The sequence below is a fragment of the Ranitomeya imitator genome, chromosome 2 (assembly GCF_032444005.1).
Source record: "Ranitomeya imitator isolate aRanImi1 chromosome 2, aRanImi1.pri, whole genome shotgun sequence".
Lineage (NCBI taxonomy): Eukaryota > Metazoa > Chordata > Amphibia > Anura > Dendrobatidae > Ranitomeya > Ranitomeya imitator.
Window position 1 is genome coordinate 781,738,659 of NC_091283.1, and position 144,179 is coordinate 781,882,837.

The following is a 144,179-nucleotide window of genomic DNA, read 5'->3' on the forward strand; positions in this document are numbered from 1 at the left end:
CCAACTGCTGGCATTAACTCAGGGTGAGTCCTTGGTCAGTCATTTTGCCGTCCAATTCCGCACTTTAGCTTCTGAGCTGGACTGGTCGGATAAAGCCCTTATCCCCATATTTTGGAGGGGCCTGGCTGATCACGTTAAGGACGCTCTGGCCACTAGGGAGATTCCTGCCACACTGGAGGAGTTAATAACTGTCTCCACTCGAATTGACCTCCGTTTTAACGAGCGGAGGTTAGAGCGAGCCCAGTGTAGGCAGAGGTTTCGGCTGGCTCCTACCTTCGCCAAACCTCTGGAATCTCCGGTCCTGGTTCCTGAGTCACATGAGGCCATGGAAGTGTCACAAGCGGGATCTAAGTCCCGGACCGCTTGTGCACTCAAGGTCTGTTATGTTTGCCAGCAGTCAGGACATCTAGCCACCAGATGTCCTCAGCGGTCGAGGAAACGTCAGCGTCTAGTGGTAGTAGGTGGAGGTACACTAGACACGGCGACGTTTGCCTCTAAATTGTCCTTTAAGGGGACAATTATTATAGACTCATTCTCCCACTCGGTAGAGCTCTGCGTGGATTCTGGGGCGGAGGGCAATTTTATGTCTTCTGCCTTCGCCCAACGTCACGCAATACCCCTGGTTATGCTAGCTCAACCAGTAACGGTACGAGTGGTGAATAGGTCGACACTGCCCTCACAGATAACACACCAGACCATCCGTTTTACTCTGTCCATGTCACCATCTCATCAGGAGATTATATCTCTGCTCGTCATTCCTGAGGGAATTGATGAGGTCCTGTTGGGAATACCTTGGCTACGGTACCACTCTCCTCATATCGAGTGGTCCTCAGGGAGAATTCTGGGATGGGGCGAATCTTGTGGGGGTAGGTGTCAGAGGGAGTGCGTTCAGGTTGCTACTTCAGAGGTACCTGCAGATCTATCCTCTCTCCCCAAGCAGTATTGGTCTTATGCAGACGTGTTCTCCAAAAAGGCGGCGGAGATCCTTCCGCCCCATCGCCCCTATGACTGTCCTATTGATCTCTTGCCTGGTGCTGAGCCTCCCCGGGGTCGAGTCTATCCGTTATCTCTCCCGGAGACGGAGGCAATGTCACAGTACATCCAGGAAAATCTGGCAAGAGGATTCATTAGGAAGTCAGTGTCACCTGCTGGGGCAGGGTTCTTCTTCGTGCAGAAGAAGAATGGGGAATTGCGTCCATGCATAGACTACAGGGGTCTTAACGCCATCACCGTTAAGAATAAGTATCCTTTGCCCTTGATATCTGAGCTCTTCGATAGGCTTTGGGGAGCAAGGGTATTTACTAAATTAGATCTGCGGGGTGCTTACAACCTGATTCGCATCCGTGAGGGGGACGAATGGAAGACGGCTTTTAACACCAGGGATGGGCACTATGAATATCTGGTGATGCCCTTCGGGCTCTGTAATGCCCCAGCCGTTTTCCAAGACTTTGTGAACGACATCTTCCGGGATATGCTTTCCACCTCGGTCGTAGTCTATCTGGATGATATTCTCATCTACTCTCCAGATATTGACTCCCACCGGAGAGATGTTTGCAAAGTCTTCGACCTCCTACGGGCAAACTCCCTCTATGCCAAGTTGGAGAAGTGTATGTTCGAGCAGGAGTCCTTACCTTTCCTAGGCTACATCATCTCTGCCCAGGGATTGGCTATGGATCCTGCCAAACTACAGGCTGTGATGGACTGGCAGGAACCCCATTCTCTTAAAGCGGTGCAGCGCTTTATGGGGTTCATTAATTATTATCGCCAGTTCATTCCGCACTTCTCAACTTTGGTAGCTCCCTTGGTTGCCCTCACCAAGAAGGGGGCAAATCCCAAATTGTGGTCTGAGGAGGTCTCCAAGGCCTTTAACTCCATAAAGTCACACTTCGCTAGTGCTCCCATCCTACATTGCCCCGATGTTGATAAGCCATTTATCATGGAGGTGGATGCCTCTTCTGTTGGTGCTGGAGCAGTCCTCTTCCAAAAGGATGCTCAAGGTCGGAAGCATCCTTGCTTCTTCTTTTCTAAGACCTTCTCACCAGCAGAGAGGAATTATTCCATCGGGGACAGGGAGTTGCTAGCCATGAAGTTGGCTTTCTCGGAGTGGAGACATCTCTTGGAGGGAGCAAGTTTTCCCTTCCAAGTCTTCACAGACCATAAAAATTTGGTGTACCTGCAGACAGCCCAGCGGTTGAATTCTCGCCAGGCAAGATGGTCCTTATTCTTCTCCCGGTTTCATTTCACCCTCCATTTTCTTTCTGGGGAGAAGAACATTCGGGCCGACGCTCTCTCTCGCTCTGTTGTGTCATCTGCGGAGGAGGAAGAGGAGCCTCGGCTTATTGTCCCCACCGAGAGCTTGAGAACTGTGGCCCCGGATTCGCTAGAGTCTGTGCCTTCGGGCAAGACTTTTGTACTATCCAGTTTGCGACCGGAGGTTCTCTCTTGGGCACACTCGTCCAGGGTGGGTGGACATTTTGGTTCCAAAAGGACATCTGAGTTACTGGCGAGGACATACTGGTGGCTGCATATGGCTCGTGATGTCGCAGAATATGTTCGGGCGTGTGTCTCTTGCGCCAAGAACAAGTCCCCTCGGCAACGGCCAGCTGGTTTGCTTTACCCTCTGCCGGTGGCGGACAGGCCCTGGGAGATGGTCGGGATGGACTTTGTGGTGGGCTTACCCAAGTCTCGTAACTGCACCATTATCTGGGTGATCACCGACCATTTTTCCAAAATGGTGCACTTGGTGCCTCTTCCACGGCTACCTTCTGCACGGGCGTTGGCTGTCTTGTTCATCAAACATATCTTTCGCCTACACGGTATGCCAGGCAAAATTGTTAGTGACCGGGGTCCCCAGTTTGTGTCTCGATTCTGGAGAGAGCTTTGTCGTCTACTCAGTATTGAGTTGAATCTCTCTTCGGCATATCATCCCGAGATGAATGGGTTGGTAGAGAGGGCCAACCAGACCTTGGTCACATATTTACGACATTTTGTTTCTGCCAGGCAGGATGACTGGGCATCCTTGCTACCGTGGGCAGAGTTTGCGCTTAACAACGCCGTAGCAGACTCCACCGGTCAGACTCCATTCCTCCTAAATTACGGCCAGCATCCGCGTGTTCCTGTGCCCATGCCTGTGTCTTCTGTTGACTCCAGGGTGGCAGACTGGGCTGTGGAGGCACGGAACATTTGGGACCGCACTCAGGATGCCATTCGGGCCTCCAAGGAGAGAATGAGGTCCTCCGCCGATGCTCATCGGCGTCCCGCTCCGACCTTTGCTCCTGGTGACTTAGTGTGGCTCTCCGCCCATAACATCAGGCTGCGTGTTGAGTCCACTAAGTTTGCACCTCGCTACTTGGGTCCCTTCAAGGTCCTTGAACAGGTTAACCCTGTGGTCTACCGTCTGGCCCTTCCTCCACGCTTGGGTATCACCGACACCTTTCATGTGTCCCTCTTGAAACCCGTATACATGTCCCGGTTTTTCGAGTGATCTGCCGGGACATCGGGTTCGTCTACGGACGATTACGAGGTGAACGCTATTTTGGGGTGCAAGGTGGTACGTGGCAAAAAGTTCTATCTGGTGGATTGGAAGGGTTATGGCCCAGAGGACAGGTCCTGGGAGCCTGCTGAAAACATTCGGGCCCCACAGCTCATTGCTGCCTTCGAGCGTAGCGAGGCCCAAGGAGGGGGGGGTTCTAGGAGGGGGGGTAATGTTAGGTGTCGAGTTCCCACTTCTGCACAAGGGGAATCTCGAGCCATCTCCGCTGCGGTCTCCCATTCTTATCCAGCCACAGTGGAGTCTGCTTAGCAGAGACGTCGGTCCCAGCGTCTTGCTCAGTCTCACTCTGTACAAAGAGTTACTGCTGATTTTCCTGCTTCTGCCATTGAAGTCAGTGTTGGGCAGCGGCGAGCAGATGCTTTTGGGGCTAAGTCCTGCTTTTCTCTTTCTGAGCATGCCCAGGGCAAGATCTCCCATTGGAGATCGAGGGTCACATGCTCAGGTACTGAAGCACATCCCATTGGTCCTCCAGGAAGGTCCTGAAAGGGCAAAACTTTGGTAGCAGCTTCCCATTGGTCCTTTATTGGAAGGTCCTGAACGTGCTGCAACTATATAAGCTGCGCATGACCGCACGGCCATGCGCTAGTGTACATTTGTAAATGTGTGTGTGTTGTGAGTGAAAGTCGCTCTTTAAATAACCCTCCCTATTGGATGACTGTTCGCGGAAGGTGTATGTTTGCTATCTAGCGCCCGACTTAGCCATCAGCACGTAAACACACAATACAGCGTCTTATTGCTGTGACCGCCAGTGCGGCGCCTTGTGCTTTCACAGCGCTTTCCTGACCCAAGCCTGGGTGGTTAGTGGCGTTCGCCAGTGCGGCACTGCATGCACTCTCGTGCTTCTATTGCTGTCACTCTGACACCTCAGTAGCGGTGTCGAGCGCATGAGGTCTATGTACTCAAATCCTGTGTCTTGGGATTGAGTTCTGAGACTCTTTGCTTGCGCTCTTGGTGCGGTACCACGGCCCTGTGATGTAACAGGGTTCGCTTCCTTCACACAGGGTGAGGTTAGCCCATGTGTGTATTCACTTTGTACCGCCATATAGTCCGTCATTACTTGGCAGCAGGTTCCATCTCTGCACGGTGGACCCCGGGCTGCGAACGCACCATACTCTATCTGTCTTATTATTTGGTGCGTTCCACTAGCCCTAACAACAGCACAGTGCGCTGTGCTCTGCTTTCACTTTACGGCCCGCAGTCAGTCAGTGCGGGAAGCAGACGGCAAGGGACCTGACGGACACCGGAATGTAAGTATGTACTGTTTGTTTTTTTTTACATTTACGATGGTAACCAGGATAAACATTGGGGTCCTAAACACGGCCCTGCGCTTAGTAACCCGATGTTTACCCTGGTTACAAGCGAACGCATCACTGGATCGGTGTCACCCACACCGATCCAGCGATGACAGCGGGAGATCCAGCGACGAAAGAAAGTTCCAAACGATCTGCTACGACATACGATTCTCAGCAGGGTCCCTGATCTCTGCTGTGTGTCAGACACAGCGATATCGTATGGATATCGCTGGAACGTCACGGATCGTACCATCGTAGCGACAAAAGTGCCACTGTGAGACGGTACCCTAAGAACTTAAAATGTTTTCCTTATCTTTGCATCGCCTGCTTGAGTGAAGGTTGAAATTCTAAGTACATGACACATCCTGTTGTCTTTTCTGCCAATTATATGGCTCTCTCCAACCAACCTGGGTTTATAGGTGGAGTGTTTCCTGTGTGTATTTGCAGGCAGTAGACATTGGCATGTAAATGAATAGCAGAGCCATGTTTCAGTAAGGCTACTTTCACACTAGCGTCGGTACGGGGCCATCGCGCTGCGTCGGCCCGACGTACCGACGCATACTGTGCAAGCGCCGCACAACGGGGGCAGCGGATGCATTTTTCCAGCGCATACGCTGCCCCATTGTGAGTTGCGGGGAGGTGGGGGCGGAGTTCCAGACGCGCATGCGTGGTCGGAAATGGCAAACACAACGCAGCAAAAAACGTTACATGTAATGTTTTTTACTGCCGACAGTCCGCCACAACACGGCGCAACGGTCGCACGACGGTTCCGACGTGTGGCAAAGCGTCGCTAATGTTAGTCAATGGAGAAAAAACGCATCCTGCAAGCAATTTTGCAGGATGCGTTTTTTCTCCTAAACAACGCATTGCGACGTGCAGTGTACGACGCTAGTGTGAAAGTAGCCTAAGTGTCTCAGAAGCAGAAACATGTCTCAGTGTGTTGTCTGAGAAACTATAGTATGAACATGTAATAATATACACCAGTGATGCCTCCATCTCTTCTTGTTGGACTCATCTAATTATTTAGAAACACTATTGCTTTAAGCCACTATTTGGTCTTATGACCAGGAACATGAGCTCAAATATTGCTTCACCTTTAAAAAATTTTGTTACAAAAATTGCTTTCATGTATCTCTGAGCAGGGAAGCAGGGACACAAAAGATTCTGTTTAACTACTATTAATTGTAATTACTTGTTTTTTTTTTATTAATTCGTATTTATTATCAATCCCAAAAGATGTTTGCCTATTTAGTTTCATAAGACATCTTTTATCACATCTTATAGTAGAGTTATCAAAAAATATATAAAAAAATCACCCACTGTTTACATTATTTACAATTTGTTTCATGTGTAATTAGGGCAGCATGTCAGCTCAGTGAATTGCACAGCTCTTATGCAGTACTAGAATGAGTTAAAATACAAAAAAATGGAACACTGCATGAAGTTTGTATGTTTTTTCTGTGTTTGCGTGGGTTTCCTTTGGGTACTTCAAGATCCTCCCACACTCCAAAAGAACATATTTGATAATACAGTTAATTGACATTCTTTGAAATTGGTTACAGTCTGTACATTTGAGGGAAAAAATTGTTGTGGAATTAATGTGTATAATCATAAGCTCTGAACAACAACTCAAAGGGTGCTGGCAGTACCTAAGCAAAAGAAATAAAATGTAATTTATGCTAAGTCACACTGCATTTAGGAAAGTTTAGATGTGTAGGAGCTATACACTTGACAGGGGCCACAGTCAGGATAGATGCCTAGATATCTGTCTACCATAGGAACCCATTGTGAAATAATGTACACCGTATGGTATATATTTCTTTACACTGTTATATAGGAAAGATCAAATCTGCTGTTCATTTCCATATAGTAAAACAAATGGTTTAGAAGATGTATACTTGCCAGACAGAGGCAGAAAGATCAATTGTTTAGGCGACATTCTGCTATGCAGTTATATACTAAAATGTCACTACATAGTAGGACAGCTGCATGCGATCGTGCAGTTGAGGGAGCTGGCTATCAGACGCAGCCAGGGGTCGGCTGGACCCAGGGACAGAAGGGCATATACCGGCGGCCAGCACTGTGCCTTTATTTATTTTTGCCTGCTGGCCTAGCAGTGTCATAGCTAGCAGACACGGTCCTGTGCATGGCTCTGTCTGCTACAGTGACATCATGCAGTGCACCCTGCACTGCTGTTTCCTGCCAGAGAAGAGTTGGATAGGAGGAATGCCGTGGAAAATTGAATGACGTGTGCTGTTTCCCAATGTAAAAATAGCCCCAGTGTGTTTGTGTGTACATATATGATTGTGTATAGCTATGTATGTCTGTAATGTTTCTGCTTATATATATGTTTTTGTGCATGTCTTTAAATATGTATATGTTTGTATGTGTCTTTGTATATGTCAGTAGATGTTTGAGTCTGTGCACATTGTGAATGACTGTGTGTGACTGCGTATGTGTATGTGCGTGACTGCTTGTGTGCGTGATTAAATGAGCATGACTGTGTGTTTGCGTGCGTGACTGCTGGAGTATGACTGCATGTGTGTGCGTAACTGCATTTGTGACTGCGTGTGTATGAGATGAGTGAATGTGGGTGACTGCATGTGTGCATAACTGCTTGTGTGTAACTGTGTGCGTTTGTGTGTGTGTGTGTGACTGCCTGTGCATGACTGTCTTTGTGTGTGTGACTGAGGGTGTCTGTGTGTGTATAAGTGACTTTGGGTGTACGTGACTGCATGCAAGACTGCGTGTGCTAGTGTGTGTGTTCAAGACTGCATGTGTATTTGTGACTGCATGTGTTTGTATGTAGAGATCGGAGAACCCAAACAGTAAAATTCGGCATCCGTATGGAACACCTACACCAGGAAGTCCGTGTTACTGTTTGGGTTTGGACCCTCAAACACTGGGTGTTCCTGACGCTGTCATGTGAATGAGAGCGTGGTAAAACTGCCTTTCATCAGCGGTAAAATCATTAGCACCGGTAAGACAGCTATGGTTCCCATGCTGTCAAATAACAGCGTGAGCCCTCAGATGTGATTGGAGGTAAAAAGATTACCTCTGGTCACTGGCATCGACTGATAAGACAACTGTTCCCATCAGCCTATGTCTGCTGCAGCTAATAACAGCAAGAGCAGGCGGCAGCTGCTGGGAGTATTCATCAGATGTTGCCTGGGCTCTAAGTAAATCATTTTTTTTTTCAAAAACACCTTGGTTTCCTCTGCATTTTTGATAACTAGCCAGGCAAACTGACAGATGGTGGATGCACCCCATAGCTGGTGTTGGCTCCAATTATTTCTTAGCCCCCAGTTTTGTATTTTCCCAAGGGTAACAGGAGAAATTGGACCCCAAAAGTTGTTGTTCAATTTGTCCTGAGCACGCTGATACCACATATGTGGGGGGAACCATCGTTTGGGTGCATGGCAGAGCTCAGAAGGGAAGGAGCGCCGTTTGGAATGCAGACTTAGGTGTAATGGTCTGCAGGCGTCACATTGCATTTGCAGAGCCCCTAATGTACCTAAACAGTAGAAACCCCTCACAAGTGACCCATATTGGAAGCTGGACCCCCCAAGGAACTTATCTAGATGTGTTGTTAGAGCTTTGGACTCCCAAGTGTTTCAATACAGTTTATAACACAGAGCCGTGAAAATAAAAATTCTTTTTTTTCAGAAAAATTATTATTTAGCTCCCAGTTTTGTATTTTCCCAAGGGTAACAGGAGAAACTGGACTGCAAAAGTTGTTTTCCAATTTGTCCTGAGTATGCTGATATCCCATATGTGGGGGAAACCACCGTTTGGGTGCAAGGCAGAGCTCGGAAGGGAAGGAGCGCCGTTTGGAATGCAGACTTAGATGGATTGGTCTGCAGGCGTCACATTGCATTTGCAGAGCCAATGATATACCTAAACAGTAGAAACCCCCCACAAGTGACCCCATATTGGAAACTAGACCCCCCATGGAACTTATCAAGATGTGTTGTGAGAACTCTGAACCTCCAAGTGTTTCACTACAGTTTACAACGCAGAGCCGTGAAAAAAAAATATCATTTTTTCCCACAAAAAGGGATTTTTAGCCCCGCAAATTTTTATTTTCCCAAGAGTAACAAGAGAAATTGGACCCCAAAAGTTGTTGTCCAATTTGTCCTGAGTATGCTGATACCCCAAATGTTGGGGTAAACCTCTGTTTGGGCACACGAGAGAGCTAGGAAGGGAAGGAGCACTGTTTTACCTTTTCAACGCAGAATTGGCTGGAATTGAGATCGGACGCCAGGTCGCACTTGGAGAGCCACTGATGTGCCTAAACAGTGGAAACCCCCAATTCTAACTGAAACCCTAATCCAAACATACCCCTAACCCTAATCCCAAAGGTAACCCTAACCACACCTCTAAACCAGACACACCCCTAACCCTAATCCCAACCCTATTCCCAACCGTAAATGTAATCCAAACCCTAACCGGAACTTTAGCCCCAGCCCTAACCTTAAATTTAGCCCCAACCCTAACCCTAACTTTAGCCCCAACCCTAACTGTAGCCCTAACCCCAACACTAACCCTAGCCCCAACCCTAACCCTAGCCCTAACCCTATCCCCAACCTTAGCCCTAACCCCTAACCCTAGCCCTAACCTTAGTCCTAACCCTAACCCTAGCCCTAACCCTAACCCCAACCTTAGCCCCAACCCTAACCCTAGCCCTAACCCTAATGGGAAAATGGAAATAAATACATTTTTTAATTGTATTATTTTTCCCTAACTAAGGGGGTGATGAAGGGGGATTTGATTTACTTTTATAGCTGTTTTTTAGCGGAATTTTATGATTGGCAGCTGTCACACACTAAAAGACGCTTTTTATTGCAAAAAATTGTTTTTGTGTCTCTGCATTTTGAGAGCTATAATTTTTCCATACTTTGGTCCACAGAGTCATTTGAGGACTTGTTATTTGCGGGACGAGTTGATGTTTTTATTGGTACAATTTTTGGGCATGGGATATTTTTTCATCGCTTTTTATTCCGATTTTTGTGAGGCAGAATGACCAAAAACCAGCTATTTAAGAATTTCTTTTGGAGGGGGCGTTTATACCGTTCCGCGTTTCGTAAAATTGATAAAGCAGTTTTATTCTTCGGGTCAGTACGATTACAGCGATACCTAATTTATATTTTTTTTATGTTTTGGAGCTTTTATATGATAAAAACTATTTTATATAAAAAATAATTATTTTTGCATTGCTTTATTCTGAGGACTATAACTGTTTCATTTTTTCCTTGATGATGCTGTATGGCAGCTCATTTTTTGCAGGACAAGATTACGTTTTCAGGAGTACCATGGTTATTTATATCAGTATTTTTGATCGCGTGTTATTCCACTTTTTGTTTGGCAGTATGATAATAAAGCGTTGTTTTTTGCCCCTTTTTTTTTTACCGCGTTCACTGAAGGGGTTCTCTAGCAGGACGCTTGTATAGGTGGGGTCGTTACAGATGCAGCAATTCTAAATATGTGTACTTTTATTGTTTTCTTTATTATTTAGTTAAAGAAATGTATTTATGGGAACAATATTTTCTTTTCTTTATTTAGGAATTTTTTTTTTACACATCTGAATATTTTTTTTTACACTATAACATTGCCCCAGATCTCTGATCTGACACTTTGCACATGCTGTGTATTACGGAGGACACAGCATGAACTTCAACCCAATATTGCGGCCAGCATGCAGCCAGTGGGTAAGGAAAGGGTGAAACTTGTCCCGCCAAATTCAGGTGACAGGTTCCCTTTAAAGCAGACATCTGGGGGCTGGTATTCTCAGGCTGGGTCATGAATATTGGCCCCAGTCTTAAAATAGCAGCCCACGGCGCCCCAGAGAGGGGGCATCTATTAGATGTGTCAATTCTGATGCCTTGCCCGTCTCTTACCATTTTCCCTGTGGAGTTGGCAAATTAGTTCATATTTGTGCGGTCGATGTCAGCTGTTTTATGGCCGCTGACATCAAGCTCACAAGTTAGTAATGAAGAAGTGTCTATAAGTAATAGTAAGTTTTGAAATAAACACACAGCCAAAATAAAGTCCTCTAACTGAAATAAAAATAAGAAACAAATTTATACTCATGTTATGCCCATTCCATAAAAAAACGGCATGGGGACCCTTCTATTCTTCATAACCAGCAATGATTAAGCTGACAGCTCAGATTTGAAACCCACAGCTGTCTGTTTTGCAATGCTGTTTATCAAAAATAGAACAGACCCCATGTCATGTTTTAAATGTATTTACTTACAGTGAAGGGAATGGTTGATGAATACTCTTATCAGCGGTGCCTGTTCTCATTGTCTTTTAGTGACAGCAGGCGTGGGCTGATGGGAAAAGAACTTTGCATCAACTGACACCTCTGTGACAGGCGGTAAACTTTTTACCGCCCGTCATGGTTGTTGGTTGAAGCGGTCATCTGACAGCGTGGGAACTACAGCTATCTGAACGGCGATAATAATCTTACTGTTGATCAGAGGCAGTGTTTGCTGCACTGTAATGCAGATTACAGCGTGGCAAACAACACATGTTTGGGATCCCCCATGTGAATGGGGTCCAGGTTCAGGTACTCTTCTAGTTCCTAAAATTAAAAAACTTTTTTTAAATGTTTGGCAGAACCTGGCAGACCTGAACATCAAAGGGTTTGCCCATTACTAATGGTGATGGCTGTTGTAGAATTATCTGTCATTTTTCTATTTATTCTCATTTTTAAATCCATTTTTAAGCTTTTTACTTACAGACAACTTGTTTTCTTAGAGACGGTAAAATAGTAGATGGTAACTTACTTGCAATTCTGGCTACAGAAATAACAGAGGAGGCAAAGTTATTTGACAACTGGAATGCCTGAATTTACATATATCTTGTAAACTTTTATTGAGAAATCACTTTTTACGATATACAGAGATGAACATTCTTCTAGAAATAAATGCCTACCTTCAAATATATTTTTTAATAATATATGTCCTGTCAGTTGTGTTACAGAACTAGAGCTCACTTTATCCATCAGAAAATGGAAACATTAGGCATCAATCACACCAACCTGAACAAATATTACTTGTAAATGTAGATTTATTGCACACTCTCTGCATCTTACAATGTACTCAACTTTAAAAACTGAAAACAAAAGTTATGAAACATTTTTATTTATTTTTCCTATAAATGTTACTCCTTGTATTATGTTCAGAAAGACGGAGAAAGCAGACTATAATTCCTACGCAATCTATTAGTTCCGACATGTATAGTATTCAATATTTTTACTGTTATGTTTGTCTACAAAAGTAAAATTTTAATATTGCACAGTTGTTTGATTTAAATCCACATCTGTACTTCTGCATGAGAAAACTAGCAACTTACAAGCCACTGCAAAACATGAATATACTATTATATTTTTAAAGAGAACCTATCACCTTCAAACATATTTATAGTATGTTATAGCAGGGACACTGTATATTTTAATAAACATGAAATAAATTAACTTTGGAAGAATATCGACTACAATTACATGAATTATGCTATGAGAGAATCAGAGTTATACTTTTGAACAACAACATTGGTTTTACCATGTTGTGTACTAGAAAACGGGAAAAAAATTCCAAGTGTTGTGAAATTGCAAAAAAAAGTGCAATCCCGCACTTGTTTTTTGTTTGGCTTTTTTGCTAGGTTCATTAAGGGTATGTGCACACATTGCAGATTCTCTGTGGATCCGCAGCCATGGGGGCCCATTTATGGTAGTACAATACATCCCTGCTGTGTGTGACTACAGTGTCTCAGACTACTCAGTCATTCAAATCCCTCATCCCCGGCGCCCGGCGGCGCCTCGGTAGCAGGCGGCACAGAGCTCTGAGGGTTTCGCTGGCACTGCGCAGCTGCAATACTCACCTCCGCCGGCCCGTCAACATGGATACAATGCAAAGAGAGTCACTTCCGGGCGAAGCCGGGTCATCTGTCTTGTCACTTCCGGTCGGCTCGTCATCCTAAGAGCTGGCAAGAAGAGTTCAGAGAAGATCATCCATTGCCGTTCATTCATCCAGTCCACATCCACTGTCCAGGACAGGTCCAGCAGCGGCAGCGCCAAGCAGGAGAAGACGAGCAGCAGCTGCAGTCAGGTGCACAGTCAGTGCACCCTATTGTTCAAAATGAGAGCGACAGCACCGAGTGAAGCAGTGAGTGAGTGACTCGTCTTCGGTGATGGTCCCAACACTGCGCATTGCGGGGGTGGGGGGAATGGGATGCAGGCTGCTGAGTCTAGGCCTGCTGCGTGCATCCTGTAATGCCAAGCTGTATTGCTTGCTTGCTTCATTCAGAGTTTGTGAACCAGGCCTTTCCTGGTTTCTGAACCTGGAGTCTGACGAGTTAGCTCTCAATGGGAAGATCATGTTTAGGTCATGATGTAGACTGATTTCCCCTCCCTATTTTAGCCCCCCACCCTCGTATATAGTCAGAAGAGAACACTGATCCTTTTACTTTCCAAATCTCAAATGTTGCATCATATAGACTAAAGGCATAGACTACTGACTGTATATACTAAATGGCAGGCTGTGTTATATGCTATGTGGGCGGTGTGTGTTATATACTACCTCATGGGGCTGTGCTAGACTACGTACGCTGTTCTGTATACTACGTCACATGGGCTGTTATATACTGCGTGGCTGCTATGTACTGCGTGGCTGTTATATACTGCGTGACTGTGTTATTGTTATGGCTGGCAATCAGGCAACACAGCGTGCAGTAATCAGCGCACATACAGAGATCTGGCAATAACCAAAAACAATAGGACGAGCTCTGAGACGTGGAATCTCTGTAGACTGCAGTACCTGATCTATCCTCACACAACTATAAGCAGCAGTGGATTGCGCCTATCAACTACCTATGCAACTCGGCACTGCCTGAGGAGCTGACTAGCCTGAAGATAGAAATACAAGCCTGACTTACCTCAGAGAAATACCCCAAAGGAATAGGCAGCCCCCCACATATAATGACTGTTAGCAAGATGAAAAGACAAACGTAGGAATGAAATAGATTCAGCAAAGTGAGGCCCGATATTCTAGACAGAGCGAGGATAGCAAAGAGAACTATGCAGTCTACAAAAAACCCTAAAACGAAAACCACGCAAAGGGGCAAAAAGACCCACCGTGCCGAACTAACAGCACGGCGGTGCACCCCTTTGCTTCTCAGAGCTTCCAGCAAAAGATAATAGCAAGCTGGACAGAAAAAACAGAAAACAAACTAGAAGCAGTTATCTAGCAGAGCAGCAGGCCCAAGGAAAGATGCAGTAGCTCAGATCCAACACTGGAACATTGACAAGGAGCAAGGAAGACAGACTCAGGTGGAGCTAAATAGCAAGGCAGCCAACGAGCTCACCAAAACACCTGAGGGAGGAAGCCCAGAGACTGCAATACCACTTGTGACCACAGAAGTGAACTCAGCCACAGAATTCACAACAGTACCCCCCCCTTGAGGAGGGGTCACCGAACCCTCACCAGAACCCCCAGGCCGACCAGGATGAGCCACATGAAAGGCACGAACAAGATCTGGGGCATGGACATCAGAGGCAAAAACCCAGGAATTATCTTCCTGAGCATAACCCTTCCATTTGACCAGATACTGGAGTTTCCGTCTAGAGACACGAGAATCCAAAATCTTCTCCACAATATACTCCAATTCCCCCTCCACCAAAACAGGGGCAGGAGGCTCCACAGATGGAACCATAGGTGCCACGTATCTCCTCAACAACGACCTATGGAATACATTATGTATGGAAAAGGAGTCTGGGAGGGTCAGACGAAAAGACACCGGATTGAGAATCTCAGAAATCCTATACAGACCAATAAAACGAGGTTTAAATTTAGGAGAGGAAACCTTCATAGGAATATGACGAGAAGATAACCAAACCAGATCCCCAACACGAAGTCGGGGTCCCACACGGCGTCTGCGATTAGCGAAAAGCTGAGCCTTCTCCTGGGACAAGGTCAAATTGTCCACTACCTGAGTCCAGATCTGCTGCAACCTGTCCACCACATAATCCACACCAGGACAGTCCGAAGACTCAACCTGTCCTGAAGAGAAACGAGGATGGAACCCAGAATTGCAGAAAAATGGAGAGACCAAGGTAGCCGAGCTGGCCCGATTATTAAGGGCGAACTCAGCCAACGGCAAAAATGACACCCAATCATCCTGGTCAGCGGAAACAAAACATCTCAGATATGTTTCCAAGGTCTGATTGGTTCGTTCGGTCTGGCCATTAGTCTGAGGATGGAAGGCCGAGGAAAAAGATAGGTCAATGCCCATCCTACCACAAAAGGCTCGCCAGAACCTCGAGACAAACTGAGAACCTCTGTCAGAAACAATATTCTCAGGAATGCCATGTAAACGAACCACATGCTGGAAGAACAAAGGCACCAAATCAGAGGAGGAAGGCAATTTAACCAAGGGCACCAGATGGACCATTTTAGAAAAGCGATCACAGACCACCCAAATGACCGACATTTTTTGAGAAACGGGAAGGTCAGAAATGAAATCCATCGAAATATGTGTCCAAGGCCTCTTCGGGACCGGCAAGGGCAAAAGCAACCCACTGGCACGTGAACAGCAGGGCTTAGCCCTAGCACAAATTCCACAGGACTGCACAAAAGCACGCACATCCCGTGACAGAGATGGCCACCAGAAGGATCTAGCAACCAACTCCCTGGTACCAAAGATTCCTGGATGACCGGCCAGCACCGAACAATGAAGTTCAGAGATAACTTTACTAGTCCACCTATCAGGGACGAACAGTTTCTCGGCCGGACAACGATCAGGTTTATTAGCCTGAAATTTCTGCAACACTCTCCGCAAATCAGGGGAGATGGCAGACACAATGACTCCTTCCTTGAGGATACTCGCCGGCTCAGATAACCCCGGAGAGTCGGGCACAAAACTCCTAGACAGAGCATCCGCCTTCACATTTTTAGAGCCCGGAAGGTATGAAATCACAAAATCAAAACGAGCAAAAAATAACGACCAACGGGCCTGTCTAGGATTCAAGCGCTTGGCAGACTCAAGATAAGTAAGGTTCTTATGATCAGTCAAAACCACCACGCGATGCTTAGCACCCTCAAGCCAATGACGCCACTCCTCGAATGCCCACTTCATGGCCAGCAACTCTCGGTTGCCCACATCATAATTAAGCTCAGCAGCAGAAAATTTCCTGGAAAAGAAAGCACATGGTTTGAACACTGAGCAACCAGAACCTCTCTGTGACAAAACCGCCCCTGCACCAATCTCAGAAGCATCAACCTCGACCTGGAACGGAAGAGAAACATCAGGTTGACACAACACAGGGGCACAGCAAAAACGACGCTTCAACTCCTGAAAAGCTTCCACGGCAGCAAAAGACCAATTAACCAAATCAGCACCCTTCTTGGTCAAATCGGTCAATGGTCTGGCAAAGCTAGAAAAATTACAGATGAAGCGACGATAAAAATTAGCAAAGCCCAGGAATTTCTGCAGACTTTTTAGAGATGTCGGCTGAGTCCAATCCTGGATGGCCTGAACCTTAACCGGATCCATCTCGATAGTAGAAGGGGAAAAGATGAACCCCAAAAATGAAACTTTCTGCACACCGAAGAGACACTTTGATCCCTTCACGAACAAGGAATTAGCACGCAGTACCTGGAAAACCATTCTGACTTTCTTCACATGAGACTCCCAATCATCTGAGAAGATCAAAATGTCATCCAAGTAAACAATCAAGAATTTATCCAGATACTCACGGAAAATGTCATGCATAAAAGACTGAAAAACAGATGGAGCATTGGCAAGTCCGAACGGCATCACCAGATACTCAAAATGACCCTCGGGCGTATTAAATGCCGTTTTCCATTCATCTCCCTGCCTGATTCTCACCAGATTATACGCACCACGAAGATCAATCTTAGTAAACCAACTAGCCCCCTTAATCCGAGCAAACAAGTCAGAAATCAATGGCAAGGGATACTGAAACTTAACAGTGATCTTATTAAGAAGGCGGTAATCAATACACGGTCTTAGCGAACCATCCTTCTTGGCTACAAAAAAGAGCCCTGCTCCCAATGGTGACGACGATGGGCGAATATGTCCCTTCTCCAGGGACTCCTTCACATAACTGCGCATAGCGGTGTGTTCAGGTACGGACAAATTAAATAAACGACCCTTAGGGAATTTACTACCAGGAATCAAATCGATAGCACAATCACAATTCCTATGCGGAGGTAGGGCATCAGACTTGGACTCTTCAAATACATCCTGAAAGTCCGACAAGAACTCTGGGATGTCAGAAGGAATGGATGACGAAATAGACAAAAATGGAACATCACCATGTACTCCCTGACAACCCCAGCTGGTTACCGACATAGAGTTCCAATCCAATACTGGATTATGGGTTTGTAGCCATGACAACCCCAACACGACCACATCATGCAAATTATGCAGTACCAAAAAGCGAATAACTTCCTGATGTGCAGGAGCCATGCACATGGTCAGCTGGGCCCAGTACTGAGGCTTATTCTTGGCCAAAGGTGTAGCATCAATTCCTCTCAACGGAATAGGACACCGCAAAGGCTCCAAGAAAAATCCACAACGTTTAGCATAATCCAAATCCATCAGATTCAGGGCAGCGCCTGAATCCACAAACGCCATGACAGAATATGATGACAAAGAGCACATTAAGGTAATGGACAAAAGGAATTTGGACTGTACAGTACCAATAACGGCAGAGCTATCGAACCGCCTAGTGCGTTTAGGACAATTAGAAATAGCATGAGTAGAATCACCACAATAGAAACACAGTCTGTTCAGACGTCTGTGTTCGTGCCGTTCTACTTTAGTCATAGTCCTGTCGCACTGCATAGGCTCAGGCTTACTCTCAGACAATACCGCCAGATGGTGCACAGATTTACGCTCGCGCAAGCGACGACCGATCTGAATGGCCAAGGACATAGACTCATTCAAACCAGCAGGCATAGGAAATCCCACCATTACATCCTTAAGAGCTTCAGAGAGACCCTTTCTGAACAAAGCCGCTAGTGCAGATTCATTCCACAGAGTGAGTACTGACCATTTCCTAAATTTCTGACAATATACTTCTACATCATCCTGACCCTGGCATAAAGCCAGCAGATTTTTCTCAGCTTGATCCACTGAATTAGGCTCATCGTAAAGCAATCCCAGCGCCTGGAAAAATGCATCAACATTACTCAATGCAGAATCTCCTGGTGCAAGAGAAAACGCCCAGTCCTGTGGGTCGCCGCGCAAAAAAGAAATAATAATCAAAACCTGTTGAATAGGATTACCAGAAGAATGAGGTTTCAAGGCCAAAAATAGCTTACAATTATTTCTGAAGCTCAGGAACTTAGTTCTGTCACCAAAAAACAAATCAGGAATCGGAATTCTTGGTTCTAGCATCGATTTCTGATCAATAGTATCTTGAATCTTTTGTACATTTACAACGAGATTATCCATTGAGGAGCACAGAGCCTGAATATCCATGTCCACAGCTGTGTCCTGAAGCACTCTAATGTCTAGGGGAAAAAAAAGACTGAAGACAGAGCTAAGAAAAAAAAATGATATCAGGATTTCTTTTTTCCCTCTATTGGAAATCATTGGTGTGGCTCCTTGTACTGTTATGGCTGGCAATCAGGCAACACAGCGTGCAGTAATCAGCGCACATACAGAGATCTGGCAATAACCAAAAACAATAGGACGAGCTCTGAGACGTGGAATCTCTGTAGACTGCAGTACCTGATCTATCCTCACACAACTATAAGCAGCAGTGGATTGCGCCTATCAACTACCTATGCAACTCGGCACTGCCTGAGGAGCTGACTAGCCTGAAGATAGAAATACAAGCCTGACTTACCTCAGAGAAATACCCCAAAGGAATAGGCAGCCCCCCACATATAATGACTGTTAGCAAGATGAAAAGACAAACGTAGGAATGAAATAGATTCAGCAAAGTGAGGCCCGATATTCTAGACAGAGCGAGGATAGCAAAGAGAACTATGCAGTCTACAAAAAACCCTAAAACGAAAACCACGCAAAGGGGCAAAAAGACCCACCGTGCCGAACTAACAGCACGGCGGTGCACCCCTTTGCTTCTCAGAGCTTCCAGCAAAAGATAATAGCAAGCTGGACAGAAAAAACAGAAAACAAACTAGAAGCACTTATCTAGCAGAGCAGCAGGCCCAAGGAAAGATGCAGTAGCTCAGATCCAACACTGGAACATTGACAAGGAGCAAGGAAGACAGACTCAGGTGGAGCTAAATAGCAAGGCAGCCAACGAGCTCACCAAAACACCTGAGGGAGGAAGCCCAGAGACTGCAATACCACTTGTGACCACAGAAGTGAACTCAGCCACAGAATTCACAACAGTTATATACTGCATGGGCTGTGTTATATACTGCGTGGGCTGTGCTATATACTGCATGGGCTGTGTTATATACTGCGTGGGCTGTGCTATATACTGCGTAAGCTGTGCTGTATTCTGCGTGAGCTGTGCTATATACTGCATGGGCTGTGTGTTATATACTGCGTGGGCTGTGTTATATACTGAGTGGGCTGTGTTATATACTGCGTGGACTGTGTTATATACTGCGTGGGCTGGGTTATATACTGCATGAGCTGTGTTATATACTGCATTGACTGTGTTATATACTGCGTGGGCTGTTATATACTGCGAAGGCTGTGTTATATACTGCGTGGGCTGCGTTATATACTGCATGGGCTGTGTTATATACTGCGTGGCTGTGTTATATACTGCGTGGGCTGTGTTATATACTGCGTGGCTGTGTTATATACTGCGTGGGCTGTGTTATATCCTGCGTGGCTGTGTTATATACTGCATGGGCTGTATTATATACTGCGTGGCTGTGCTATATACTGCGTGGGCTGTGTTATATACTGCGTGGGCTGTGTTATATACTGCGTGGACTGTGTTATATACTGCGTGGGCTTTGTGTTATATACTGCATTGGCTGTGTTATATACTGCATGGGCTCTGTTATGTACTGCGTGGGCTGTGCTATATACTGCGTGGCTGTGTTATATACTGCGTGGCTGTGTTATATACTGCGTGGCTGTGTTATATATTGCATGGTTGTGCTATATACTGCGTGGGCTGTGTTATAAACTGCATGGGCTGTGTTATATACTGCGTGGACTGTGTTATATACTGCGTGGGCTGTGTTATATACTGCGTGGGCTGTGTTATATACTGCATGGACTGTGTTATATACTGCGTGGGCTGTGTTATATACTGCGTGGGCTGTGTTATATATTGCATGGGCTGTGTTACATACTGCGTGGACTGTGCTATTTACTGTGTGGGCTGTGCTATATACTATGTGGGCTGTGTTATATACTGCATGGACTGTGTTATATACTGCGGGGGCTGTGTTATATACTGCGTGGGCTGTGTTATATACAGCGTGGGCTGTGTTATATATTGCATGGACTGTGTTATATACTGCGTGGGCTGTGTTATGTACTGCGTGGGCTGTGTTATATACTGCGTGGGCTGTGTTATACACTGCGTGGGCTGTGCTCTTTAGTGCATGGGCTGTGCTTTATACTGTGTGGGCTGTGTTATATACTGCGTGGCTCTTTAATATACTGCGTGGCTGTGTTATATACTGCGTGGCTGTGTTATATACTGTGTGGGCTGTGTTATATACTGTGTGGGCTGTGTTATATACTGCGTGGGCTGTGTTATATACTGTGTGGCTGTGTTATATACTGCATGGCTGTGTTATATACAGTGTTGTGAATTCTGTGGCTGAATTCACTCCTGTGGTCACAAGTGGTACTGCAGCTTCTGAGCTTCCTCCCTCAGGTGTTCTGGTGAGCTCGTTAACTGCTTCATTACTTAACTCCGCCTGATGCTGCTATCCTTGCTCTTTGTCAATGTTTCAGTGTTGGATCTGAGCTTCTCCTGATCGTTCCTGTGACCTGCTGCTCTGTATAGCTAAGTGCTTTTTGCTTTTTTGTTGCTTTTTTTCTGTCCAGCTTGTCTTTTGTTTTGCTGGAAGCTCTGAGACGCAAAGGGTGTACCGCCGTGCCGTTAGTTCGGCACGGTGGGGTTTTTTTTGCCCTCTTTGCGTGGTTTTGCTTTAGGGTTTTTTGTAGACTGCAAAGTTCGCTTTACTGTCCTCGCTCTGTCCTAGAATATCGGGCCCCACTTTGCTGAATCTATTTCATCCCTACGTTTTGTCTTTTCATCTTACTCACAGTCATTATATGTGGGGGGCTGCCTTTTCCTTTGGGGAATTTCTCTGGGGCAAGTCAGGCCTATTTTTCTATCTTCAGGCTAGCTAGTTTCTTAGGCTGTGCCGAGTTGCCTAGGTAGTTGTTAGGCGCAATCCACAGCCGCTTTTAGTTGTGTTTAGGATAGGATCAGGTGTGCAGTCTACAGAGTTTCAACGTCTCAGAGCTCGTTCTTGTATTTTTGGGTATTTGTCAGATCACTGTGTGCGCTCTGATCGCTAAGCACACTGTGTTTCTGGATTGCCTTCATAACACCTGTCATTAGCAAACATTACAATACTGCGTGGCTGTGTTAAATACTGCATGGCTGTGCTATATACTGCGTGGGCTGTGTTATAAACTGCATGGGCTGTGTTATATACTGAGTGGACTGTGTTATATACTGCATGGGCTGTGTTATATACTGCGTGGCTGTGCTATACACTGCGTGGGCTGTGTTATATACTGCCTGGGCTGCGCTATATACTGCGTGGGCTGTGTTATATACTGCATGAACTGTGTTATATACTGTGTGGGCTGTGCTATTTACTACAAGAGCTGTGCTTTATACTGCATGGGCTGTGTTATAAACTGTGTGGCTCTTTTATATACTGCGTGGCTGTGTTATATACTGTGTGGCTGTGTTATATACTGCGTGGCTGTGTTAAATACTGCATGGCTGTGCTATATACTGCATGGGCTGTGTTTTATACTGCGTGGGCTGTGTTATAAACTGCGTGGGCTGTGTTATATACTGCGTGGGCTGTGTTATATACTGCATTGGCTGTGCTATACACTGCATGGGCTGTGCTATATACTGCATGGGCTGTCCTATATACTGCGTGGGCTGTGTTATATACTGTGTGGGCTGTGCTATATACTGCGTGGCTGTGTTATATACTGCGTGGCTGTGTTATATACTGCGTGGCGTGGGCTGTGCTCTGGCGCCTCAATGAATGAAGTCCAGAATAGATTTAGATTAGTAGAATATGTAGAATTTGTGTTGTTCTTGATGAAGATGTAGGTTTCGATTCTGGACATCCTTATTTATTGAGACGTGGGCAGCGCGGCATAGCCACCTCGCTACACCATTTTGATTTCAACATTGGTTTTGCCAATCAGCGAAGCACCAATAGCTGGACCAAGTGTTTCTAAGCCTTTCTAGTTGTGTTTTCTCACAACTTGATCAGGTGAGGCTGAGCAGTTATCGCACCACAAAATGTTTTTTGTCTAGCTAACGGCCCATCTTGTCATGTTTTTTGTCTAGCTAACGGCCCATCTTGTCATTGTAGCCCATAATCAAAAACTAAAAATCATGCAGTAGTTACAAGTCATGAATCAGGGAATGTGAGTATTATACATAAAATGTTGAAAGAAGGTCGAACCTGATGTCCTCATTGGGGCCGCTGTTATGAAAGGTAATTCAGTACCACAATGGACATAGAGGTCAGCGCACATACAGTGACCTGGCAATAACCCAAAAAACAAGAACGAGCTCTGAGACGTGGGAACTCTGTTGACCGCAATCCCTAATCCTCTCCAACCACACTAAAGGCAGCCGTGGATTGCGCCTAACGCTCCCTATGCAACTCGGCACGGCCTGAGAAACTAGCTAGCCTGAAGATAGAAAATAAGCCTACCTTGCCTCAGAGAAATACCCCAAAGGAAAAGGCAGCCCCCACATATAATGACTGCGAGTTAAGATGAAAAGACAAACGTAGAGATGAAATAGATTTAGCAAAGTGAGGCCCAACTTTCTGAACAGAGCGAGGATAGGAAAGGTAACTTTGCGGTCAACACAAAACCCTACAAAAACCACGCAAAGGGGGCAAAAAGACCCTCCGTACCGAACTAACGGCACGGAGGTACACCCTCTGCGTCCCAGAGCTTCCAGCAAGCAGAAAAAAACAAATTGACAAGCTGGACAGAAAAAATCAGCAAACAAATAGCAAAGAGGAACTTAGCTATGCAGAGCAGCAGGCCACAGGAACGATCCAGGAGGAAACAGGTCCAATACTAGAACATTGACTGGAGGCCAGGATCAAAGCACTAGGTGGAGTTAAATAGAACAGCACCTAACGACTTCACCACATCACCTGAGGAAGGAAACTCAGAAGCCGCAGTACCACTTTCCTCCACCAACGGAAGCTCACAGAGAGAACCAGCCGAAGTAACACTTGTGACCACAGGAGGGAGCTCTGCCACAGAATTCACAACAGTACCCCCCCTTGAGGAGGGGTCACCGAACCCTCACCAGAGCTCCCAGGACGACCAGGATGAGCCATATGAAAGGCACGAACAAGATCGGGAGAATGGACATCAGAGGCAAAGACCCAGGAATTATCTTCCTGAGCATAACCCTTCCACTTAACCAGATACTGGAGTTTCCGCCTTGAAACACGAGAATCCAAAATCTTCTCCACAATATACTCCAACTCCCCCTCCACCAAAACCGGGGCAGGAGGATCAACAGATGGAACCATAGGTGCCACGTATCTCCGCAACAATGACCTATGGAATACGTTATGTATGGAAAAAGAATCTGGAAGGGTCAGATGAAAAGACACAGGATTAAGATCCTCAGAAATCCTATACGGACCAATAAAACGAGGTTTAAACTTAGGAGAGGAAACCTTCATAGGAATATGACGAGAAGAAAACCAAACCAAGTCACCAACCCGAAGTCGGGGACCCACACAGCGTCTACGATTAGCGAAACGTTGAGCCTTCTCCTGGGACAAAGTCAAATTGTCCACTACATGAGTCCAAATCTGCTGCAACCTGTCCACCACAGTATCCACACCAGGACAGTCCGAAGACTCAACCTGCCCTGAAGAGAAACGAGGATGGAACCCAGAGTTGCAGAAAAACGGTGAAACCAAGGTAGCCGAGCTGGCCCGATTATTAAGGGCGAACTCAGCCAAAGGCAAAAAGGACACCCAGTCATCCTGATCAGCAGAAACAAAGCATCTCAGATATGTTTCCAAGGTCTGATTGGTTCGTTCGGTCTGGCCATTAGTCTGAGGATGGAAAGCCGAGGAAAAAGACAAGTCAATGCCCATCCTACCACAAAAGGCTCGCCAAAACCTCGAAACAAACTGGGAACCTCTGTCAGAAACGATATTCTCTGGAATGCCATGTAAACGAACCACATGCTGGAAAAACAATGGCACCAAATCAGAGGAGGAAGGCAATTTAGACAAGGGTACCAAATGGACCATCTTAGAGAAGCGATCACAGACCACCCAAATGACTGACATCTTTTGAGAGACGGGAAGATCTGAAATAAAATCCATAGAGATATGTGTCCAAGGCCTCTTCGGGACCGGCAAGGGCAAAAGCAACCCACTGGCACGAGAACAGCAGGGCTTAGCCCGAGCACAAATCCCACAGGACTGCACAAAAGTACGCACATCCCGCGACAGAGATGGCCACCAAAAGGATCTAGCCACTAACTCTCTGGTACCAAAGATTCCAGGATGACCAGCCAACACCGAACAATGAACCTCAGAGATAACTTTATTCGTCCACCTATCAGCACCCGTCGCAAATCTGGGGAGATGGCAGACACAATTACTCCCTCTTTGAGGATACCCGCCGGCTCAGATACACCCGGAGAGTCGGGCACAAAACTCCTAGACAGAGCATCCGCCTTCACATTTTTAGAGCCCGGAAGGTATGAAATCACAAAGTCAAAACGGGCAAAAAACAACGACCAACGAGCTTGTCTAGGATTCAACCGCTTGGCGGACTCAAGATAAGTCAAGTTCTTATGTTCAGTCAAGACCACCACGCGATGCTTAGCTCCTTCAAGCCAATGACGCCACTCCTCGAATGCCCACTTCATGGCCAGCAACTCTCGATTGCCCACATCATAATTTCGCTCAGCAGGCGAAAACTTCCTGGAAAAGAAGGCGCATGGTTTCATCACCGAGCAATCAGAACTTCTCTGCGACAAAACAGCCCCTGCTCCAATCTCAGAAGCATCAACCTCGACCTGGAACGGAAGCGAAACATCTGGTTGACACAACACAGGGGCAGAAGAAAAACGACGCTTCAACTCCTGAAAAGCTTCCACCGCAGCAGAAGACCAATTGACCAAATCAGCACCTTTCTTGGTCAAATCGGTCAATGGTTTAGCAATACTAGAAAAATTGCAGATGAAGCGACGATAAAAATTAGCAAAGCCCAGGAACTTTTGCAGACTTTTCAGAGATGTCGGCTGAGTCCAATTATGGATGGCTTGGACCTTAACAGGGTCCATCTCGATAGTAGAAGGGGAAAAGATGAACCCCAAAAATGAAACCTTCTGAACACCAAAGAGACACTTTGATCCCTTCACAAACAAAGAATTAGCACGCAGGACCTGAAACACCGTTCTGACCTGCTTCACATGAGACTCCCAATCATCCGAGAAGATCAAAATGTCATCTAAGTACACAATCAGGAATTTATCCAGGTACTCTCGGAAGATGTCATGCATAAAGGACTGAAACACTGATGGAGCATTGGCAAGTCCGAATGGCATTACTAGATACTCAAAATGGCCCTCGGGCATATTAAATGCAGTTTTCCACTCATCGCCTCGCTTAATACGCACAAGATTATATGCACCACGAAGATCTATCTTGGCGAACCAACTAGCCCCCTTAATCCGAGCAAACAAATCAGATAACAATGGCAAGGGGTACTGAAATTTAACCGTGATCTTATTTAGAAGGCGGTAATCTATACAAGGTCTCATTGAACCATCCTTCTTGGCTACAAAAAAGAACCCTGCTCCTAATGGCGACGATGACGGGCGAATATGCCCCTTCTCCAAAGACTCCTTCACATAACTCCGCATAGCGGCGTGCTCAGGCACAGATAAATTAAACAGTCGACCTTTTGGGAATTTACTACCAGGAATCAAATCGATAGCACAATCACAATCCCTATGCGGAGGTAGGGTATCGGACTTGGGCTCATCAAATAAATCCCGGTAATCAGACAAGAACTCAGGAACCTCAGAAGGGGTGGATGATGAAATAGTCAGAAATGGGACATCACCATGTACCCCCTGACAACCCCAGCTGGACACAGACATGGATTTCCAATCTAATACTGGATTATGAACTTGTAGCCATGGCAACCCCAACACGACCACATCATGCAGATTATGCAACACCAGAAAGCGAATAACCTCCTGATGTGCAGGAGCCATGCACATGGTCAGCTGGGTCCAGTACTGAGGCTTATTCTTGGCCAAAGGCGTAGCATCAATTCCTCTCAATGGAATAGGACACTGCAAGGGCTCCAAGAAAAACCCACAACGCCTAGCATACTCCAAGTCCATCAAATTCAGAGCAGCGCCTGAGTCCACAAATGCCATGACAGAATACGATGACAAAGAGCAGATCAAGGTAACAGACAGAAGAAATTTTGACTGTACCGTACCAATGGTGGCAGACCTAGCGAACCGCTTAGTGCGCTTACGACAATCAGAGATAGCATGAGTGGAATCACCACAGTAGAAACACAGCCCATTCAGACGTCTGTGTTCTTGCCGTTCAACTCTGGTCAAAGTCCTATCGCACTGCATAGGCTCAGGTTTAAGCTCAGGTAATACCGCCAAATGGTGCACAGATTTACGCTCGCGCAAGCGTCGACCGATCTGAATGGCCAAAGACATAGACTCATTCAGACCAGCAGGCATAGGAAATCCCACCATGACATCCTTAAGGGCTTCAGAGAGACCTTTTCTGAAAATAGCTGCGAGCGCACCTTCATTCCACTGAGTGAGTACGGACCACTTTCTAAATTTCTGACAATATACCTCTATTTCATCCTGACCCTGACACAGAGCCAGCAAATTCTTCTCTGCTTGATCCACAGAATTAGGCTCATCGTACAGCAATCCGAGCGCCAGGAAAAATGCATCGATATTACTTAATGCAGGATCTCCTGACGCAAGATAAAAAATGCCCAGTCCTGAGGGTCGCCACGCAAAAAAGAAATAATGATCCTAACTTGTTGAACTGGGTCACCAGAGGAGCGAGGTTTCAAAGCCAGAAATAGTTTACAATTATTTTTGAAACTCAGAAATTTAGTTCTATCTCCAAAAAACAAATCAGGAATAGAAATTCTCGGTTCTAACATAGAATTCTGAACCATAAAGTCTTGAATAGTTTGTACTCTTGCCGTGAGCTGATCCACACATGAAGACAGACCTTTAATGTCCATTGCTACACCTGTGTCCTGAACCACCCAAATGTCTAGGGGAAAAAAAAGGCAAAACACAGTGCAAAGAAAAAAAAATGGTCTCAGAAATTCTTTTTTCCCTCTATTGGGAATCATTAGTACTTTGGGCCTCCAGTACTGTTATGAAAGGTAATTCAGTACCACAATGGACATAGAGGTCAGCGCACATACAGTGACCTGGCAATAACCCAAAAAACAAGAACGAGCTCTGAGACGTGGGAACTCTGTTGACCGCAATCCCTAATCCTCTCCAACCACACTAAAGGCAGCCGTGGATTGCGTCTAACGCTCCCTATGCAACTCGGCACGGCCTGAGAAACTAGCTAGCCTGAAGATAGAAAATAAGCCTACCTTGCCTCAGAGAAATACCCCAAAGGAAAAGGCAGCCCCCACATATAATGACTGTGAGTTAAGATGAAAAGACAAACGTAGAGATGAAATAGATTTAGCAAAGTGAGGCCCAACTTTCTGAACAGAGCGAGGATAGGAAATGTAACTTTGCGGTCAACACAAAACCCTACAAAAACCACACAAAGGGGGCAAAAAGACCCTCTGTACCGAACTAACGGCACGGAGGTACACCCTCTGTGTCCCAGAGCTTCCAGCAAGCAGAAAAAAACAAATTGACAAGCTGGACAGAAAAAAACAGCAAACAAATAGCAAAGAGGAACTTAGCTATGCAGAGCAGCAGGCCACAGGAACGATCCAGGAGGAAACAGGTCCAATACTAGAACATTGACTGGAGGCCAGGATCAAAGCACTAGGTGGAGTTAAATAGAACAGCACCTAACGACTTCACCACATCACCTGAGGAAGGAAACTCAGAAGCCGCAGTACCACTTTCCTCCACCAACGGAAGCTCACAGAGAGAACCAGCCGAAGTACCACTTGTGACCACAGGAGGGAGCTCTGCCACAGAATTCACAACAGGCCGCACAGCCACTCATAGCTATACTCGAAGGCTGACAGTGCGTAAACCTCCTGTTATGGGGGGGTGGACTGGGAGGCCTGCTCTCTGACCAGTCTTTAAACAGCTGTGTGAATCCCCTGTAAGGCAGGAGAAAGCGTTGATTACAGTCAATGAAGGAATATTTGCAAATTGCAGGTTCAACGTGGAATAAATGAATGGTTTGGCGGATCACCGTTTTTGTAAAGGGTGCACTTCTCAGGACAGTTTCTACTAGTGTATGGTACATTTATCAATGTTGATTTGCCTCTAATATTACAGGTTCTGATACCCTGAGCCTGAGACCTGTGGACCTTAGATAACCAGAGTTAGCCACCTGCTAAGCACAGGATCTACATGTCACCTACTCCAAGAGTGACACAGTGCCGAAACGTCACTATCAGGACTTATTTTCCAGAACATACAGGTGGAGTAAGTGACTAAGTAAGTGACTAAGTGACCAATTGTTACTATAAATTATTAGGTCGGACTCGGAGTTCCACTTGCAAGAGCCTCGCATCACTTCACCCTGCACAGCCGCCCGTTCTTTGGACAGGAGTGTGCAGATGCATATAGAAATATGGACGTTTCAGGTGATGCAATGCAAGACTCGCGCATCGTCTCGCAAGCGGGACTCCGGCCTTACTGCAATCATTGGTTTCGACCCCGGCCTTACTGCAATCATTGGTTTCGACCCCAACTGTTTATCTTCCTGTTTGGGAAAATTGCAGTCAATCCCTACTTCCTTTTATAGTTGCATAAATAGCAACAATCATCTGAGACCTTAACATACTGCAGATATCAGCCACACGAGAGGCCCGTTTAATGCTCATGGTTGATAGTTGCTATAAAAATCATAAAGTTGACAACAGAAAATGCTCTTGATTTCACAGCATTTTTAGGTCAAAATGGAAAGTAGTGATCAAGCCAAAGAGCTTTCAGATGAACAGGCACCTCCATCCAAGAAGCACAAGTGTGGAAGTCAGAAAAGAAAAGAGAAGCAGTTATTGGAAGAGAAAGTGAAGAAGCTCACTACCATTGATCACTTTTTTAGGAAGTCTAAACCCTTGCACACTGACCTATCTCCAGTTGTCTTGCCTAGTTCTTGCCACTGGGGATCGATAGGTACGGGTGAGAGAATGAGGTTGACGACTGCGCAACTCTTCCTCGCTTTAATCCAAGTCAAGCGCAAGTCATGACTTCTCTACGATGCGCTTGAAGCTGTATATGGACCCCAGTCATCAAGCTCTTCATCTCTGCTTTACGCAGATGGAACTAAGCTGCTGACAGAAAAGAACCAAACTCTGGAACGGTGGGCTGAGCACTTTAATAATATTCTTAATCGCCCTGCCAATATCAATGGTGAGGCTATTGCTCGCCTGCCCCAGGTAGAAATCAACAAGATGTTCTTCCAAGTGGAGATGAAATCAGAAAAGCGGTAAAACAACTTTCTTGTGGAAAAGCACCTGGAAATTATGCTATACCTGCTGAGGTATATAAAGCTGGCAGCCCTGTTCTGATGCAAATAGTGACCAAACTATTCCAATATATGTGGACAAAGGAACAGGTTCCACAACAGATGAAAGAAGCCAGCATAATTCACATATACAAGAGGAAAGGTAATCGCCAATCTTGTGACAACCATCGAGCCATCTCCCTTCTGTCCACTGCAGGCAAGATATTGGCTCGTCTCTTGCTCAACCACATCTTACATCACCTTGAGCAAGGACTATTACCGGAAAGCCAGTGTGGTTTCCGTGCTAAATGTGGAACTGTAGATATGGTCTCTTCAGCACGTCAACTTCAGGAAAAGTGCCAGGTGCAACACCATGACCTTTATGTAACTTTTGTTGATTTGACCAAGGCTTTTGATACAGTTAGTAGAGACGGCCTGTGGAAGATCATGGCAAAATTTGGCTGCCCGAGTAAGTTCATCTCAGTCATCTGGCAGTTCCATGATGGCATGATGGTGAAGGTTCTGAATGATGGAGACGTATCTGAGGCTTTCCCAGTAACAAACGGCGTAAAACAAGGCTGTGTGCTTGCTCCAACCCTGTTCAGTATGCTGTTCTCTGCAATGTTAAGTTATGCCTTTAACAACTGTGAAGATGGAATCCAGGTTACGTACAGGACTGATGGCAAGCTATTCAACCCAAAATGCCTGAAGGTGGTTACGAAAGTGCATGAGACTGTTATCCGTGAATTATTATTTGCTGATGACTGTGCACTTAACGCTAGCACGGAACAGCAGATGCAGCATGAAATGGACTGTTTTTCGCAAGCTTGTGACAGTTTTGGTCTCGAGATCAACATTAGAAAAACCGAAGTCATGCATCAACCGGTTCCAGGAAAACTGTACAAGGAGCCACGTATCACGGTGAAGGAGCAAAACCTCAAAGCAGTCGATAACTTCACCTACTTAGGCAGCACACTTTCCCGTGAAGTAACCTTAGACGCTGAGGTTAATAACAGTCGCCAAAGCCAGTGTCACCTTCGGGAGACTGCGTAAGAACGTCTGGGAACGAAGGGGACTCAGCCTCACCACCAAGCTGAAGGTCTACTGCGCGGTGGTCCTCACCACACTTCTCTATGCTAGCAAGACCTCGACAGTGTACAGTCGGCATGCTAAACAGCTTAATCATTTCCACATGAGTTGCCTCTGCAGATTCCTCCACATCAGGTGGCAAGACAATGTCCCAGACACGGCAATTCTGGAACAAACTGGGCTCTGCAGCGTTTACACTCTCCTGCTGAAAGTCCAAGCCAGGTGGACATGTGGTCAGAATGCCTGACAGCCGACTACTGAAACTGCTGTACGGAAAACTGTGCCAAGGAAAGCGAGCAGTTGGGGGACAGAAGAAGAGCTATAAAGACTGCCTTAAGGTGTCTCTCAAAAACCTGGAAGTCAACACCAATGACTGGGAAGAGCTTGCTCTGGATTGTCCAGGTTGGCGAGGCAGGATCACCTCAGGAGCACGTGCAGCTGAAGATAGGAAAATCTTTGATGCAAAAAGAAAGCGCGCTGTACACAAGGCACAAGTAGAATCTGGTGTACTGACCACATCTGCTTCCTTAGGTCAAGTATGTGGGTGAACCTTCAGGGCTCGGATTGGACTCATCAGCCACCTCCGGACCCATAACTACTAATTCTCTTCCAACCCTGAAGTCATGGTCATCTTTGAAAACGAAGGACGAACATCAGGAAGTCTACACAAAAGGACAGTGGTGAGTCAACCAGTTGCACTACATCAGGAATTCAACCAAGTTCGAGTGTCTCTGTGGAAGCATTTTCCAGCACTGATGAAATTACTGAAGAAATTGAAGATTCTTCACATCAGCAACTCCTCAGTCTTTCTGAACCTCAGCCAGAACTAATCGATGATCCAGCTGAATGGCCTGATATAATTTCTGATGTGCTGAGATGTCAGGCAATAAAAAGTGACTCCAAACAATTGGGATTGGAAAATTTCCCGCTCACAGACTTTTCCGATGGTTCAAAGAGATGCTTCGCTTGTACCCATTACTACAGGTTGATGGGTACTGGAATAAAGGTTTTACGAGACTGGCTTATTTACTCCACGGTTGGAGATTGCATATATTGTTTTTGTTGCCGGTTGTTTGACAATGAAGCAAAATCTGTTTTTTCCAGTCCTGGTGGTTTCAGGGACTGGAAACATATCAGTGGTAAGTGATCTTTACACTCCCACGAAATATCAAGCCATCACTTCTCCAATTATGCAAAATGGAAAGAGCTGGAAGCTAGCTTAACATCTGGAAGAGCCATTGACAAAAATTTGCTTAGGCAAATCCATTTGGAAGAGCAACATTGGCGTGAAGTTTTGTTTCAGATACTGAAGGTGATTCGATGGTTGGCAAAAAACAATCTCCCATTCAGAGGATCATCAGATACTGTATTCACAGAACACAACGGGATTTTTCTCCAGTTACTGGAACTGATCTCTGAATTTGATTTGGTTATTAAGGAACACTTGCAGCGTGCTAAAGAAGGCACAAATGTGCATTATTTGAGAAAAGATATGCAAAACAACTTTTTACATTTGATTGGAGATGCAGTAATTCAAATAATAATGGAAAAAGTGAAGAGAGCTAAATTTTTCAGCATCATCGTAGACTGCACACCTGACATCTCTAAGCAAGAGCAGTTGTCCCTAGTGCTGCGATATGTGGTCATGGATGAAATTACCAAAACAGTGGAGGTCAAAGAAAGCTTCTCGCAATTTCTGCATGTCACAGACACAACTGGAAGAGGCCTAGCAACAGTTGTGTTAGAAAGATTGACAGAACAGCATCAGTTGTGTATCTCAAATATTCGTGGCCAGTGTTATGATAATGGAGCTAATATGAGGGGACAATATAAAGGAGTGCAGGCCATTGTTTTGGAGAAAAACCCTCATGCATTCTTTGTGCCATGTTCTCCACAAAACTGGAATCTTGTAGTGGTACATGCTGCAGAGAGTTCCAACCGATCAAAACAATTTTATGACCTTTTGAGTCGCATTTATGCATTCTTTTCTGGAGCAACTAAGAGGTGGGAAGTGGCCAATAAGCATTTATCACAATTAACACTAAAGGCTCTATCTCAGACATGATGGTGTGCATGGTTTGAATCAGTGAAAGCCATTTTGTTTCAGTTTCCTCAGCTTGTTGAAGCTTTAGAAGTTTTTGTACATGGCACTAAATATTCCAGTGACACATACAGCGAAGCAAAGATTCTATTGGATTCACTTTGTACCTACCCTTTTGTAGTTTCATTATGTGTTTGGTATGACATCTTGCTGCAGGTCAACCAAATCAGCCTGGCTTTACAGGCGAAAACTATCAACCTCTCCATCACAATTCCACTGGTTGAGGCCATCACTACAGCATTCACAGAGTATTTCACATTGGGGTTCAAACAAGCAGAAAGTAAAGCTGCTGATATATGTAAGAAGCTTGATATACCCACCGAGTACCCAGCACACAGAATTAGGAAAAAAACTCGTCAATGCAATGATAAAGATTGCCAAGAGCCAGCGTGCCAGCAAGCAAATGGAACATTATATTTAAATCCAAGAGAAGAATTTGAGGAAACATTCTTCATCAAGCCTTTACTTAAAAGTGTGCTTGATGAAATTGAAACAAGATTCGTTTTCTTAAAAAAATTCATGGCCAAGTTTGGATTTCTCAGTTACATAAAAAAAGCAGCCACTGACTTGCCGACATTACAACAGCAATGTTTAAACTTTGCAGATCCAGCAGTTGATGGAAAGATTCTGCTGGAGGAATTGAAGACACTGGCTAGGATGCTGCCTGATCATCTAACTCTACAGGAAACCCCTGCAATATCTGTTTTCTAACTCGCTGAACCTGGCCTTCCCAAATCTGGTATTGGCATTGAAGCTCCTGCTAACAGTGCCCGTTTCAGTTGCATCAGCTGAAAGAAGCTTCAGTAAACTGAAGCTTATTAAAAACTTCCTCAGGTCCCAGATGTCTCAAGAAAGGTTAAATGCATTGGCAATTCTTTCAATTGAGTCACAAGAAGCAGAATGTGTAGATTTTAGTCAAGTTATAGGTTGTTTTGCAGCTGAAAAAAAGAGAAGAAAAGCTTTTTAACAATTTTCAAATCAAACTTTTGGTTTGCCACCGAATTGCACTACAGGTTAATTTTTTTTTGTTTTCTTGTTTTTATAGCTGTTAAGCTGCATTTTTGCACATGTCACTTATTGGGGTCAGTCATCAGCACTACAAATCGACAGTGAATTCGAAACAATGGGACAACGAATACTGATGTGTTGTGATGCTGTTACCCATTTTGCACTTTTACAAATGTTCTACGTTAATACTTTCCAATGTTTACTTTAAAAAGTTTTCCATTAAAACTTGGTCATATTCAATGTATCCAGTTTTTCTTTGCTGCAAGTTCAGCTAACAATAAAATGCCTACTGGTAACTGAGGAAGAGGAAGTAGGTCACAAAAATTGGCATATAAGGGGTTGACTTATATAAAGCCCCTCTGCTATATGGTATTGTAGAATTTACAATAGCTATCGCTCATGTAAGAAGTGAAATCTGGCATTGTACTATACTTTTTATTTCTTATCTGTGCATCATTAATCATGGTATAAGTTAAAGGGGGGGTGCCCAATGAGACTCTTTGACCCAGGGCCCTCAAAAACCTGAAGCCGGCCCTGTCAGCAGCGCTTTTTGCAGTGCAGAAACACTGAAGATCCGCAATTAATTTACAGTACAATGTAAATCAATGAGGAAAAAAATGCTGTGCACACGTTGTGGAAAATCCGCTGCGGAAACGCTGTGGTTTAAAAGAAGTAGCATGTCACTACTTTTTTGTGAATCTGCAGCGTTTTTGTACCCATTCCATTAAAGAAAACCGCAGGGGTAAAAAACGCAGCAAATCCACAAGAAAACAGCAGCAAAAACGCACAAAAAACGCTGCTGAACCACACAAAAAACGCGACAAATCCGCAGGTGCGTTTTCTGCCAGGAGAGGCAGAATCCGCACCAGAAATTCCTAAGCCTAATCCGCAACGTGTACACATAGCCTTAATGCTAAAACTGACCTGCCATTATGATTCTCCAGGTCATAATGACTTCAAAGACAACAAATATGTCTAAGTTCTCTTTTGTCTAAGTGGTGAAAACAAATTCCAAACTTTGAATAAAAAACATTGCACAATGTTCTGATACCTGCAGCATCTCCATGTTTCGTGATCTGGGTTTGGTGAGCGCTTATTTCTTTCATGCCGAGCTGAAGTTTTTAATGATGCCATTTTGTTGGAGATACGTTCTTTTGATCGCAATGTCACAGCGACAAAAAAAACGTAATTCTGGTGTTTTTACTTTTTTATCGCTACGTCGTTTAGCGATCAGGTTAATCTTTTTTTATTTATAGATCGGGCGATTCTGAGACAACACCAAATATGTGTAGGTTTGATTTTTTAATTGTTTCATTTTGAATGGGGTGAAAAGGGGGTGATTTAAACTTTTATTTTTTTATTTTTTTCATATTTTTAAAAACTTTTTTTTTCTTTTAGCATACTTTAATAGCCTTTATGGGAGGCTAGAAGCTGCCACAGCTTGATCGGCTCTGCTACATAGAGGCGATGCTCAGATTGTCTATATGTAGCAGAATTACTGACTTGCTATGTGCGCCGAACACAGGGTGGCGCTCATAGCAATCCGGCATCAACAACCAATAGGGTCTCCAATGCGCACATTTCCGGCAGGACGGCCAGAAGCGCTTGTTAAATGCCGCTGTCAGAGTTTGACAGTGGCATTTAACTAGTTAATAGACGCGGGTGGATAGCGTTTCCACCCGCGCCTATTGCGGGCACATGTCACCTGTTCTAAACAGCTGAAATGTCCCTGCTTTGATCAGGCTCACAGCTGGAGTACTGCCATCAGATGTATTATTCCATCCAATGGCAGAAAGGGATTAAAAAATATGGAAAGTTTATATAAAGGGGCTTTCTCTATACAGTATATATACTGTGTGTTTTAGAGCCTGCACAAAGAATCAAAGTTTAGCAAATGTATTACCTGTAATCAGCCTCTAAAAATTCATATATACAAAAATAAAGCCCCTTATCTCTATATATATCTCTGTAACAAATATATACTATACATCCATACCACAGGTATATGCACGCATCTCTCATTTTCTCTCTCTCTCTCTCTATATATATATATATACAGTACAGACCAAAAGTTTGGACACACCTTCTCATTTAAAGATTTTTCTGTATTTTCATTACTAGGAAAATTGTACATTCACACTGAAGGCATCAAAACTATGAATTAATACATGTGGAATTATATACTTAACAAAAAAGTGTGAAACAACTGAAATTATGTCTTATATTCTAGGCTCTTCAAAGTAGCCAACTTTTGCTTTGCTGACTGTTTTGCACACTCTTGGCATTCTCTTGATAAGCTTCAAGAGGTAGTCACCAGGAATGGTCTTCCAACAATCTTGAAGGAGTTCCCATAGATGCTTAGCACTTGTTGGCCTTTTTACCTTCACTCTGCGGTCCAGCTAACCCCAAACCATCTCAATTGGGTTCAGGTCTGATGACTGGGGAGAAATACATACCATGAGATACGGCCTTCCCAAATCCCTGTCTGATGCCAAATGCACACTTAGCAGGATGCAGCAGACTTCCACTGATAAAGGCTAGGGGGGGCACAGGTGCAAACTTCTTGATAAAAACAGCCACCCCCACACCAACCAAACATTGCAGGGGTTGGCTGCCTAGTAGAAAAAATGCACATTGATATAACTCACATAGGATGCCAGTCACACTGGTAAGTGTAGTGCACAGAGTCTGGTATACAGCCTATTAATGACCCCCCTTGTATTAACAGGTGAGCTGCCCAGCACTATAATATGCAGCACACAGTGACAGACGCCCCAGAAAAACCTAACCAACAAAAAGAGGCCTGGCCACATCCTGCAAAAAAAGATATGATATAGTGCAAAAAATGTATGCATATGATAAACACATACATTTTATGAGGTATTGGATTAATATTTTGGCCAAAATAAAGTAAGCCTGCAACCCAACATCAAGGGTCCTCAAAATCTTGTGAGTCCTGTTGTAAATTCAGCTTTTGGGCTCCCTCCGGTGGTTGTAGAGGGTAATGCAGTTGTGCCTGGACTGCAGGAGTGGACATGTGTATCTACTAATTGCAAAACTGACTGGGGTATATAGCTTTGCAGGACTCTTTAGTCAGTGCCAGTTGTTCATTGTTTTTGCAGGATTCACTTCCCTGCTGGTCTCTCCAGTTTGCTGTGCTTTTCTACAAAGATAAGTCCTGGCTTTGTTTTTGCTGTCCACCTGCTGTGGACCTTATAGTTCTGTGCATATTCATGTTTTTGTCTTGTCCAGTTTTGTCTGTGAAGGATTTTTTGCAGCCTAGCTATTTCTCTGGAGATGCAGATATACCCCCCCCCCCCCCCCCCCCGTCTTTAGTCAGATGTGGTGATTCGTATTTTCTGTGGTGGATATTTTCTAGTGTTTTTATACTGACCGCATAGTACTCTGTTCTATTCTTTCTTTTAAGCTAGTATGGCCTCCTATGCTAAAATCTGATTTCATATCTGCGTATGTTATTTCCCTCTCCTCTCACAGTCAATATTTGTGGGGGGCTATCTATCCTTTGGGGATTTTCTCTGAGGCAAGATAGGTTTCCAGTTTCTGTCTTTAGGGGTAGTTAGATCTTAGGCTGTGCCGATGGGTCTAGGGAGTGTTAGGTACCCCCCACGGCTACTTCTAGTTGCACTGCTAGGTTCAGGGTTTGCGGTCAGTACAGGTACCACCTTCTCCAGAGTCCATCTCATGCTGCTCCTAGGCCACCATATCATAACAGTGTCCTACCAAAAAAAAAGGTAACATAGAAAAACCTCAGAAAAAATACATACCATGAGATACAGCCTCCCAAAACCCTGTCTGATGACAAATGCACACTTATCAGGATGCAGCAGGTCTCCACTAACAAAGGCTAGGGGCGGCACAGGTAAAAACTACTTGATAAAAACAGCCACCCCCACATCAACCAAACATTGCAGGGGTCCAGCTCGGCACACAAAAAAAAAACCCTCACCCGACCCCTGATCACGAAAATTGGAGATGCTACGGGTATCGGAAAATGGGGCAATTTTTTTTAATTCTTTGCAAACTTTGGAATTTTTTTACCACTTAGATAAAAAAGAACCTATACATGTTTGGTGTCTATGAACTTGTAATGACCTGGAGAATCATAATGGCAGGTTATTTTTAGCATTTGGTGAACCTAGTAAAAAGAAGCCAAACAAAAAACAAGTGTGAGATTGCACTTTTTTTGCAATTTCATCACACTTGGATTTTTTTTCCCGTTTTCTGTAACATGGCATGATAAAATCAATGGTATCATTCAAAAGTACATCTTGTCCTGCAAAAAATAAGCCCTCACATGTCCATATTGACAGAAAAATAAAAAAGTTATGGCTCTGGGAAGGAGGGGAGCAAAAAACAAAAACGAAAAAAGGAAAAAAGCTCCGGGGGTGAAGGGGTTAAAAACTGTGCTGATGTAAAATAGACACGAGGGAAACTTTATTTATTAGCTAGTTTGTGTGATATATCTTTCTTATTTAAGGGCACAAAAATGAAAATTATGAAAAAATTGTGAAATTTTCTAAATTTTTGCCAAATTTCAAGCAAATAATCATAATTCACAACAAACAAATTTTACCACTACCATGACGGACAGTATATCATGAAATCATGAAAAAAATAGTCTCAGAATCTACTACAATGACGACAGAGGTCACATTTAAAAAAATGATGCCTGGTCATTAAGTTACAAAGTGTCTTGGTCCTTAACCCATTACTTGCCAAATTAATTTTTTTTACAAGTACGGATTTTTCAGAAAAGGGCGTCTCAATATTCAATTAAAAATGACAATGACATGATTTCCTATTCTGAAAACATTCATTTTACAAACACAACACAAAAAATTCTACCTAATTATAAAAAATATAAAATCTTAGTTGCTAGAAGCTAAAGATTAGGTGTCCCAAAAAAAGGACATTGGTAGATAAAGGTTTAAGGTGTTAAAGGGGTTGTCCAAGTTTGTGATAAAAGTCAGCAGTCACTCTATGTGACTGCAAACTTTGGAATCTTTACAGCAAACACATTGCTTACTGTCAGGATTCTTTGGTGCTGGCAGTGAGAGTAAGAGGTCATGCATAGCAAGTTTGTGATTTGCATACATGCAGCCACGTTCCAACTGGACATGCATTGGCTCACTCCATAAAAGTGAATTCGGCGAGACTAAAAATGTCCAGTTGGAATGTGACCGAAGTATGCAAATCGGCACCAGAGGATACTCACAGTTTTCTGTGCGTATGTTGTGAGAATTCAGAAATCTGCAGTTACCTAGAGTGACTGTAGACTTTCATAACAAACCTTGACAAGGCCTTTTAAAAAAAAACATTAAACACTGTAGCTTGCCCAATTCTAACAGTGTAACTTACTCACTGTCAGGATTTAGCTCTGCTTGCTGGTTCTAGCAGTCATTAAACGACCACTCATGCAATTGTCACTCTTACAGTCATGTAACAATTAGCTTCTCTTCCTGCTTCTCTCAGTGAATCATGGGCTGTAGTATTTCACTGAACATTGAGAGATTTAGGAAAAGCAAGTTGTCTGCATAACAGTTGTCCAATGACAACTACTCAAACAGGTTGAGTGGGGCACGGGGGGGGGGGGAGTACATGAAACTTAATTCTTGCTCCTGGTGCCAGAAAACCTAAATACGCCTCTGGGCAATGCACTGGCCAATACCAAACTGATAGGATTAAAGAAAATTATTTTAGTAATTATTACAATGTAATGTCGTAAAGATTTACTTGTTTTAAACAGCTTGAATTCCAGATGATACATACATGTAAAATGTAATTTCAAAACTGTTTTTAGAGCTGCATCACAAGAAGTCTTGTATAATGAAGGAGGGGATTTCATATAGATTACAGTATTGAATGTAATTCTCTAACGGTGTATAAAAAGTCTACCTTGACACCCAACTTGACATGTTCTATGACTTGTGACTAGTAGTGTTGAGCATTCCGATACCGCAAGTATCGGGTATTGGCCGATACTTGCGGTATCGGAATTCCGATACCGAGATCCGATATTTTTGTGATATCGGGAATCGGTATCAGATCCATATTAATGTGTAAAATAAAGAATTAAAATAAAAAATATTGATATACTTACCTCTCCGGAGGCCCCTGGACATCACCGCTGGTAACCGGCAGCCTTCTTTGTTTAAAATGAGCGCGTTTAGGGACTTCCATGACGTCACGGCTTCTGATTGGTCGCGTGCCGCTCATGTGACCACCACGCGACCAATCAGAAGCCGCGACGTCATTCTCAGGTCCTAAACACGCTCATTTTAAGCAAAGAAGGCTGCCGGTTACCAGCGGTGATGTCCAGGGGCCTCCAGAGAGGTAATTATATCAATATTTTTTATTTTAATTCTTTATTTTACACATTAATATGGATCCCAGGGCCTGAAGGAGAGTTTCCTCTCCTTCAGACCCTGGGAACCATCAGGATACCTTCCGATACTTGGTGTCCCATTGACTTGTATTGGTATCGGATATCGGTATCGGCGATATCCGATACTTTTCGGGTATCGGCCGATACTATCCGATACCGATACTTTCAAGTATCAGACGGTATCGCTCAACACTAGTGACTAGGTGTCCAGGTACATCTTTCTGTAATATGCCATATAGTTATAGATTTTTTTTTATGTATGGTATTTACATTTTTTTTACATTTCTTATGTAATTGCAGATTGCTTATAAACATTAAACATTTTCTTACCATTTTTTTATTTAGGATATGAGTGTGTGTATAATATTAATAATTATTGTTATTACTATTGTTACTATTGTTAGTATTTACACACTCATAAACTAAAAAAAATAAATAATTGTAATAATAAAAATAATTCCATAAGCCTATACTTACAAAAGTAAAAAGGTTAATTTCTAGTGATGAGCTAGTATTCTCGTTACTCGAGATTTCTCGAGCACGCTCGGGTGTCCTCCGAGTATTTGTTAGTGCTCGGAGATTTAGTTTTCTTTGCCACAGCTGAATGATTTACATCTGTTAGCCAGCTTGATTACATGTGGGGATTCCCTAGCAACCAGGCAACCCCCACGTGTACTTATGCTGGCTAACAGATGTAAATAATTCAGCTGCGGCGATTAAAACTAAATCTCCGAGCACTAAAAAATACTAGGAGGACCCCCGAGTGTACTCAGAAATCTCGCGTAATGAGAATACTTGCTCATCACTATTAATTTCTAATTATTTTCAGTTAATAATAACAATAATGATAATAATTATTATTATTACTATTTTCATCGTCATTATTATGTAAATCTAAAAAAAGCTAAATTAAAGCTGTGTTGATATTCTAAAGAGGTCTTAGTCCAGTACAGAAATATTGCTTTTTTGACATGTCAGTGGCTCGACTTCGCTTCACCCTTACTAAGCTTTTGTGTGATAAATAATATACTGCAAATGAAAGCAATCTGTGGTGTATACTATACACTTTACAGAACACCTCCACTTCTCAGTTTTGCTGAGAATTATATATATTATCACAGCTGAAGCAGGATATAAAAGCAACATAATTTCAGCCATTGTATTACAAAGACCACCTTTATAGTGAAATGATGTCCAAAAGTAATCATAACTGTCCAAAGATAAGAAATGTTGTCCTTAATGTCAATTTTACTGTACCAAAGTGATAAAAGCCAGTATATTATGGTCTGAAGTCTTATAATGTAACATAAACAACTTCTAGTTTTCTACATTTGCAAGAATCTTGGTCTGTAATTTTATAGATTTAGTACACTGTTGGATGTTATTGTTTGATAATTAAATAAATCAATATTTTGCATGCTAATCTATATGTTTATTGATAAGCACCAATCCATGGCAATGTTGTGTGGCTTGGTGTGCGGCCAAAACATTGCAGTACATGGCATTTTTTCAGGCTAGCTAGCCCTGTTTCGCACAATATATCAGTAGCTAAAGGTGAGACATATTGCTAATTTTCCTGTTGTATATGATAGAATTTGTATTGACAGCTTTACGCAGAAACTGCAATTAAGTTTTTGGCACAGAAAAAGGACATACTAGTAAACGCATGGTCTTTTTAATATTTTTATATTACACATTTTGTTTATTGCAAACAAAAAGAAACAAATTATAAGCAATGATTAAACTCACCTCCACCACAACCATCCATCCATTTGGTAAGTGAGAAAGGAACAAGAAAAAAACAAAAAGAATAGTTAAACAAGCAAAAGTAATTAAGCAAATTTGCCAATTGGTTTAGATTTTTGTACATAGACTTGTTTCTACTCAATAATGATGCCTTTTCGCAGTTTTATACACATTTAGACACAGCCAGCTTTGTCAACGTGAATTTGGCATTGGAGTACAATAGACAAATGCACTTAACCTGATTTATTAATTAATCTACAAAAAATCCCTAAAGAGAGATTTTGAATGTACGCCATTCAGTACATGAGGGCGATACAAAAATACATAAGTTATTTGTGGAGTTTCAGGGAAGTCTTACTCAGGGTGACCATTTAATTAATTTTAATTCTTCAGAGTAGAGAGGAGGTAACGGTTTACAGGCATTCAGCTATGACACAGTTCTGAGCGGGAATTGATCACAGGGGTTTTATTCAAGCTTCTTTTCATCACACATAATCACTTCTCTTCATTAACATATGTGAAAGCCTTTTCACAGATAACTTATCTTTATACACAGTGCCTTAACCTAAGCAAAACTATACCTTGGTCATGCAGAGAGGTGGGCAGAGGGGAATGAGTCCAGTGCTGTAGCTCTCTCACTTTTTATCTTGAGGTAATAAATTTGTCCTGACTGCTTCTATGGTTACAGCAATCGCTTCCCAGTAAGAACATATACAGCTTGTCTGATTTCAGTCTGACAGGAGACCCTATAGCACACACCTAACTCTTGAATGTCCAGGACACAATAAAAACTTTCCCAGTGTACCCTGGGGCAGAGCTAATCACTCCCTGCTATAACCATTTTAACACCTATAGTTGCTGGAATATTCTAAATCAACAGTGCAACTTCTACCTGTCACTGAGAGATATACTAATATAAGAATGCCCAAACTGTATTGGACATGACCAATACATATCCAAGATATTTGGCTTCAGAGCCCCTCACTTCAAAGAATCATAATATCCAATGTCTGACAAGAATACAGGGGTCAATAAAACTTATGGACAATCATGAACAATTTAATTTAAGACAAGAAGTAGAAAAATTGCATTTAACAGAATGTAATGTAACAGATAAATCCAATTTCCTAACCAAGTTAACCTCATGTCACTTCTTATTTGATTCTCACTAAATTTTAAATATGGTAAAACTGGTGAATAGCACACTGTAAACCGAATGTGTAAGTCAGGAAGAAATATATTGAAATTACAAGTCAATACAAATACTTTTGTGATTCGGAGGTAAATGTTAAGACAAGGCATCAAAATACAATGGAGAAAACTACATGAAAAACAACGCCACATATGTAGCCAGAAATGTCTTGGATTTCAGTGCACCGGCATCTGTCATAAGAGGATTCATCGGAGACTGGACTGGGGAGCATGAAGAGTGTAGTATCCAGAGAGATGAAGTCTAATGTCAATATAAGTATTTTTTTTATTTTTTAAACTGTTTTTGGCCTTTTACTGTTTACAGCTTGGTTGCGATTTTGCTAAATCCATGCAGAAGAAAGCTACAAAATAAAGTTGACATTCTTGTGAATGTAGATGTTTGTAATATTCAAATAGAAATAAATTCTGCTAGAAAATGTTTGCTCAAATCTATTGAAAATGGTCCTTGAAATGTGACTCCCATAATTGCACCCCATATTGCATAGCAGCTTGTTTATCTCACAACATGCAGTGACAATTTGTATGTTTTGAAGAATCTTCTTTACACCAAGCAAGTGTATCCATCAACAAGATTGCTGACATCTTTCAAAAGAATTGTGAATGCTGCTGTGGACTGTATCAGTAATATTCTATGCTCCAGGAAAAACGCAATATAAGTAATGCCTTGAAAACGTTAAAGTTAACTTTTTTATGAATATACTCTATACATAATCCATTGATGTTCAAAGGTGAAAATATCTTTTTAAATATTTTTTAGGTATTTATTTTTATTCCCGGTGTACTGTAAATCTTTTATGTTCTCAGTACAGAATAGTTTGAGCTTCAGAGCAGCTTTTTGATCGCTACTTCAGATACTTAGAATATTTAGAATTTTATTTAGATGTTATGAAGAGAGGATATGGTCTAAAAAAAAGATAAGACTCAAGGACAAACACAAGAAGAAAGGGCTTTAATTAAAAGGTGATGGCATTAACTGCATTACTGCTGGTCACAAACTTTTAAGAAACAGATTATACAGGCTGTCATGTTTCTTGGCAAAGATTAACATCTGCTTACTCCCACATTACACAAAATAAAGAAAATAATTTGATCTATTAAGATACAGTTGTGGCCAAAAGTATTGACACCCCTGCAATTCTGTCAGATAATACTCAGTTTGTTCCTGAAAATGATTGCAAACACAAACAAATTCTTTGGAATTATTATCTTCATTTAATTTGTCTTAAATGAAAAAACACAAAAGAGAATGAAGCAAAAAGCAAAATATTGATCATTTCACACAAAACTCAAAAAATGGGCCAGACAAAAGTATTGGAACCCTTAGCCTAATACTTGGTTGCACAATCTTTAGCCAAAATAACTGCGACCAACCGCTTCCGGTAACCATCAATGAGTTTCTTACAATGCTCTGCTGGAATTTTAGACCATTCTTCTTTGACAAACTTGACAAATCTTTGACAAATGATCTGGTAGAAGGTTTACACAGTAAAATATCGATATTTGCAGATGATACAAAACTATGTAAAGCAGTTAATACAAGAGAAGATAGTATTCTGCTACAGATGGATCTGGATAAGTTGGAAACTTGGGCTGAAAGGTGGCAGATGAGGTTTAACAATGATAAATGTAAGGTTATACACATGGGAAGAGGGAATCAATATCACCATTACACACTGAACGGGAAACCACTGGGTAAATCTGACAGGGAGAAGGACTTGGGGATCCTAGTTAATGATAAACTTACCTGGAGCAGCCAGTGCCAGGCAGCAGCTGCCAAGGCAAACAGGATCATGGGGTGCATTAAAAGAGGTCTGGATACACATGATGAGAGCATTATACTGCCTCTGTACAAATCCCTAGTTAGACCGCACATGGAGTACTGTGTCCAGTTTTGGGCACCGGTGCTCAGGAAGGATATAATGGAACTAGAGAGAGTACAAAGGAGGGCAACAAAATTAATAAAGGGGATGGGAGAACTACAATACCCAGATAGATTAGCGAAATTAGGATTATTTAGTCTAGAAAAAAAGACGACTGAGGGGCGATCTAATAACCATGTATAAGTATATAAGGGGACAATACAAATATCTCGCTGAGGATCTGTTTATACCAAGGAAGGTGATGGGCACAAGGGGGCATTCTTTGCGTCTGGAGGAGAGAAGGTTTTTCCACCAACATAGAAGAGGATTCTTTACTGTTAGGGCAGTGAGAATCTGGAATTGCTTGCCTGAGGAGGTGGTGATGGCGAACTCAGTCGAGGGGTTCAAGAGAGGCCTGGATGTCTTCCTGGAGCAGAACAATATTGTATCATACAATTATTAGGTTCTGTAGAAGGACGTAGATCTGGGTATTTATTATGATGGAATATAGGCTGAACTGGATGGACAAATGTCTTTTTTCGGCCTTACTAACTATGTTACTATGTTACTATGTAAACTGCTCCAGGTCCCTGATATTTGAAAGGTGCCTTCTCCAAACTGCCATTTTTAGATCTCTCCACAGGTGTTCTATGGGATTCAGGTCTGGACTCATTGCTGGCCACCTTAGAAGTCTCCAGTGCTTTCTCTCAAACCATTTTCTAGTGCTTTTTGAAGTATGTTTTGGGTCAGTGTCCTGCTGGAAGACCCATGACCTTTGAGGGAGACCCAGCTTTCTCACACTGGGCCCTACATTATGCTGCAAAATTTGTTGGTAGTCTTCAGACTTCATAATGCCATGCACACGGTCAAGCAGTCCAGTGCCAGAGGCAGCAAAGCAACCCCAAAACATCAGGGGACCTCTGCCATGTTTGACTGTAGGAACCATGTTCTTTTCTTTGAATGCCTCTTTTTTCTCCTGTAAACTTTATGTTGATGCCTTTGCCCAAAAAGCTCTACTTTTGTCTCATGTGACCAGAGAACATTCTTCCAAAACATTTTAGGCTTTTTCAGGTAAAATTTGGCAAACTCCAGCCTGGCTTTTTTATATCTCGGGGGAAGAAGTGGGGTCTCCTTGGGTCTCCTACCATACAGTCCCTTTTCATTCAGACGCTGACGGATAGTACGGGTTGACACTGTTGTACCCTCGGACTGCAGGGCAGCTTGAACTTGTTTGGATGTTAGTCGAGGTTCTTTATCCAACATGCACACAATCTTGCGTTGAAATCTCTCCCACATCTAGAGAGGTTAGCCACAGTGCCATGGGCTTTAAACTTCTTGATGACACTGCGCACGGTAGACACAGAAACGTTCAGGTCTTTGGAGATGGACTTGTAGGCCTGAGATTGCTCATGCTTCCTCACAATTTGGTTTCTCAAGTCCTCAGACAGTTTTTTGGTCTTCTTTCTTTTCTCCATGCTCAATGTGGTACACACAAGGACACAGGACAGAGGTTGAGTCAACTTTAATCCATGTCAACTGGCTGCAAGTGTGATTTAGTTATTACCAACACCTGTTAGGTGCCACAGGTAAGTTACAGGTGCTGATAATTACACAAATTAGAGAAGCATCACATGATTTTTCGAACAGTGCCAATACTTTTGTTCACCCCCTTTTTTATATGTTTGGTGTGGAATTATATCCAATTTGGCTTTAGGACAATTTGTTTTGTGTTTTTTCATTTAGAGATAAAGTACAAAGAAAGAAAAAAGCCAGCTCACCGATATGTGCAAGGAGCACGGAACTTTGTCCTGACTCGACGTAGTGCAGATCCAAGTAAAAGAGAAAAATGTTCCAGCTTCTTGATAAAATGTAAAACTTTAATCCATCATATAAAATAATAGAAGACACACTCCTGGAACAATGCCATGTCACAAGTGAAGAAAGCTACGCGTTTCGACCATACGGTCTTTGTCACAGCCTGTCACAGGAGTGTGTCTTCTACTATTTTATATGATGGATTAAAGTTTTACATTTTATCAAGAAGATGGAACATTTTTCTCTTTTTTTCATTTAGGACAAATTAAATGAAGATAATAATAACAAAGAATTTGCGTTTGCAATCATTTTCAGGAAGAAACTGAGTATTATCTGACAGAATTGCAGGCTTGTCAATATTTTGGCCACAACTGTAACACTGAAAACAAGCTCCTTTTAATTGTGTGCAAGCATTATAATGTCATACGGTGACCCTGAAATCTATCGCATACTAATACATTTTCACATGCACTTAACCATTATGTTTCACATCTTGTCCATCGGTTACATAACCTTTTAAAAAATTGTAGTTTTGTCTTTAAATATCTATAGAAAGTACACTATCACTTAAATTTCTTGCACCAGTACAAAGCCTCACCCTGCTGTATTCTTAACAGACAAAACAATGGAAGTTATTTGATTTCCAATGCCTGAATAATTTTCACAGTACTTGCAGCTGTGGTTGGATGATCCAGCATTCAAAATTTCCCTAAATTACATTTGTGATTAGAAAAACCAAAGAGCTAAAGAGCTGAATATGCTATAATACATTCTATATAAAACGGCTGCCCACTCTCCCCAGTCCCACAAGCCCGCTGTCTTGGGGTAATCCTTGACACTGATCTCTCCTTTAAACCACATATCCAAACCCTTTCCACTTCCTGCCGCCTCCAACTCAAAAATATTTCACGGATCCGCACATTCCTAAACCAAGAATCTGCAAAGACCCAAGTCCATGCCCTCATCATCTCCCGCCTTGACTACTGTAACCTCCTGCTCTGTGGCCTCCCCTCTAACACTCTTGCACCCCTCCAATCTATTCTAAACTCTGCTGCCCGACTAATCCACCTGTCCCCCCGCTATTCCCCGGCCTCTCCCCTCTGTCAATCCCTGCACTGGCTCCCCATCACCCTGAGACTCCAGTACAAAAACCTAACCATGACATACAAAGCCATCCACAACCTGTCTCCTCCATACATCTGCGACCTCGTCTCCCGGTACTTTCCTGCACGCAACCTCCGATCCTCACAAGATCTCCTTCTCTACTCCCCTATTATCTCCTCTTCCCACAATCGCATACAAGATTTCTCTCGTGCATCCCCCCTACTCTGGAATGCTCTACCACAACATATCAGACTCTCGCCTACCATCGAAACCTTCAAAAAGAACCTGAAGACCCACCTCTTCCGACAAGCCTACAACCTGCAGTAACCACCGATTGACCAAACCGCTGCACAGCCAGCTCTACCCTCACCTACTGTATCCTCACCCATCCCTTGTAGATTGTGAGCCCTCGCGGGCAGGGTCCTCTCTCCTCCTGTACCAGTTGTGACTTGTATTGTTAAAGATTATTGTACTTGTTTTATTATGCATACCCCTCCTCACATGTAAAGCGCCATGGAATAAATGGCGCTATAATAATAAATAATAATAATAATAATAATTCAGAGGGAATGTATTTAACATTGGAATGGATTCACGAAGGGAAATGTCGTACAACTGTTCATGAAAATGAAAGGTCAGCGTGTGCACAACCTTAAAGTGGTGCATGGGTAGGTTCCCAAACCTTTGGATAAATAGTAACAAAACCCAGCACTCAACTTGTTGTGAGGAGAAGATTGGATATTTTATTTTATCCCAATGTACAATTCAAACGTTTCGGTCACACATGTGACCTTCGTCAGTGACTGTAAAGTATATGTCAAAACAATACATCAAAATAGGATACAACAAATGGGATACAAAAAATCATAAGTAGTAAATAAACAAAGTATATACAACATAGACATGGACAACCGTGCATGTTTATGGCAAAAGAGAAAGATTCTTTATCTGTAGTACGTATGTGATAGCAGAGAGCTATAGGACTATAATGGCACAGTGAGTGAGGAGAAAGATGTAGAGAGATACATACCAAAGATTGGGATAGTAGATAAATACTGATGGCTATATGCGCTGCCTAAAATAGAGGTAAAGACATAGCAAAAACCGGTTAGACCCGGTAATGTGAGAAGTAAAAGTCGGTGGGAAGCATATCAATGAGGCCTACCAATGATGTCCAGAGTACAGCGTCAATCTAAATGAGAATTTCTTAATACAGCCTAAAAAGAGGGGGGGATAGAAGGTCAGGGTATAGGTGCCATAGTCGGTGCCTAATAGGTGCGATGTCCCCAATACAGTACCTCAAGGAAAGGTGATTCCGCGGTGTCCACCGCTGCAAGGGTAAAGAAAACTGAGAGGATAGGGCATTTAAACCTAGAGGGCGGGAGAACCGCCGGAAATAAACATGTAGGCTAAGTTGCGTCAGAGCCCAAGATAGGCTCATGGCATCGCAATCGTATGAGTATTTTATAAAATTCCATGTATTTTCATGTATGTTGCAACTAGATGGTGGCCCGATTCTAACGCATCGGGTATTCTAGAATATGTATGTATGTATGTACAGTATATAGCAGTTACATAGTATATAGCAGAGGCCACGTAGTATATAGCAAATACTACATGGCCTGTGCTATATACTATGTGGCTGCTATATACATACATACATATTGTAGAATACCCAATGTGTTAATACAGGCCACACAGTATATAATAGTGGCCACGCAGTATATAACACAGCCAAAACAGTATATAACACAGCCCACATACTATATAACACAACCCATGCAGTATATTGCAGCCACGCAGTATATAACACATGCGACGTAGTATATAACACTGGCCACGTAATATATAACACAGGGCACGTAGTATATAGCACAGCCCACGGAGTATATCACACAGCCCACGGAGTATATAACACTGCCCATGTAGTATATAGCAGCCACGTGATATATAACACTGCCCACGCAGTATTTAGCAGTGTGGGCACCATATCCCTGTTAAAAAAATAATTAAAATAAAAAATAGTTATATACTCACCCCCTAGGATCCAGCGAAACTCTGGCGATGCGCGCGCAGCTACTGCCATCTTCCGTTCCCAGGATGCATTGCGAAATTACTCAGATGACTTAGTGGTCTCGTGAGACCGCTAAGTCTTCTGGGTAATTTCGCAATGCATCTCTAGTAATGGAAGATGGCGGCCAGCGCGAGCGCATCATCGGACGACGGAAGGTGAGAATAGCAGATTTTTTGTTATTTTATTATTTTTAACATTACATGTTTTTACTATTGATGCTGCATAGGCAGCATAAATAGTAAAAAAGTTGGGGACACACAGGGTTATTAGCAGTGGTAACGAAGTGCGGTACCCGTGGCCCGTTGCTGCTGGCATTAACCCTGTTTGAGCGGTGATTGGAGGGGATTACGGAGTGGGCGCCGGGCACTGATTGCAGGGGAGTATAGGAGGGACTAATTGGTCTGTGTCCGTTGCTGATTGGTCGCAGCAGCCATGACAGGCAGCTGGCGAAACCAATCAGCGACGCGGGATTTCCATTACGGAAGTTGCTGACAGAAAGACGGAAGTACCCCTTAGACAATTATATATATAGATAACTAACAGATCCAGTGAAGTGCTTCATATGTGATGCAACAGCTTATTGCATTGTGCATTTGTCATAAGATGATTCATCGGAGACTGGATTGGGGAGCATGAAGAGTGTAGTATCCAGAGGGGTGAGGTCTAATGTCAATATAAGTATTTTTTTTATTTTTAAACTGTTTTTGACCTTTTACTGTTTACAGCTTGGCTGCGATTTTGCTAAATCCATGCAGAAGAAAGCTACAAAAAGTTAACATTCTTGTGAATGTAGATGTTTGTAATATTTGAATAGAAATAAATTCTGCTAGAAAATATTTGCTCAAATCTAATAAAAATGGTCCTTGAAATGTGACTCCCATATTTGCACCCAATATGTTCATGGTATCGCAATCATATGAGTATTTTATAAAATGCCATGTATTTACATGTATGTTGCAATAACTAACAGATCCAGTGAAGTGCTTCATATGTGTTGCAACAGCTTAGTGCATTGTGCATCTGTTATAAGAGGATTTTTAGTGCATTGTGCATCAATAAACCCTGCAGGATCTCTTCCCAAGGTTTAATGACAAATGATGTCCTGGGTACATCATGTATAATCTTCCTGACTTTTAGTTGAGTGCACATTTTGAGTGCACATTTTTGCTGGCAGATGATGATAATCAGCCACCATCTGCCTCAAACAGCCGAAGGTATAGCAGAGCTGTTAATTAGTTAAATGCCACAGTCAGTCTGTGACAGAGGCATTTACAGGGTTGCCAGCAGGGGTCACACCATTCTGCGCTCCCATTGGCACTCCCGTGATGTCATAACGGGGCGACAATGGGTTGCTATGTTTGCCAAGGGTCTGCTGAAGACGTATGTACCTGTCATGATGGTATTCCTGTGAAAACAAGCCTGTAGTTGATATATATATATATATATATATATATATATATAAACATGATTCTATAGTAGGAGCATCAGACATTAGCAGGTTCAAGTCCTGTAAGGAGAGTAATAAATACAGTCAAAAGTTAAAAAACATATTTTAAAAATATGAAAAATTGAAAAATATATAAATGTTCAAATCACACTTTTTGCCCCCGTGGAAAATTGAGGTATAATAAAAAAAAAACTATACATATTTGGTTTTGCTGAGTTCATAAAACTACAGATTATAAAATTCTAATCAATAAATGGCATAATGAGAAAAAAAATCAAAACACCAGAATTGCGTCTTTTTGACTGCCACAACAACACAATAAAACATAATATAAAGTGATTAAAACACCATATCACCCCCCCAACATCATATCAATAAAAATGTTGGCTCGGAGAGCAAAAAACAGCTTACAGTGCAACATATCCTGAAAACTGAAAACATTACAGTTCTCAAAAAAATGTTTTAAAAAAACAAGCCAAATTATGTTTGTACAAATTTCTGTCATTTTTTAACCATTTATCCCCTTTCTGACATCTGATGTAATAATCCGTCCATGTGCCCTGGGCCTATTTGACCAGGGATGGATTATTACGTCATCGCTGCTGGGTGTCAGCTGATCCTGACAGCTGACACTTGGCACTATGTGCCAGGTGTGTCACATTCCGCTCCCGTCACTTTAACCCCTGAAATGCAGCTATTGAATGCAGTTGAAGTATTCTGGGAGTCGGCATGGGGATAACAGCCCTCTGCCTTTGGATCGAAGATCCAGTCACATGATGCGGGGTCCCGATCCTTGACATGGTGACCCGATGTCATCATGATGAAATCTGGGTCACCAGAGCTAGGACAGTTACTTGATAATGCAAAGTGCATAGTCAGCAACATTCTCTGTCAGTGCATAAATGTCAGTTTGTAAAGCATAGGAAAGCTTCTGCATCCCCTTGCTTTACAAACAATAAGCCTGCAAAAAATAGTAGTCTCATAGTGAAACAAAGTAAAAAAGTTAAAAAAGTATTTTTTTTAAATAATTGCAATATTTACTGAAAAATAATTAAAAAAGCAAAATATATTGTATCTATAAATAAATATTTGTATGAAAACAAATACAAACAATAGAAGTATACACATTTGGTATCGCCACATCTGCAACGATTCGATCTATAAAGCTGTCCCACTGTTTAACTCCTTTAGTAAACACAATAAAAACTTAATAACAATAAAGCAAAAAACAATGCTTTATCATTATATCATAACAAAAAGTGAAATAAAAAGCGATAAAAAAGATGGATATAAATAAACACGGAACTGCTGAAAACATCATCTTGTCCCACAAGAAACAAACCACCATACAGCTCCATCAGCCTAAAAAATATAAAAGTTAGAGCTCTCTGAATTAAGCGATGCAAAAATAATTATTTTGTCTATAAAATAGTTTTTATTGTGTAAAAGAGCCAAAACATAAACAAAAATAAATAAGGTATCACTGTAATTGTACTGACCAGAAGAATACGCCCCCCTTATTAATTTTGCTTCACACACAGGCATAAACTACCCCCCAAAAGAAATTCCTGAATTGCTTGATTTTGTTCATTCTGCTTCCCAAAAATCAAAATAGAAAGCGATAAAAAAGTTGTGTGCTCAAAAATAATGCCAATAAAAATATTAACTCGTCCTGCAGAAAACAAGTCTTCTCATGAAATGACTCTGTGGGCCAAATTATGGTAAAATTATAGCTCTTAAAATGCGAGGCAAAAACAATTTTTTGTAATAAAAAACTTCTTTTAGTATGACAGCAGCTAAACATAACAACACAATATAAATCTGCTATCACTGTAATCGCACTGAACCAAAGAATAAAGTCACCTAATCACTTATACTGCATGAGAAACAGCATAAAAAATAAATAATACCAATTCTTCACATACTGTTGTTTTTTTTTATTCTGCCTGCCAAAGATCACAGTAAAGCTCGTTGCACATTTATCCTGCACTCTGCACTGAGCACTTGCATCGGGGTTTCTGTGTGAATCTTTGGCATACATTATTCAGACAGAACCTCTAGCAGAAGATTCCCTATAATGAGGCAGATGGAGGCACTGTTAATGCCATAGGACCTGTGATCCGGCGGTGTCCTTCTTTTTAGGATTGCATAAAAATGCCGTCGGCCACAGTTTTGTGCACTTCTGAAAAGAAGCACTCCACTAAACAGAGGCCAGATGGAGTCCAGAGCAACTCTGCTGACACATAATAGTGAATTGATCCCTCAGGGTTTCATCTGAATCACGTCACTCAGACGTTTAGATGGAGACTTTAAAGTAAGTTGTCAGCGTAGAGCGCCGGATAAATGTGATCCCAAATGTCATGTAAAATGTTCCCAAGAAAAGCTTCAGCATAATCCACAAAAAGCAAGTTCACATGCACTTTTGTCATCTGTTAATGGAAATATAGGGGTTTTCCATGTTACTGGTATTGCAAAGGCTCGGAAAAGCAAAATGGCTACTCATCCCTCAAAAGAAATTCAGCAAATTCTCCACTACCGATTCCAAATGCCCCCTCCCTTCTGTACTCCACATTACCTAATGAGAGCCCGCCTAACTTACGGGTGCATGCCTCCAGAAGCACGGGCTGGGCATGACGCACTGGTGTCTGCAATATACTGGTCACAACTGGTCACTACAATGGCAATTTGCAATTTTCACTCAGCAACATTCATCGCTGCTTGTTTCTGGAAAACACCCATAGAGTCAAAATCATTACTACACCTGTAGATAAATTCCTAAAGGGATATATTTTCCAAATTTGGGTCATTTGTGGGTGGATTCTGCTCTTCTCGCAATTAGGGGCAATAAGGGTCTCTGTATATGGTGTCTGCAAACTATTCTAGGACATCTGTGCCCTATTTGGCAAATAGCGTTGCATTCCTCCCTAGTTTCTCCGTATGGCTAGGTAGTACTGTACAGCACTGTATTGCCACGTTCAGTAGGAATTGTGGGACAAATTATTGTGCCGTTTTTACCCACTTCTTGTGTGAAAATGTAAAATCTGGGGCTAAACCAAAATTTTGGTGGTAATAATGTAGTCATTTTTTCTTCACTGCCCATTGGTATAAAAATTTGTGACACACCCATGGTGTCAATATGATCACTGCACCCCTCGATGAATTTATTCAGAGGTGTAGTTTGTAAAATGATGTCCCTTATGGGGGTTCTGCTGTTTTGGCACCTCATAGGCTCTCCCAGTGGGTCAAGACAACTGCACACCATAACAGTAAAATCTTGAGCTCCTTGACTTCTGAGCTTTGCACTGTGCTTGAAAAACATTTCCTGATTAAATGTAGGATGTTCAGTACAACAAGCAAATTACTGACAGCACTCACAGTCCTGGGGCGCCCGTACACATCCAGGGAACCGTCCCGGATATAGTAAACCAAGAGAAGTAGAATGAACAGCGCTCCATCCGGGTGTAGAAGTCTTGGAAAAGAAGTTTATTGAGCCATAATACAGCAACGTTTCGACCGATAAACGGTCTTTGTCAAGCATACAAAATAGCATGGGCAGCCATCTTAAATAGTATAGGTGCTACACAGTGCACCAATCACCATCATACGCCACCCCCCACATAAAACATATAATCTCATAGAGAAAACAGACATCAGTACCCCACATACATAAGTGTCACAAATGTAAAACCTTAAACCATATAAAAAATCACACTATGCCGCATAAACGATGAAATCTTCTTGTGTTCATCCTGGATTCTTGCGTCGCTCCTTCCTGTATGTCCATCTCCATGGAAACACCTAGCCAATCGCAGCATCCAGTCCCGGTGCATTGTGTCAGAGGGAAAAAGCAACCAATAACATCTACCAATACAAATAGTCTCACAGAGGTCACCCAATAAACAACGCTCTAGGCAAACACAATCCCTACGCACAATATCCGGGTCAACTTCTACGTGTTAGACGGATTGTATCGGATGACGGAAGGGTGGACTTACGATTGGAGGAGATGTGTGGCAAATTTTTGAAGAGGGGTTACCCAAGGACGGTGGTAAATGGCTTTAAGATAAGGGCCCGGGATACATCACGTGATAGTATCTGTAATAGGCCACTGAATAGACAGCCATGTGAGCGTATCCCCTTCGTGTCCACTTATAATTCTGCCAGCAATCAAATCGGTCGGGTGTTGAAGAGACATTGGTCTTTTCTCCAACGGGGACTGCCGTCCGTTGTGGGATTCAGGTCGCCTCCAATGATGTCGTTTAGAAGGGGTCGGAATTTGAAGGATAAATTTCAAATGATGGTGATTGGTGCACTGTGTAGCACCTATACTATTTAAGATGGCTGCCCATGCTATTTTGTATGCTTGACAAAGACCGTTTATCGGTCGAAACGTTGCTGTATTATGGCTCAATAAACTTCTTTTCCAAGACTTCTACACCCGGATGGAGCGCTGTTCATTCTACTTCTCTAAATGTAGGATGTTGACGTACTCAGAAAAAAATGGACCTCAGTTTGCTGTAAACAAAAATTTCCAATTTGCCCTTAGAAAATTTAAAAGCTTGGGGCTAAAGCAACATTTTAGTCGTAAAAATGTAATCTATTCTTTCTTCACATGTAGTGTCAATATTATCACTGCATCACTAGTTGAATTCATTAGGGAGTGTGGTTTATTAAATGATTTTACCTATGGGGGGTTTCACCTCAGGGGCTCTGCCGATATGACATGGCACGCTCAAACCATTCCAGCAAAATCTGAACTCCAATATTGCAACTCTTCCCTTCTGAGCTTTGCACTGTGCCTCAAAAGTAGTATTCCCCCAGCAGTTTCTCCTGTTACCCTTATGAAAATGCAATATTTGGGGCTAAAATAACATTTTTGTGAGGAAAGTTTGATTTTATTATTTTCACGGCTCAACGTTATAAACTTCTGTAAAGCTCCTTGGGGTTCAATGTGCCCACCACACATCTAAATACATTCCTTGAGGGGTCTAGTTTCCAAAATGGTGTCACTTGTGGGGTGTTTCAACTGTTTAGGCACATCAGGGGCTCTCCAAATGGGACATGATGTCTGCTAAATGATTCTTGGAAATTTTGCATTCAAGAAGTCAAATGACCTTCCTTTCCAAGCCCTGCCATGCACCCAAACAGTGGTTTTCTCCCTCATATTGGGTATTGGCGTACTCATGAGAAATTGCACAACAAAATTTATGGTGCAATGTCTCTTGTTATCATTATGAAAATGCAATATTTTAGGCAAAAAACATTTGTGAAGAAAATTAGATTTTTTTTTATTTTTGCGGCTCAACATTATAAGCTTCTGTGAAGCACCTAAGGGTGCAATGTGCTCACCACACATCGAGATCAATTCCCTGAGTTGTTAGTTTCCAAAATGGTGTAATTTGTGGGGGATTTTAACCATTTAGGGACATCAGAGGCTCTCAAAATGCGGCATGGCATCCACCAATTGTTCCAGCAAATTTTGCATTCAAAAAGTCAAATGGCGCTCCTTCCCTTTCAAGCTCTGGCATGCGCCCAACCAATGGTTTTCTCCATCATATGGGGTATCAGCATGTTAAGGAGAAATTATACAACAAATTTTGTGGTGCATTTCTTCCTGTTACCCTTGTCAAAAAAAAAAAGTTGATCTGAATTAAATTTTATGTGAAAAAAAGTTGAATGTTCATTTTTTTTTCCACATTCCAAAAATTCCTGTGAAGCACTTGAAGTGTTAATAAACTTCTTGAATGTGATTTTGAGCACCGTGAGGGGTGCAGTTTTTAGAATGGTTTCACTTTTGGGTATTTTCAGTCATATAGACTCCCTCAAAGTGACTTCAAATGTGATGTGGTCCCTAAAAAATGGTTTTGTAAATTTTGTTGGAAAAATGAGAAATTGCTGGTCATATTTTAACCCTTATAACTTCCTAACTAATAAATTGTGTTTTTAACAACTGTGCTGATGTACACATGTGGGAAATGTTATTTATTAACTATTTTGTGCAACATAACTCTATGATTTAAGGGCATAAAAATTCAAAGTTGGAAAATTGCAAAATTTTCACAAAATTTCTGCTTTTTCTTCGCAAATAAAGGCAAATCTTACCAAAGAAATTTTACCACTATCATGAAGTACAATATGTTACAAATTAAATCTCAGAATCAGTGGGATCCGGTGAAGCGTTCCATAGAGTTATTACCTCATTAATTGACAATGTTCAGAATTGTAAATTTGGTCTGGTCATTAACGTGCAAACCACCTTCAGGGGTAAATAGATTAAATAAAACGAAAAAGTGAAATTAACGTAATAAAGTAGTTTTACTGACCAGGAGAATCACATTGCCAAGTCTTTTTTTTTTTTACCACAAAATGATTTCTGCAAATAAAAAAGAAGAAAAAACAATTGCAGAATTGAGCTTTTTCTGCTATTTTGCCACACTTTAATTTTTTTACCACTTTTCAGTACATCACATGATAAACTAGATTGTGTCATTTAAAAGAACAGCTCAACCTGCAGCAGACAAGCCCTTACTTGGCTATGTGGATGGAAAACTAAAATAAGTTAGGGCTCTTGGAATAAGGGGAGGAAAGAACAAAAATTCCCTAACAGGATGTCACTGAGTATCCGGAGGCATGTCTGATGTCATGAATGCAGAGCCTAAAAAATTAACACACTGGTGTGATGTGTAAAATACGGAAACATGTTGATGGTAGAGTTAGCCTTAACATGTCTACATGTCCCCTGGGAAAGAGCTGAGAGCTATATAGTTCTGTGTAACTTTGCTGTAATAGAAGACATTTGGCAGAGAAGATGTGGGCTGAGGCAGGAAACATATTTGCAAGAAGCAAATATAGCCAGTAGGGTGATTGTAACATTTTTTAATTGGTGTGCCACTTCAATAGACTAGTTCAGGTCAAAAAGATGCATGTAAAAAGCTTAATCCTAACTTGCAGTTTATGTCTTCTGTTTCATTCTGAAATGATTTTCTCTCTTAGATGAGATATTCATTATTACAGAAAAAGGTCGACGATTGCCACTCCAGTTAAAAGCTTTGCTGCCATTATAACATAGATTAGATACAGGAGAGGGGACATAAACACCTTTTCTTAACTGTGAATAAGCATGTTAATGCTGAGGACTGAGTGTGAGGTGAATGACCAAACCAAAGTAAGCCAGAGAAGTGTCATAAAGGTGTACACACCCTAATTTATGAATTTGCCTACCAGCTGTCATGTAGGAAATTTGCCTGGGGATGACCCAAAAGTTTACAAGTTTATCACAGTACCGCTTTAAGATTTTAACCCCTTCAGCCCCAAGCCTATTTTCACCTTCATGTCCAGGCCATATTTTACAATTCTGACCAGTGTAAATTTATGAGGTAATAACTCTGGAATGCTTCAACAGACCCCATTGATTCTGAGATTGTTTTTTCATGACATATTATACCTCATGATAGTGGTAACATTTGTGCGATATGACTTGCGTTTATTTGTGAAAAAAGAGAATTTTTGTAAATTTTTTTTGAAAATGTAGCAATTTTCAAAATTTTAATTTTTTGGCCTTACATAAAAGAGTTATAGTTGTGCTAAAAAGTTTACATACCCTGGCACAATATTTGCTGTCTTGGCCTTTTTCAGAGAATATGAATGATAACACCAAAACTTTTTCTCCACTCATGGTTAGTGGTTGGATGAAGCCATTTATTGTCAAACTACTTTGGTTTCTTTTTTTTAAATCATAATGACAACCCAAAACATCCAAATGACCCAGATCAAAAGTTCACATACCCCATTTTTTAATACCGTGTATTGCCCCCTCCAACGTCAATGACAGCTTGAAGTCTTTTGTGGTAGTTGTGGATGAGGTTCTTTATTTTCTCAGATGGTAAAGCTGCCCACTCTTTTTTGGAAAAAGCCTCCAGTTACTGTAAATGCTTGGGCTGTCCAGCATGAACTGTGTGCTTCCGATATCCCCAGAGTGGCTCAATAATATTGAGATCAGGAGATTGAGATGGCTACTCCAGAACCTTCACTTTGTTCTGCTGCAGACAATAACAGGTCGACTTGGCCTTGTGTTTTGGATCATTGTCATGTTGGAACAATGTCCCATGCGCAGCTTGCCGGCTGATGAGTGCAAATTTGCCTCCAATATTTGCTGATAACGTGCTGCATTAATCTTTACTTCAACTTAGACCAAGTTTACTGTGCCTTTGTATCTCACACATCCTCAAAATATCAGTGATCCACCTCTGTGCTTTACAGTAGAAATGATGTTCCGTTCATCATAGGCCTTGTTGACCTCTCTCCAAATGTAACATTTATGGTTGTGGCCAAAAAGTTCAATTTTGGTCTCATCACTCCAAATTACCTTGTTCCAGAAGTTTTGAGGCTTGTCTATGTGCTGTTTTGCGTATTGTAGGTGAGATACTTTGTGTCATTTGCACAGTAATTGCTTTCTTCTGGCGACTCAACCATGCAGCTCATTTTTCTTCAAGTCCCTCCTTGTTGTGCATCTTGAAACAGCCACACCGCTAGTTTTCAGTCCTGTATTTCAGCTGATGTTATTTGTGGGTTTTCTTTGCATCCCAAACAATTTTCATGGCATTTGTGTGTGACATTTTTGTTGGTCTTCCTGACCGTGGTTTTTTTTTACAGAGCCCCTGATTTCCATTTGTTAATCACAGTTTTAATTCTGCTAACTGGCATTATCAATTCCTTGGTTATCTTTTTGCATCTCTTTCCTGTTTTATACTGTTTAACTACCTTTTCCCGTAGGTCAGTTGACAATTCTTTTGCTTTCCCCATGACTAACAATCCAGAAACGTCAGTGGCTGGATGAAAGATGCTAGAGTCTGTCTGGGTCCCACAAGTTCACTCAGCTGTAATGCACACACACTGATTACAAGCAAACAGATCACAGGTGAGGATGTTACCTTTAGTAGCCATTTAAACTCATTTGTGTCAACTTCTGTGCATGTTATCAGGCAAAAATCACCAGAGTATGTGAATTTTTGATCAGGGTCATTTGGATGCTTTGGGTTGTCATTATGATAAAATAATTGTTTTAATTAGATTAAAGATAAGAATAAAAAGGGAAAACACAGTAGTTTGACAATAAATGGCTTCACCCAACCACGAACCATGAGTGGAGAAAAAGATTTGGTGTTTTTCATATTCTCTGTAAAAAGGCCAAGAAAGCAAAAGTGCTGCAGAGGTATTTAAACTTTTGAGCACAACTGTATGTCACTTAATAAAAACCATTTCCCATATGTCTACTTTACATAAGTACATTTTTTGAAACATATATTTTTATTAGTTATATGTGTTAAAAGTTTACTAGCAATTTCTCATTTTTCCAACAAAATTTACAGAACCATTTTTTATTTGACCAAATTACAGTTGAAGTGGCTTTGAGGAGTCTCCATGACGAAAAATACTCAAAAGTGACACCACTCTAAAAACTGCAACGCTCAAGTGTTCAAAACCGCATTCAAGAAATGTATTAACCCTTCAAGTGCTTTACAGGAATTAATGGATTAAGAAAGGAAAAAAAATAACATTTACCTTTTTTTTCCCCAAAAATTTTATTTTAGAGCCAATTTTTGTTATTTTTAAAAGTAAAGGTAAGAGGATAAAATGGACTGTAAAATTTGTTTTGCAATTTCTCTGGAGCATGCCGATACCTCATATGTGGGCAAAAACTACAGTTTTGGCAAACGGCAGGGCTTGGAAGGGAAGAGCGCCATTTCATTTTTTGAATGTAAAATTTGCTGAAATGCTGAAATAATTAGTAGATGCCATGTTGCATTTGGAAAGCCCCTGATGTGACTAAACAGTAGGAAATTGACACCACAAATGACACCATTTTGAAAACTAGACCCCTCAGGGAGCTTCCATAGATTTGTGGTTAGCACATCAGGTGCTTCACAACATTGAGCAGTGAAAATAAAGAAATCACATTATTCCACAAATTTTTTTTATCATCACAAGGTTAACAGGAGAAAATAGACCACAAAAATTGTTTCGCAATTTCTCCTGAGTACACAGATATCTGGAATGTGGGGAAAAATACTGTTTGGACACACAAAAGGACTCGGAAAGAGTAACATTTTGAAATGCAGACTTTCATGGAATGGTCAGTGTCATTTTGCGTTTGGAGAGTCGAGATGGGCCTAACTAGTGGAAACCCCCACAAGTAGCCCCATTTTGAAAACTAGACCCCACAAAGAATATATATATAGACGTATGGTGAGCAACTTGAACCCACAGGTACTTCACATCATTTTACAACGTTGATTTGTGAAAATGGAAAAAATATATATTTAGCCCACAAAACTGTTGTTTTAGTCCTATTTTTTTAATTTTAAAATTTTTCATTTTCACAAGGATAGGAGAAACTGGACCCCAAAATTTACTGTAGAAACTACTTTTGAGGCTCAGTGCAAAACTCAGAAGGGAAGAAGTGCTATATTTGAGCTCAGAATTAGCTGGACTAATTTGTGGGTGCCATGTCAGGTTGGCAGAGCCTATGAAGTGCCAGAACAGCAGAACCCCCATAAGAGACCCCATTTTACAAACTACACCTCTCATTGAATTTATATAGTAGTTCAGTGATCATATTATCACCACAGGTAAGTCACAGGATTTTATACCACTGGGCAGTGAAGAAAAAATAATTACATTTTTACCTCCAAATGTTGTTTTAGCCCCAGATTTTACTTTTTTAGAGTGTGAAATAGGTGAAATTGGCACCAAAATGTGTCCTACAATTTCTCCTGAATGTAAATATACTCCACATGAGGCTTTACAGTACTGCTGTTAGGTGTCGAGTTCCCGCCGCTGCACAGGGGGAATCTCGAACCACCTCCACTGGCGGTCTCTCATTCTCCTCCAGCCGCAGTGGAGCCTGCTCAGGAGAGACGTTGGTCCCAGCACCTGGCTCGGACCTCTGAAATCTCTTGTTCAGTCATCCAAGTCCCATGAGGCCATGGAGGTTTCTCGAGCGGGACCTAAGTCCCGGGCTGCTCGAATACTCGTGGTCTGTAATGTCTGCCAGCAATTAGGACATTATGCCAAGAAATGTCCCCAGCGGTCGGAAAACGCCGCGTCTAGTAACCGTAGGAGGATGTTCACTAGACACAGCGGCGTCTTCCTCCAATCTGTCCTTTAAAAGGACAATCACTTTAGGCTCATCCATTCTTACAGTCGAGCTGTGTGTGGATTCTGGGGCAGAGGGGAATTTTATGTCCTCTGCCTTCCCCAAAGCTGCGCAATACCCCGGGTGATGCTCACCAAGCCGGTGACTGTACGAGTGTTGAATGGGTCGACACTGCCCTCACAAATAACAAACCAGACCATCCCATTTATGTTATCTATGTCTCCATCCCATCAGGAGATTATTTCCCTTCTTGTGATTCCCGAGGTAATAGACGAGGTCCTGCTAGGGATACCCAGGCTACGTTACCACTCCCCTCATATAGAGTGGTCCTCAGGGAGAATTTTGGGATGCAGTGAATCTTGTGAGGGCATATGTCTGAGGTTGTGCATTCAGGTTGCCATTACAGAGGTACCCGCAGATCTTTCTTCTCTCCTCAAGAGCTATTGATCCTATGTCGATGTGTTCTCCAAAAGGGCTGCGGAGATCCTTCTGCCTCACCGCCCCTATGACTGTCCTATCGATCTCTTGCCTGGGGCAGAGCCTCCCCGGGGTCGGGTCTACCCCCTGTCTCTCCCGGTGGCGGAGGCAAAGACTCAATACATCCAGGAGAATTTGGCAAGTGAGTTCATTAGGAAGTCAGTTTCACCTGCAGGTGCGGTGTTCTTCTTCGTGCAGAAGAAGAACGGAGAACTACATCCATGCATAGACTACAGGGTTCTTAACACCATCACCGTTAAGAATAAGTACCCTTTGCCCCTGATATCTGAGCTCTTCGATAGGCTACGGGGAGAAAGGGTATTTACTAGACTAGATCTGTGGGGTGCTTACATCCTGATTTGCATCCGTGAGGGGGACAAATGGAAGATGTCTTTTAACACCAGTGATGGGCACTACCTGGTGATACCCTTCGGGCTCTGTAATGCCCCAGCCATTTTCCAAGACTTTGTGAAAGATATCTTCCGGGATATGCTCTCCTCTTCAGTGGTAGTCTATCTGGATGATATTCTCATCTACTCTCCAGATTTGGATTCCCACCGGAGAGATGTTTGCAAAGTCTTAGACCTCCTACGGGCAAACTCCCTCTATGCCAAGTTGGAGAAGTGTGTGTTTGAGCAGGAGTCCTTGCCTTTCCTTGGCAATATCATCTCCACACAGGGATTGGCTATGGATCCTGCCAAGCTACAGGCTGTGATGGACTGGCAAGAACCCCATTCTCTCAAAGTAGTGCAGCGCTTTATGGGGTTCATTAACTATTATCGCCAGTTCATTCCTCACTTCTCAACTCTGGTAGCTCCCTTGGTAGCCCTCACTAAGAAGGGAGCTAATCCCAAATTGTGGTCGGAGGAGGTCTCCAAGGCCTTCCTCTCTATTAAGTCTCATTTTGCTATCGCTTCCCATCCTACATCGCCCTGATGTAGATAAACCATTTATAATGGAGGTGGATGCCTCATCTGTCGGTGCTGGAGCAGTCCTCTTCCAAAAGGATGCTAAAGGTCGGATGCATCCTTGCTTCTTTTTCTCCAAGACCTTCACACCTGCGGAGAGGAATTACTCCATTGGGGACAGGGAGTTGCTAACTATGAAGTTGGCCTTCTCGGAGCGGAGATACCTCCTGGAGGGGGCTCGCTTTCCCTTCCAAGTGTATGCCGACCACAAAACTTTGGTTTAATTGCAGTTTACCCAGCGGCTAAACTCTCACCAGGCTAGATGGTCCCTTTTCTTCTCCCGTTTCCACTTCACCCTCCATTATATTTCCGGGGAAAAGCCAATGCCAGTGCATTCCGTGCCAATGCTCTCTCCCGCTCCATAGTGTCTTCAGTAGGGTTGAGCGAAACGGGTCGGCCAGATTCAAAAGTCGCCGACTTTTGGCAAAGTTGGGTTTCATGAAACCCGACCCGACCCCTGTGTGGGGTCGGCCATGAGGTCGGCGATCTTCTGATCTGGAATCGGAATTCCGATACCGAGTTCCGATATGTTTAAGATATCGGGAATCGGTATTGGAATTCATATTTAAGTGTAAAATAAAGAATAAAAAAAAAAATATTGATATACTCACCCTCGGACGCGCCCTGGTTCTTACCGGCTGCCTTCCTTCCTAAGAATGAGCGCCTGAAGGGCCTTCGATGATGTCGCGGCTTGTGATTGGTCGTGTGAGCGGTCACATGGGCGGTCACACGACCAATCACAAGCCGCGATGTCATCTAAGGTCCTTCAGGCGCTAATTCTTAGGATGGAAGCGTCCGAGGGCGTGTCCGAGGGTGAGTATATTCCTAATAGGTATATACTCACCCTCGGACGCGCCCTGGTTCTAACCCGCAGCCTTCCTTCCTAAGAATCAGCGCCTGAAGGACCTTAGATGACGTCACAGCTTGTGATTGGTCGCGTGACGCCCATGTGACCGCTCACATGACCAATCACAAGCCGTGACGTCATCGAAGGTCCTTCAGGCGCTCATTCTTAGGAAGGAAGGCTGCCGGTGAGAACCAGGGCGCGTCCGAGGGTAAGTATATCAATATTTTTTATTTTGATTCTTTATTTTACACTTAAATATGGATCCCAGGGCCTGAAGGAGAGTATCCTCTCCTTCAGACCCTGGGAACCATTAGAAACCCAATGCACTGCATTGGGTTTCGTGTTTCGGCCGACCCCGACTTTTCTATAGGATCGGCCGATTTCACTCGACCCGACTTTTGAAAAAGTCGGGTTTCGTGAAACCCAACCCGATCCTATAAAAAGAAAAGTCGCTCAACCCTAGTCTTCAGTAGAGAAGGAGGAGGAGCCTCGGCTAATTGTCCCTTCATAGAGCTTGAGGACCATGGCCCCAGTTTCACTAGAGTCTGTGCCCCTGGGCAAGACTTTTGTGCCATCTAATTTGCGATTGGAGGTTCTCTCTTGGGCTCACTTGTCCAGGGTGGGTGGACATTTTGGGACCAAGAGGACATCTGAGCTACTGGCGAGGACGTACTGGTGGCGGCATATGGCCTGTGACGTCGGAGACTATATTCGGGCATGTGTCTCTTACACCAAGAATAAGTCTCCTCGACAATGGTCATCTGGGTTACCTTACCCCCTGCCGGTGGCAGACAGGCCCTGGGAGATGATCAGGATGGACTTTGGGGTGGGCTTACCCAAGTCACGTAGTGGCACCATTATTTGGGTAATCACCGACCATTTTTACAAAATGGTGCACTTGGTGCCTCTTCCACAGCTACCTTCTGCACGGGCCTTGGCAGCGTTGTTTATTAAACACATTTTCCGCCTACACGGTATGCCAGACAAAATTGTCAGTGACCGGGATCCCCAGTTTGCGTCTCGGTTCTGGAGAAAGCTTTGTCGTGTACTCTGCATCAAGCTGAATCTCTTTTCAGCATACCATATTGAGATGCATGGGTTGGTAGAGAGGGCCAACCAGACCCTGGTCACATATCTGCAACATATTGTTTCAGTCAGGCAGGATGACTGGGCATCCTTGCTACCATGGGCAGAGTATGCGCTGAACAATGCCGTAACCGAGTCCACTGGGCGGACCCCATTCCTCCTTAACTACGGCCAGCATCCGCGGGTTTCTGTGCCCATGCCCGTGTCAAAAACTGAGTTCAGGGTGACTGACTGGGCTCTGGAGGCACGTGACATTTGGGATCGCACAAAGGATGCCATCTGGGCTTGCAAGGAGAGAATGAGGGTCTCCGCTGATGCACATTGGCACATTGGCACCCCACTCTGACCTTTGCTCCTGTTGAATTAGTGTGGCTAGCTGAGTCCACTAAGTTTGCACTTTGCTATTGGGTCCCTTCAAGGTCCTGGAACAGGTTAACCCTGTGGTCTACCATCTGGTCCTTCCTCCACGCCTAGGTATCACCAACAACTTTCATGTGTCCCTTCTATAGCCCGTTCACATGTCCCAGTTTTCTGAGTCATCTGCTGGGACATCGGTTCGTCTATGGATGATTTATGAGGGGAACGCTATCTTGGGGTGTAAGGTGGTACATGGCAAAAAATTCTATTTGGTGGATTGGAAGAGTTATGGCCCAGAGGACAGGACCTGGGAGCCTGCTGAGTACATTCGGGCTCCGCAGCTCATTGCTGCCTTCGAGCGTAGTGAGGTCCAAGGAGGGGGGCCCTAGGAGGGGGATAATGTAAGGTGTCGAGTTCCCGCTGCTGCACAGGGGGAATCTCGAACCACCCCTGCTGCGGTCTCTCATTCTCCTCCAGCCGCAGTGGAGCCTGCTCAGCAGAGACGTTGGTCCCAGCGCCTGGCTCAGACAGATACTCCGCGTTTGGATACTGCTGCCCTTCCAGGTTCAGCCATTTTAACCAGTACTGTGCAGCGGCAGCAGGCGCTCCTGAGACTAAGTCCTGCCTTTCTCCTTCTGAGCATGCCCAAGGGAAGACCTCTCATTGGAGGTCGGGGGTCACATGCTCAGGCCCTGTAGCAGCTCCTATTGGTCCTCTAGGAAGGTCCTGGAGAGCTACAGCTATAAAAGGTTTGCATGGCCGCACGGCCATGTGCTAGTATAAACCTGTTATTGTGTTTGTGTGGTTGTATGCCTGTTCTGGTGATTGCTCCTTAATCATTCTCATTCCTAGTGATGTTGAATGCTCGCGAATGTTGGAGTTAACTAGCACCTGACAGGGCTAATCTACACACAAGAGCATGATATGTACTGCATCTAACCAGCAGTGACCGTCAGTGCAGCACTGTACGCACTCTGAGCGGCTAACCTTCAATTACTCCTGACAATCAGTCAGTGTAGGGTGGGTACTCCCGCTTGATCCCAGCATCTGACTTAGGGCATCCTCAGGCACGGGCTCAAAAGCCACCGAGGGTCAGAGCGGGATCAATCACCAGCATAGTGGGGGTGAATTGCAGGGATCCCACTAGTATTCATTTGCTGCACCCTGTGACTGCTAACAGGACACAGCATTTCTTTGATTCCCTGTGACTCTGTGAAGCAACAGAGTTCGCTCCTATACAGACCGGGTGACTGAACCCATGTCTATTCTGGCATTGTACCGCCATATATTGCCGCCATTAACTAGCAGAAGGTTCCACTCCTGCACGGTGGACACCGGGCTGCGAGCGCACCTTTACTATCGTTATATTTACTCGGTGCGTTCTGCCTGCCCTAACAACTGCTCAGCCATACAGTGAGATTTGTGAGGGACAGAGCACTATTTGTCTACTGGAGTGCAGATTTTCCTAAAATAGTTTTCGGACTCCATATACAGAGTCCTTAGGTGCTAGAAGAGCAGAATATCCCCAAAGTGACCCCATTTTGGGAATTATACCCTTTGGGAATTTATTTACAGGTCTTGTAACAATTTTGACTCCATGGGTGTTTTCCAGAAACAAGCAGTAGTGGATTTTACCATTTGAAAATTGCAAACTGCTGTGACTAGTACATTATAATGATCAGTATGATGAAATGACCAGTATATTATAGTGCCCGTACACTGTGCAAAAAAATGCCAAACATGCGGATGCTAGCTACGATTTAGGCACACTGTCATGCTAAGAGGGGAAGGGATATTTGAATTTGGGAGTGTATAAATTGCTGAATTTGTTTTGGGGATGCGAGGAGCCATATCCCTTTTCCAGAGCCTTTGTACTACAAGCAATATGGTAGGCTCCTATATTTCCATTGACAGTTGATGGACCTGAGTGGGGACTTGCTCTTTTTGTGGATTGAGTTTGTGCCTTTGTTGGGAACATTTTACACAACATTTGGGATCAAATTAATCCAACACTCTACCCTGAGTACTAACATAGGGGTTTCCATCTACAGTAAATCGCCAAATGACATGATTCAGATGAAACCTCCAAGGCAGTCACTTACTATAATGAGGCAGCAAAGTTACTGTGGACACTTTCTGGCCTCTGTTCAGAGTTGTCCTTTTTGTTCAGAAGTGCACAAAACTGTGGTGGACCGCACTTTTATGCAAGCCTTAAAAGACAGATACAGCTGGATTATAGGTAGCCAGACAGCGTAAACTGTGCCTCCATTTGCCTCATTATAGGAAGTCTTCTGTCGAGGGCTTGTCTGAATTATACATTTCAGAGACGGAAACCCCGGTGTAAACGCTCAGCGAAGAGCGCTAGATAAATGTGAGCTGAACCTGCATGTGATCTTTGGCAGGCAGAATAAAAAAATCAACAGCAGGAGAAGAATTGGTTTGTTATTTTTTATGCCGTTTCTCATGCGGTATATGTGATAGGTGAGTTTATTCTATTTTTCGGTGAAATTGCAGCGATATCAGATTAATATTGGGTTTTTATGTTTGGCTGCTGTCATACACTAAATTACATCATGATGATGAAGAATAATATTTTGTCTAGCTTTATTTTTGCGGCGTTAACTAGTGGGACAGTTTTAGAGGTCAGGTCATTCCGGACGCGGCAATACCAAATATGTATGCATATGTATTTTTTTCATAAAAATATTTATTTAAATATAAATATTTTTATGGTACAATTTTATCGCAAAATTAGAATATCATCAAAAAGTTAATTTATTTCAGTTCATCAATACAGAAAGTGAATCTCTTATATCATATAGGCATTGCAAACAGAGTGATCTACTTCAAGAATTTATTTCTGCTAATATTGATGATTATGGCTTACAGCCAATGAAAACGCAAAAGTCATTATTATAATAAAATAGAATATTTAGCAAAAAACACCTGCATTGGCATTTAATAAGGTCCCTTAGTATGTTTCAGTAGGCTCCACAATCATGGGAAAGACTAGTGACTTGACAGATGTCCAGAAGACAGTCATTGACATGCTCCAAAAAGAGGGTAAGCCACAAAAGGTAATTGCTAAAGAAGCTGGCTGTTCACAGATTGATGTATCCAAGCATATCAATGGAAAGTTGTGTGGAAGGAAAAAGTGTAGAAGAGAAAGGTGCAAATGCAGCCAGAATAACTGCAGCCTTGAAAAGATTGTTAAGAAAAGGCCCTTCAAAAATTTAGGGGAGATTCACAAGGAGTGGACTGCTGCTGGAGTCATTGCTTCAGGAGCCACCACACACAGATGTATCCAGGACATGGGCTACAAGTGTTGCATTCCTTGTGTCAATGCCAGAAGTGTGCTACCTGGGCCAAGTAGAAAAAGAACTGGACTGTTGCTACATGGTTCAAGGTGTTGTTTTCAGATGAAAGTAAAATTATCATTTCATTTGGAAATCAAGGTCCCACAGTCAGGAGAAAGATTGGAGAGTAGGACAATCCAAGCTGCTTGTGGTCTAGTGTGAATTTTCCACATGATGGTTTGGGGAGATATGTCACCTGCTGGTGAAAGTCCACTGTGTTTTATCAAGACCAAAGTCAGAGAAGGCTTCCATCAGAAATTTTTAGAGCACTTTAAAGGGACTCTGTCACCTGAATTTGGGGGGAACAATCTTCAGCCATGGAGGTGGGGTTTTTGGGTGTTTGATTCACCCTTTCCTAACCCGCTGGCTGCATGCTGGCTGCAATATTGGATTGAAGTTCATTCTCTGTCCTCCATAGTACACGCCTGCGCAAGGCAACGGAGCTTCCCAATATTTAATGAATCCAAAAAATGTTACATGTATAGACAAAAATTTAACCGCTCACTCCCCTAAAAACTACGCAGTAGCCTTTTTCAACTCCTTTACCTCCGGGGATGGTTCGCATGTTAATGAAAAGTGCAATTTTTACAATTCTGGCCACTGTCCTTTTATGAGGTTATAACTCTGGAATGCTTCAACGGATCCTAGTAATTCTTTGTTTTCTGGTGACATATTGTATTTCATGTTAGTGGTAACATTTATTTGATATGAAATTTGTTTATTTGTGAAAAAACTGACATTTGGTGAAAATGTTGAAAATTTCACAATTTTCCAACTTTTAATTTTCATGCCCTTAAATCACACAGATATGTCACACAAAATACTCAATAAGTAACATTTCCCACATGTCTGCTTTACATCGGCAATGTTGGAACCAAATTTTTTTCTGTAAGGAAGTTATAAGGGTTAAAAGTTGACCAGGGATTTTTCATTTTTACAACACAGTTTTTCTTTTAAGGGCCACATCACATTTGAAGTCACTTTGATGGGTCTATATAATAGAACATAGCCAAAATTGACACCATTCTAAAAAATAGCACCCCTCAAGGTGTGCAAAATCACATTCAAGATGTGTATTAACTCTTCTGGTGCTTCAAAGAAATTTTTGGAATGTTTAAAAAAAGAAATGAACATTTAACTTTTTTCACAAAAATATGAGTTCAGATACAAATTTTTTTTATTTTCCCAAGGGTAACAGGAGAATTTGAACCCCAAAAGTTATTGTGCAATTTGTCCTGAGTACGCCGATATCCCATCTGCGGAGGGGGTGGGGTTGAAAGGGGGGAACACTGTTTGGGCACATGGCAGAGTTCAGTAGGGAAGGAGCACCCGATTTGATATGGTTTGCAGGTGCCATGACCCATTGGGAGAGCCCATGAGGTGCCAAAACAGCAGAACCCCCCCTTAAGTGACCCCATTTTATGAATTACACCTCTCAATGAATTCATCAAGGGGTGCAGTGATCATAGTGACACCATGGGTGTGTCACAGAATTTTATGCCATTGGGCAGCAATGCAGAGAGACTCTGGAGGAAAAGAGCCCTATTTGCCTATTCAAGTGAATGGGTCCGTGCACGTCAGTGTGTTTTCACAGACTGTGTGCCCTTGGGCAAAACACGCTGACATGTCCGGTTTTTAATGTCAGCACTGGCCACAAAACACCCAGCACACGTGCATACACATAACACACATGGACGTCATCCATGTGACACGCATCAGTGCCAGGGAAGAAGCATTACAGTAAGTGCTCCTCCCCAACACCTGGTGCTGAACATGGCTTTCATCATTCTCCCTGCTTTGATGGAAATCGGCACAAGTGGGGGGGAATGATTCTCCCTTGCTTGTGCCGATCGCCAGCAGAGCAGGGGAGAATGATGAGAACCATGTTCAGCACCCGGCGCAGGGGAACAGTGCTTACGGTAATGCTTCTTCCCTGGCATCTGTCCTTGTGCCGCAATTATTACACACACGGACACTGACATCTCCAGTAACGGAAATATTAGGATGAGTGAAAGAGGCGTTATAGCAGGATTTTTTGCTTGGCTGCTCTCACAGGCTAAAAGATGCTTTTTTTTAAATAGTTTTTGCATCACCACATTTTTAGAGCTATTATTTTTCCATATTTTGGCCGACAGAGTCATGTGAGGTCTTATTTTTTTTGCGTGATGAGTTGACGTTTTTATTGGTACCATTTTCAGGCACATGACATTTTTTGATCGCTCACGCGACCAATCACAAGCCGCGACGTCATCGCCGATCCTTCACGCGCTCATTCTTAGAAAAGGAAGCATGGCGGTTGCAGCAGTTACAACCAGGGCGCGTCTGAGGGTGAGTATATCAATATTTTTTATTTTTATTCTTTATTTTACACATGATTCTTCTTCCCGATACCGATTCCAGATATCGCAAAAATATCGGAACTCGGTATCGGAATTCCGATACCGCAAATATCGGCCGATACCCGATACTTGCGGTATCGGAATGCTCAACACTAGCTATGAGACTTTCACTTTTTGCAGTCTGGTCTCTTGTAAATCACAGCAAAGCAAGAGCTTTGCTATGCTTTACAAAGTGTCTGCACTGAACTGTCAGACAAACTTACTACATCATGCTTTAAGCATGATCCAGCAAGTTTGGTAGCTATAGTGTCCAGGATGTTTTCATGATGACATTGGGTCACCATGGCAACAATCGGCCCCTCATGATGACCTTATGGGGTGCTTATCGGAGAGCAGAGGGCTCTATCTCCCTCTGTATGCCTGCTAAATGCTGTGATCAATTTAAATCACAGCATTTACTTGGCTAAAGTACCGTGAGCTGTCATAATCAGCTGACACCCAGCAGCGATTATCCGTGCACAGCCTTCTATGCCAGGGAGATCGCCATGACTTATTTATACCATATTGGTCAGAAAGTACTTCTCAACCATGACATATATATACTGCAAATGTCGGGAAAGGGTTAAATATGTTTATTATACATTTTACTTTAACCATGACGTATATATACTGCAAATGTCGGGAAAGGGGTAAAATATGTTTATTATACAGTATATTTTATTTTAACCCCTTAGTAACCAGGCCAAATCTGACCATTGTCACTTTATGTGGTAATAACTCTGGAATGCTTCAACAAATTCCAGTGATTCTGAGAATGATTTTTTGTGGCACATTATAATTTACTAGCTGGTGGCCCGATTCTAATGCATCGGGTATTCTAGAATATGCATGTCCATGTAGTGTATTGCACAGACCATGTAGTATATTGCCCAGCCACGTAGTATATTACCCAGCCACATAGTATATTGCCCAGCCACGTAATATATTGTCCAGTCATGTAGTATATTGCCCAGTGACATAGTATATTGCCCAGCCACGTAGTATATTGCCCAGCCACGACGTATATTGTCCAGTCATGTAGTATATTGCCCAGTGACGTAGTATATTGCCCAGCCGCGTAGTATATTGCCCAGTGACATAGTATATTGCCCAGCCACGTAGTATATTGCCCAGTGACATAGTATATTGCCCAGCCACGTAGTATATTGCCCAGCCACGTAGTATATTGCCCAACCACATAGCATATTGCCCAGGCACGTAGTATATTGCCCAGTCACGTAGTATATTACCCAGCCACAAAGTATATTGCCCAGCCACATAGTATATTGTCCAGTCACGTAGTATATTGCCTAGTGACATAGTATATTGCCCAGCCACGTAGTATATTGCCCAGCCACAACGTATATTGCCCAGTCACGTAGTATATTGCCCAGTGACGTAGTATATTGCCCAGCCACGTAGTATATTGCCTAGTGACATAGTATATTTCCCAGCCATGTAGAATATTGCCCAGCCATGATGTATATTGCCCAGTCATGTAGTATATTGCCCAGTTACGTAGTATATTGCCCAGTGACATAGTATATTGCCCAGCCACGTAGTATAGTGCCCAGTTATGTAGTATATTGCACAGTGACGTAGTATACAGCACAGAGCCACGTAGCATATTGCCCAGCCATGTAATATATTGCCCAGTTACGTAGTATATTGCCCAGTGATGTAGTATACAGCACAGAGCCATGTAGTATATTGCACAGCAACATAATATACAGCACAGAGCCACATAGTATATTGCCCAGCCACGTATGTCACAGTTTAAAAAATAAAAAATAAACATATACTCACCTTCCGAGGGAGCCCTTGTAGTCATGTCACCTGTGTGTGGTGCACTCGGCAGCTTTTGGTCCCAGGGTTGGTAGCGCAGGACCCGTGATGACATTGTGATAACATGACCATGATGTCATGGCAGGTCCTTCTCGTGCAGGTGCGCAGGACCTGTGATGAGGTTGCGGTCACATGACCGTGACATCATGGCAGGTCCTTGTCACATACCATCCTTGCCACCGGAACCTGCCGACTGCATGGAGCGGTTACCGGAGCGTCATGAGGAGCAGGAAAGGCGGCGGAAGGTGAGTATATAATGATTTTTAATTTTTAAAAATTATTATTAACATTAGGTCCTTTTACTATTGATGCTGAATAGGCAGCATCAATAGTAAAAAGTTGGGGACATACAGGGTTAATAGTGGCGGTAACGGAGTGAGTTACCCACGGCATAACGCGGTCCGTTACCGCTGGCATTAACCCTGTGTGAGCAGTGACTGCGGGGAGTATGGAGTAGGCGCCGGGAACTGGCTGCAGGGGAGTAGGGAGGGACTAATCAGACTGTGGCTGCCGCTGATTGGTCACGGCAGCCATGACAGGCAGCTGGCGAGACCAATCAGCGACTTGGATTCCATGACAGACAGAGGCCGCGACCAATAAATATCCGTGACAGACAGAAAGGCAGACAGACAGAAGGACAGAAAGACGGAAGTGACCCTTAGACAATTATATAGTAGATGATAATGGTAAATTTAGGTTGATATATGTTTTTGTTTATTTATAAAAAAATGTCAGAAACTTGGCAAAAATGTAAAAAAAATTGCAACTTTCAAACTTTGAATAATTTTCTCTTTAGTCCAGATAGTCATACCATAGAAAAACATTAATAAATAACATTTCCCACATGTCTGCTTCACATCCTCTCCATTTGTAAAATGTTATTTTATTTTGTTAGCGCTTTAGGAGGTTTAAAAATGTAGCAGTAATTTTTCATTTTTTTAAGGAAATTTACAAAATTTATTTTTTTAGGGACCTATCCAGGTTTGAAGTGACTTTGGGAATACTATACATTGGAACCCCCCTTAAAAGTGATATCATTTTAAAAACAGCACCCTCTGACATATTAAAAACTGCTGTCAGGTAGTTTAGTAACCCTTCAGGTGATTTTCAGGAATTAATGCAAAGTGCTATTACAGGAATGAAAAAGTGTATTTTTACCACCTAAATGTCGCTAACTTATGAACAGGCCACTGTAGCAGGCAGACTCTAAAGCCTATTTGTTCGTGAATTGCATCGGCAAATGTCAGGATCACACAATCATGATCTCAGGGTGCCGAAGGAGATAAAGAAGAAGCGCCCACACTCTGCCAAACATTTATATGATGCAGTCACTATTTACAGCAGCATCTAAGGGGTCAATCAGTTATACACAGTGTCAACACTGATCATGGACAATGCAGCACATTTTTAGCCATAGTGTACAGTTGACAGCTGCTGTATTGTCACCTATATGAGGATGCTATTCTCTTATATATCAGGTCAGTAAAAAGATGTGTTGGCGGGCATGAAGGGGTTGTTTTATGTGTAAAGGGATTTGCTGAAGATTGGAATAGATAAACTCCACTGTTGCTCTACATAAAATTAAAAAATTATATGGGTACTTAGCTAACATCTTTTAAGAGCTAAGCCTGGCTCCTATATTTCTCTCTTTTCTTTAGAGGCTTAGAAAGGCACACAGAAAGTTGGATCATTAGATGTAGGGAGCATGGATAATTAACCCTTTAGCGACCATTGATACGTCTTTTAACAGCGGCAGTTAAGGGTACTTGTGCCTCAACACCACTTTTTAAATGGAACTGAGATTAGAGTTAATTGAGTTGGGCTAAAGAAAGTTGGGCTAAAGTTAGGGTTAGGGTTGGGCTAGAGTTAGGGTTAGGGTTCTGCTAAAGTTAGGGTTGGGCTAATGTTAGGATTAGGGTCAGGCTAAAGCTAGGGATAGGGTTGAGACTAGGGTTATGGTTGGGGCTAGAGTTAGGGTTGGGCTAAAGTTAGGGTTGTGGTTATGGATGGGATTATGGTAACGGTTGGGATTAGGTTTAGTGGTGTGTAAGGGTTAGGTTTGTTGCTAGGGTTATGGTTAGGGTTGGGATTAGGGTTAGGGGTGTGTTGGGGCTGGGCTAGTGGTTAAGATTATGGTTAGGGTTGGGGTTAGGGGTGTGTTGGGGTTGGTGTTGGAGTTAGAATTGGGGTTCCACTGTTTAGTTACATCAGGGGTGTACAAACACGACATGGCACCACCATTGATTCCAGCCAATTTTGCATTCAAAAAGTCAAATGGTGCTCTCTTCCTTCTGAGCCCTGCCTTGCACCTAAACAGTGGTTTTCCCCAAAATATGGGTTATCGCATACTCTGGAGAAATTGCACAACAAATGTTGTGGTCCATTTTCTCCTGATACTTTTGTGAAAATAAAAAAAAAATGGTTCCAAAGTAATTTTTTGTGAAAAAAAGTAAAATGTTCATTTTTTCAATCCACATTGCTTTAGTTCTCGTGAAGCACCTGAAGGGTTAATAAACTTCTTGAAAGTAATTTTGTGCATCTTGAGGGGTGCAGTTTTCATAATGGTGTCACTTTTGGGTATTTTCTGTTATATTGACCCCCAAACTCACTTCATATGTGAGGTGGTCCCTAAAAAAGAATGGTTTTGTAAATTTTGCTGGAAAAATGAGAAATGGCTGGTCAAATTTTCACCCTTATAATGTCCTGGTATTAGAATAAAGGCAAGGCGCACCGCTACATCAATATAATACCAACTAGGAGGGCGCAACAAGCAGTGATAAATAGAACCAGGACAAACATGTAGAAAAAAGCATCACTGCATAACATGCACACCATCCAAATAATGACAAGATATGTAAAGAAAAAATATACAGTTTATTAGTACATCTAAAACACACCAATGACTAAATAAAACATACTTAAAAACCAAAAAGAACACATCACAGGTTGAATATTTATACACAATAAGGCAAACGCCAAAAACCTAACCCAACTGGCTCATATAGTGGAATCCCATGTGGCTGTAATAAAGTAAACCAGCCACTAATATGGATCTAGCATGGGAAAATAAGTATATCCCCACAAATACATGGCCAGGGCTAAATTGGTGACCCGAGTCCTAAGATAAACGGGACAAAGGGTAAAGACGATCAGCCATATAAGCGGCACAAGTAAAGACTCAAAGTGAGATCCAAATGTGCATACAACCTGGTGTACACCGATATCCCACGCGTATCGCCCGGCGAGCCGGGCTTCCTCAGGGAGTGTGTAGAGAGGCACAGACATAGAGCTTATATACATATGACGTAATTATGAACAACATACCGGTGTGTAGAAACGGCCGACCGGAAGGAGTAGAAGGCCCGCGCCGCCGCATAACATAGAGAGCGTTGGTGGAGCATAAAGCTGAGGCCGCGCGCAGAAATGAAGCTCCACCCCCATCAAAAGGACAGGAACGAGAGCGCCTGCGCAGACATCTGATAGCGAGCCGCACCAACGCACCAGCCGGCACCATGGAAACCACACGGCGCCCAAAGCAGGGTAAGCCGGGCGTATCCATGGAGCCGGCGTACCAACCAAACTCCGCCCCCAAAACGGGGACACGGAGAGAGGAATGTGCCCATGTAAGGAGAAAGAGGAACATGGATAAGGCGGTAATAGAAAACCGCCGCAGAAATCACCCAGCCCCAAAGGAGAATATATATAAGAGACGTACGGCTAGAACCATGATAGGTGTGCACAGCCAGACAATAGCCTATGAGAAAGGTCCACAGCACACGGCCCAAATGTAAACACAAATAGGCCGCCACAAGGACCATCCCGGACACACAGACAAATAGTCTCTGAATGGCACACATCCATACAGCCAGATATGGCAAAAGCCAAGGCGAGCCGACATAACCCCGATACGCACGGGGGAGGGGGAGGTAATTGATCGACACCATCCATATACAACCAACCATCAAGCACTCTCCGGAGAGTTCACCACAGGCAGCCACACACACAGAACACATGGATATAAGTGTATTAAACGTAGGTCCAAAACAATTCTAGCAAACTTTATTGTATCTATAGCATCTCATAATATAAAGGCATATATGTTAATATAAAATGCTATTATAGTCTCCATAGATAAGACAGAACCAGCAAGGCATAATAACCCACATCAATAAATAATAAGAGAAAAGGAGGTGGAGCAGACAAAGGACCTATAAATGTGGTGTAGACAATAAAAAACCACTATATAGAATAGATAACCATAACCCTGCCTAATGAACCAGGACTAGGGGCCAACAATTAACCTGCCTAATGAGCCAGGACTAGGGGCTAACTGTATCCAAGGTAACCCATCCACCTACCTAATGAGCCAGTCCTAAGAACCTAATAGCAATATAACCAAAAGAAATGTCTAACAGTCCATAGTAACCTGTAAAAGAGACCATAATAAGCCTACATAAAACAGTACAAAAAACATCCCTACATCAAGAATAACCTAACAACAAGGAAGGAGCAGTATAATAAATATATACAGGCCGCTAGAAAAACACTATCATAGGGCAGTCCAAAAATCCGTAAGTGCTTGAAGGTGCCAATCCAGATGTCAAGGCGATACTAGGTTGTTGTGAATTCTGTGGCTGAATTCACTCCTGTGGTCACAAGTGGTACTGCAGCTTCTGAGCTTCCTTCCTCAGGTGTTCAGGTGAGCTCATTAGCTGCTTCATTACTTAACTCCACCTGATGCTGCTATCCTTGCTCCTAGTCAATGTTCCAGTGTTGGATCTGAGCTTCTCCTGATTGTTCCTGTGACCTGCTGCTCTGTATAGCTAAGTGCTTTTTTGCTATTTTGTTGCCTTTTTTCTGTCCAGCTTGTCTTTTGTTTTGCTGGAAGCTCTGAGACGCAAAGGGTGTACCGCCGTGCCGTTAGTCCGGCACGGTGGGTCTTTTTTGCCCCTTTGCGTGGGTTTTGCTTTAGGGTTTTTTGTAGACTGCAAAGTTCGCTTTACTGTCCTCGCTCTGTCTAAGAATATCGGGCCCCACTTTGCTGAATCTATTTCATCCCTACGTTTTGTCTTTTCATCTTACTCACAGTCATTATATGTGGGGGGCTGCCTTTTCCTTTGGGGTATTTCTCTGGGGGCAAGTCAGGCCTATTTTTCTATCTTCAGGCTAGCTAGTTTCTTAGGCTGTGCCGAGTTGCATAGGTAGTGGTTAGGCGCAATCCACAGCCACTTTTAGTTATGTTTAGGATAGGATCAGGTGTGCAGTCTACAGAGTTTCCACGTCTCAGAGCTCGTTCTTTTGTTTTTGGGTATTTGTCAGATCACTGTGTGCGCTCTGATCGCTAGGCACACTGTGTCTCTGGATTGCCTTCATTACACCTTTCATTAGCAGACATAACAGTACTAGGAGCCAACTAATGATTCTCAATAGAGGGAAAGAAAAAGTTCTGACATCATTTTTTTTTTTTTCTCTGCTCTGTGTTCACTTTTTTTTTTTTCCCCTAGACATTTGGGTGTTTCTGGACACAGGTGTGGACATGGATTTTCAGGGTCTGTGCTCTTCAATGGATAATCTCGTTATAAATGTACAAAAGATTCAAGATACTATTGATCAGAAATCTATGTTAGAACCAAGAATTCCTATTCCTGATTTGTTTTTTGGAGATAGAACTAAGTTTCCAAGTTTCAAAAATAATTGTAAGCTATTTCTGGCCTTGAAACCTCATTCTTCTGGTAATCCTATTCAACAGGTTTTGATTATTATTTCTTTTTTGCGCGGCGACCCTCAAGACTGGGCATTTTCTCTTGTGCCAGGAGACCCTGCATTGAGTAGTGTCGATGCGTTTTTCCTGGCACTCGGATTACTGTACGATGAGCCTAATTCAGTGGATCAGGCTGAGAAAAATTTGCTGGCTTTGTGCCAGGGTCAGGATGATATAGAAGTATATTGTCAGAAATTTAGGAAATGGTCAGTACTCACTCAGTGGAATGAATCTGCGCTGGCAGCTTTGTTCAGAAAGGGTCTCTCTGAGGCTCTTAAGGATGTCATGGTGGGATTTCCTATGCCTGCTGGTTTGAATGAGTCTTTGTCTTTAGCCATTCAGATCGGTAGACGCTTGCGCGAGCGTAAATCTGTGCACCATTTGGCGGTATTGCCTGAGGTTAAACCTGAGCCTATGCAGTGCGATAGGACTATGACCAGAGTGGAACGGCAGGAATACAGACGTCTGAATGGTCTGTGTTTCTACTGTGGTGATTCCACTCATGCTATTTCTGATTGTCCTAAGCGCACTAAGCGGTCCGCTAGGTCTGCCGTCATTGGTACTGTACAGTCCAAATTCCTTCTGTCCATTACCTTGATATGCTCTTTGTCGTCGTTTTCTGTCATGGCGTTTGTGGATTCAGGCGCTGCCCTAAATCTGATGGATTTGGATTATGCTAAACGTTGTGGGTTTTTCTTGGAGCCTTTGCGGTGTCCTATTCCATTGAGAGGAATTGATGCTACACCTTTGGCCAAGAATAAACCTCAGTACTGGGCCCAACTGACCATGTGCATGGCTCCTGCACATCAGGAAGTTATTCGCTTTCTGGTGTTGCATAATCTGCATGATGTGGTCGTGTTGGGGTTGCCATGGCTACAAACCCATAATCCAGTATTGGATTAGAATTCCATGTCGGTATCCAGCTGGGGTTGTCAGGGGGTACATGGTGATGTTCCATTTTTGTCGATTTCGTCATCCACCCCTTCTGAGGTCCCAGAGTTCTTGTCTGATTATCAGGATGTATTTGAAGAGCCCAAGTCCGATGCCCTACCTCCGCATAGGGATTGTGATTGTGCTATCAATTTGATTCCTGGTAGTAAATTCCCTAAAGGTCGATTATTTAATTTATCCGTGCCCGAACACGCCGCTATGCGCAGTTATGTGAAGGAATCCCTAGAGAAGGGACATATTCGCCCATCGTCATCACCACTGGGAGCAGGGTTCTTCTTTGTAGCTAAGAAGGATGGTTCGCTGAGACCGTGTATTGATTACCGCCTTCTTAATAAGATCACTGTTAAATTTCAGTATCCCTTGCCATTGTTATCTGACTTGTTTGCTCGGATTAAGGGGGCTAGTTGGTTCACTAAGATAGATCTTCGTGGTGCGTATAATCTGGTGAGAATCAGGCAAGGAGATGAATGGAAAACTGCATTCAATACGCCCGAGGGTCATTTTGAGTATCTAGTGATGCCGTTCGGACTTGCCAATGCTCCATCAGTGTTTCAATCCTTTATGCATGACATCTTCCGTGAGTACCTGGATAAATTCCTGATTGTTTACTTGGATGACATTTTGATCTTCTCAGATGATTGGGAGTCTCATGTGAAGCAGGTCAGAATGGTTTTTCAGGTCCTGCGTGCTAACTCTTTGTTTGTGAAGGGATCAAAGTGTCTCTTCGGTGTGCAGAAAGTTTCATTTTTGGGATTCATCTTTTCCCCTTCTACTATCGAGATGGATCCAGTTAAGGTCCAAGCCATCCAGGATTGGATTCAGCCGACATCTCTGAAAAGTCTGCAAAAGTTCCTGGGCTTTGCTAATTTTTATCGTCGCTTCATCTGTAATTTTTCTAGCATTGCCAAACCATTGACCGATTTGACCAAGAAGGGTGCTGATTTGGTCAATTGGTCTTCTGCTGCTGTGGAAGCTTTTCAGGAGTTGAAGCGTCGTTTTTGTTCTGCCCCTGTGTTGTGTCAGCCAGATGTTTCTCTTCCGTTCCAGGTCGAGGTTGATGCTTCTGAGATTGGAGCAGGGGCGGTTTTGTCACAGAGAGGTTCTGATTGCTCAGTGATGAAACCATGTGCTTTCTTTTCCAGGAAGTTTTCGCCCGCTGAGCGTAATTATGATGTGGGCAACCGAGAGTTGCTGGCCATGAAGTGGGCATTCGAGGAGTGGCGTCATTGGCTTGAAGGAGCTAAGCATCGCGTGGTGGTATTGACTGATCATAAGAACTTGACTTATCTCGAGTCTGCCAAGCGCTTGAATCCTAGACAGGCCCGTTGGTCGTTATTTTTTGCCCGCTTCGACTTTGTGATTTCGTACCTTCCGGGCTCTAAAAATGTGAAGGCGGATGCTCTGTCTAGGAGTTTTGTGCCCGACTCTCCGGGTTTATCTGAGCCAGCGGGTATCCTCAAGGAAGGAGTCATTGTGTCTGCCATCTCCCCTGATTTGCGGCGGGTGCTGCAAAAATTTCAGGCGAATAAACCTGATCGTTGTCCAGCGGAGAAACTGTTCGTCCCTGATAGGTGGACTAATAAACTTATCTCTGAACTTCATTGTTCGGTGTTGGCTGGTCATCCTGGAATCTTTGGTACCAGAGAGTTAGTGGCTAGATCCTTTTGGTGGCCATCTCTGTCACGGGATGTACGTACTTTTGTGCAGTCCTGTGGGATTTGTGCTAGGGCTAAGCCCTCCTGTTCTCGTGCCAGTGGGTTGCTTTTGCCCTTGCCGGTCCCAAAGAGGCCTTGGACACATATTTCGATGGATTTCATTTCTGACCTTCCCGTTTCTCAAAAGATGTCAGTCATTTGGGTGGTCTGTGATCGCTTTTCTAAAATGGTCCATCTGGTGCCCTTGGCTAAATTGCCTTCCTCCTCTGATTTGGTACCTTTGTTCTTTTAGCATGTGGTTCGGTTGCATGGCATTCCTGAGAATATTGTTTCTGACAGAGGTTCCCAGTTTGTTTCAAGGTTCTGGCGAGCCTTTTGTGGTAGGATGGGCATTGACCTATCCTTTTCCTCGGCTTTCCATCCTCAGACTAATGGCCAGACCGAACGAACCAATCAGACCTTGGAAACATATCTGAGATGTTTTGTTTCTGCAGACCAGGATGATTTGGTGTCCTTTTTGCCGTTGGCTGAGTTCGCCCTTAATAATCGGGCCAGCTCGGCTACCTTGGTTTCTCCAATTTTCTGCAATTCTGGGTTCCATCCTCGTTTCTCTTCAGGACAGGTTGAGTCTTCGGACTGTCCTGGTGTGGATTCTGTGGTGGACAGGTTGCAGCAGATCTGGACTCAGGTAGTGGACAATTTGACCTTGTCCCAGGAGAAGGCTGAACTTTTCGCTAATCGCAGACGCCGTGTGGGTCCCCAACTTCGTGTTGGGGATCTGGTTTGGTTATCTTCTCGTCATATTCCTATGAAGGTTTCCTCTCCTAAATTTAAACCTCGTTTTATTGGTCCGTATAGGATTTCTGAGGTTCTCAATCCTGTGTCTTTTCGTCTGACCCTCCCAGATTCCTTTTCCATACATAATGTATTCCATAGGTCATTGTTGCGGAGATACGTGGCACCTATGGTTCCATCTGTTGAGCCTCCTGCCCCGGTTTTGGTGGAGGGGGAATTGGAGTATATTGTGGAGAAGATTTTGGATTCTCGTGTTTCTAGACGGAAACTCCAGTATCTGGTTAAATGGAAGGGTTATGCTCAGGAAGATAATTCCTGGGTTTTTGCCTCTGATGTTCATGCTCCCGATCTTGTTCGTGCCTTTCATGCGGCTCATCCTGGTAGGCCTGGGGGCTCTGGTGAGGGTTCGGTGACCCCTCCTCAAGGGGGGGGTACTGTTGTGAATTCTGTGGCTGAATTCACTCCTGTGGTCACAAGTGGTACTGCAGCTTCTGAGCTTCCTTCCTCAGGTGTTTTGGTGAGCTCATTAGCTGCTTCGTTACTTAACTCCACCTGATGCTGCTATCCTTGCTCCTAGTCAATGTTCCAGTGTTGGATCTGAGCTTCTCCTGATTGTTCCTGTGACCTGCTGCTCTGTATAGCTAAGTGCTTTTTTGCTATTTTGTTGCCTTTTTTCTGTCCAGCTTGTCTTTTGTTTTGCTGGAAGCTCTGAGACGCAAAGGGTGTACCGCCGTGCCGTTAGTCCGGCACGGTGGGTCTTTTTTGCCCCTTTGCGTGGGTTTTGCTTTAGGGTTTTTTGTAGACTGCAAAGTTCGCTTTACTGTCCTCGCTCTGTCTAAGAATATCGGGCCCCACTTTGCTGAATCTATTTCATCCCTATGTTTTGTCTTTTCATGTTACTCACAGTCATTATATGTGGGGGGCTGCCTTTTCCTTTGGGGTATTTCTCTGGGGGCAAGTCAGGCCAATTTTTCTATCTTCAGGCTAGCTAGTTTCTTAGGCTGTGCCGAGTTGCATAGGTAGTGGTTAGGCACAATCCACAGCCACTTTTAGTTGTGTTTAGGATAGGATCAGGTGTGCAGTCTACAGAGTTTCCACGTCTCAGAGCTCGTTCTTTTGTTTTTGGGTATTTGTCAGATCACTGTGTGCGCTCTGATCGCTAGGCACACTGTGTCTCTGGATTGCCTTCATTACACCTTTCATTAGCAGACATAACACTAGGTAGACAGTCTCCATATCCACTTCCTGATATCCAAAAGTAGGCGTCCAACAGCATGCTAGCCCAGAAATCCGGTGAAAAGTAATTCTTCATTTAACCCTGCGGGAGCAACAGAACCCAAATTAAAAATCCAGCGAGCCTCCTTTTGCAAGAGGGACCGTTTATGGGCTCTCCCCCTATGGGAAAATTGAAGCTTCTCCAGACCTATAACTTTAGTGTTCAACACTCGACCTCCATGATGGACCAAGTAGTGTGCAGCTACCGGAGTTAAAACCTTCCCTTTGATGGAGTCCGTAGCCGCCAAATTTATGGTGGAAAAATGTTTCTGAGTCCTACGGCGTAACTCCTGGGAAGTCTGGCCCACATAGATATAGTGGCAAGGGCATATCAAAGCATAAATGACATACGCTGTTTTACAATTGATATACGAGCGCAGTCTATGTTTACTACCATCTTTCGGGCTGATGAAAAAGTCCCTAGTCGGAGCCATATGTGGGCAGATGTTGCAATCACCACAGGCAAAGGACCCATGTAGTACCATCCCCCGATGTAGTCGAGTTGTCTGTCTCCTATAATGACTGTTGGTCAAAAGGTCTCGAAAATTGGGGGCCCTCCTAGCTGTAAGAAGAGGTCGATCCCCCACCACCAAAGACGTATGTAAATCGGTGGCCAAAATATCCCAATGCTTTTTAAGGATACATCGAATCTGTGGCCAGTTATCGTTGTAATTGGTAATAAACCTAGATTTGCCATCTCGTACCTTGTTCCGAGGCTCCAACAACGATTCTTGTGTGTGAGTTGCCGCACGCTGGAAAGCCCTAGAGATACTCTTCTTAGGATAGTTTCGCTGTCTAAATCGGTCCGTCAGCCCACGAGCCTCCATCCGAAAGTCTTCATCAGAGGTACAGTTCCTTCGGATCCTCAGAAACTGCCCCATAGGAACACCTTCTTTAGTGTGCTTGGGATGAAAGCTTCTATAGTCCAATAGACTGTTAGTTGCGGTAGACTTGCGAAACAACCTTGTTGACAATTCGTTACCACTGACCAAGACCTGTAGATCCAAAAATGAGACTGTCGTAGAAGAGAAAGAATGCGTAAGAATGATATTGTGTGTATTATCATTTAAAGCATCAATAAATTTGCAGCACCCTTGTTCATCACCTTTCCAAATAAAGAACACGTCGTCGATATAACGACTCCAACAACAGACGTATTCCTTAAAATCCTCAAGGGGGTAGACCATGGTAGCCTCCCACCAGCCTAAAAAAAGATTAGCAATGGCCGGGGCACATCTCGCACCCATGGCCACCCCTGAGGTTTGAAGATAGTAGGTGTGGTCAAACAGAAAATAATTGTGCCTCATAATTAGTGTTGAGCATTCCGATACCGCAAGTATCGGGTATCGGCCGTTATTTGCGGTATCGGAATTCCGATACTGAATTCCGATACTTCCCGCGTATCGGATACCGGAATCGGAAGTTCCCAGAATTCAAATTGAACGCAGCAGCCAATGAGGAATGAATGAAAGTGTGGGCACATCCTGTTTAGCATGGTGGGCATGTAAGTACTGGCAAGGCTGGGATTGGCTGCTGAAATGATGTCACTCTGCACTATAAAAAAGCGCTGCCGCCATTTTGCGCTCACTCTGCTGTGATTTCAGTTAGGGACAGGACGCTGTGTTCTAACTGAGGGCCAGTTGAGCTTGCTAATTGCTTTATTTTCCTTTCCAAAGGCTAATTTAGCAAAACGCTGTGTGTTCTTCACTGTTCACCTTGCTCTTGCCTTGCAGCGCTGTTTTAACAGCGTTCTGCAAGGTCTCTGTGTGTGTGTGTGTGTGTGTGCAGCTCACTCTGTAGTCTGTGTGCAGCCATATACCCGGTTGTATTCAGCTCAGGGGGGGTTCACACTGCCTCACACAGTTGTTCTTTTTTGCTCTTAGTGCAGCCTGCTGCACATTTTTTCTCAAATTTCCTATTAGTGTTTTTCCACCAGTCTCCAGCTCTATTGTGGAAAAACACTACATAGGATAACCTAGAGGGGGGTTTTTGGGCCTTGCAGCGCCGTTTACGGCTGTCTGCACGGTCTCCGTGTGAGCCCAGCTCGCCCTGTAGTCTGTGTGCAGCCATAGCCGGTTGGATTCAGCTCAGGGTTCGTTACTGGCTCATACCTTAAGAAAAATTTTCCTTTTTTTCAAATAGTGCAGCCTGTTTAAAATTTGAAAAAAAAAATTCCTATTAGTGTCTTTCCACTCGTATCCAGCTAAATAGTGGAAAAACACTATATAGGATAACCTAGAGGAGGGTTTTTTGGCCTTGCAGCGCCGTTTACGGCTGTCTGCACGGTCTCCGTGTGAGCCCAGCTCGCCCTGTAGTCTGTGTGCAGCCATAGCCGGTTGGATTCAGCTCAGGGTTCGTTACTGGCTCATACCTTGCGAAAAATTTTCCTTTTTTTTCAAATAGTGCAGCCTGTTTAAAATTTGAAAAAAAAAAAATTCCTATTAGTGTCTTTCCACCAGTCTCCAGCTCAATTGTGGAAAAACACTACATAGGATAACCTAGAGGGTTTTTTTGGGGCCTTGCAGCGCCGTTTACGGCTGTCTGCACGGTCTCTGTGTGAGCGCAGCTCGCCCTGTAGTCTGTGTGCAGCCATAGCCGGTTGGATTCAGCTCAGGGTGCGTTACTGCCTCATACCTTGAAAAACAATTTCCTTTTTTTCAAATAGTGCAGCCAGTTTAAAATTTGAAAAAAAAAATTCCTATTAGTGTCTTTCCACTTGTATCCAGCTAAATAGTGGAAAAACACTATATAGGATAACCTAGAGGAGGGTTTTTTGGCCTTGCAGCGCCGTTTACGGCTGTCTGCACGGTCTCCGTGTGATTTAAACTATCTCTGTAGCCCGATCTGCACCAAAAAAAAAGTTAAGTTCACCAAACACAACTTAACACTTGTGTAGGCCACATTTGAAAAATAATAAAGTTTAGTCCACAATTTACAACATTAGTGTTTCTTACACCTGTTAGGAGGAGCATTACAGGAATAAGCACACTAAGGCCTTAGTACTTTTCTGCTTATCTTTATCTGTCAACCAAGATGAAGAGGGCAGGGAGTAAGGCACGTGGGCGTGGGCGCGGAGCAGGGAGAGGAGCAGGGAGAGGACGTGGTGATTCTGTGCCTGCTGCGGGCGCCGGTGACTCGTCGTCACTCAGTTTCAGCAGGGAACAGTCCTTCATGCGCAGCTTTGTCGGAGAGCGCCGTGCACCGCTGCTGCGTGAAGACCAAATTGAAGCCGTTGTCGGGTGGATGGCAGCTAACGCCTCGGCATCGACTTCAGTTAGTGCCACATCCTCTCAGGCACAGAGCACTGGAGAGCAGCCATCTGTCTCTTCACCACCTGCCAAATTGGCCAGGCAGTCAGAGAGCCCAGGACAGGAGCCGTCTCTACTTCTGTTCTCTGAATCTCTTGGCTTGGAAACAGGGGGCCAGCCAAGCAGCATTGGAGAAATGGAAGAAGAGGCAGTGTGCAGTGATGCCCAACACCTTTTTCTCTCTGACTCTGAAGAGGCAGGTGGGCCAGTGCCTCCGGTGACCACAGCGCAGTACGCATCTGATGATGATACTCAGGTGCCGCTTTCTCGTGCGTACTGTGCTGCTGAGACTACCCAGGAGGAGCAGTTGGTGGCAGAGGGTAGTGGAGATGATGAGGTCCTTGACCCATCGTGGCGTGAGGAACAGGAAGGTGGTGGGAGCAGCTCAGAGGAAGAGCTTCCTCTTACGGGCCAAAGAGGGAGAGGGAGGGGGAAGACTGCGGAGCCTGTAGCCTCCACTTTGGCACCCGTTAGGAGCCTGACTCTTTCCAAAGCCAAAAAGGGCGCTCCCAAGACTTGCAGTGCCTGGTCCTTTTTTGACACAGTTGCAGATGACATTTGTTTTGTCAAATGCAAGCTGTGTCATCATAAAGTAAAAAGAGGGAAAAATGTCAGCAACCTCAATACCACAAATATGTGGAAACATGTGCGGACCAGGCACGCGGTGGAGTTACAGAAACACACTGAAGATGTAGGCCAACCAACAGCGGCAGCTACCACCTCTTCAGCTCGTGTTGCCTCTTCCTCCAGCTCACGCACAGCTGGTTTGGCTTCCTCCCAGAGACCTTGTGTAATTCCACCCACAGCACCACCTTCCCAGTCATCCTCACACTCCCAGTCTACTCTACAGCCATCGGTAGTACAGGCATGGGAGAAAAGGCGGGCATTCTCGGCCAACCACCCCCGAGCACAGGCTCTGAATGCAGGCATTGCCAAACTGTTGTCCCTGGAAATGCTCTCGTTCAGGCTGGTGGAGACTGACAGCTTCCGTGACTTGATGGCATTGGCAGTCCCACAGTACAAGGTGCCCAGCCGCTTTTACTTCAGCAGGCAGGCTGTCCCTGCCCTGCACAGGCATGTTGAGGCAAACATAAAACATGCGCTACTGAACGCCGTCAGTAGCAAGGTCCACCTCACCACCGATGCGTGGACCAGTCAGCATGGACAGGGGCGATATGTTTCCCTCACTGCCCATTGGGTTAATGTTGTTGAGCCAGGTACAGATCGTGCGAGTGGCGCAGGACGTGTCCTGCCCACTCCAAGGATTGCAGGAATCCAGTCTGTACGCATCGACTCCTCCTCTTACACCAGTTCCTCTGATTCCTCTCTGCAGGATCCGTCACAGTCCACCCCCACATGGACCCGTGAACGTTTACCTATGACCGACATGAGCACAGCCGTGGCCAAACGTCAGCAGGCCGTCTTGAAACTAGTTTCATTGGGGCATCGAAGCCACACAGCGCAGGAGCTCTGGAATGCCATAAAGCAGGAGAGCGATGTGTGGTTACTGCCAGCGAATCTCCAGCCAGGCATGGTAGTGTGTGACAATGGCCGAAATCTGGTGGCAGCTTTGGCCCTTGGCAACCTCACTCACATCCCATGTCTGGCACATGTGCTCAATTTGGTTGTGCAGAGTTTTCTGAGGGACTATCCGGATCTTGATGCCCTGCTGCACAAGGTCCGCCTAGAGTGTGCTCACTTGCGGCGTTCCAGCTTGGCCAGATCCCGCATTGCTGCTCTGCAGCGCAGATTCCGCCTTCCGGAACACCGCATCATATGTGACCTACCTACCCGGTGGAATTCCACGTTACATATGTTGGAGCGGTTGTGTGAGCAGCAGCAAGCAGTTATGGAGTACCAGCTGCATCAGGCGCAAAGAAGTCGCAGTCAGCGCCGATCAGACTTCACAACCACAGAGTGGGCCACTATGAAGGACGTCTGCCAGGTTTTGCGTCCTTTTGATTATTCCACGCGGATGGCAAGTGCAGATGATGCACTAGTCAGCATGACTGTCCCCCTTATCTGCCTGCTTCAGCAAACTTTGCAAGGGTTAAGGGATGATGTGGTGGAAGAGGTGGAGGATGAGGAGTCACCTTTTCCATCAGCTTCTGGAGAGTCAGCGCCACGTGGTTCCTCACAAAGGGGTACGCAGGGGCCAATTTGTGAGGAGGATGAGGAGGAGTCAATGGAGGAGGAAGAGCTCCGTCCAGAGGAGGGAGCGACACAATTGTCCAGTGGTCAGTGTGTACAGCGAGGGTGGGGTGATGACGAGCGGGCAGAGATCATGTCTCAAGCAGGGGACAGCGTTTCTGGGCCAGTTGGCACTCTGCAGCACATGGTGGATTTCATGCTGCAGTGCCTGAGAAACGACCGCCGCATCGACCACATTCTCAACATGCCTGATTATTGGGTGTTCACCCTCCTCGATCCTCGCTACCGGGACAACGTCCAAAACCTCATCCCTGCGTTGACCCGGGAGCGTAAATTGCGGGAGTACCACGACACACTGGTGAATTCCATCATCTTCTCCTGTCCAACTGAGAGGAGTGCTGCTAGTGCTTTACAAAGCAGCTCAGTGCGTCGAGGCAGTGGGGGAGGCTCTGCCCAAAGAGGGAGCAGAAGCAGTGCCTCTGCCCAAGGCAAGCCCAGTATGGCACAACTCTGGCACACTTTTGTGTGCCCGCCCCAAATGTCTACACCATCACCGGCGGCTCCAGTCAGCAGGAGGCAACGGTTCCGTCAGATGGTGACAGACTACATGGCTTGCCCTCTTACTGTACTCCCAGACGGCTCTTCCCCGTTCAAGTTTTGGGTCTCTAAGCTGGATACATGGCCAGAGCTAAGCCAGTATGCATTGGAGGTGCTGGCTTGCCCTGCGGCTAGTGTCTTATCGGAACGTGTCTTTAGTGCCGCAGGTGGTGTACTAACAGACCGTCGCATGCGACTATCCTCCGATAACGTTGACCGGCTTACTTTCCTGAAAATGAACCAGGCCTGGATCTCGCAGGAATTTGCCACTCCTCTGCCTGATTAAGTAATTGGGTGTCATCCATGTCTCCTGCTGTGTTCATCTTTCTACCACCTGAACTGCTATTCCTGGGCTCCAACACCGCCAGTTGCGGCTCAGAAGTGCAGGCTGCACAGTAAAAACATACGACCCAGTGTTATTGGGTTTCAGTAACGTCAGCTGATCCCCAGCTGTGTAGCCGGCAATGTGTCCTGCGACCGCCACGCTGGCACAACAACCTAAATGTAAGGGAACCTGTCCCCCCCCCCCGTCGTTTGTTACTGAAAGAGCCATCTTGTGCAGCAGTAATGCTGCACAAGGAAAAGGTAGCTTTTTTTTTTTAGCTCTTTGCACACGCAGAACTTAACACTTATAAAATGTGTTCACTGATACCGTTATACCGTCCCGGAGCTGGGACTTTCCTTCGTAATGTGACGCAGCACAGCCGTCATTCCTACCCCCTTGGTGCCATGCGCTGCCTCCTCAGCATTGTTTTAAGCTGTCACGGAGCCTGCGCTGTTCTGTTATCCCTTGGGCATGCCCTATTTGCGCTGCCTGTCTTCTGACATAATTTGGTGTCAGGCTGGCTGCGCCTGTGCGGCCGCGGTGCCCGAGATCCCGCCTCGCAGTGTCTTCTGATTGAGTCACACTGCGGGCCTGGGATCCATGGGCATGCGCAGTGCATATCTTCCCCTTGGGCTCTCGCTCATTTCCCTCCGCCTTCTTTAGACTGTGCGCCGTCAGCTGATCCCTAGCATGCCACGGCCGTGACACCGCACAGTCTGAAGAAGAGGGAAGGAGGGGAGTGAGAGTCGAGGTTATGCACTGTGCATGCCCATGGTTCCAAGGCCCGCAGTGGGATTACGTTAGATGAGACTGCGAGGTGGGATCTGGAGCAGCGTGGACGCACAGGCACTGACAGCCTGACACCAAATTATGTCAGAAGACAGGCAGCGCTAATTGGGCATGGCCAAGGGCTAACAGAACAGCGCAGGCTCCGTGACAGCTTAAAACAACGCTGAGGAGGCAGCGCACGGCATCAAGGGGATAGGAATGACAGCTGTGCTGTGTCCCATTACGAAGGAAATTCGCACCTCCGGAACGGTTTAACGGTATAAAGGGACACATTTTTAGTGTTTACTTCGGTGTTTGCAAGGAGCATAATTAAAAGAGCAACCTTTTCCTTTTGCATCCTTAGTGCTGCACAACATGGCTCTTTCAGCTACAAACGTCTTGGGGGGGGGGTTAAAGGTTTCCTTTCAACTTGCTCCAATCAGGCTTCGGCCTACACTCTGTTCCTCTGCTCCTCCTGCTGTCCCTGGGCTCTAACACCGCCAGTTGGTGCCTGGAAGTGCTGTGTGCACAGTCAACAGTCGCTCCTCTGTTATTGGGGTTCAGTAACGTCAGCTGATCCCCAGCTGTGTGTGCGGCAATACCTCCAATCTGCTCCTCCTGCTGTCCCTGGGCTCTAACACCGCCAGTTGGTGCCTGGAAGTGCTGTGTGCACAGTCAACAGTCGCTCCTCTGTTATTGGGGTTCAGTAACGTCAGCTGATCCCCAGCTGTGTGTGCGGCAATACCTCCAATCTGCTCCTCCTGCTGTCCCTGGGCTCTAACACCGCCAGTTGGTGCCTGGAAGTGCTGTCTGCACAGTCAACAGTCGCTCCTCTGTTATTGGGGTTCAGTAACGTCAGCTGATCCCCAGCTGTGTATCCGGCAACGTGTCATGCGACCACCACGCTGGCACAACTAAAATGTAAGGGGACCTGTCCCCCCCCCCCTAGGCGTTTGTTACTGAAAGAGCCACCATGTGCAGCACTAATACTGCACAAGGGAAAGGTCGCTCTTGAAATTATGCTCCTTGCAAACGCTGAACTACACACTCATGTAATGTGTCCCCTCACACCGTCCAACCGTCCCGGAGGTGGGACTTTCCTTTGTAATGTGACGCAGCACAGCCGTCATTGCTACCCCCTTGGCACCGTGCGCTGCCTCCTTAGCGTTGTTTGATTCCGTCATGGACCCTGCGCTGTTATGTTATCCCTTGGCCATGCACAGTTTGCGCTGCCCGTCCTCTGACATCATTTGTTGTCGTCCTGGCTGCGCCTGTGCGTCCACGCTGCCCGAAATCACACCTCGCAGTGTCGTCTAATGTGATCCCACAGTGGGCCTGGTATCCATGGCCATGCGCAGTGCATATACTAGCCTCTCACTCCCCTTCTTCACGCTTCTTCAGACTAGGCGGCGTCAGCTGATCCCTAATAGCATGCCACGGCCGTGACGCCGCACAGTCTGAAGAAGCAGGAAGGAGGTGAGTGAGAGGCAATGATATGCACTGCGCATGCCCATGGATCCCTGGCCCGCAGTAGGACTACATTAGATGACACTGCAAGGTTGGATCTCGGGCAGCTTGGACGCACAGGCACTGCCAGCCTGACACCTACATGATGTCAGAAGACGGGCACCGCTAACTGTGCATGGCCAAGGGATAACATTACAGCACGGGCTCCGTGACAGAACCAAACAACGTTGAGGAGGTGGCGCCCGGCACCAAGGGGGTTGGAATGACGGCTGTGCTGTGTCACATTACAAAGGAAAGTCCCACTTCCGGGATGGTTTGACGGTGTGAGGGGACACATTATATGAGTGTGTACTTCAGCGTTTGCAAGGAGCATAATTTTCGGAACAACCATTTTCCATGTGCAGTATTACTGCTGTACAAGATGGCTCTTTCAGCAACAAATGCCTGGGGGGGGTTAAAGGTTCCCTTTCAACTTGCTCCACTGCAGGCTTCGGCCTACACTCTGCTCCTCTTTGATTCCCTGGGTTTCAACACTGTCAGTTGCCACCTGGAAGTGTTGTCTACACAGAAAAAACACTAGGTGATGTGTCAGTGGGGTTCAGCACCGCCAGCTGTTCCCCTGCTGTGTAGTCGGCAACGTGTCCAGCACAAGCCACGCTGGCACAACAGAACAAAAGCTGCCACCAGTGCAGGCTTCGGCCTACACTCTGCTCCTCTCCTCCTCCTGCTGACCCTGGGCTCAAACACCGCTAGCTTTTGCCCGGAAGTGCTAGCTGCACAGAGAAAAACACCAGCCAATGTGTTAGTGGGGTTCAGCAACGCCAGTTGTTCCCCTGCTGTGTAGCCGGCAACGTGACCTGCAAACGCCATGCAGGCACAGGAACTGAAATTAAAAGGGAACCTGGCCCCACCCCCCAGGTATTTCTATGTATAACAGCCACCTAGTACAGCAGTACTGCTGCATTTGTACAAGGTGGCTGACTTTTTCTCCTTGCCCACGTGGAACTCAACACATACAAAATGTGTCTCATTGAGACCATTCCACTGTCCCTGAGGTGTGACTTTCCTTTGTAATGATACGCAGCACCCCCCTTGGTAGCGTTTCCCGTCTTTTGTCATCATGGTTAGCTGGCTGCGCCTGTGCATCCGCCCTGCTAGAAACAACGCCCCTCGTTGTCATATTTATTTTGTCAGCGAGGGTGTGGTTTATGGGCACGAGCAGTGCATATGTTCGCCTGTCTTAACTCATCTCCTTCCGCCTTCTTCAGACTGTGCGGCCTCCTGGCCGTGGTAGGCGATAAGGGATCAGCTGAGGCCGCCCAGTCTGGAGCAGGTGTAAGGACATGTGTAAGCGGCAAACCTATTTACTGCACAAGGCCACGAATCCCAGCCACGCAGTGTGATTTTTTGAAAACACACTGTGGGTCTGGGATTCATGTCCATCGCTAACCGCAACGGCCGACATGAAATGAGGTCAGAAGACAGGAAGCGCTCACAGCGCATGGCCAAGGGATCACAATAGCGCAGACTCCTGTACAGCAAATAACAACGCTCAGGAATCTGCGCCCAGTACCTAGGTGAAAATTTTGACACCTGTGCTGCGTCTCGTTAAAAAGACAAGTCACGCCTCCACAACTGTTTGACAGTATAATGGGCTAAATAGTGTACGTGTTTTAGTCAGCGTGTGCAAGGAGCAAAACAAATAGAGCAACCTTTTACTTGTGCAGCATTAATGCTGCACAAGGTGTGGCTCTTGTACCTTGCAACACCTGAGGGGGGTTAAAGGTAACCTTTGAAATTGGTTCAACTAGGCTTCGGCCTACACTCTGCTCCTCTACTCCTCCTGCTGACCCTGGGCTCAAACACCGCTAGTTTTTGCCCGGAACTGCTAGCTGCACAGAGAAAAACACCAGCCAATGTGTTAGTGGGGTTCAGCACCGCCAGCTGTTCCCCTGCTGTGTAGTCGGCAACATGTCCAGCACAAGCCACGCTGGCACAACAGAACAAAAGCTGCCACCAGTGCAGGCTTCGGCCTACACTTTGCTCCTCTCCTCCTCCTGCTGACCCTGGGCTCAAACAACGCCAGTTTCTGCCCGGACATGCTAGCTGCACAGAGAAAAACACCAGCCAATGTGTTAGTGGGGTTCAGCACCGCCAGCTGTTCCTCTGCTGTGTAGTCGGCATCGTGTCCAGCACAAGCCACGCTGGCACAACTGACCAAAAGCTGCCACCAGTGCAGGCTTCGGCCTACACTTTGCTCCTCTCCTCCTCCTGCTGACCCTGGGCTCAAACAACGCCAGTTTCTGCCCGGACATGCTAGCTGCACAGAGATAAAAAAAACAGCCAATGTGTTAGTGGGGTTCAGCACCGCCAGCTGTTCCCCTGCTGTGTAGCTGGCAACGTGTCCTGCAAACGCCACGTAGGCACATGAACTGAAATTGAAGGGAGCCTGCCCCCCACCCCCCCAGGTGTTTCTATGTATAACAGCCACCTTGTACAGCAGTACTGCTGCATTTGTACAAGGTGGCTGACTTTTTCTCCTTGCACACGTGGAACTCAACAAGTACAAAATGTGTCTCATTACAGACCATTACAATGTCCCTGAGGTGTGACTTTCCTTTTTAATGACACGCAGCACCCCCATTGTTAGCGCTGCCCGTCTCCTGACATCATTGGTTGGCTGGCTGTGCCTGTGCGTCCCCCCTGCCCGACACAACGCCCCCCGTTGTCTCATATATTTTGACTGCGAGGGTGTGATTGATGGGCACGAGCAGTGCATATGTTCCCTTGTTTTCACTCCCCTCCTTCCGCCTTCTTCTGACTGTGCGGCCTCATGGCCGCGGCATGCGATAAGGGATCAGCTGAGGCCGCCCAGTCTGAAGCAGGTGTAAGGACATGTGTGAGCGGCGAACATATTTACTGCACAAGGCCACGAATCCCAGCACCGCAGTGTGACTTTAGGAAAAGCCACTGTGGGTCTGGGATTTATGGCCATCGTTAACCGCACCGGCCAACATGAAATGAGGTCATGAGACGGCCTGCACTAACAGGGTATTGCCAAGGGATAACACAAGAGCGCAGTTTCCTGTACTGCAAATAACAACGGTAAGGAATCTGCGCACAGCACCTAGGTGTAAATTTGTACACCTGTGCTGCGTCACCTTAAAAAGACTAGTAGTCACGCCTCCACTACTGTTTGACAGTATAATGGGCTAAATAGTGTACGTGTTTAATTCAGCGTGTGCAAGGAGCAAAATTAAATAGAGCAACCTTTGACTTGTGCATCATTAATGCTGTTCAAGGTGTGGCTCTTGTACCTTGCAACACCTGAGGGGGGGGTTAAAGGTAACCTTTGAAATTGGTTCAACTAGGCTTCGGCCTACACTCTGCTCCTCTACTCCTCCTGCTGACCCTGGGCTCAAACACCGCTAGTTTTTGCCCGGAAATGCTAGCTGCACAGAGAAAAACACCAGCCAATGTGTTAGTGGGGTTCAGCACCGCCAGCTGTTCCCCTGCTGTGTAGTCGGCAACGTGTCCAGCACAAGCCACGCTGGCACAACAGAACAAAAGCTGCCACCAGTGCAGGCTTCGGCCTACACTTTGCTCCTCTCCTCCTCCTGCTGACCCTGGGCTCAAACAACGCCAGTTTCTGCCCGGACATGTTAGCTGCACAGAGAAAAACACCAGCCAATGTGTTAGTGGGGTTCAGCACCGCCAGCTGTTCCTCTGCTGTGTAGTCGGCATCGTGTCCAGCACAAGCCACGCTGGCACAACTGACCAAAAGCTGCCACCAGTGCAGGCTTCGGCCTACACTTTGCTCCTCTCCTCCTCCTGCTGACCCTGGGCTCAAACAACGCCAGTTTCTGCCCGGACATGCTAGCTGCACAGAGATAAAAAAAACAGCCAATGTGTTAGTGGGGTTCAGCACCGCCAGCTGTTCCCCTGCTGTGTAGCTGGCAACGTGTCCTGCAAACGCCACGTAGGCACATGAACTGAAATTGAAGGGAGCCTGCCCCCCACCCCCCCAGGTGTTTCTATGTATAACAGCCACCTTGTACAGCAGTACTGCTGCATTTGTACAAGGTGGCTGACTTTTTCTCCTTGCACACGTGGAACTCAACAAGTACAAAATGTGTCTCATTACAGACCATTACAATGTCCCTGAGGTGTGACTTTCCTTTTTAATGACACGCATCACCCCCATTGTTAGCGCTGCCCGTCTCCTGACATCATTGGTTGGCTGGCTGTGCCTGTGCGTCCCCCCTGCCCGACACAACGCCCCCCGTTGTCTCATATATTTTGACTGCGAGGGTGTGATTGATGGGCATGAGCAGTGCATATGTTCCCCTGTTTTCACTCCCCTCCTTCCGCCTTCTTCTGACTGTGCGGCCTCATGGCCGCGGCATGCGATAAGGGATCAGCTGAGGCCGCCCAGTCTGAAGCAGGTGTAAGGACATGTGTGAGCGGCGAACATATTTACTGCACAAGGCCACGAATCCCAGCACCGCAGTGTGACTTTAGGAAAAGCCACTGTGGGTCTGGGATTTATGGCCATCGTTAACCGCACCGGCCAACATGAAATGAGGTCATGAGACGGCCTGCACTAACAGGGTATTGCCAAGGGATAACACAAGAGCGCAGTTTCCTGTACTGCAAATAACAACGGTAAGGAATCTGCGCACAGCACCTAGGTGTAAATTTGTACACCTGTGCTGCGTCACCTTAAAAAGACTAGTAGTCACGCCTCCACTACTGTTTGACAGTATAATGGGCTAAATAGTGTACGTGTTTAATTCAGCGTGTGCAAGGAGCAAAATTAAATAGAGCAACCTTTGACTTGTGCATCATTAATGCTGTTCAAGGTGTGGCTCTTGTACCTTGCAACACCTGAGGGGGGGGTTAAAGGTAACCTTTGAAATTGGTTCAACTAGGCTTCGGCCTACACTCTGCTCCTCTACTCCTCCTGCTGACCCTGGGCTCAAACACCGCTAGTTTTTGCCCGGAAATGCTAGCTGCACAGAGAAAAACACCAGCCAATGTGTTAGTGGGGTTCAGCACCGCCAGCTGTTCCCCCGCTGTGTAGCCGGCATCGTGTCCAGCACAAGCCACGCTGGCACAACCGACCAAAAGCTGCCACCAGTGCAGGCTTCGGCCTACACTTTGCTCCTCTCCTCCTCCTCCTGCTGACCCTGGGCTCTAACACCGCTAGTTTTTGCCCGGACATGCAATCTGCACAGAGAAAAACACCAGTCAATGTGTCAGTGGGGTTCAGCAACGCCAGCTGTTCCCCTGCTGTGTAGCTTGCAACGTGACCTGCAAACGCCACGCAGGCACATGAACTGAAATTGAAGGGAGCCTGCCCCCCACCCACAGGTGTTTCTATGTATAACAGCCACCTTGTACAGCAGTACTGCTGCATTTGTACAAGGTGGCTGACTTTTTCTCCTTGCCCACGTGGAACTCAACACGTACAAAATGTGTCTCATTAGAGACCATTACAATGTCCCTGAGGTGTGACTTTCCTTTGTAATGACACGCAGCACCACCCTTGTTAGCGCTGCCCGTCTTTTGACATCATTGGTTAGCTGGCTGCGCCTGTGCATCTCCCCTGCTCGAAACAACGCCCCTCGGTGTCTTATTTTTTTGGACAGCGAGGGTGTGATTGATGGGCATGTGCAGTGCATATGTTTGCCTGTGTTCACTCATCTCCTTCCGCCTTCTTCAGACTGGGTGTCCTCATGGCCGCGGCAGGCGATAAGGGATCAGATGAGGCCGCCCAGTCTGAAGCAGGTGTAAGGACATGTGTGAGCGGCAAACATATTTAGTGCACCAGGGCACGAATCCCAGCACCGCAGTGTGATTTTTTAAAAACACACTGTGGGTCTGGGATTCATGTCCATCGCTAACCGCAACGGCCAACATGAAATGAGGTCATAAGACAGGAAGCGCTCACAGCGCATGGCCAAAGGATCACAAGAGCGCAGACTCCTGTACAGCAACTAACAACGCTCAGGAAGCTGCACCCATGCAAAAAGGTGTTGTTTTCGACACCTGTGCTGCTTTTCTTTAAAAAGACAAGTCACGCCTCCACTACTGATTAACAGTATAATGGGCTAAATAGTCTACGTGTTGCATTCAGCTTGTGCAAGTAGAAAAATTAATAGAGCAACCTTTTACTTGTGCAGCATTAATGCTGCAGAAGGAGTGGCTCTTGTACTTTGTAACACCTGAGGGGGGGTTAAAGGTAACCTTTGAAATTGGTTCAACTAGGCTTCGGCCTACACTCTGCTCCTCTCCTCCTCCTGCTGACCCTGGGCTCTAACAACGCTAGTTTTTGCCCGGAAATGCTAGCTGCACAGAGAAAAACACCAGCCAATGTGTTAGTGGGGTTCAGCACCGCCAGCTGTTCCCCCGCTGTGTAGCCGGCATCGTGTCCAGCACAAGCCACGCTGGCACAACCGACCAAAAGCTGCCACCAGTGCAGGCTTCGGCCTACACTTTGCTCCTCTCCTCCTCCTCCTGCTGACCCTGGGCTCTAACACCGCTAGTTTTTGCCCGGACATGCAATCTGCACAGAGAAAAACACCAGTCAATGTGTCAGTGGGGTTCAGCAACGCCAGCTGTTCCCCTGCTGTGTAGCTTGCAACGTGACCTGCAAACGCCACGCAGGCACATGAACTGAAATTGAAGGGAGCCTGCCCCCCACCCACAGGTGTTTCTATGTATAACAGCCACCTTGTACAGCAGTACTGCTGCATTTGTACAAGGTGGCTGACTTTTTCTCCTTGCCCACGTGGAACTCAACACGTACAAAATGTGTCTCATTAGAGACCATTACAATGTCCCTGAGGTGTGACTTTCCTTTGTAATGACACGCAGCACCACCCTTGTTAGCGCTGCCCGTCTTTTGACATCATTGGTTAGCTGGCTGCGCCTGTGCATCTCCCCTGCTCGAAACAACGCCCCACGGTGTCTTATTTTTTTGGACAGCGAGGGTGTGATTGATGGGCATGTGCAGTGGATATGTTTGCCTGTGTTCACTCATCTCCTTCCGCCTTCTTCAGACTGGGTGTCCTCATGGCCGCGGCAGGCGATAAGGGATCAGATGAGGCCGCCCAGTCTGAAGCAGGTGTAAGGACATGTGTGAGCGGCAAACATATTTAGTGCACCAGGGCACGAATCCCAGCACCGCAGTGTGATTTTTTAAAAACACACTGTGGGTCTGGGATTCATGTCCATCGCTAACCGCAACGGCCAACATGAAATGAGGTCATAAGACAGGAAGCGCTCACAGCGCATGGCCAAAGGATCACAAGAGCGCAGACTCCTGTACAGCAACTAACAACGCTCAGGAAGCTGCGCCCATGCAAAAAGGTGTTGTTTTCGACACCTGTGCTGCTTTTCTTTAAAAAGACAAGTCACGCCTCCACTACTGATTAACAGTATAATGGGCTAAATAGTCTACGTGTTGCATTCAGCTTGTGCAAGTAGAAAAATTAATAGAGCAACCTTTTACTTGTGCAGCATTAATGCTGCAGAAGGAGTGGCTCTTGTACTTTGTAACACCTGAGGGGGGGTTAAAGGTAACCTTTGAAATTGGTTCAACTAGGCTTCGGCCTACACTCTGCTCCTCTCCTCCTCCTGCTGACCCTGGGCTCTAACAACGCTAGTTTTTGCCCGGAAATGCTAGCTGCACAGAGAAAAACACCAGCCAATGTGTTAGTGGGGTTCAGCACCGCCAGCTGTTCCCCCGCTGTGTAGCCGGCATCGTGTCCAGCACAAGCCACGCTGGCACAACCGACCAAAAGCTGCCACCAGTGCAGGCTTCGGCCTACACTTTGCTCCTCTCCTCCTCCTCCTGCTGACCTTGGGCTCAAACACCGCTAGTTTTTGCCCGGAAATGCTAGCTGCACAGAGAAAAACACCAGGCAATGTGTTAGTGGGGTTCAGCACCGCCAGCTGTTCCCCTGCTGTGCAGCTTGCAACGTGACCTGCAAACGCCACGCAGGCACATGAACTGAAATTGAAGGGAGCCTGGCCCCCACCCCCAGGTGTTTCTATGTATAACAGCCACCTTGTACAGCAGTACTGCTGCATTTGTACAAGGTGGCTGATGTTTTCTCCTTGCCCACGTGGAACTCAACACGTACAAAATGTGTCTCTTTGAGACCATTCCACTGTCCCTGAGGTGTGACTTTCCTTTCTAATGATACGCAGCACCCCCCTTGGTAGCGCTTCCCGTCTTCTGACATCATTGGTTGGCTACTTGCGCCTGTTCGTCCGCCCTGCCTGAATAAAATGCTCCTCGTTGTCTTAATTATTTTGACTGCGAGGGTGTGATTGATGGGCACGAGCAGTGCATATCTTCGCCTGTCTTAACTCATCTCCTTCCGCCTTCTTCAGACTGTGCAGCCTCATGGCCGCGGCATGCGAGAAGGGATCAGCAGAGGCCGCCCAGTCTGAAGCAGGTGTAAGGACGTGTGTGAGCGGCCAAAATATTTACTGCTCAAGGCCACGAATCCCAGCACCGCAGTGTGGCTTTATGAAAAGACACTGGGGGTCTGGGATTTATGGCCATCGTTAACCGCACGGGCCAACATGAAATGATGTCATAAGATGGGCAGCGCTAACAGGGCATTGCCAAGGGATAACACAAGAGCGCAGACTCCTGTACAGCAAATAACAACGCTCAGGAAGCTGCGCCAAGCACCAAGGCGTTATTTTGGACACCTGTGCTGCGTCTCATCAAAAAACCAAGTCACGCATCCACTACAGTTTGACTGTAGAATGGGGTAAATTGTGTATGTCTTTCATTCAGCGTGTGCAAGTAGAAAAATTAATAGAGCAACCTTTCACTTGTGCAGCATTAATACTGCACAAGGTGTGTCTCTTGTACTTTGTAACACCTGAGGGGGGGGTTAAAGGTTTCCTTTGAAATTGGTTCAACTAGGCTGCGGCCTACACTCTGCTCCTCTCCTCCTCCTCCTGCTTCAACACGTGCTCTAACATCGCTAGTTTTTGCCCGCAAGTGCTAGCTGCACAGAGAAAAACACACGCCATTGTGTTAGTGGGGTTCAGCAACGCCAGCTGTTCCCCCAGTGTGTAGCCGGCAAAGTGTCCTGCAAACGCAACGCAGACACAAAGCTGCCTCCAGTGCAGGCTTCGGCCTACACTCATCTCCCCCTGCTTACCCTTTGCTCCAACACCGCTAGTTGGGGCTCTAGGAAGACAATCTTTAATAGGCAAGGCAACGCATCTGGGTTCCAGCACCGCCAGCTGGTTCTCGGCAGTGTTCTTGTCACAGGTACTCCCTCGTGCCAAGCCTGGTTTCAGCACCGTCAGCTGTTTCCGGGTTGTGTCAACTTCACTGAGACGCCTATGCTTGCCCCGTCGTGGTGCGGTCGAGTTAGCCAACTCCAGGGTGCCTCCAGTTTAGGAGCTTCCTATGTGGGCTGCGTGAACTGGTAGTCAAGGCTGGTTCTGTAGTGCCAGTAGGCCCAGCTCCCCCTGTAGGACTGTTGGGGTTCGGTAACTGCGGCTGCCTCGCGGCCTAGCTGTTCTCTCCTCTCCTGTGGGCCTTGGGGTCCACCACCTGGTTCCAGCACCGTCAGCTGGTTCCGGGCCGAGCCTTTGGCTTAGGTGCCTCCTCCTGGGTATCCGAGTTCCGCCAACGCCAGGCGGTCCTTGGTAGTGCTTTTAAGCGCGGGCACCTACAGCTTAGTAACCGGGTTCCAGCACCGTCAGCTAGTCCTCGGTCGTGCCATTGGCTCTTGCACACTGGGGCAACGCATCCGGGTTCCAGCACCGCCAGCTGGTTCTCGGCAGTGTTCTTGTCACAGGTACTCCCTCGTGCCAAGCCTGGTTTCAGCACCGTCAGCTGTTTCCGGGTTGTGTCAACTTCACTGAGACGCCTATGCTTGCCCCGTCGTGGTGCGGTCGAGTTAGCCAACTCCAGGGTGCCTCCAGTTTAGGAGCTTCCTATGTGGGCTGCGTGAACTGGTAGTCAAGGCTGGTTCTGTAGTGCCAGTAGGCCCAGCTCCCCCTGTAGGACTGTTGGGGTTCGGTAACTGCGGCTGCCTCGCGGCCTAGCTGTTCTCTCCTCTCCTGTGGGCCTTGGGGTCCACCACCTGGTTCCAGCACCGTCAGCTGGTTCCGGGCCGAGCCTTTGGCTTAGGTGCCTCCTCCTGGGTATCCGAGTTCCGCCAACGCCAGGCGGTCCTTGGTAGTGCTTTTAAGCGCGGGCACCTACAGCTTAGTAACCGGGTTCCAGCACCGTCAGCTGGTCCTCGGTCGTGCCATTGGCTCTTGTACACTGGGGCAACGCATCCGGGTTCCAGCACCGCCAGCTGGTTCTCGGCAGTGTTCTTGTCACAGGTACTCCCTCGTGCCAAGCCTGGTTTCAGCACCGTCAGCTGTTTCCGGGTTGTGTCAAGCTCACTGAGACACCTATGCTTGCCTCGTCGTGGTGCGGTCGGGTTAGCCAACTCCAGGGTGCCTCCAGTTTAGGAGCTTCCTATGTGGGCTGCGTGAACTGGTAGTCAAGGCTGGTTCTGTAGTGCCAGTAGGCCCAGCTCCCCCTGTAGGACTGTTGGGGTTCGGTAACTGCGGCTGCCTCGCGGCCTAGCTGTTCTCTCCTCTCCTGTGGGCCTTGGGGTCCACCACCTGGTTCCAGCACCGTCAGCTGGTTCCGGCCGAGCCTTTGGCTTAGGTGCCTCCTCCTGGGTATCCGAGTTCCGCCAACGCCAGGCGGTCCTTGGTAGTGCTTTTAAGCGCGGGCACCTACAGCTTAGTAACCGGGTTCCAGCACCGTCAGCTAGTCCTCGGTCGTGCCATTGGCTCTTGCACACTGGGGCAACGCATCCGGGTTCCAGCACCGCCAGCTGGTTCTCGGCAGTGTTCTTGTCACAGGTACTCCCTCGTGCCAAGCCTGGTTTCAGCACCGTCAGCTGTTTCCGGGTTGTGTCAACTTCACTGAGACGCCTATGCTTGCCCCGTCGTGGTGCGGTCGAGTTAGCCAACTCCAGGGTGCCTCCAGTTTAGGAGCTTCCTATGTGGGCTGCGTGAACTGGTAGTCAAGGCTGGTTCTGTAGTGCCAGTAGGCCCAGCTCCCCCTGTAGGACTGTTGGGGTTCGGTAACTGCGGCTGCCTCGCGGCCTAGCTGTTCTCTCCTCTCCTGTGGGCCTTGGGGTCCACCACCTGGTTCCAGCACCGTCAGCTGGTTCCGGGCCGAGCCTTTGGCTTAGGTGCCTCCTTCTGGGTATCCGAGTTCCGCCAACGCCAGGCGGTCCTTGGTAGTGCTTTTAAGCGCGGGCACCTACAGCTTAGTAACCGGGTTCCAGCACCGTCAGCTAGTCCTCGGTCGTGCCATTGGCTCTTGCACACTGGGGCAACGCATCCGGGTTCCAGCACCGCCAGCTGGTTCTCGGCAGTGTTTTTGTCACAGGTACTCCCTCGTGCCAAACCTGGTTTCAGCACCGTCAGCTGTTTCCGGGTTGTGTCAAGCTCACTGAGACACCTATGCTTGCCTCGTCGTGGTGCGGTCGGGTTAGCCAACTCCAGGGTGCCTCCAGTTTAGGAGCTTCCTATGTGGGCTGCGTGAACTGGTAATCAAGGCTGGTTCTGTAGTGCCAGTAGGCCCAGCTCCCCCTGTAGGACTGTTGGGGTTCGGTAACTGCGGCTGCCTCGCGGCCTAGCTGTTCTCTCCTCTCCTGTGGGCCTTGGGGTCCACCACCTGGTTCCAGCACCGTCAGCTGGTTCCGGGCCGAGCCTTTGGCTTAGGTGCCTCCTCCTGGGTATCCGAGTTCCGCCAACGCCAGGCGGTCCTTGGTAGTGCTTTTAAGCGCGGGCACCTACAGCTTAGTAACCGGGTTCCAGCACCGTCAGCTGGTCCTCGGTCGTGCCATTGGCTCTTGCACACTGGGGCAACGCATCCGGGTTCCAGCACCGCCAGCTGGTTCTCGGCAGTGTTCTTGTCACAGGTACTCCCTCGTGCCAAGCCTGGTTTCAGCACCGTCAGCTGTTTCCGGGTTGTGTCAAGCTCACTGAGACACCTATGCTTGCCTCGTCGTGGTGCGGTCGGGTTAGCCAACTCCAGGGTGCCTCCAGTTTAGGAGCTTCCTATGTGGGCTGCGTGAACTGGTAGTCAAGGCTGGTTCTGTAGTGCCAGTAGGCCCAGCTCCCCCTGTAGGACTGTTGGGGTTCGGTAACTGCGGCTGCCTCGCGGCCTAGCTGTTCTCTCCTCTCCTGTGGGCCTTGGGGTCCACCACCTGGTTCCAGCACCGTCAGCTGGTTCCGGGCCGAGCCTTTGGCTTAGGTGCCTCCTCCTGGGTATCCGAGTTCCGCCAACGCCAGGCGGTCCTTGGTAGTGCTTTTAAGCGCGGGCACCTACAGAAAAGTAACCAGGTTCCAGCACCGTCAGCTAGTCCTCGGTCGTGCCATTGGCTCTTGCACACTGGGGCAACGCATCCGGGTTCCAGCACCGCCAGCTGGTTCTCGGCAGTGTTCTTGTCACAGGTACTCCCTCGTGCCAAGCCTGGTTTCAGCACCGTCAGCTGTTTCCGGGTTGTGTCAAGCTCACTGAGACACCTATGCTTGCCTCGTCGTGGTGCGGTCGGGTTAGCCAACTCCAGGGTGCCTCCAGTTTAGGAGCTTCCTATGTGGGCTGCGTGAACTGGTAGTCAAGGCTGGTTCTGTAGTGCCAGTAGGCCCAGCTCCCCCTGTAGGACTGTTGGGGTTCGGTAACTGCGGCTGCCTCGCGGCCTAGCTGTTCTCTCCTCTCCTGTGGGCCTTGGGGTTCACCACCTGGTTCCAGCACCGTCAGCTGGTTCCGGGCCGAGCCTTTGGCTTAGGTGCCTCCTCCTGGGTATCCGAGTTCCGCCAACGCCAGGCGGTCCTTGGTAGTGCTTTTAAGCGCGGGCACCTACAGCTTAGTAACCGGGTTCCAGCACCGTCAGCTAGTCCTCGGTCGTGCCATTGGCTCTTGCACACTGGGGCAACGCATCCGGGTTCCAGCACCGCCAGCTGGTTCTCGGCAGTGTTTTTGTCACAGGTACTCCCTCGTGCCAAACCTGGTTTCAGCACCGTCAGCTGTTTCCGGGTTGTGTCAAGCTCACTGAGACACCTATGCTTGCCTCGTCGTGGTGCGGTCGGGTTAGCCAACTCCAGGGTGCCTCCAGTTTAGGAGCTTCCTATGTGGGCTGCGTGAACTGGTAGTCAAGGCTGGTTCTGTAGTGCCAGTAGGCCCAGCTCCCCCTGTAGGACTGTTGGGGTTCGGTAACTGCGGCTGCCTCGCGGCCTAGCTGTTCTCTCCTCTCCTGTGGGCCTTGGGGTCCACCACCTGGTTCCAGCACCGTCAGCTGGTTCCGGGCCGAGCCTTTGGCTTAGGTGCCTCCTCCTGGGTATCCGAGTTCCGCCAACGCCAGGCGGTCCTTGGTAGTGCTTTTAAGCGCGGGCACCTACAGCTTAGTAACCGGGTTCCAGCACCGTCAGCTGGTCCTCGGTCGTGCCATTGGCTCTTGCACACTGGGGCAACGCATCCGGGTTCCAGCACCGCCAGCTGGTTCTCGGCAGTGTTCTTGTCACAGGTACTCCCTCGTGCCAAGCCTGGTTTCAGCACCGTCAGCTGTTTCCGGGTTGTGTCAAGCTCACTGAGACACCTATGCTTGCCTCGTCGTGGTGCGGTCGGGTTAGCCAACTCCAGGGTGCCTCCAGTTTAGGAGCTTCCTATGTGGGCTGCGTGAACTGGTAGTCAAGGCTGGTTCTGTAGTGCCAGTAGGCCCAGCTCCCCCTGTAGGACTGTTGGGGTTCGGTAACTGCGGCTGCCTCGCGGCCTAGCTGTTCTCTCCTCTCCTGTGGGCCTTGGGGTCCACCACCTGGTTCCAGCACCGTCAGCTGGTTCCGGGCCGAGCCTTTGGCTTAGGTGCCTCCTCCTGGGTATCCGAGTTCCGCCAACGCCAGGCGGTCCTTGGTAGTGCTTTTAAGCGCGGGCACCTACAGAAAAGTAACCGGGTTCCAGCACCGTCAGCTAGTCCTCGGTCGTGCCATTGGCTCTTGCACAATGGGGCAACGCATCCGGGTTCCAGCACCGCCAGCTGGTTCTCGGCAGTGTTCTTGTCACAGGTACTCCCTCGTGCCAAGCCTGGTTTCAGCACCGTCAGCTGTTTCCGGGTTGTGTCAAGCTCACTGAGACACCTATGCTTGCCTCATCGTGGTGCGGTCGGGTTAGCCAACTCCAGGTTGCCTCCAGTTTAGGAGCTTCCTATGTGGGCTGCGTGAACTGGTAGTCAAGGCTGGTTCTGTAGTGCCAGTAGGCCCAGCTCCCCCTGTAGGACTGTTGGGGTTCGGTAACTGCGGCTGCCTCGCGGCCTAGCTGTTCTCTCCTCTCCTGTGGGCCTTCGGGTCCACCACCTGGTTCCAGCACCGTCAGCTGGTTCTCGGCAGTGTCTTTTGCTCTTGTACCTTCTGCTCCCCATCCTGGTTCCAGTACCGTCAGCTGGTTCCGGGCAGAGCCTTTGGCTTAGGTGCCTCCTTCTGGGTATCCAAGTTCCACCAACGTCAGGTGGTCCTTGGTAGTGCTTTCAGGCACGGGTACCTCCTGCTTAGTAACCGGGTTCCAGTAACGTCAGCTGGTCCTTGGTAGTTCCATTGGCTCTTGGACCTTCGGCTACCCATCCGGGTTCCAGTACCATCAGCTGGTTCTCGGCAGTGTCTTTTGCTCTTGTACCTTCTGCTCCCCATCCTGGTTCCAGTAACGTCAGCTGGTTCCGGGCAGAGCCTTTGGCTTAGGTGCCTCCTTCTGGGTATCCGAGTTCCGCCAACGTCAGGCGGTCCTTGGTAGTGCTTTTTAGCACGGGTACCTCCTGCTTAGTAACCGGGTTCCAGTAACGTCAGCTGGTCCTCGGTAGTTCCATAGGCTCTTGAACCTTCGGGTAGCCATCCGAGTTCCAGTTCCATCAGCTGGTTCTTGGCATTTTCTCAGCCTTCTTGTACCTTCTGCTACATTTCCAAGTTGAAGACCCTAACGTCGACGACCCGGAAGACCACCCCGATGACGACAACCCGGAAGACCACCCCGATGACGACGACGGCGGAGACGACGACGGCGGAGACGACGACGGCTGAGACGACGACGGCGGAGATGACGACACTGGAGACGACGACCCTGGAGACGACAACATGGAAGACCGAGAAGCAGAAGAACAAGAGGCTGCAGAACAAAGAGCAGAAGAACATTAAGCATAAGACTTAATATCAGAGCAAAAGATATTATCTCAATTATATGCAGAAGAAGACTAAGCAGTGTATGGGGGTGAGTCCGTTCCTCCTCGTGGTGCCCCTGGATAAAGCCTGATGCTGCAGGCCAAACTGAACGCGGACAAATGTAACTTTTGTGACTGGCAGAACGGAAGGTGTAATCTTCCAACTTTTATAGATAACAACTACGGGAATGCCTGTCACAAATGAGAATATGATGAAGAAGTAGAATAGGAAGAATAATAACAGTGGAATAAAAAGAATATGTAGAATAGGAAGAATAATAATAGTTGAAGAAAATGAATATGAAGAATGTAATAAAAAAAAATATATAGGTAGAAGATGAAGAAGAAGATGAATAAGATGAAGAAGTTGATGTCAAAGATGCTGATGATGATGAAGATGAAAGTGTGGGAAAAGGAAAAAAAAGAAGGGGAAGGTCGTGGAATAGTGAAACATCAATATCTGACAAAATAAAAAAAATTTACATAGTCAATATCTTTTTCAATCCGAACGTCTTTAAAAAAAAAAAAATCATGCTATTCTATTTGATTGGACTAATCCTCATTGCCTTTAATGTCTCCGCCACCTCCCCCATACATCCTACATTATTCTTAGTTGTTTTCCTTCATGTAGAATGAACCTACAAGGAAAGAAAGGGTTTATTTTAATTCCGATATTTTGGTCTCATTGACTTGCATTGGGATCGGGTATCGGTATCGGCGATATCCGATATTTTTTGAATATCGGCCGATCCAAACCGATACCGATACTTTCCGATATCGGAAGGTATCGCTCAACACTACTCATAATGAATTCCATAAGCTCTATCACCCAGGAGTCGTGCATACGATCCGATAGTCCAAGTTGATCAAAAAAGTATAGAGCGGCCGTGACACCATCTTCATGACTTATGTTAGAGTACAAAGACTCAACATCGCATGTCACCAACAAAAACTGAGACGGAAGTGAAATCTCACGACAAATACGGATAAAATGCGACGAGTCCTGAACGAAAGAAGGTAAACCCTTGACCATTGGTTGGAGGAAATGATCAACATAAACACCAGCCTTCTCACATAAGCTTCCTATACTTGCCACTATAGGGCGTCCTGGCGGCTTATGCAGGCACTTGTGGATTTTCGGCAACATATAAAATGTTGCCGTGATCGGAACCTCCACCCAGAGAAACTTGAACTCTTGATGCCCAATAATATTCAAGTCTCTTGCTCTCTCCAGAAGACGCCTAAACTTAACAGCAAAAACCCCTGTAGGATCTGAAGGGAGCCTCCTATAAAAACAGTTGTTACCAAGTTGGCGTTGGGCCTCTTCCAGATAGAGTACATGGGGCCACAGCACCACATTGCCACCCTTATCTGCCTCCTTAACAAGGAAGGCAGTGTTGGATCTGAGCCCATTCAGGGCCCGTTTCTCCTCGCCGTTAAGATTGTCCATGGTGGAAGAACGTGGACGCAGGGCCATAATGTCCCTTTTGGTAAGCTCAAAAAAGACCCTGACGGCAGGAACAAGGGAGAACGGAGGTGCGACATTAGATTTATTTTTAAAAGGGAAAGACCTCTTACCACTATCTGAGTCATTCTCCTGTAACAGCTGTAACAAATCACGAAATACCATCTGTTCCGTTTGATCATAACCTTCCATCGTATGTGGTCTATTGTGAAGGACCTGTAATACAAGACACCGACAAAATAGGTAAAGATCCTTGACAAGTGTAAACTTGTCTAACGGGTATACTGGGGAGAACGTAAGACCCCGCTGTAGCACAGAAAGCTCAATAGGAGAGAGCTCATAATCAGATAAGTTGACTACTTGCAATGTATCAGGGACTACCTGGTCACTCGAAGATGGAAGTGTGGCCCCTTGGAGAACGTCTATTTGCGGTGACTTCTGTACGGTTTGTACGTCGTCGGCCGACGGTTCCCGAACCGAGTTGTCCGTGTTGACGCGACCACGGTGTTTCCGCCCCCTTCGGACCCGACGTCGGGCTCGCTGTCTGCTGAGGATAAAAAATCACTCTCCGAAGTGCCATCCATTCCCCTTATAGCCGTATGTGTGGTGCCTCCAGCATTTCGAATCTTGGGGCCCTGTCTAGGGTTGCCCTGATGTCTCCATTTGAAAACCCTCTGTGCCTCAAAGTCATTGCGGTCTCTTAAAAATTTAGATTTCTTTCTCAACATGATCTCATTGTCATATTTATCCAAGTTCCCCTTCAGCTTGACCTTAAATGGCTGAACCTGAGTAATATCGTCAAATTTCGTCAATTTAGATTCCAACTCCTTAATTCTAATTTTGGTATCTACAAGAAGTTTTCTATCATGCTCCAAAAGCATGTGTATAATGATGCCTGAACACTTGAGCAATCCTTGTTCCCAGGTCACTTGAAAATCAGGGGAGGGTTCCCAGGCCGGAAAAATAGACACTCTTAAACCACGGGGTACGATATTGGTCTTAACATACTCTTCCAGGCTCCGAATATTCCACCAGAGTCTAATGCCTGCCCGATGGGCTGCCATGATCTCGGATGAGAGTTGATTGAAGCCAGAGTCAGGAGTGGTACATTCCCCTGAAGAAAATACATTCTGCGACTGTGCATGCCAGGCCGCCTCGCGAGCCTCCCAATCCATGGCGGCCGCGCTACACACCACTACAAAACAGAACCAGTCAAAACAATGGGCGTAAAAAAATATAAACAACCCACAACATTAATGATAGTTCAACAATAGAACGCGTGCAGCCTCAAGAAACACCCACCACAAGGGGGGGGTACAAACAACTAGTATTAGAATAAAGGCAAGGCGCACCGCTACATCAATATAATACCAACTAGGAGGGTGCAACAAGCAGTGATAAATAGAACCAGGACAAACATGTAGAAAAAAGCATCACTGCATAACATGCACATCATCCAAATAATGACAAGATATGTAAAGAAAAAATATACAGTTTATTAGTACATCTAAAACACACCAATGACTAAATAAAACATACTTAAAAACCAAAAAGAACACATCACAGGTTGAATATTTATACACAATAAGGCAAACGCCAAAAACCTAACCCAACTGGCTCATATAGTGGAATCCCATGTGGCTGTAATAAAGTAAACCAGCCACTAATATGGATCTAGCATGGGAAAATGAGTATATCCCCACAAATACATGGCCAGGGCTAAATTGGTGACCCGAGTCCTAAGATAAATGGGACAAAGGGTAAAGACGATCAGCCATATAAGCGGCACAAGTAAAGACTCAAAGTGAGATCCAAATGTGCATACAACCTGGTGTACACCGATATCCCACGCGTATCGCCCGGCGAGCCGGGCTTCCTCAGGGAGTGTGTAGAGAGGCACAGACATAGAGCTTATATACATATGACGTAATTATGAACAACATACCGGTGTGTAGAAACGGCCGACCGGAAGGAGTAGAAGGCCCGCGCCGCCGCATAACATAGAGAGCGTTGGTGGAGCATAAAGCTGAGGCCGCGCGCAGAAATGAAGCTCCACCCCATCAAAAGGACAGGAACGAGAGCGCCTGCGCAGACATCTGATAGCGAGCCGCACCAACGCACCAGCCGGCACCATGGAAACCACACGGCGCCCAAAGCAGGGTAAGCCGGGCGTATCCATGGAGCCGGCGTACCAACCAAACTCCGCCCCCAAAACGGGGACACGGAGAGAGGAATGTGCCCATGTAAGGAGAAAGAGGAACATGGATAAGGCGGTAATAGAAAACCGCCGCAGAAATCACCCAGCCCCAAAGGAGAATATATATAAGAGACGTACGGCTAGAACCATGATAGGTGTGCACAGCCAGACAATAGCCTATGAGAAAGGTCCACAGCACACGGCCCAAATGTAAACACAAATAGGCCGCCACAAGGACCATCCCGGACACACAGACAAATAGTCTCTGAATGGCACACATCCATACAGCCAGATATGGCAAAAGCCAAGGCGAGCCGACATAACCCCGATACGCACGGAGGAGGGGGAGGTAATTGATCGACACCATCCATATACAACCAACCATCAAGCACTCTCCGGAGAGTTCACCACAGGCAGCCACACACACAGAACACATGGATATAAGTGTATTAAACGTAGGTCCAAAACAATTCTAGCAAACTTTATTGTATCTATAGCATCTCATAATATAAAGGCATACATGTTAATATAAAATGCTATTATAGTCTCCATAGATAAGACAGAACCAGCAAGGCATAATAACCCACATCAAAAAATAATAAGAGAAAAGGAGGTGGAGCAGACAAAGGACCTATAAAATGTGGTGTAGACAATAAAAATCCACTATATAGAATAGATAACCATAACCCTGCCTAATGAACCAGGACTAGGGGCCAACAATTAACCTGCCTAATGAGCCAGGACTAGGGGCTAACTGTATCCAAGGTAACCCATCCACCTACCTAATGAGCCAGTCCTAAGAACCTAATAGCAATATAACCAAAAGAAATGTCTAACAGTCCATAATAACCTGTAAAAGAGACCATAATAAGCCTACATAAAACAGTACAAAAAACATCCCTACATCAAGAATAACCTAACAACAAGGAAGGAGCAGTATAATAAATATATACAGGCCGCTAGAAAAACACTATCATAGGGCAGTCCAAAAATCCGTAAGTGCTTGAAGGTGCCAATCCAGATGTCAAGGCGATACTAGGTAGACAGTCTCCATATCCACTTCCTGATATCCAAAAGTAGGCGTCCAACAGCATGCTAGCCCAGAAATCCGGTGAAAAGTAATTCTTCATTTAACCCTGCGGGAGCAACAGAACCCAAATTAAAAATCCAGCGAGCCTCCTTTTGCAAGAGGGACCGTTTATGGGCTCCCCCCCTATTGGATAATTGAAGCTTCTCCAGACCTATAACTTTAGTGTTCAACACTCGACCTCCATGATGGACCAAGTAGTGTGCAGCTACCGGAGTTAAAACCTTCCCTTTGATGGAGTCCGTAGCCGCCAAATTTATGGTGGAAAAATGTTTCTGAGTCCTACGGCGTAACTCCTGGGAAGTCTGGCCCACATAGATATAGTGGCAAGGGCATATCAAAGCATAAATGACATACGCTGTTTTACAATTGATATACGAGCGCAGTCTATGTTTACTACCATCTTTCGGGCTGATGAAAAAGTCCCTAGTCGGAGCCATATGTGGGCAGATGTTGCAATCACCACAGGCAAAGGACCCATGTAGTACCATCCCCCGATGTAGTCGAGTTGTCTGTCTCCTATAATGACTGTTGGTCAAAAGGTCTCGAAAATTGGGGGCCCTCCTAGCTGTAAGAAGAGGTCGATCCCCCACCACCAAAGACGTATGTAAATCGGTGGCCAGAATATCCCAATGCTTTTTAAGGATACATCGAATCTGTGGCCAGTTATCGTTGTAATTGGTAATAAACCTAGATTTGCCATCTCGTACCTTGTTCCGAGGCTCCAACAACGATTCTTGTGTGTGAGTTGCCGCACGCTGGAAAGCCCTAGAGATACTCTGCTTAGGATAGTTTCGCTGTCTAAATCGGTCCGTCAGCCCACGAGCCTCCATCCGAAAGTCTTCATCAGAGGTACAGTTCCTTCGGATCCTCAGAAACTGCCCCATAGGAACACCTTCTTTTGTGTGCTTGGGATGAAAGCTTCTATAGTCCAATAGACTGTTAGTTGCGGTAGACTTGCGAAACAACCTTGTTGACAATTCATTACCACTGACCAAGACCTGTAGATCCAAAAATGAGACTGTCGTAGAAGAGAAAGAATGCGTAAGAATGATATTGTGTGTATTATCATTTAAAGCATCAATAAATTTGCAGCACCCTTGTTCATCACCTTTCCAAATAAAGAACACGTCGTCGATATAACGACTCCAACAACAGACGTGTTCCTTAAAATCCTCAAGGGGGTAGACCATGGTAGCCTTCCACCAGCCTAAAAAAAGATTAGCAATGGCCGGGGCACATCTTGCACCCATGGCCACCCCTGAGGTTTGAAGATAGTAGGTGTGGTCAAACAGAAAATAATTGTGCCTCATAATGAATTCCATAAGATCTATCACCCAGGAGTCGTGCATACGATCCGATAGTCCAAGTTGATCAAAAAAGTATACAGCGGCCGTGACACCATCTTCATGACTTATGTTAGAGTACAAAGACTCAACATCGCATGTCACCAACAAAAACTGAGACGGAAGTGAAATCTCACAACAAATACGGATAAAATGCGACGAGTCCTGAACGAAAGAAGGTAAACCCTTGACCATTGGTTGGAGGAAATGATCAACATAAACACCAGCCTTCTCACATAAGCTTCCTATACTTGCCACTATAGGGCGTCCTGGCGGCTTATGCAGGCACTTGTGGATTTTCGGCAACATATAAAATGTTGCCGTGATCGGAACCTCCACCCAGAGAAACTTGAACTCTTGATGCCCAATAATATTCAAGTCTCTTGCTCTCTCCAGAAGACGCCTAAACTTAACAGCAAAAACCCCTGTAGGATCTGAAGGGAGCCGCCTATAAAAACAGTTGTTACCAAGTTGGCGTTGGGCCTCTTCCAGATAGAGTATATGGGGCCACAGCACCACATTGCCACCCTTATCTGCCTCCTTAACAAGGAAGGCAGTGTTGGATCTGAGCCCATTCAGGGCCCGTTTTTCCTCGCCGTTAAGATTGTCCATGGTGGAAGAACGTGGACGCAGGGCCTTCCTTGTTATCTGGAAGAGGCCCAACGCCAACTTGGTAACAACTGTTTTTATAGGAGGCTCCCTTCAGATCCTACAGGGGTTTTTGCTGTTAAGTTTAGGCGTCTTCTGGAGAGAGCAAGAGACTTGAATATTATTGGGCATCAAGAGTTCAAGTTTCTCTGGGTGGAGGTTCCGATCACGGCAACATTTTATATGTTGCCGAAAATCCACAAGTGCCTGCATAAGCCGCCAGGACGCCCTATAGTGGCAAGTATAGGAAGCTTATGTGAGAAGGCTGGTGTTTATGTTGATCATTTCCTCCAACCAATGGTCAAGGGTTTACCTTCTTTCGTTCAGGACTCGTCGCATTTTATCCGTATTTGTCGTGAGATTTCACTTCCGTCTCAGTTTTTGTTGGTGACATGCGATGTTGAGTCTTTGTACTCTAACATAAGTCATGAAGATGGTGTCACGGCCGCTCTATACTTTTTTGATCAACTTGGACTATCGGATCGTATGCACGACTCCTGGGTGATAGATCTTATGGAATTCATTATGAGGCACAATTATTTTCTGTTTGACCACACCTACTATCTTCAAACCTCAGGGGTGGCCATGGGTGCGAGATGTGCCCCGGCCATTGCTAATCTTTTTTTAGGCTGGTGGGAGGCTACCATGGTCTACCCCCTTGAGGATTTTAAGGAACACGTCTGTTGTTGGAGTCGTTATATCGACGACGTGTTCTTTATTTGGAAAGGTGATGAACAAGGGTGCTGCAAATTTATTGATGCTTTAAATGATAATACACACAATATCATTCTTACGCATTCTTTCTCTTCTACGACAGTCTCATTTTTGGATCTACAGGTCTTGGTCAGTGGTAACGAATTGTCAACAAGGTTGTTTCGCAAGTCTACCGCAACTAACAGTCTATTGGACTATAGAAGCTTTCATCCCAAGCTCACTAAAGAAGGTGTTCCTATGGGGCAGTTTCTGAGGATCCGAAGGAACTGTACCTCTGATGAAGACTTTCGGATGGAGGCTCGTGGGCTGACGGACCGATTTAGACAGCGAAACTATCCTAAGAAGAGTATCTCTAGGGCTTTCCAGCGTGCGGCAACTCACACACAAGAATCGTTGTTGGAGCCTCGGAACAAGGTACGAGATGGCAAATCTAGGTTTATTACCAATTACAACGATAACTGGCCACAGATTCGATGTATCCTTAAAAAGCATTGGGATATTCTGGCCACCGATTTACATACGTCTTTGGTGGTGGGGGATCGACCTCTTCTTACAGCTAGGAGGGCCCCCAATTTTCGAGACCTTTTGACCAACAGTCATTATAGGAGACAGACAACTCGACTACATCGGGGGATGGTACTACATGGGTCCTTTGCCTGTGGTGATTGCAACATCTGCCCACATATGGCTCCGACTAGGGACTTTTTCATCAGCCCGAAAGATGGTAGTAAACATAGACTGCGCTCGTATATCAATTGTAAAACAGCGTATGTAATTTATGCTTTGATATGCCCTTGCCACTATATCTATGTGGGCCAGACTTCCCAGGAGTTACGCCGTAGGACTCAGAAACATTTTTCCACCATAAATTTGGCGGCTACGGACTCCATCAAAGGGAAGGTTTTAACTCCGGTAGCTGCACACTACTTGGTCCATCATGGAGGTCGAGTGTTGAACACTAAAGTTATAGGTCTGGAGAAGCTTCAATTATCCAATAGGGGGAGCCCATAAACGGTCCCTCTTGCAAAAGGAGGCTCGCTGGATTTTTAATTTGGGTTCTGTTGCTCCCGCAGGGTTAAATGAAGAATTACTTTTCACCGGATTTCTGGGCTAGCATGCTGTTGGACGCCTACTTTTGGATATCAGGAAGTGGATATGGAGACTGTCTACCTAGTATCGCCTTGACATCTGGATTGGCACCTTCAAGCACTTACGGATTTTTGGACTGCCCTATGATAGTGTTTTTCTAGCGGCCTGTATATATTTATTATACTGCTCCTTCCTTGTTGTTAGGTTATTCTTGATGTAGGGATGTTTTTTGTACTGTTTTATGTAGGCTTATTATGGTCTCTTTTACAGGTTATTATGGACTGTTAGACATTTCTTTTGGTTATATTGCTTTGGTTATATTGCTATTAGGTTCTTAGGACTGGCTCATTAGGTAGGTGGATGGGTTACCTTGGATACAGTTAGCCCCTAGTCCTGGCTCATTAGGCAGGTTAATTGTTGGCCCCTAGTCCTGGTTCATTAGGCAGGGTTATGGTTATCTATTCTATATAGTGGTTTTTTATTGTCTACACCACATTTATAGGTCCTTTGTCTGCTCCACCTCCTTTTCTCTTATTATTTATTGATGTGGGTTATTATGCCTTGCTGGTTCTGTCTTATCTATGGAGACTATAATAGCATTTTATATTAACATGTATGCCTTTATATTATGAGATGCTATAGATACAATAAAGTTTGCTAGAATTGTTTTGGACCTACGTTTAATACACTTATATCCATGTGTTCTGTGTGTGTGGCTGCCTGTGGTGAACTCTCCGGAGAGTGCTTGATGGTTGGTTGTATATGGATGGTGTCGATCAATTACCTCCCCCTCCCCCGTGCGTATCGGGGTTATGTCGGCTCGCCTTGGCTTTTGCCATATCTGGCTGTATGGATGTGTGCCATTCAGAGACTATTTGTCTGTGTGTCCGGGATGGTCCTTGTGGCGGCCTATTTGTGTTTACATTTGGGCCGTGTGCTGTGGACCTTTCTCATAGGCTATTGTCTGGCTGTGCACACCTATCATGGTTCTAGCCGTACGTCTCTTATATATATTCTCCTTTGGGGCTGGGTGATTTCTGCGGCGGTTTTCTATTACCGCCTTATCCATGTTCCTCTTTCTCCTTACATGGGCACATTCCTCTCTCCGTGTCCCCGTTTTGGGGGCGGAGTTTGGTTGGTACGCCGGCTCCATGGATACGCCCGGCTTACCCTGCTTTGGGCGCCGTGTGGTTTCCATGGTGCCGGCTGGTGCGTTGGTGCGGCTCGCTATCAGATGTCTGCGCAGGCGCTCTCGTTCCTGTCCTTTTGATGGGGGTGGAGCTTCATTTCTGCGCGCGGCCTCAGCTTTATGCTCCACCAACGCTCTCTATGTTATGCGGCGGCGCGGGCCTTCTACTCCTTCCGGTCGGCCGTTTCTACACACCGGTATGTTGTTCATAATTACGTCATATGTATATAAGCTCTATGTCTGTGCCTCTCTACACACTCCCTGAGGAAGCCCGGCTCGCCGGGCGATACGCATGGGATATCGGTGTACACCAGGTTGTATGCACATTTGGATCTCACTTTGAGTCTTTACTTGTGCCGCTTATATGGCTGATCGTCTTTACCCTTTGTCCCGTTTATCTTAGGACTCGGGTCACCAATTTAGCCCTGGCCATGTATTTGTGGGGATATACTCATTTTCCCATGCTAGATTCATATTAGTGGCTGGTTTACTTTATTACAGCCACATGGGATTCCACTATATGAGCCAGTTGGGTTAGGTTTTTGGCGTTTGCCTTATTGTGTATAAATATTCAACCTGTGATGTGTTCTTTTTGGTTTTTAAGTATGTTTTATTTAGTCATTGGTGTGTTTTAGATGTACTAATAAACTGTATATTTTTTCTTTACATATCTTGTCATTATTTGGATGGTGTGCATGTTATGCAGTGATGCTTTTTTCTACATGTTTGTCCTTATAATGTCCTAACAAAAAAAATAAGGTTTCCAAAATTGTGCTGATGTAAAGTAGACATGTGGGAAATGTTATTTATTAACTATTTTGCGTGACACCACTCTGAATTATGTATACAAAAATTAAAATTTGAAAATTGCTAAATTTTCAAATTTTGGCCAAATTTCCATTTTTTTTATAAATAAACGTAAGTTATTTCAAAGAAATTTTGCCACTAACATGAAGTGCAATGTGTTATGATACGTTGAAGTGTTCTAGAGATATAACATCATAAAGTGACAATGGTCAGAATTGTAAAAATTGGCTTGTCATTAAGTACCAAGTTGGCTCTGTCACTAATTGGTTAAAGGGGTTATGTGGAGGCTTTGATTTTTGGGCTATAAGGCTGAGATAGTTGTTAACTAACTGCCTGTTCTGTCTTGCAATGATGTGTTTTAGCTCAGTGTTTTCATAGGCCACACCTGTTGGTGATTCTCCTGTTTCTGGTGACATGACATCTACAAACAGCTTCTTCTCTTCCACTCTGCTTTGTTTACAGAGCATTACTGACAATGTCATGCTAATTTAACTCTCTTCTAGCTCCAAGAGTTGTCTGTCAAACAGCATGACCTTGGCAGTGATGTATGTTTGACAGAGCAGCGGAAGAAGTTGAAGGGCTGCTCTGTTGATGTGAGGTCAAATGAAACAAGAGAATAGTTACTTCTAAGTGTGGCTGGCTAGCCTTTTCATTTCTGGATCAAAAAAGTTAACCAGGTGCCTTACATTTTTATAAGTGTAAAGCAATAGTGGAGTTCATGTATTATTATTATTATTATTTATTTGTATAGTAACATTCGTTCCATGGTGCTGTACATAAGAAAGAGTTTACATACAGAGTTATAGATATTGTTTACAGTAAACAAATTTACAATGACAGGGAGAGGACCCTGTTCTTTCGGACTTACATTCTACGGGTGCTAGCACATAGTGAATGTATGTTTGTATATTTGCCACACATTGCACCTTTACACTAATTTTATACTAAAGGTGTACATGCCCCTTTTGTGTTTTTTTTTTGTAGAAGAGTTTGAATAAAACATTGAGTCTGCTCCCCATTCCTTCACAGTGACCTTTATGCCAGCTTCAATACAAAAGATAAGGTAGGAGTTTGGTTAATGTTCATGTGTTGTTTCCTGCAACAACAGGAAGCTAGATTCTAAGTTACAATCTAAAGAGCCACAGGGGCCAAAGGGTAAATTGCAACATTTCTAATTTTATTTTCAATTTAAATTTTTATATATAAAAATAGCCAAAAATAATAGGACATATTCTGATGACTAGTGTTGAGCGATACCTTCCGATATTTGCAAGTATCGGTATCGGATGGTATCGGCCGATACCGGCAAAATATCAGATCTTGCCGATACCGAGTTCCGATACCAATACAAGTCAACGGGACACAAATATCGGAATGTATACTGCATGGTTCCCAGGGTCTGAAGGAGAGGAAACTCTCCTTCAGGCCCTGGGATCCATATTAATGTAAAAAATAAAGAATAAAAATAAAAAATGTGGCTATACTCACCCCTCCGAAGAACCCTGGCTGTCACCGCTGCAAGCGTCCGCCTCCGTCCTTAAGAATGCTGTGAGTGAAGGACCTTCGATGATGTCGCGATCAGGTGACCGGTCACCTGACCGCTCACGTGACCGCTCACCTGGCAGCCAGGGTTCTTCGGAGGGGTGAGTATAGCCATATTTTTTATTTTTATTTTTTATTTTTTACATTAATATGGATCCCAGGGCCTGAAGGAGAGTTTCCTCTCCTCCAGACCCTTGGAACCATACGCACCGCACCGCACACTCCGATACCGATTTCCGATATCACAAAAATATCGGATCTCGGTATTGGAATTCCGATACAGCAAATATCGTCCAATATCCGATACTTGCAGTATCGGAATGCTCAACACTACTGATGACATATCTCATTTAAGTCTGAAAGAAAATGTGAAATATAAGTAGTGAGAAAGAAAATAGGTGATCTTATTATATTTCAGTAGTATGCTTACCATCCATTCTTTGCCTTACTTATTTTCTGTTAACTAAATAAATTAAGCTGCACAATCATGAGGGAGTTACATCTGATCATAATACACTTATGTTAAGTTCCACCAGCTGTCTGGTTACTCACAAGCCCTGCAGATTGATAAATGAGTTCTAACATGATAACCATAGGGAGTTTTTAGTGTGTCTGAATATAACACAGCTGGAGATGAGCTAGTGTGGTGACCGCAGCTGTTACAATGGGCCATGATTAGCAAGTAACTGGCAAGTAACATGTAAGGAAGATCTTCCTTCAAGGATATCAAATCAAAATAAATATTTAATTTTTGAAAAAAATGAATTCCCATGGAAACATTTGTGGTTTGACATGGAGATCACTTGAGTTTTAATATGTTAATTTTAGGTAAAGTTTGTGTTTAGATTTTAAATTGCCAGTCTCATGCTAATAAGAAAAAAAAAGAATATAAAACGTTTAAAAAAATTGGACTACAACTTAATTGAAATGAAAAATTTCTAGCACCTCCTGAAAGAATTACACACATTTGAACTGATGCTTTCTACTATGACATCATCTTTGAGATTGTTTAGTGAATCCTGCAATGAGCAGGGGGTTGGACATGATGAACTTTGAGATCCCTTCTGTCGGAACACAGGGGGGTCGGCGGGTGCCCCGGTCCGCTAGTCGAAGCAACATGGACAAGGGATCGTCCCTCCGAATGCCCACTCTCCCTTTAACGTGGGCATAACGCTACTCAGACAACACAGGGTGAGGGTAAAACAGTGTGGCAATGTTTATTGAACCACAATTTTGGCATATAACAGATAGAACATTCCCAGAACAGTACCCAAGATGGTGCACATTACAGAGTCTCACTCTTCCACTGACCCACTGGGATAATGGCAGATGCTACATGATCGGCTACAGAGCTCCCATGATCGGCTACTCTACCTGTGGCACACACACACAGAGGAGGTAATGACAAGCGTAGGTAGATGACAGTCCATTGAGTCCATACAAGGTACAAGGCTAGTTGACATGAGAGTCACAACCTGGCTTATTCAAACATTTTCATGGAGCCAGGTGGCCAGCGGGTCCCAATCCTGGCTTTCTCCAAACATATCAATGGTCCAGCGATAGTCAATGGGGAAGATCTGTATTCTTTCAACTGGAACCAAAAACTGCTAGGTACTTTCCTGTAGAATAATAGATCCATGTCCTCATCGTGCTACCATGATATTGGCTGCTGTCCTGTCTCTGGACCTTAGGATGCATATGTCTTGGCAGAATCTCTGGCTGTCTCTCTCTCAGTCTCTCTGTCTCTGAGTCTCTTTATACCAGAGGCATATAACCTATTTTTAGATTTAACAAGTGTCCTTCAGTCCAACATCAAGATAAGGGAAACAATGGTGATGAGATCAAGTAGCATTACTTGATTATTTACTCTATTTGAATAGTTTTTCCCTTGCTGCTTTAGGGGTCAACAAACTGGCTCTATAATACAATGCATAATCAGCATATCAGCAAATATCACAAGTCATCAAAGATAAGCGCACACTATGTTATATGGAATATCAGCTTTCAAGTCACTATTACAGCCTTACACAAGCAAAAGCATAGATAACAGCATATTCTTCTTGGTTTGCTGAAATTAGTCATCTGAATAATTAATAAGGAGTTGCCCAAACTCCCACATCTTTCATTTTTTGTAACTAATACAGCTTTTAGTATTGTGGGAAGACTTTCTACAAGATTTGAGGTTTGAATGTGAGAAATTCTGTCAATTATTCCGGAGGAGCATTTGTTACGTCATATTCTGATGCTGGACAAGTAGGTCTAGTTTGAAATCTCCATTGTAGTTTATCCCAGGTCAGGAATTTGTGTCTCCAATCAAGTTCTTCCCCATCAAATGTATTTATTATACAGTCATGCCTTTAAGGACCTTGATTTATTCATTGCCGTACAATTTTGCTGAAACAGAAAATTGCCTTCCTTAAACGGTTTCCACAAAGTTGGATGCATACAATTGTATGCAATTCTGAAAAATGTCATGGCATGCAGGAGCATTGGGACTTCCCTTCATTGGAACTAAAGATCATAGATTTAACCCTGAAAAATAACCACATAGAATAATTTTCCTCCACCAAACTTTACCAGCTGGCAAAATGCAGTCAAGCAGTTAAAGTTCTATTGGCATTCACCAAATACAAACTTGTCCATCAGATTCCAGTCCCAAAAAGAAAGGCCAATAAAACAAAAGCTCATCCATAAATAAACAATAAATACCCCAAAAAAGAAATGGACATAGCAGCATGTAATAAAAAGATGAATATATTCAAATTGTATTAATACATAGAAACACATACAGAATAAAGAGGTTTTTTGCATAACAATAGAACAAGGGAAAGAATCAGCAACACCTAAATCCCACATCCAAAGGGGCTGGTATATATATTTATAAATATATATAAAAAAATAGAGACTCATAAAAAAGGGGAAGAGATGTGCCCCAAATTATTATAGCATAATATTTCACAGTGAGAGCGTAATATTGCACAGTAAGATCAGTAAGGAACCTTCTCCACTATTCAGAGTGATTATCAGTAAAATTTATATAAAGTGCAAATGCAAAAAGTGGTCAGATCAGACCTACAATTAATTGAAATAGTTTCTTAAAGAAAGGAAGGTATGTAGAGATCAAAATAATACACCCTAAGGCCAATACCAGTCAAAAATTATACAAGAGTCTAAATAGATATTAAGACAATTTGGTCAATATAACATATATTATGATAGAAAGACCAAACTTGTATGCAATTCTGAAAAATGTCATGGTATGCAGAAGTATTGGGATTTCCCTTCATTGGAACTAAGGGTCATAGATTTAACCCTGAAAAATAACCACATAGAATAACCAGCTGGCAAAAAGCAGTCAAGCAGTTAAAGTTCTATTGGCATTCACCAAATACAAACTTGTCCATCAGATTGCAGATAGAGAAGCGTGATTACTGATTCCACGGGACATATTTCCATTGCTCCAGACTCCAGTAGTGGAATTGTGTTCAGTTTTGTAAGGTTTGCATTTGCTGGTCGGCCATTGAAACTTTTGCCATGAAGCTTTTTGTGCTGATTTTAATACAAGATTAGGTTTGGAGCCCTGCAATTGTTAAATCAGCAAAGCATTGACAAATTTATGCACTATGCATTTTGGCGCTCTGTGATTCTGCTTTGTAGTTTTTTGTGGGTGAGTTTCTGTAGTTTCCAATTGTGTATCCTTTTCAATAATACCACTCACAGTTGATCGTGGAATCAATAGTAAGAAATACATTTCCAAACTGACTTATTACAAGGATGGTATACTATTACTGTGACATACTGGAATTCAGTGAGCTCTTTAGAGCAAGTCATTGATTACAAACCTTTTGTAAAAACCGACTGCATGGCTAGGGACTCGATTTTCATGCATATATTGTTAGGTTGGCGAATTGCACTAAGTTGATTTAATGAGGAAGTGCAATCGCAACCCGGGGTCCACCGTTCAGAGATGTAAAACTGCAGCTAATGTGAACAATGGCGGAGAATGCAGTGACCAATTGCTAGCTCACACTGAGTTTCATGTGACTCAGTGGGCAGCACAAGAGGTAGTGTCACTCGCACACAGTAACGAAGCTGATGGTCTGCAATAGATGTGTCAATTGCACACAGTAACAAAACATATGACGCTAGACACGATCCCTGTTAATTTCACAGCGGAGCAGATAGCAACAGTGGCCAGACAGTCAGCAACTGCAGTGAAAACAACTCCTCTCCGGAAGTGCCGGAATTCTAGTGGCATTACACCAGCCCTGAATCCACATGACAAACTCTTCTCCGCAGGTGCCAGAATTCTAGCAGCTAACAGCCGACCCCGAGCACATGCTGACACAGACCACTCCGTTGCAAAGTACATTCACACATGAAATTTGATTGATACTAGCGCACCGGCGGGCACCTCTGAGAACCTTTTATACATACAGCTCAAGTCCAGTCAGACAGGACCTTGCCCGTGGACCAATCCGGAGCAGCCACATCACCAGAGCAGCTGACAACCGACCACCAATGAGACGTTGCCACATCACAAGCATGCTCAGTAGGGTGATTTCTGGACTTAGTCTCCAGATCATTTGCCCATCGCTGACTACTGCTGGTTAAAATAGGCTTAGCCAGCAGTAAACAAACGAACAGCATGAGACTGAGTAAGACGCTGAGACGGGCATCTATGCTCAGCAGTGGTCAAAGCAAAATGGGAGACCGCAGATACAGGCAAGGTTTGGGATCTACCCCGTGCAGCGGAAGAATCTTGGCATTTAACACATATGATAATAGATTTGATAAAGAAAAAATTCACTGATTACAAAGTATGCCCCAATTTGTCAATAAAGTGTAGTTTTCTTGCTAGCAACCTGCAGGATAAGGCTCAGACAAAACCCGACAATAACATGTTAGTATTTTGAGGTCCACTATATGGTAAGGTACAATTCTAAATACATGATGCCACTTTTGCAAAGAAAATAACATTTGTTCAACTGCAAAATTTTGCTTCATTAAGATTTGAGTCTCCCTTATTGTAACATTTGTGCCGATTCCTGTTTCGGCCACTAGGCGGCACTGCATCTTTGCTGAGGGTGATGCTTAACATCATAAGTCCTGTTTTATTCCTGGGATTATTGGTATCATGGGATCAGAAACCATGGTGTTAATTGTTTGGTTTTGATCACTCCCTTTTGAGAGTTCTGGGAGAGGCTGCCTGCTATTTAAATCCTTGGGTATCTGACTTCCACTGAGAGTCATTTAGTTTTGTTACCTTGCTTGTGCTTATAATTTCTTGAGTTTTCCTGATTCCTCCTGTTTTCTGCCCTTCGGTGTGAATTTTTACTTTTCTCTTGTTTGACGATTATGTTCCTGATGTGAGCTCTTGGACTTGACCTGCCTGGTGACCCTTCTGCCTTTAGTTCATTCTTCTGGGCAGCAGCCTTTCCATGGACGCAATCCACTGGACCCCGTTGTAAGACCAGTTCCCGAGACAAATTGCTTCCAAGGCAAGAGAGATGATTTTATTTCCTTTATTCATCCAAAATGTATCATAAAGGCAACATTTCAGCCAGCATTTTTTAAGCATAAACAAAATGGCAGATGAATCTAACATACATGCAGTACACAGAGCCATTTTATATCTGGGAACCTTTGGGCCATTCCTTCCGACTCCTCCCGCAAGTCTCTCACATGTTACCATGGAGACTGTATACAATTGAAAGTCATAGCATTAAAACATAATGCAATATACTGTAAACTACACTTACATAAAATCACATGGCAAAGTAAGAAATGTATAATTGATATGCAGTGCCTTGTCATTTGGAAACTATATTCATGATCATGAGGAAAGAGGAACACAACTATTATGGAAGCACCAATCTGGGAATATCCCTCCAATTTTGATGTTACTGTCCTTGTCAGTGTATCAGGCATTACTGCATAGCATATTGGTGTATCCATTTAGGGGTTAATAGCTCTTCCACACTAGCTGTATGTATGCCCGGTGCTCTGACGCAGATATCATGTGAACAAGTGTCACTACTAGTGTTGAGCGATACCTTCCGATATTTGAAAGTATCGGTATCGGATTGTATCGGCCGATATCCGAAAAATATCAGATATCGCCGATACCGATACCCGATACCAATGCAAGTCAATGGAACACAAATATCGGAATGTATACTGGATGGTTCCCAGGGTCTGAAGGAGAGGAAACTCTCCTTCAGGCCCTGGGATCCATGTTCATGTAAAAAATAAAGAATAAAAATAAAAAATATGGATATACTCACCCCTCCGAAGGACCCTGGCTCTCACCGCTGCAAGCGTCTGCCTCCGTTCCTAAGAATGCAGAGAGTGAAGGACTTTCGATGACGTGCGGTCAGGTGACTGGTCACCTGACTGCTCACGTTACCGCGACGTCATCGAAGGTCCTTCACTCTCTGCATTCTTAGGAACGGAGGCAGACGCTTGCAATGGTGACAGCCAGAGTTCGTCAGAGGGTGAGTATATCCATGTTTTTTATTTTTATTCTTTATTTTTTACATGAATATGGATCCCAGGGCCTGAAGGAGAGTTTCCTCTCCTCCAGACCCTGGGAACCATACGCACCGCACCCGCCGAAGATGACTGGGAACACTTCCGATTCCAATTTCCGATATCACAAAAATATCGGAACTCGGTATCAGAATTCTGATACAGCAAATATTGGCCGATACCCGATATTTGCAGTATCGGAATGCTCAACACTAGTCACTACATTGAGGTCATATGCCTCAATTACATCATGTGGGCTAATGACCACCCATTCCATAGTCATATGGCTAGATGTCATGTGACAGCAGACATATATCTCAATTACATCATGTGGACAGGTGACCACCCATTCCATAGTTATTTGGCTGGATGCTATAAAGCAATTCCTTCTTCCTTGGAGGTTGTGTATATGCTGAATGATTTTAATAAGGCAAACCTGTGGTCCCAATGTATCTACATTGAAGGAGCTTTTCTGAGCTTAGATAAAGCAACACAGCAGCACCAGTCACTGTATATAGAGGCATCACATCCTGTATATGGATAGGTCATATAATGCTGTGTTGTGATCAGGGAATATTAGCAACTAGGGACTTAATCATTACCAATATTTTTGCACATATTCATATGTGGTGAGTATTAAAAAATAGATGCATATTTTAATGTGATATCCCAATATGTATCCAGATGCATGTAGTTTTATAGTGCCAAATAAAATATGCATGATATGTGAAAAAATTCACCAAAACCATTGTATGTATGATGTGTGAACAATCCAACTATAGTATATATAAAATAGACATATTGCCTCCACCAGCAGTGACCCTGGGGCTCCGCTCCACCACAGCCGATAAGGTATATTCAAGATATAAGACGCACCCCCATTTTCCCCAAAAAGTTTTGGGAAAAAAAGTGAGTCTTATAATCCGAAAAATGCAGTAGTTATACCAGTTATTAGTGATACAATTATATGAAAAATACAATTAGTTACACTGGTTCTGAATTTCTTTTCAGTTGCTGTAAAAAGTAGCTTTTTAGCAGAGTAAAAGCACTTTTGTGTTAACTGAATTTTTCTTCCTGAGAATTCACTGAACTGCTGGATGCATCAGATGAGAGATATTTAAAGGTTCATTAAGCAAACAGAAAGTAATGTGACATTTTCTGAGGCAATAGTGAGCACCACTTTACCTGCCATAACCACTGAATCAGCAAGGTAATGATATTAAAATATAATGGCATTGTCACAATTGTGTTAAGAAAGAACAAAAACCATGTTGTGCCTATAACAGTTAGGCAGTGAGAGATCCATCCAAACCTAATGCAAGCTGAAATGTGTAAAAACCTGCTGGGATGTGGATTGGAAGGATCTAATAAATGTAAATGACACTGCATATTCACATTCCTTCATAGAAAAGGGACAGATCTGCCAAAGGTTACCTTGAATCAGATAACGCAACATTGGAATATCACAGCACAATAGCGTTCGGCAGTGACAACTAACTCGACATGGGTCAGTGGTGTGTGCAACCTTAAATTATCTTGCAGCATAAGAATCTTTTCTTTAAAGACAAAATTATAAATACAAAAAGGGAAATGAAGTCCAACTTCAAAATCATAAAAATGTTAAAATTCTAAGCTGTTTTTAATCATTGCATGACTATGTCATGTCACATGCAATGATTAAAGATGCATTTGCTTAGAATTTTAACGTTTTTGTGATATTGCAGTTGGACTTCTTTTCCTTTTTATATTCTGAATCTGGATTTCACCTCCATTTATCCAGTCATCAAGATGGTGTATTGTGAGTCGAGATAACTTCTTACTATATTTGAAAAATCAGCAGGGGTAATAAAAAGATGCATGGAGAAGCGAGGGGTCAGAGTGATGGTCAGTGAGCTGGTAGATGCCTTTTAGGACAAATCTTCGATTTATATTTGACTTATCAAAGGAATATATTATCAGATGTAAACTTTATTTATACTGTATTGCACAGTTTTGATAAAGAAATAAATAAATACGTTATATGGTCAGTTATTAGCAAATGGCAATTTACCTTATGGTGCAATGTTTGTTATCAAAATTGCAGTAGATAACCTGGCAATGTTTATGATTCTCTACAGCCTCTATGCCTCACAGAAGAGGGATGGCTCCCAGCCGCATCGTGGTCCCAAAGCGCTGGCAGTCACTTTTCAACCTGCTGACAGCAGAGTCCATTCTAAAAGTCGGCACCAGATCATGTGTTGAGACTTTTGCCTGTCCAGGACATACAAGTACACTGTCTGTGACATAATATACCCCTGAACCTATTCAATGTGTCCCTGAGCCTCAAACCTGGAGTGACACAAAAAAAGAAATAGTGAAGAAGCTAAGTTTTGGTGCATGACAATCCTGTTTATAGAGTCTTCATTGCCTAATTTTAGGATTTAATTAACCACAAAATTACAGATTGATTCATCACCTGACCACTTTGGTCATTTCAATCATTTCAGTGATTCAGTCAATGAGAGGTTTCCACATAAGCAGTTTTTGCTTTTTGCTTTTTGTTTTGTTTTCACCTGAGTTTAACTTTTCTCAATTCTATTTCAGTCTCCTTTTAAGTTTAAGTTTTTGGTCCATATTTTATGTGAGGATTTTTTCTTCATCCATGTTCTTTGACTTGAAACCTTGAAACTTGGAAGCGCAGATAGATTACCCTTACAGATGCACGAAGAAGATATAAAATAACCCTGTATTTTTAACTTTTTTCTTTTTAACAGAGTTGATTTGCACATAATTCATACAACCCTATTTACATGTGCATCTTTTGCTATTACATATTTTCACAATTTATCTGCACTCATTTTTCTTCCACATTATTCATATTTAATATTGACTGCTATTGCAAATTCACACAATTTTTATATTTTTTTTATACTGTTAGTTTCCTTACCATTTTTTAGTCATGCACTGACATAACATTTTTCTTACTTTCCATTTTATATCTCCAGTTCATTTGTATTCATTCGCTTTTGTTACAACCGTCTGCACTGTTTACACCCACATTTTGTTTTTGTTTTTCATTATTCACATTTCTTTACTTTCCCCTCCTCTTCACACATTATTTTTTATTTTTCATTTCACAAATGTTTTTATATTTATTTTATTTTGGCATTATGAGGTGCTATAATGACGTCTATTTGTTTTGCTATAAAAAGCTAACTTAGTTTAATACATCTTATATACACATTATTTCTTCACCTAACTAGTATTTAAGGAACAAAAATTGACGTGAATAATAACTGAATATTAAAACTTGAAGTTTTATTGATTTATAGATAAAAATATTTTACAATTTCTGGAATAAAGTACTGGAAAAATAGAGGCAGAATTAAAGTCCACAATAAATAGATAAATAAATGGCAATGACTTATATAGTGAGTTCCAAAGTTTTATTTAAATAAATAAATACATTTAGAGCAAATACTACCTAGAAAAGTGCTGATGCTTAGATAAAAATCAACCAAGGACTGGTTTAAAGTGTATAATGCCAAAAGGTGATATTATGTAAATTCATCCAAACATAAATATGTCAAAATAAATAGATAAATAGTTCAAAGTTTTGCAATTACATCAGATGATCAATAAAAGGTGCTATTAATTAACAATTCTAAGGTGTCTTATGCATAAAAAAGGAAATCACTTATCACCAGACATTCATAGTTTAAGCTTGGGATCCTCTAGCTGCAAGACATCTCTGTTCACATTAAATGCATTTCTCTGTCCATATACCAACCTGAACTGAAAACGATAAATTACCTATATGCCACTGCCGTGTGTGGAAAAGGTGCTCTCAGACTCAAGCCTCCTACCCCTGCTTCTTTGGTATATTATAGTGTATTCAGCAAGGCCAAGTTCACTAGATTGGTTCTGTCCTGCATATCGCATACCTCACCGCTAGGGTTGAGCGAAACGGGTCGAACATTTTCAAAAGTCGCCGACTTTTGGCGAAGTCGAGTTTCATGAAACCCGATCCGACCCCTGTGCGTTGTCGGCCATGCGGTACGCGACTTTCGCGCCAAAGTCGCGTTTCAATGACGCGAAAAGCGCCATTTCTCAGCCAATGAAGGTAAACGCAGAGTGTGGGCAGCGTGATGACATAGGTCCTGGTCCCCACCATCTTAGAGAAGGGCATTGCAGTGATTGGCTTGCTGTCCGCGGCGTCACAGGGGCTATAAAGGGGTGTTCCCGCCGACCGCCATCTTACTGCTGCTGATCTGAGCTTAGGGAGAGGTTGCTGCCGCTTCGTCAGAAGCAGGGATAGCGTTAGGCAGGGTCCATTAACCACCAAACCGCTTGTGCTGTAGCGATTTCCACTGCCCAACACCACCATCGGTGTGCAGGGACAGTGGAAGCTACATTTTTTTTTCCCCCCCTCAGCGCTGTAGCTCATTGGGCTGCCCTAGAAGGCTCCCTGATAGCTGCATTGCTGTGTGTACGCCGCTGTGCAAACCAACTGCTTTTTTCAAAGCACAAATCCTCTTGTTCCTTCCTTTCTGCACAGCTATCTTGTTTGTTTGTCCACACTTTTTATTTAATTTGTGCATCAGTCCACTCCTTATTGCTGCCTGCCATACCTGGCTGAGATTACTGCAGAGAGATAGTAATTGAAGGACAGTTCCTTTTTTTTTTTTTTTTTTTTGGTGGGAGATTAAGATTGGCATTTCTGCTAGAGTGCCATCCCTGTCTGTGTCATCTCTCACTCTGTGGGCCATAGAAAGCCTATTTATTTTTTTTGCTTCATTTGGCTTCTAAAATCTACCTGAAAAAATAACTACATCAATCAGTGGGATAAAAATATTGGCCTCAGGGCTTGTGTGCCACTCCTGACTCCTGTGTGTGCCATCTGTCACTCAGTGGGCCATAGAGAGCCTATTATTTTTTTTGCTTGATTTGGGTTCTAAATTCTACCTGAAAAAATCAATAAATCAATCAGTGGGAGATTAATATTGGCCTTTGGGCTTGTGTGCCAGTCCTAAGCGTGCCATCTCTCTCTCTCACATAGTGGGCCATAGAAAGCTTATTTATTAATTTTTTTATTGGGTTTATAAATTTTCCCTGGAAAAAAAAAAAAAAAGTGGGAGATTAATATTGGCCTCTGGGCTTGTGTGCCAGTCCTGAGCATGCCATCTCTCTCACAAATAGTGTGCCATAGAAAGCCTATGTATTTTTTTGGTTGATTTGGGTTCTAAATTCTACCTGAAAAAATCAATAAATCAATCAGTGGGAGATTAATATTGGCCTTTGGGCTTGTGTGCCAGTCCTAAGCGTGCCATCTCTCTCTCTCACATAGTGGGCCATAGAAAGCCTATTTATTAATTTTTTTATTGGGTTTATAAATTTTCCCTGGAAAAAAAAAAAAAAAGTGGGAGATTAATATTGGCCTCTGGGCTTGTGTGCCAGTCCTGAGTGTGCCATCTCTCTCACAAATAGTGTGCCATAGAAAGCCTATGTATTTTTTTGGTTGATTTGGGTTCTAAATTCTACCTGAAAAAATCAATAAATCAATCAGTGGGAGATAAATATTGGCCTCTGGGCTTGTGTGCCACTCCTGACTCCTGTGTGCGTCATCTCTCACTCAGTGGGCCCTAGAAAGGCTATTTTTTGTTTTATTTGTTTTCTAAATTCTCCCTGAAAAAATCATTTTATTTTATTTGGTTTCTAAATTATTCCTGAAAAAATCATTTTGTTTGTATTTTTTTTTCTCTAAAGTCTCCCTGAAAAAAAAACAAAAAACAAATCTGTGGGAGATTCATATTGCCCTTTCTGCTTGTGTGCCAGTCTTGACTCCTGGGTGTGCCATCTCTCTCTCTCTCTCTCTCCAATTGTGGGCCATAGAAAGCCTATTAATTTTTTTGCTTGATTTGGGTTCCAAAATCTTCCTGAAAAAATCACTAAATCAATCAGTGGGAGATAAATATTGGCCTCTGGGCTTGTGTGCCACTCCTGACTCCTGTGTGCGTCATCTCTCACTCAGTGGGCCCTAGAAAGGCTATTTTTTGTTTTATTTGTTTTCTAAATTCTCCCTGAAAAAATCATTTTATTTTATTTGGTTTCTAAATTATTCCTGAAAAAATCATTTTGTTTGTATTTTTTTTTCTCTAAAGTCTCCCTGAAAAAAAAAAAAAACACAAATCTGTGGGAGATTCATATTGCCCTTTCTGCTTGTGTGCCAGTCTTGACTCCTGGGTGTGCCATCTCTCTCTCTCTCTCCAATTGTGGGCCATAGAAAGCCTATTAATTTTTTTGCTTGATTTGGGTTCCAAAATCTTCCTGAAAAAATCACTAAATCAATCAGTGGGAGATAAATATTGGCCTCTGGGCTTGTGTGCCACTCCTGACTCCTGTGTGCGTCATCTCTCACTCAGTGGGCCCTAGAAAGGCTATTTTTTGTTTTATTTGTTTTCTAAATTCTCCCTGAAAAAAATCATTTTTTTTTATTTGGTTTCTAAATTATTCCTGAAAAAATCATTTTGTTTGTATTTTTTTTTCTCTAAAGTCTCCCTGAAAAAAAAAAAAAAAAACAAATCTGTGGGAGATTCATATTGCCCTTTCTGCTTGTGTGCCAGTCTTGACTCCTGGGTGTGCCATCTCTCTCTCTCTCTCTCCAATTGTGGGCCATAGAAAGCCTATTAATTTTTTTGCTTGATTTGGGTTCCAAAATCTTCCTGAAAAAATCACTAAATCAATCAGTGGGAGATAAATATTGGCCTCTGGGCTTGTGTGCCACTCCTGACTCCTGTGTGCGTCATCTCTCACTCAGTGGGCCCTAGAAAGGCTATTTTTTGTTTTATTTGTTTTCTAAATTCTCCCTGAAAAAATCATTTTATTTTATTTGGTTTCTAAATTATTCCTGAAAAAAATCATTTTGTTTGTATTTTTTTTTCTCTAAAGTCTCCCTGAAAAAAAAAAAAAAAACCAAATCTGTGGGAGATTCATATTGCCCTTTCTGCTTGTGTGCCAGTCTTGACTCCTGGGTGTGCCATCTCTCTCTCTCTCTCTCTCCAATTGTGGGCCATAGAAAGCCTATTAATTGTTTTGCTTGATTTGGGTTCCAAAATCTTCCTGAAAAAATCACTAAATCAATCAGTGGGAGATAAATATTGGCCTCTGGGCTTGTGTGCCACTCCTGACTCCTGTGTGCGTCATCTCTCACTCAGTGGGCCCTAGAAAGGCTATTTTTTGTTTTATTTGTTTTCTAAATTCTCCCTGAAAAAAATCATTTTTTTTTATTTGGTTTCTAAATTATTCCTGAAAAAATCATTTTGTTTGTATTTTTTTTTTTCTCTAAAGTCTCCCTGAAAAAAAAAAAAACACAAATCTGTGGGAGATTCATATTGCCCTTTCTGCTTGTGTGCCAGTCTTGACTCCTGGGTGTGCGATCTCTCTCTCTCTCTCTCTCCAATTGTGGGCCATAGAAAGCCTATTAATTTTTTTGCTTGATTTGGGTTCCAAAATCTTCCTGAAAAAATCACTAAATCAATCAGTGGGAGATAAATATTGGCCTCTGGGCTTGTGTGCCACTCCTGACTCCTGTGTGCGTCATCTCTCACTCAGTGGGCCCTAGAAAGGCTATTTTTTGTTTTATTTGTTTTCTAAATTCTCCCTGAAAAAATCATTTTATTTTATTTGGTTTCTAAATTATTCCTGAAAAAATCATTTTGTTTGTATTTTTTTTTCTCTAAAGTCTCCCTGAAAAAAAAAAAAAAACACAAATCTGTGGGAGATTCATATTGCCCTTTCTGCTTGTGTGCCAGTCTTGACTCCTGGGTGTGCCATCTCTCTCTCTCTCTCTCTCCAATTGTGGGCCATAGAAAGCCTATTAATTTTTTTGCTTGATTTGGGTTCCAAAATCTTCCTGAAAAAATCACTAAATCAATCAGTGGGAGATAAATATTGGCCTCTGGGCTTGTGTGCCACTCCTGACTCCTGTGTGCGTCATCTCTCACTCAGTGGGCCCTAGAAAGGCTATTTTTTGTTTTATTTGTTTTCTAAATTCTCCCTGAAAAAGTCATTTTTTTTTATTTGGTTTCTAAATTATTCCTGAAAAAATCATTTTGTTTGTATTTTTTTTTTTCTAAAGTCTCCCTTTTAAAAAAAAAACACAAATCAGTGGGAGATTAATATTTACATTTGCGCTTCAGTGACAGTCCTGCGTGTGTGGCATCTCTCTCATTTGTTGCCAACAACAACAGAGTGTGTAACATTGTGGCTGATTTTCGTTGTGGTCTCACCCACCTGTAAAGGGGTAGCTAAATCATACTGAAGTTATAGCTCACCGTGTAAGTTGTGTGACAGCAACAAATACCGTTAGTTTGTTAACGTTTTTAAAACAATGAGGAAGTCTGGTGGAAGAGGTCGTGGCCGGGGGCGTTTATTGTCAGCTGGTAATGAGGGTAGTGGTAGTGGTGGAGCATCAGGTGGTCGTGGGAAAAAAAATATTGCACCTAAGTCTGGAGCTGTGGAGCCAGGTTCGTCGTCTGGCTACACAAGGCCTCGAACGCTCCCTTTTCTGGGAGTAGGAAAACCGCTTTTAAAGCCGGAGCAGCAAGAGCAAGTTTTGGCTTATCTTGCTGACTCAGCCTCTAGCTCTTTTGCCTCCTCTTGTGAAACTGGTAAAAGTAAAAGCAGCGCGTCGTTAGTGGATGTTCACGGTCAGGGACAAGTCGCTTCCTTGTCCTCTTCAGCAAAAACAACAACAGAGAAGAATGCAGCAGGCGACACAACGGGTTACTCCATGGAGCTCTTTACACATACCGTTCCTGGCTTAGAAAGTGAAGCAGTTAACAGTGCATGCCCATTACAAGTTGAATCTGACATGGAGTGCACTGATGCACAGCCACAGCCAGACTACTATGCTGGTCCTTTGACTCAGACCACAACATTGCCCTCGCAGGGTGCTGATCAAGAATCAGACCCTGATGAGACTATGTTGCCCCATCACGAACGCTATACCACCGACCGACATGGTGACACAGACGAAGTTGCACACGAGCTACAAGAAGAGGTAATAGATGACCCAGTTCTTGACCCCGATTGGCAGCCATTGGGGGAACAGGGTGCAGGCGGCAGCAGTTCTGAAGCGGAGGAGGAGGGGCCGCAGCAGGCATCAACATCGCAACAGGTTCCATCTGCCGGGCCCGTATCTTGCCCAAAACACGTGGCAAAGTCAAAACCTGTTGGAGGACAGCGTGGCCATCCGGTTAAAGCTCAGTCTGCAATGCCTGAAAAGGTATCCGATGCTAGAAAGAGTGCAGTCTGGCATTTTTTTAAACAACATCCAATTGATCAGCGCAAAGTCATCTGTCAAAAATGTTCAACTAGCTTAAGCAGAGGGCAGAATCTGAAAAGTCTCAATACAAGTTGCATGCATAGACATTTAACCACCATGCATTTGCAAGCTTGGACTAACTACCAAACGTCCCTTAAGGTTGTAGCACCCTCGGCCAATGAAGCTAGTCATTAACGCAACATCCCTTCCGGCAGTGTAGGGCCACCATTTTCTGCACCACCTGCAGTATCTGTGCAGGTTTCTTTGCCAGGCCAAAGCAGTCAGGGTCAGGGAATCACCAGTTTCGTAGTAGGAAACACTGCATCTAGGGCACCGGCGGCAACAATACCATCTCCCACCGTCTCTCAGTCTGCCATGTCCACCGGCACCCCCGCTAGTTCCACGATCTCCAGCTCTCCAGTCCAGCTCACCCTACATGAGACTAGGGTTAGAAAAAGGAAGTACTTAGCCTCGCATCCGCGTACACAGGGTTTGAACGCCCACATAGCTAGACTAATCTCGTTAGAGATGATGCCCTACCGGTTAGTTGAAAGCGAAGCTTTCAAAGCCCTGATGGACTACGCTGTACCACGCTACGAGCTACCCAGTCGACACTTTTTTCCAGAAAAGCCATCCCAGCCCTCCACCAGCATGTTAAAGAGCGCATCGTCCATGCACTCAGGCAATCTGTGAGCACAAAGGTGCACCTGACAACAGATGCATGGACCAGTAGGCATGGCCAGGGACGTTACGTGTCCATCACGGCACACTGGGTAAATGTGGTGGATGCAGGGTCCACAGGTGACAGCAAGTTTGGGACAGTTCTGCCTAGCCCATGGTCTAGGAAACAGTTGGCTGTAGCCGTTCGCACCCCCTCCTCCTCCTCCTCGTCCTCCTGCAGAAGCGAGACCTCGTCCACAGACCGCAGTCGCACAACCACTCCATTCGAAGCTGCCACTGTTGCACACCAGGTCTCCCATTATGGGGCAGCTACTGGCAAACGTCAGCAAGCTGTATTGGCAATGAAGTGTTTGGGCGACAACAGACACACCGCTGAAGTTCTGTCCGAGTTCTTGCAGAAAGAAACGCAGTCGTGGCTGGGCACTGTAGATCTTGAGGCAGGCAAGGTAGTGAGTGATAACGGAAGGAATTTCATGGCTGCCATCTCCCTTTCCCAACTGAAACACATTCCTTGCCTGGCTCACACCTTAAACCTGGTGGTGCAGTGCTTCCTGAAAAGTTATCCGGGGTTATCCGACCTGCTCCTCAAAGTGCGTGGACTTTGCTCACATATCCGCCGTTCGCCCGTACACTCCAGCCGTATGCAGACCTATCAGCGTTCTTTGAACCTTCCCCAGCATCGCCTAATCATAGACGTTGCAACAAGGTGGAACTCAACACTGCACATGCTTCAGAGACTGTGTGAACAGAGGCGGGCTGTTATGTTTTTGTGGGAGGATACACATACACGGGCAGGCAGTAGGATGGCAGACATGGAGTTGTCAGGTGTGCAGTGGTCGAAGATTCAAGACATGTGTCAAGTCCTTCAGTGTTTTGAGGAATGCACACGGCTGGTTAGTGCAGACAACGCCATAATGAGCATGAGCATCCCCCTAATGCGTCTGCTGATGCAAAGTTTGATGCACATAAAGGATCAGGCGTCTGCAGCTGAGGAAGAGGAAAGCCTTGATGACAGTCAGCCATTGTCTGGCCAGGGCAGTGTACAGGACGAGGTAGCGGGCGAAGAGGAGGAGGAGGACGAGGAGGATGATGGGGATGATTATATTTTTAATGAGGAAGCTTTTCCGGGGCCAGTGGAAATTGTTGGCACGGCAAGGCCGGGTTCTGGTTTTTGGAGGGACACAAGTGACGTGGATTTGCCTGAAACTGCCCCTCAACCAAGCACAACCACAGATTTGAGAACTGGAACTTTGGCCCACATGGCGGATTATGCCTTACGTATCCTCAAAAGGGACACACGCATAACAAAAATGATGAACGATGACGATTACTGGTTGGCCTGCCTCCTTGATCCTCGCTATAAAGGCAAATTGCAAAATATAATGCCACATGAGAACTTGGAAATAATATTAGCAACCAAACAATCAACTCTTGTTGACCGTTTGCTTCTGGCATTCCCTGCACACAGCGCCCATGAACGTTCTCACACGAGCTGCAGGGGCCAGCAGACCAGAGGTGTTAGAGGGGCAGAAATCAGAAGTGGCGTTGGCCAGAGGGGTTTTCTGACCAGGTTGTGGAGTGATTTTGCTATGACCGCAGACAGGACAGGTACTGCAGCATCAATTCAAAGTGACAGGAGACAACATTTGTCCAGTATGGTTACTAACTATTTTTCATCCCTTATCGACGTTCTCCCTCAACCGTCATTCCCATTTGATTACTGGGCATCCAAATTAGACACCTGGCCAGAATTGGCAGAATATGCATTGCAGGAGCTTGCTTGCCCGGCAGCTAGTGTCCTATCAGAAAGAGTATTCAGTGCTGCAGGTTCAATACTAACAGAAAAAAGGACTCGTCTGGCTACCCAAAATGTAGATGATCTAACCTTCATTAAAATGAACCACAACTGGATTTCGAAATCTTTTGCCCCACCTTGCCCGGCTGACACCTAGCTTTCCTATGTAAAGGTCTTGCCTGTGGACTATTCTGAACGACTTTTCCAATCTCGTAATTTGCAGCACCTGATTGTCCAGCATCCAACATGTTAACACCTCCCTAAATGGCCAAAGTCCCCACACGGGGCCGTGGTATCGCCACTTGGCGCCAGCACCCGTGAGAGTACTGTTTGTCTGAAGAGGTGGGTGTGCCCGCTTTTGGTCGACGGCACTGCCACTAGGTCCCTCATAGTACAATAAAGTGTCTGGCGGTGGTGGTGCGCACCCAACGTCAGACACACCGTTGTAATATGAGGGGCCCTGGGCCTGTACCGCCGGCCACAAGACAGTCCCCCCCCCAGCTCAAACAGTGCTCTACCACTTGCAAAATTTTCTCTCACAGCTCCACCAATGTTTAGTCTATGCACTGACATCCTTCAATGCCTGGCACTGTCAATACCATTGTATTGACATTTTTGTTATGTTAGGCCTTCGAAGCCTGTCTGCGGTCCCTCCTTCCACTAGGCCTCCACTGACCTGTCTACTGCTGTCCGTGTTCCCCTGGAACTCATTGTAAATTGCCTACATCCCAATTTTTGTTATGTTAGGCCTTCGAAGCCTGACTGCGGCCCGTTCTTTCCACTACTACTACACTGACCAGGCCACTGCTGCCCGTGTTCCCCTGGAACCAATTTTAAATTGCCTACAGCCATCCCAATTTATTATGTTAGGCCTTCGAAGCCTGTCTGCGGTCCCTCCTTCCACTAGGCCACCACTGACCTGTCTACTGCTGCCCGTGTTCCCCTGGAACCAATTGTAAATTGCCTACAGCCAGCCCAATTTATTATGTTAGGGCTTCGAAGCCTGTCTGCGGTCCCTCCTTCAATAGGCCTCCACTGACCTGTCTACTGCTGCCCGTGTTCCCCTGGAACCAATTGTAAATTGCCTACAGCCAGCCCAATTTATTATGTTAGGCCTTTCTCAGCCTGTGTGCGGTCCCTCCTTCCACTAGGCCTCCACTGACCTGTCTACTGCTGCCCGTGTTCCCCTGGAACCAATTGTAAATTGCCTACAGCCAGCCAAATTTATTATGTTAGGTGTTATGGCTGGCAATCAGGCAACACAGCGTGCAGTAATCAGCGCACATACAGAGATCTGGCAATAACCAAAAACAATAGGACGAGCTCTGAGACGTGGAATCTCTGTAGACTGCAGTACCTGATCTATCCTCACCCAACTATAAGCAGCAGTGGATTGCGCCTATCAACTACCTATGCAACTCGGCACTGCCTGAGGAGCTGACTAGCCTGAAGATAGAAATACAAGCCTGACTTACCTCAGAGAAATACCCCAAAGGAATAGGCAGCCCCCCACATATAATGACTGTTAGCAAGATGAAAAGACAAACGTAGGAATGAAATAGATTCAGCAAAGTGAGGCCCGATATTCTAGACAGAGCGAGGATAGCAAAGAGAACTATGCAGTCTACAAAAAACCCTAAAACGAAAACCACGCAAAGGGGCAAAAAGACCCACCGTGCCGAACTAACAGCACGGCGGTGCACCCCTCTGCTTCTCAGAGCTTCCAGCAAAAGTTAATAGCAAGCTGGACAGAAAAAAACAGAAAACAAACTAGAAGCACTTATCTAGCAGAGCAGCAGGCCCAAGGAAAGATGCAGTAGCTCAGATCCAACACTGGAACATTGACAAGGAGCAAGGAAGACAGACTCAGGTGGAGCTAAATAGCAAGGCAGCCAACGAGCTCACCAAAACACCTGAGGGAGGAAGCCCAGAGACTGCAATACCACTTGTGACCACAGAAGTGAACTCAGCCACAGAATTCACAACAGTACCCCCCCTTGAGGAGGGGTCACCGAACCCTCACCAGAACCCCCAGGCCGACCAGGATGAGCCACATGAAAGGCACGAACAAGATCTGGGGCATGGACATCAGAGGCAAAAACCCAGGAATTATCTTCCTGAGCATAACCCTTCCATTTGACCAGATACTGGAGTTTCCGTCTAGAGACACGAGAATCCAAAATCTTCTCCACAATATACTCCAATTCCCCCTCCACCAAAACAGGGGCAGGAGGCTCCACAGATGGAACCATAGGTGCCACGTATCTCCTCAACAACGACCTATGGAATACATTATGTATGGAAAAGGAGTCTGGGAGGGTCAGACGAAAAGACACCGGATTGAGAATCTCAGAAATCCTATACGGACCAATAAAACGAGGTTTAAATTTAGGAGAGGAAACCTTCATAGGTATATGACGAGAAGATAACCAAACCAGATCCCCAACACGAAGTCGGGGTCCCACACGGCGTCTGCGATTAGCGAAAAGCTGAGCCTTCTCCTGGGACAAGGTCAAATTGTCCACTACCTGAGTCCAGATCTGCTGCAACCTGTCCACCACATAATCCACACCAGGACAGTCCGAAGACTCAACCTGTCCTGAAGAGAAACGAGGATGGAACCCAGAATTGCAGAAAAATGGAGAGACCAAGGTAGCCGAGCTGGCCCGATTATTAAGGGCGAACTCAGCCAACGGCAAAAATGACACCCAATCATCCTGGTCAGCGGAAACAAAACATCTCAGATATGTTTCCAAGGTCTGATTGGTTCGTTCGGTCTGACCATTAGTCTGAGGATGGAAGGCCGAGGAAAAAGATAGGTCAATGCCCATCCTACCACAAAAGGCTCGCCAGAACCTCGAGACAAACTGGGAACCTCTGTCAGAAACAATATTCTCAGGAATGCCATGTAAACGAACCACATGCTGGAAGAACAAAGGCACCAAATCAGAGGAGGAAGGCAATTTAACCAAGGGCACCAGATGGACCATTTTAGAAAAGCGATCACAGACCACCCAAATGACCGACATTTTTTGAGAAACGGGAAGGTCAGAAATGAAATCCATCGAAATATGTGTCCAAGGCCTCTTCGGGACCGGCAAGGGCAAAAGCAACCCACTGGCACGTGAACAGCAGGGCTTAGCCCTAGCACAAATTCCACAGGACTGCACAAAAGCACGCACATCCCGTGACAGAGATGGCCACCAGAAGGATCTAGCAACCAACTCCCTGGTACCAAAGATTCCTGGATGACCGGCCAGCACCGAACAATGAAGTTCAGAGATAACTTTACTAGTCCACCTATCAGGGACGAACAGTTTCTCGGCCGGACAACGATCAGGTTTATTAGCCTGAAATTTCTGCAACACTCTCCGCAAATCAGGGGAAATGGCAGACACAATGACTCCTTCCTTGAGGATACTCGCCGGCTCAGATAACCCCGGAGAGTCGGGCACAAAACTCCTAGACAGAGCATCCGCCTTCACATTTTTAGAGCCCGGAAGGTATGAAATCACAAAATCAAAACGAGCAAAAAATAACGACCAACGGGCCTGTCTAGGATTCAAGCGCTTGGCAGACTCAAGATAAGTAAGGTTCTTATGATCAGTCAAAACCACCACGCGATGCTTAGCACCCTCAAGCCAATGACGCCACTCCTCGAATGCCCACTTCATGGCCAGCAACTCTCGGTTGCCCACATCATAATTACGCTCAGCAGCAGAAAATTTCCTGGAAAAGAAAGCACATGGTTTGAACACTGAGCAACCAGAACCTCTCTGTGACAAAACCGCCCCTGCACCAATCTCAGAAGCATCAACCTCGACCTGGAACGGAAGAGAAACATCAGGTTGACACAACACAGGGGCACAGCAAAAACGACGCTTCAACTCCTGAAAAGCTTCCACGGCAGCAGAAGACCAATTAACCAAATCAGCACCCTTCTTGGTCAAATCGGTCAATGGTCTGGCAATGCTAGAAAAATTACAGATGAAGCGACGATAAAAATTAGCAAAGCCCAGGAATTTCTGCAGACTTTTTAGAGATGTCGGCTGAGTCCAATCCTGGATGGCCTGAACCTTAACCGGATCCATCTCGATAGTAGAAGGGGAAAAGATGAACCCCAAAAATGAAACTTTCTGCACACCGAAGAGACACTTTGATCCCTTCACGAACAAGGAATTAGCACGCAGTACCTGGAAAACCATTCTGACTTGCTTCACATGAGACTCCCAATCATCTGAGAAGATCAAAATGTCATCCAAGTAAACAATCAAGAATTTATCCAGATACTCACGGAAAATGTCATGCATAAATGACTGAAAAACAGATGGAGCATTGGCAAGTCCGAACGGCATCACCAGATACTCAAAATGACCCTCGGGCGTATTAAATGCCGTTTTCCATTCATCTCCCTGCCTGATTCTCACCAGATTATACGCACCACGAAGATCAATCTTAGTAAACCAACTAGCCCCCTTAATCCGAGCAAACAAGTCAGAAATCAATGGCAAGGGATACTGAAACTTAACAGTGATCTTATTAAGAAGGCGGTAATCAATACACGGTCTTAGCGAACCATCCTTCTTGGCTACAAAAAAGAACCCTGCTCCCAATGGTGACGACGATGGGCGAATATGTCCCTTCTCCAGGGACTCCTTCACATAACTGCGCATAGCGGTGTGTTCAGGTATGGACAAATTAAATAAACGACCCTTAGGGAATTTACTACCAGGAATCAAATCGATAGCACAATCACAATTCCTATGCGGAGGTAGGGCATCAGACTTGGACTCTTCAAATACATCCTGAAAGTCCGACAAGAACTCTGGGATGTCAGAAGGAATGGATGACGAAATAGACAAAAATGGAACATCACCATGTACTCCCTGACAACCCCAGCTGGCCACCGACATAGAGCTCCAATCCAATACTGGATTATGGGTTTGTAGCCATGGCAACCCCAACACGACCACATCATGCAAATTATGCAGTACCAAAAAGCGAATAACTTCCTGATGTGCAGGAGCCATGCACATGGTCAGCTGGGCCCAGTACTGAGGCTTATTCTTGGCCAAAGGTGTAGCATCAATTCCTCTCAACGGAATAGGACACCGCAAAGGCTCCAAGAAAAATCCACAACGTTTAGCATAATCCAAATCCATCAGATTCAGGGCAGCGCCTGAATCCACAAACGCCATGACAGAATATGATGACAAAGAGCACATTAAGGTAATGGACAAAAGGAATTTGGACTGTACAGTACCAATAACGGCAGAGCTATCGAACCGCCTAGTGCGTTTAGGACAATTAGAAATAGCATGAGTAGAATCACCACAATAGAAACACAGTCTGTTCAGACGTCTGTGTTCGTGCCGTTCTACTTTAGTCATAGTCCTG